The 144,179-nt window shown below is 44.7% G+C and overlaps 1 long non-coding RNA gene and 4 pseudogenes across 8 annotated transcripts; 3 read left to right on the forward strand and 2 right to left on the reverse strand.

The window, feature by feature from the left end:
- The first annotated feature begins 2,312 nt into the window (after positions 1 to 2,312).
- Positions 2,313 to 63,389, forward strand: LOC135273923 (uncharacterized; annotated as a pseudogene).
- A 6,421-nt stretch (positions 63,390 to 69,810) lies between these two features.
- Positions 69,811 to 81,603, reverse strand: LOC135273924 (ribosome biogenesis protein BMS1 homolog; annotated as a pseudogene).
- A 76-nt stretch (positions 81,604 to 81,679) lies between these two features.
- On the forward strand, positions 81,680 to 82,222 carry LOC135273925 (T-complex protein 1 subunit eta-like; annotated as a pseudogene).
- A 19-nt stretch (positions 82,223 to 82,241) lies between these two features.
- LOC105730227 (endonuclease G, mitochondrial-like) lies at positions 82,242 to 83,278 on the forward strand (annotated as a pseudogene).
- Positions 83,279 to 88,790: 5,512 nt separating this feature from the next.
- LOC110568596 (uncharacterized) lies at positions 88,791 to 102,852 on the reverse strand. Of its 8 annotated transcripts, none has more exons than XR_010341836.1 (5): positions 100,168 to 102,851; positions 99,080 to 99,269; positions 95,491 to 97,344; positions 94,669 to 94,786; positions 88,791 to 93,953 (listed from the first exon to the last, which is right to left on the reverse strand). It is a non-coding gene; the product is annotated as an uncharacterized LOC110568596 (long non-coding RNA). The 8 variants fall into 8 exon arrangements; XR_010341835.1 differs by lacking the exon at positions 88,791 to 93,953 and adding an exon at positions 99,656 to 99,747 and having other exon boundaries at positions 93,962 to 94,786; positions 100,168 to 102,852; XR_010341834.1 differs by lacking the exon at positions 88,791 to 93,953 and having other exon boundaries at positions 93,962 to 94,786; positions 100,168 to 100,375; positions 102,164 to 102,851.
- Between the last annotated feature and the right edge of the window lie 41,327 nt (positions 102,853 to 144,179).

Genomic DNA, 144,179 nt, shown 5'->3' on the forward strand with positions numbered 1-144,179 from the left:
GGTCACTTGTCTCCCACCAGCCACCATCACTGTAACCAGTTGTGCATGAGCTCTGCTCTTCCTCCCTATGTTGGTCAGCATCACATGAGCATAAGCCAATGGTATCCTGCTGCGTGTTTCATCTCCCGTTGCTGCAGAGGAATGAAACAGAAGAGATGGGAAATGAATGCCCCATGTGATGAATCTTGTATGAATGGGAATCACAGGCTGGTAGATCGCTGCTTCTCCCTTCTTCCTGCAGGAACTATTCTGAGAGACATCTATTTGTATGTTCTTTTAGAAGACAGTCCTGCAAAATGGAGCAACCAGTCATGATGAAACCAAGTGGTGGCTGGATCAGTATGACACCCCCCTGCCCCTGTTTGTTCCTCCTCCTCTGCCTTGCCTCTCCTGCTGCTGTGGGATTGCACTTCTGAATGAAGTAGCAGCTTATAAGCTTTTGCCACAGGCTCTGCCTTTTGGGGAATCCAGGATAAGAACCTATCATACAGAAGTGTTCAATAATATCAATTTTGCACCTCAGCTCCATGGCTTCCTCCAGTCTGCCTGTCTCACTAAATGCGTAAAGTGAAATGATGGAAGGAACCTGCTTTTTGAACTCTAACGTGCCTTAAAATCATAACTGATTATCACTAAAATTGCCTTATTTTATGGACTCAGAGGAACCATGTTTTAGTTTTGGCTCCCTGATTTACCAACTATGTGACTTTGTTCAAGTCATTTAACTCCAGTAAACCTCAGTATGACTGAAAAGGGAATTTTCTGTACGGCCGTCACTAGGTTTATCTGCAGGTCAGTTAAATAATAAACATGAAAGCTCTGTCCAAATGAAAAAGGTATTTCTAACAACCACCACAATAAAAACAACAACTTAGTACTTAGCTGTGATGTGTCAGGGGATATGATGTGATGACTTTCAAGGTGTTGGAAGAAACTTCTGTTCCAAGAACTACCAGCAGCTTTGAAAGCAGACCAAGATGGGTTGAGACCCTGAATCCCTGGGCTGTTGTTCTTGTCACCCCTAATTAATACGTGAGAGACAACAGCTGAGTTTTCCATCCCTAACACGTTTATTTCATTTTATTTGGGGCCTGCACTTTCTGCATGTCTCATATATTTTAGGTTTTACCTTTTTACCTGGCTTTAAAATAAATCCCTTGTAAGTTGTCCTGCAAATGAAATTACTGTCTGGAAAACTGCAGTTTCATCTTGAGAGTTTTATTATGCTAATAAATGTCAGAATTCTCAAATAAAGGAATTGACTTTTCTTTTTTTTCCCTGAGCCCTACAAATATAATAAAAAACAGTCGGTCAACTCCAAGACTCAGCAAAGGAAAAGTTTACAATCTATAACTAGAAAGAGAAGTTGTAAAACAAAAAACAAAAACACCATGCAACTTAATGGAAAATAAATTTCAAGGAATGAAAGAGTAACTTGGGGTACAGATCTGGAGAGATCTTTGTGTGGCAGAAGTAATTTTAATTTTAGGGACCATCTAAGGGGTGTGAGCTAAGAGGTTATGGAGAGTGTTCCCCTAGGAGGGGAACATGGGCTCAAAGATCTGGGAGCCTGGGGTGTTTTGTCCCCCTTTTGTCCCTTTGATCATTATTCTCAGGACTAAATTGCAATCCTAGATGGATTTCTGTATTCTTTGGACTACAGTTTCTTCTGTCAAATTAGGTAAACATTGCCTATTTCAGAGAATGGCTGTGAAAATAAGATTTTGTAATAGTAATGACAGATACTGTTTTAAGCCGTGTGTGTGTGTGAGAACTCTCACAGCCATGCTTAAGGGAGACTGCTATCATCTTTATCTTGTACCTGGGGAAACTGAGGCACAGAGGTTCAGAATATTCCCAAGGTCATTTCCTTGGGAAGCACAGGGATTGACCACAGTCTTGTATCAGAGTCTGAGTAGACCTTAAACTGAGTAAACAAACACATGATGGTTGTTAAAAATGTAAGTTGTTCTTCCGCAGATCTGGTGTTGGGCATGAGGTTCTGTATTTCTGACAAGCTCCTAGGTGTTGCTGATGCTGCCAGACTATGGGTTACACTTGGAGAAGCTAGCCTGGAAAGCAGGGCTTGGCAAATTATAGCTGCAGGCCAAATTTGGCCTGCTGCTCATGTTTCTACAGCCTGAGAGATAAAAATGGTTTTTGACATTTTTAAATGGTTGAAAAAAATTAAAAATAATAATAATATTTTGTGACCTGTGAAAATTACATTAAATTCAAATTTCAGCTTCCGAAATAAAGTTTTATTGGAATTCAGCCATACTCATTTGTTTACATGTTGTCTTTGGCCGCATATGGCCCGTAAGGCCTTAAATATTTACTCTCTGGGCCTTTACAGAAAAAGTTTGCCGATTCCTGCTTTAAATTATGATACATCTGTTAGAAATTAGTTTGCTTTCTTTCTCTGCTTTATCTAAATCTACTCTTTTAGCACCATCGTTTATACTTCGGAGAAATCTAAGTGAATGTATTAAATTTTCTAGTAGTGTTCCATTTTAATTTTGAATCTCAGCTCTAGAAAAAGGAGATCTCCTCCTTGTGAAAGGCTTCTAACCAGATGTAAGTGAGTAGTACCACAATTATGTAGATATTTAACATGGGCATATGATCATTTACCTTCTAGATTTATTATATTTCCTACACGTAGCTGTGTATTTATATGTTTTGCCCTTCAGTCTGTGAGGTCCTGGAAGTCAGGCAATGCCATATTTATCTGAGTATTTTAGGGTTCCTGGAATAGTTGATACGAAATTACATCTGTGATGTATTAGGAACAGACAGATTGTGCACATTTTAAGGACCTGCTTTCACCTTTTGGGGACCCCTATGATAGAGAAGTCCATGCTGAGAATTCTGGCAGCTTTGGGTTGGAATCTTGAATCTAGTACTACTTTGAGTTGTTAAGAGTAATAAACAAGTAAAAAAATGAGATTGAGAAAGCAAAAAACGGCTCTGCTGACAGCTAGTCTGAGATGGGGGAACTGAGAATTAAAACAGAAATCACATCTCGCAAATCGGCTCTGTGACTTGGCAGAACAGTTAAACCGAGCCAAGCCACAGCATGCAGGAGAAAGTGTCTAAACTCAAACTTTTCTAACCAGCACATGCAGACCCGTGTTTTTTAGACAGGACATCAGACAAATTGATCTCACAGTCATTCCACATGACTTTAAAAAAATATAGTAAAATATACATAACATAAAATTTACCATTTTAACCATTTTTAAGTATACAGTTTGGTGGCACTGAGTCCATTCACATTGTTAGGCAACCGCCACCATCACCCATCCACAGAACCCTTTTCATCTTGCAGAAATGAAACTGTACCCGTTAAACATAACTCCCCATTCTCCCCTCCTCCAAGTCCCCAGCAACCACCATTCTACTTTCTGTCTCTATGAGTTTGACTACTCTAGGTACCTCACATAAGTGGAATCATACAAAGTTTGTCTTCTTGTGTCTGGTTTATTTCACTTAGTATAATGTCTTCAAGGTTCATCCATGTGTAGCATGTGTGAGAATTTCCTTTTTAAGGCTGAATAATATTCCATAGTATGTATACATCACATTTATCCATTTGTCAATGGACACTTGGATTGGTTTTACCTTTTGGCTATTAAGAATAATGCGGCTATGAACACAGGTGTACGTCTCGTGACTTTTGCGTTCTGTAGATAAAATCACTGACTGTTTCAGCAACTCCCTAGTTTCCAGAGTCTGACCAATCCCTGCCGAGAATATTTAACTCCAGCTCCCCAGTCTTAGTAAATATGCTTTCCTAACTTTTACCTTTTCGTGTTCCATGATTCCTCTCGCATACGTGCTCTCTTGCTCCAACAAGATAATAACCCTAACTTTGGCTGCATGTGTATTGCTAGTAGGCTTAAGCTGATAGGCTTTAAGAAGACATTATCTGTGAAGCATGCTGTCCATAATAGACACTCAGTAAGACTCCATGTCTTCTCTTGGCTGACCATGCTGAGTAGCAGCTGTGAAAGCCCTCCCATGAGTGGAGACTTCTATTAATATCTTGATCTCAAGATGAGCTCACGGCCTTGCTGGGTTTATGAGCTCATCTCAGGAGACCATGTGAAGGGGCGTGAGGTGGTAGAGGCAGAGACAGACCCAAAATTGGCTGTGCCAGCTGCTCTTCTGAAGGGAACTTTCTTCCCCTGGAGGCACCGAGTGTCAGAGGTCCCTCAGTCATCGGGACCCCCTAGAGAGAAGCTGAGGAGGAAGAGGCTGAGGGAGCCCTTATCACTCTGTAGAATGAGGCTAGCAGAGATTATTCATCTCCTGTTTCCCCACCCCCAGGTAGAAGGAGGCAATAGAATATAGAAGGAAGAGTGATTCTTGGGGGTCATCAATATAAATCTGAACTTAAATGGCAGAGGAAGAAGAGAGGAGGTTTCCAGGAAGAATAAACAATTGGCGTCAGCAAAGATCTGGAGTCATGAAACTGTGTGTCTGTGTGCGTATATGTGTGTGTATGAATGTAGGCCTGAAATGGGCTTTTTCTTTCTTTTTTTTGAGATGGAGGGTTGCTCTGTCACCCAGGCTCTGGAGTGCAGTGGTGTGATGACCTTGGTTCACTGCAACCTCCCCCTCCTGGGTTTAAGCAATTCTCCTGCTTCAGCCTCCTGAGTAGCTGGGATTACAGGCACCTGACACCACGCCCAGCTAATTTTTTGTATCTTTAGTAATGATGGGTTTTCACCACAGTGGCCAGGCTGATCTCAAACTTCTGACTTGAAGTTATCTACCTGCCTTGGCCTCCTAAAGTGCTGGTATTACAGGTGTGAGCCACCGTGCCCGGCCTGAAATGGGATTTTTATACACTATACTATACCCCTCCCTTAAGGCAGGATTTAAACATTTGCACAGCCTAATTCTTCATAAGGGAGACATTCTGTCCAGATTCTCAGCCATGAGCCAAGGGTTTTGGACACTTCTGCACCCTATGGGACAATCGTACTAATAACTTGGTTATTGGCCAAAATGTAGCCTAGACCTTCCATAACTTGGTTTGTTCTTCATTTGTCTTTCCCCGACTCTTTTAATCAATATTGTTTATTGTTAACTACCTTTTATGTCCTTATGCTCACAAGCCTCTGGTTGATTTCTCGCTTCTTACATCTTCATGGGTTTTTATATTTGGCTTATTCCGATTGGCTGCAATTATTGCTTTTCATTGTGTCATTAACAATTTTTTTTTCTTGGGCAGCTGCTGGGCAATTTGATAAGGCAGGGGAACACAAGCCCTTATGATGGGCCCATGTGTGCTTTTCAGCCTTGTATTTCATTTTTTCTTTTTAAAATTTTTAAATATTTTTATATTTTTAAAAAGTATGTATATTTATTTATTTATTTATTTGAGACAGGGTCTAGTTCTGTCACCCAGGCGCAGTGCAGTGGTGCGATCTCAGCTCACTGCAGCCTTGACCTTCTGGGCTTAAGTGATCCTCCCACCTCAGCTTCCTGAGTAGTTTGGACTAAGGTGTGCACCACCACGACCAGCTAATTTTTGTATTTTTTGTAGAGACAGGTTTCACCATGTTTCCCAGGCTGGGCTCGAACTCCTGAGGGAGCTCAAGCAGTCTGCTTGCCTTGGCCTCTTAAAGTGCTAGGATTACAGGTGTGAGCCACTGAGCCCGACCCAGCTTCATGTTTTAACTGGTAGCTGGTTGTTGAACAGAGCCACAGAAAGTTCTTTGGGATAATTATGCCTCTTCATTTATTTCTAGTTTCTAATTTATGAAATGCTGGAAAAACTTATGGCAAAGAAAATAATCAGAACAACCAACATATTATACCACAATTAAAAAAATTAGTATTCTAATATATAACTCAATTTATTTTTTAAAAAATCTGTGAGCTAATAGCCTAGAGTCTGACTCTAGCACACTATTTTAGGAACAAATCAGACACCTCCCTGAGTCTGCCTAACAAAATACCGTTTTCTGTGAACAGCTGAGCAATTTGTTCAAGAGGCGTGGAATCCCTGAGCAAATGGCCCATCGGAAAACTAATTGATGATGTTTTGTGTTAGAATCATTCTTAATTTTATAAGCAGATACTAACTCATAGCTGAAACGGAAATGTAAAATCATTTTCAGAACAACTTAACCTTTATTACTTAGTACCTACCAAGGGAGGAATGCTGGGTGTTAAAAGCATTTACCTGACACATACATAGAAACAACGAAGCCCAGGCTAGCGGATGGAACGCACATAGCTGTTAAAGAGAAAATGTCACTATTCACGATGGAGATTTATGTTCTCAATTAGGCAATTCAATTATTGGTCTAAGGGAGATACCATTACTCCAAACAATTTAAAAAGCCCGTGAACATTAATTTTTAGCCAATTGTACTTGAAAGTACAATGGTGACTTGAAGAGAAGTTAGAGACACATTTCATAGACCTTTGCAAGCTTCTTTTCTTCCAGTGGAATCATTCTTCGGTTCTATTGAACAGTAATTTGTCTTTTTCCAGAGACCCCTGAGGATGGCTGGGAAAAGAAGATCCAGGAGGTGCTGGTGTCTGTACTAGTTACAGCTCTTATGGGAAAGAGAGGGGAGTCTTAAAAAAGGGTCACTTAAGGAGGGTACATTTAGAAAGGTAGGGGTGCAGGAGAGTCATAGCGGAAAACCTAGTGACCCAGGGCTTAGTAGCACCCCAGCCTTTACCTGCCTGGGATACAACAAAGGAGGGAACAGTTTAGGATCAGAAGAGAAACACACACAGAGTTGGCTGTTTTGGAAGGGCAGGGCGGGACTGTGTCCAGGGCCAAGGCCAGCCTGAGGCAACCTTGCAGGGAGGTGGCAGGGGCAATAAATAAGTATCCAAACCTCACCCTCTTCCCTCCTTCTAATCTCTCCCATTGGCTGAAGCACCCTAAGGCTCTCAGGTTAGGAACTCTTGGGTAATCTATACAGGTCAGCAGAGAAGGACAAACAATACATCTTGTTGGTAGTGGGTGGCGGGGTGGAGGGGGAACTTAGTCCTGTGGTGATTCTGTAAGAGATGGAAAAAACCCCAGTTGTTCCTATTGACATACAACACGTAGCACTGAACACTTGACCCCTGATCACAAAAATGTGTGGGATATTTTTCTCCACCAACAACCGATTCTCCAGCAGACACCAGCTGGATATCCTACAGTTTGATTCAATTCTGACACCACCTGGAATTAGAGTCAGACCCTGCAGGTCAAGGGCTCAGGCCCACAAGACTGCCTCCACTGCAGAGATGCCAGTCACAAGCCCCCGGGTTGTTGCCTGGACTTCAGACCAACCAGCTATAAATCAGGGTTTCCATGACACTCTCCTTGGGTTGAGCTCATGGAACTTAGGGAAACACTTCTTTACTCTTACTAGTTTATCATAAAGTACTTGAGGAACAGCCAGATGGAAGAGATGCAGAGAGTGTGATGTGTGGGAAGGGGTGTGGAGATTCCCTGCCCTCTCTGGGGCCCCACCCTTTAGGTACCTCCGTGTGTTCATCACTCTAGGAGCTCTTTGAACCTTGTCCTGTGTAGGCTTCATTACATAGGCATGATTGATTACATCATTGGCCATTGATGATGAACTCAATATTTAACCCCTCTCCCTCCCCAGAGGTTGGGGTGGGACTGAAATTTCCAACCCTCTAATCCCATGGTGGGTTCTACTGGCAACCAAACCCCCTGCTGAGGCTGGATCCAGGAACCCACCAAGAGTTAGAACAAAATGTATTCCTATCATCCAGGAAATTAACAAAGGTCTTCAAAGCTCTGTGTCAGGAACCCTTATCAGAGACCAAATATTAGAAAAAAGATTCTCCTAGCATCACTGTCTACAAAGGTTTAGGAGCGCTGTCTCAGGAACCTGGGGCAGAGACCAAATATATATTTCTTATTATATCATAATATCACAGCATCCCAACTTGTCTTGCCAAACTTGAGCCCTCTTAGATTCTCAGAGGTTGTGTTTCTGCCTATTCTCCTGTTTCCTTTTCTTTCTTTATTTTTTCTTCTTTTTTTTTTAGAGACAGTGTCTTGCTGTGTTGCTCAGGCTGGAGTGCAGTGGCTATTCACAGGCGTGATCCCACCACTGATCAGCACGGGAATTTTGACCTGCTTCATTTCTGACCTGGGCTGGTTCACCCCTCCTTAGGCAACCTGGTGGTCCCCCGCTCCTGGGAGGTCACCATATTGATGCTGAACTTAGTGTGGACACCCGATTGGCATAGCATACTACAGCCCAGAACTCCTGGGCTCAAACGATCCTCCCACCTCAGCCTCCCGAGTAGCTGGGACTACAGGCACGCGCCACTGTGCCCGGCACTATTCTCCTGTTTCATCTACCACAGTCACCTTTCCAGGTCCCCTTAGAACATCAGTTAATGTGCTTCTTTCTCTTGCTTTGAAGGCAGAAGCCATAACTCACAGCAAACCTCCAGCATTGAAACTTTGCTGTGGAGTCTACGTGACCCCACCACGAGGTGACCCTCACCTTTTCCCTCCATACCCAGAGAGACGGACATGGCAGTAGTCACTGAACCCCGGGATGGCACGCTACCTCCTCCTTTATGACACCCTTTGATATGTTGCCTTAGATCCATTTCTTTGTGTTCCACTTGGTTTCATTTTTAGCAATAAACTCATTCTTGGTACATTTCTGTTGCGACTGTGATCATTTGAATGGTCTGTAATTAAAGGTCGATTCCACTTCTTCCAGCTTTCTCCACTCTCCCTATGGAGTGAGTAGATTCTTTCCTTTTTGGTGTCTCCAAAGACCAAGTAAACAACAGACTTCCGGGATTCCTCAGAGAAGGACACGACTGTAGTCAGCACACTCTGAGCTCTCTTGTCTTGGGCTCCCTCGCAGTTCTTTAACGGAACCTGTAGTTCAGGATCCCTGCATGAGTCATTTTGGGCTGGAAATTGGGGCTCTGCTGCTGAGACAACATGTAGACTTTTGGTCCCACCTACCAGAAAACTCTGTCCAGTTTCTCCATGTAGTTGTTTTACAGTTTCTGCAGAAGTAGGGGATAGCCATTCAAAATGACTACTGTCATTTCCTCACTGGCTAACTGGAGCATGAGATGAAATTACTAAGGTGATTTCTGGCAAATTAGAAGGGAGAGGTGAAGTTTAACTATAGTTGGGGTTTCAGGCTGAGTCTGATATGGCTGCATTTGAAACTTCACAAGAACAGAAGGATAGAAAACAATCTTGAAAAGAGGTGAAAGATCTTCAGTTGTGGGCTTCTGTCTGTCCTGCCGGTACATTGCAGGATTACATGCCAGGTGTGAACAGGAAGATCTAAAGCAATTTCCAGTTGTACTCACATTAGAATAATCCAAACAAACAAACAACAATGTTCCGACTCAAGCGATGCTGATACCATTGATGTGGGGTGGACCTCTGCATTGCTGTGTTTTAAATAGGGTGTCTGTGTTTCCAAGGTTAAGAGCCCTCCTCTGTGGGGCACTGGATAGTGAGAATCGGATGATATCTTTGTGAGGATTATGGCATTTAATCATCATAACTATGGAAGTCGTGCAAGAAATGCAACTTTGATTTTTGAACACGATTTATATCAATTTCCCATTTTGCTGAGAATAAAATTTGGCTATTTCAGGTTAACCTCAGCCAATTCATTACCCTGTCTTCTTCGTAAGGTGGATTTACTGCATTGGGGGATTCATGACTTATCCTGGCATGTGATGGGGCTGGCTAGGTGTCTGCCTTACAGGAGATGTTCCATCCTTCTCAACATCCACTGATCCTTGGGTGCTGTCCTGCTTCCCTGATGGATGCTGGCTAAGGTTTCCCTCCATAGCTCTCAGCCATAGGATTCACACAGTAGCAGCCCATAGTCTCATCCCAGCTTCAAAACACTCCAGCTTTGCTCTCTTTCAAAGACATCCAGGAAAGGGCTCGTCTTCTTTCTGGACTGTCTCCATCCAGATGTATGGGAAATACCTTGGGAGAACAGGTACCTTGGGTAGCTTCATGTGGATTTTCTTCCTCTGCGTTGATGTGGGGGATGTGGGACGGCTTGCTGTCTACCCTCAGACCCCAGCCAAGCTGGGTGTGCATGCCCTTCTCAGGGCTCAGCCTGCAGGGCTCCAGGTGCAGGCTCCTTTTGGTGCTGCCCAGCAGAATATAACTATCTTGTTCTCTTCTCCAGTTCTTTTTCATTTGCCAACTTGGAGGGTCTCTATCAAGCCCAGGGGTTGCAGTGGGCAAGGGTGAACTGGTTTCATCTAACTTGTGGTCTTCTGAACAGGTCACTGACACTTGGATTACAGCCTTCTAACATAAAGCCCAACTGTGCGTTGGTAATTGTGAAGCTGGGTGATGGGTACTTAGGGGTTCATGACACTATTCCTTCTACTTGTGTATATGTTAGAAATTTTCTATGGTTAAAAAAAAAGGTTTGAGAAAAATTTCAAAAAGGTAAGAATTTGATCTACAGTTTCTCTAGTTTCCTTGTGAAAACATTCCTGATGTGTGCTTCATGTCTAGATTTCTGAATGAGGGAGGTCTAGGGCAAAAATTAGGAAGTATGTGTGCATCTGTGTTTGTGTTTGTGTGTGTCTTTGTCTCTATGTCTGTGTGTCTCTGTGTGTGTCTGTCTCTGTGTTTATCTGTGTTTGTGTGCGTGTCTACCTGTGTGTATATATCTGTGTGCTGTGTGTCTATATGTGTGCATATCTGTGGTTGTGTGTATGTGTGTATATTGTCTGTGTGTATCTGTGTGCCTGTCTGTGTGTGTCTATCTGTGTGTGTCTGTGTATGTATCTGTGTCTGTATATCTGTGTGTCTGTGTGTCTGCATGTGTATCTCTGTATGTTTTTGTATGTGTGTATCTGTGTGTATGTCTGTGCATCTGTGCCTGTGTGTCTCTGTGTGTGTGTTCTTTGTGTATATCTGTGTGTCAGTGTGTGTTCTTTGTATCTGTGTGTACCTGTATGTGTATCTGTGTATGTTTGTGTATGTTTGTTTATCTGCTTGTGCATATGTATCTGTATGTGTTGTGTGTCTGTATGTTTATGTGTGTATCTGTGTGTATGTCTGTGTATCTGTGCCTGTATGTCTGTGTGTCTCTATGTGTTTGTGTATCTGTGCCTGTGTACATCTCTGTGTGTGTGTGTCTCTGTATGTATTTGTGTGTGTGTCCCTCTGTATATTTGTGTGTGTCTATGTGTGTGTCTGTGTTCTCTGTGTGTGTCTGTAACTCTGTATCTTTGTGTGTGTCTGTCTGTGTCTGTGTGTCTATGTGAGTGTCTATGTGTGTGTGTTTATGTGTGTGTGTCTGTGTGTGTCTGTGTGTGTGTCTATATGAGTGTATCCATGTATGTGTCTGTGTGTGTGTGTGTGTGCATGCGGGTGCCAGAACAGGCCCAGTGGAGCACCAAACGAGGCCCCTCCTCCTCCTGTCACCACCCAGCCTCTCCCCTGGCCCTGCCTCGCCCTTGCTGACTGCTCAGGGTCCTGGGGAATTGTTCTGAGTCTCTCAAGTCGCTGATTTAGTCCTTGGCCTGCAGGGCTGCCCCCAGCAGTGCCCTGGGCTTCCGTGTTTCTCATTCCCTCCTCCCAGGCCCCTCTTGGAGTCCTGCCTGCTCTCACCTCCTACCTTCTCTATGTCCTTGTAGCACCGTCCCCTCTCCCACAGTGACTGTGGCCTATCTCTCTTCTGGAGGACCAGGGCCCTTTGGGAAGCATCTTTGCCCCTTGGCTTGATTGCTGGTCAAGGACCCTTAACATTCAGAGCATGGCGCTGTGTCCTCACCAGGCCTGCTCTCCACGAGCCTCCGGGATTTGAGCTCTCAGTTTCTCTGAGTGTCCTTTGCAGCCATCACTGTACTATGCGAAACTGTGATGTGTTAATGCATTGAAAGTAATGAGAGCCCTTGGAAAGAGAAAGCTGAAGGATAGAAGCCCTTGTCCCCTGGCCATGGCCCTGCTGGCATTGAGCCTTCCTCTGAGAGACAGCTTGCACCCAAAATGAGTAGGACACCTTGCTGGTTACCCATAGTGCCAGGATGGGAGGACCTGCTAGAGGCATCAGCAGCAGGTTGCTACTGAACAGGTTCCTACCAGATTCCTTCAAGAGTAGACTCCAGCTAGACGTCACCTAGACTGCTTCTGTGCCTGCCTCTCCTGACACCATCTGCCAGGTGTGTATCCTCTGGCTCTCAGACATCAGTCTCATCCTGGCCACAGGCTCTGGAAATGTGCTGTACCTGGTCTCTCTGTCAGGTCTTCACTTATTGGGGCCTCCCCAAGAGTCCTTGGTGCCATCCTCTGCCAGGTGAGCCACATTGGAAGCCTCTAACACCTCCTGCTGGGTGCTCTATCACATGACCCACCAACCTGCATCTGCCTCTCTGGCATTGCTGGCTGCTTCTTAAGGCACAGTCTTGTGGTCTCCAGCAGCAGGGGCTGAAGATTTTGTTGATGGTAGTGTATTTGGGTTCTCCAGAGAACCAGAACCAATGCGAGTGTGTGTATACATATGCACACATATGTACATACACATACACATATACAAGAGATTTACTTATGGACTTGACTCACGTGACTCTGGAAGCTAACCCAGGGTGGGCCGTCAGACTGGAGATGTAGGGAGATGCTGATGTTGCAGTCAGGTCTGAAGGCCTTGCTGCAGAATTCTCCTTTGCTCCAGGGAAGTTAGTCTCTTGTTCTGTCCTTCAACTGAGTGCAGGGTGATCTGTTTTACTCGAAGTCCATCTATTTAAATGGTAATCTCATCCAGAAACACCTGCACAGAAACATCCAGAATCAATTTTCACCACATTTCTCGGTACCAGGGCCCAACTGAGTTGACACTTACAATTCACCACTAGAGCAGCCCTCAACTCCAGAGGCCAATGCGGGTGGTAAGCACAAAACCACAGATGGCATGACTGGTCATGGTGACCTACAGGAGGGCCTTGCTTGGTGGTCCCCTCTCTTGGTGGTCTGCCGCACTCCTGGGGCCACCCTCTATGTCCCAGACTGAAAGGTCTCAGAACATTTTAGCATCCACAAACAGGTCTTTGCCAAATCACTCCACTCTGCCTCTTCTCCGCTCTAAAATGGGAGCAGGAAATTGCCTCCGGGCTCTGCACTTTTTCTGGGTTTGGTCAATTCCAAGGCACGGGACTAAAATTAGCCCTTCCTCCAGAGGCTGCCTGGATGAATTCCTCTGGTGCTGTCCCTGAAGGCACATCCGTCAGCAGCTTATGAGTCCGTCTAGTCCTGCCTTCCACTTGCTGGCAGGCGCGGAGAAGTGAGCCACTGCAGCCACTCGTCCGTGTCCTTTGGGTATTTTATGTGACTTCAGAAAGCCACTCACATTAGTTCCAGCTTCAATCCTCTTCCCAGAGGGATGGGAAGTTGTAGCGCTGCTGTGTCTGAGAAATCCAAAACTGTGTTCACTGCTCTGGAGATGAGAGTTCATTGATCAGGGACAGGAGACTCCACCAGATCCTTGCTAATCACAGGGAGCCTCTGACCTCAGACACGCTGGCCACGACTTGTCAATGTAAATCCAGATTGGAATGCGCTCACCCTTGCCTGCTTTCCCACTGTTTGGGTCTGTCGTTGTTCCTGTTACTTCATTTTACACCCTGAAAACAATATGCCCTACCTAGACAGCTTTTATTCACTTTTGGGACACTTTCTGGTGGCCTGTTAAGCTCCTGCCCAGTGCTGGGTGCTGGGAACATTCAGGTGAATTAGACACATAGGCTACGCTGGCGGGGTCTAGTGAGCTCACGGGAGCAGACAGCGTCATGGCTCTGCCCCATCCACAGGAGCCCGTTTTGCCATCACTGCTGTTGACGTGGCACTTTCAATAACCCACGGCAGCTGCTCCTCCTCAGAGGACTGTTCTAGGGCAACTGGAGTCACTTTGCAAGGAGGTGTCTCAGAGTTTATGTTTCTGCCCTCCTTCTCCAGCCCTGGCTGCCATGAGGGCAGGCCATTCAGGTATGGGGTCTGGAAGCACAGCCACTTGCTTTGGGTTGGCACAATGCTGAGATGTAGCTTACCCTCTTGAGTTCCCCCGGGGGGTCAGCCTGAAGCCACCCTCTGCTTCAGTTTTGCCTGAGATCATTCCCTGTCTTGGCTTCCTCCTCTACTGATCCTACCCACTTCCCCACCCCCTGGCTTTCTTACTATCTTCCCTGGGAGAACATCCTTCATAAATCACATGGACATGACATGACTCCTCCTCTCAAGGTTGGCTTTGGGGAAGCTTGTCCTGAGACAGTCATAGAAACTTAGTCAGAAAAATACAAAACCATATGACTAAGTTTAAGGGGTTCTGGGAGCACAGTTCAAGGACTTCTGTGTGTGTGTGTGTGTGTGTGTGTGTGTGTGTGTGTGTGATACAGAGGAAGGTGTGTTAGGGAAGGTTTGGTTCTACTGTGATGCTCATGGGGTGTTGCTGATGGTGGCAGTGCAGGAGCAGGCTCAGCCTGCAGAACCGTGGCATTGGCCGCGCATACACTGATGGCTTCAGGTGCTTGGAGGTGGTGGCAGAGGGTTCATCCCTGGATGGTTCTGTGCTATAGTCTTGCTTGTGGTTCTGATTGTGCTTTTCTTCATCCTGTCCACCATCGAGCTGCTTTCTCTATCCTTTCCAGTAATTCTGTGAGCTCTCTGACATCCTCTTTCTGTTGCAGCAAAGAGCCTTCCCTAGTCCTTGAGTCACAAGTTTGGGGAAGATGGAGGGAGGGGAAAGTGAGTGGCATGTGAACAGGCACAGGTGTGAAAGGACACCCTCCTGGGGAGCTGCAGGAGTTTGCATTTCTGGGGATGGAGTCAGGGTGAGCTGGAGGGTCTGGGTTATTGTACTATCGTCAGTATCCGTGGATACTGGAAATGGGTACTGATTTACACAGAGGTGTAAATCACAGCATCTCAAACTTATGGGTGTCATAGTTTCATTTATTAGTCCCTGGCTGCCAAGGTTAGATCCACTTATATCTGTAAACCCAGAGGCTTATGGTCAGTTTAGAGCTAAATCCTTAGCAGTGGTTTCAGTCATCCCTGATGAATGCACATCTTCATCAGGGATGGAGAGGGCTGCAGCCAGTGCAGAAGGGTCGCATGCACTCTGCTATGGAGATGGGACCTAGGTTGTTTCAGTCACTCTTTGCTTCAAAATGTCATTCAGATGTGGACATAGGCCTTCAACACTTAGGGACCTAAACTCTTTGACTGTCTAATACATTGCACTCTGCTTTATTTACAAATGGACATTTCTGTAACATCTTCTGCCTCTAACTTCCTGGATCCATGGATACAGAACTAACAGTGGAGAAAGGGTCTCCATTTATCTGAAATTCCAAGCTCTCTCACACAAGAGGAGCCAAGGCAAGGGGGATGATCATTTTCAAAGCACTTCACATTCTGTGTCTAATCTGGATATATCATCATCATCATCATCTCATTTTACAGATGAGGAAACTGAGGCTCAAATAGCTTACTAAGCTTGTTGATATTGCTGTTACAGAATACTGATGCTAGTACATGAACCCATACCCTCTAGCTCCACAGCATCGAGTCTTTCCCTATGTTCTCTTAGACTATTTATCTGCTGGTCACGTTTCATTGTCTGCCCAGCACACATGTGAAATACAGCTCACCTCCAGTGTGGTGACAAGGCATCAATCTTATTTCTTCTGTGTCTTTCCAGTTTGGATGTGAGAGAAGATGTGCATTCATCAGGGATGACTGAGACCACTGCTAAGGGTTCAGCTCTAAACTGACCATAAGCCTCCGGGTTTGCAGATATAGGTGGGTCTAACCTTGGCAGCCAGGGACTAATAAATGAAACTATGACACCCATAAGTTTGAGATGCTGTGATTTACATGTTTGTGTAAATCAGTATCCATATCCAGTATCCACGGGCGCTGAGTTGCTGAAGCTGTGAACCTATTGGGAAAAGTCCCCTTGATGGTGACAGTCACCACTTACTGATTATCCACTGCATCCACACAAGGCACCTTTATATGCCATCTATACAGTCCACACAAAAGTACATGAGGTAGGTGGGGTCATGCCCATTTTACATATGTGAAATTCAAGGTTCAGTATATTTAAGTCCTTGTCTGGGACCACACAGCTAGTAAGTGGAAAAATTGAGGCTCACACAATTTGGTCTGACTGCAAAGTCCATGCACTTTCATCTAGAATCTTGCTACTATAAATCTCATGCTTGGACCAGCAGCATCACCTGGGGGCTTATAGAAATGCAGGATCTTAGGCTTTACCCTAGGCCTAGTTCACCAGAATCTGCATTTTTATCAGATTCCCAGGTGATGTCTATGCACGTTAAATTTCAAGGCACAGTTCTGGGTTGCACGACCTCAGCTTTGTCCTTTCAGGATCTTGTGGATGGAATTCTGATTGCCATAGTCTCGACTGAGCATGAACACAACGACTCTCATAGAACATTTCCTTTTTCCTCTAATTGTGGAGAGTTGTCCCATTTTGGTCCCTTATCTTACCTGAGAATCCTTCAACCGCTGGGGACTGGCCCAAAATCAATCAATTTATCTATCTATCTATCTATCATCTATATCTATCGATCATCTATCTATCTATCTATCTATCTATCTATCTATCTATCTATCTATCTATCTATCTATCTATCATCTATCTATATCATCTATCTATATCTATCTATCATCTATCATCTCATCTACCATCTCTCTACATATTTTTAAAAAAGGAGGGACGGCCAGGTCTGTGATACTGTGATATTCCATTTGGCCAGCAGGGGCCCCCGCGGCATCTGCCGCGGCAGCCTTGTGAGCAGCAGGAAGAAAGCCGGGAAGTTCAGACCCTGCCTGTAAGGAGGGTGCAGTGGACGGATTAAGAACAACGCTGTGAAGGAAAAGCCTGGCTCTCGGTTTGCGGCGTCTGGAGCACCCGGCTATGCAGAGCTGTGGCGCAGAGGTAGAGAGGAGCTTTTGTTAACGTGTGTGTTTGAGAGTAAGTGATGGATCTAATCCCTAGGAAAAGCCCCTGCTCCTCTCGGCGGGCAGCAAACCAGCCCTGGGAGGCAGGCGCTTGTGGTCGGGAGGCAGGGGCCTGGCTTCTAATTTTAGTTTTGCCACTGACTCACAGCGGGACTTGTGGACTTGCTTCTTTTTCTTGGCCCTGGTTCCCTGGGCTGTCTGAGAAATAAAGTGCATAAGATCACCTCGAAGGTCCTTTTCAAGCAGTGTCTATGAAGTCATAATTAAAATGCCCTAGGAGAGCACTATCTACTTAAAAGAATTTTTTTTGTTGTTAAATCAAACTGTGCAAAGCTAATTATCACTCCTTAATTCGTCTGTTTTATAACTTCAATTTTTTTTCTACTTGTTTTCTTTTTTTGTGTGTGCAAAAATGAATATTTATTTAAAATATGAAAACATAAAACACAAATCGAGCAAGTGCCAAATACCACAAACATCCCCAAACCCAGAACGATGACATAATATTTTTTACGAAATAACTTCCTAACACCACATCTCTATAAGGACTTACCTCTGCCTACAGTTTTTTTTTTTTTTTTTTTTTGGCTTCATATGCTGTGGTCATCTCTCCAAGTAATTGCAATTTTATAATATTTTTCAAAGAAAAAAATTATAAAGATAAGCTAACCTTTTGTCTAACAGAGTTGATAAACTTTTGTTTTATTATTGATCGTCGTATGGGATTCTGAAGCCACACAACTTCAGATACTGACTACTTACTGTAGTATTCTGCAGGACTGCTTTTCAAATGGGAAATCTGAAAAATTGTATTCCTCCAAATTCCCATCAACACAGAAAAAAATGGTGCATTTACAACTGAATACTCTGTGTTCTTGAGTATATTCTTGAGAGTAGAGAACTTCCATGCCAGTGAGAATGCCAGATTGTGGAATTAATTGTATATATTTGATGACTTGGAGAGTTTTTCACAGATTTAACTTCTGGCTCTGTATATTCTAAGCCTTCTTTCCCCTCCATTCCCAATTACTTCTAGTGCCAGGTGCAGGGGGACGTGTTCCTAGGGCGACAGTACTGGTGGTCCTGTGCCTGCAGGTGAGGGTGTCAGGTGAATCGCCTGGGGAGGAGTCCTGGAAACCATTCCCATGACAGGCTTGCTTCCTCCAAAGCTATGCGGGGAACCAGAACAAGTGCATCATCCCTGCTGAACGATTTCTGCCTGCAGGGGGCAGTGCAGACCACTGGCCGTGGCTGTGCCAGGCTTTTCTTTCCCTAGGAAAGGCTGCAGAGGGACGAGTGACTGGAAAATCCCTTTTCAAACGTAGGTTTTCTTCACCTCTCCTGAGCTGGTTGAAACCTCAGTGTCATTTTCCTCCTCTCTTTGTTCCCATTCACTACTTTTCTTGTCACATTCTGAAAGTCTGGAATTCCCAGAGTCTGCTTGTAATAGACCTAGTTGCATCCTCTCACTTCGAACCACAAGTTGAGGATCAGCATAAGAAAACGAAGCTTAATGTTTTGTTTATTCTGTTTCTCTGGAGGATGTTTCTCAGGTACGTCTCCCTGCCTGTGATTCTCCAAGTGGTTTTTTTTTTTTTTTTTTTTGAGACAGGGTCTCACTGTCGTTCAGGCTGGAGTGCAGTGGTGGGATCTCGGCTCACTACAGCCTCGACTTACTGGGCTCAGGTGATCCTCCCACCTCAGCTCCACTGAGTAGCTTGGACTACAAGTACGTGCCAGCATGCTCTGCTAATTTTTATGTTAATTTTGGTAGAGATGGCCCAGGCTGGTTTCGAACTCTTGGGCTCAAGCAATCTGCCCGCTTCGGCCTCCCTAAGTACTGGGATTACAGGCATCAGCAAACATGCCTGGCCAATTATCTAAGTTTTTATTTATTTTTTTAAATTAAACCTCATAAAAGGATGTAGTGAGCCAAAATCAGAATGAGGAAAAGTCTGTTAAAAAGATAAACTGAGGCACAATAAAATGTTTAGAGTTTATTAGAACAAACAATGATTCGTGAATTAGGCAGCTTCAAACCAGCAGTGGTTCTGGAGCTCCACCGAGGGAGAGGCTTTCACAGGCACGTGGAGGTAAAGCCAAGAAAATGTGTGACGGGTTAGACAGCTGTCTTGTTTTGTCTGTCCCACTGGAAAGCCCCTCATTATACAATTATTAAGTATTTTGGCTGCTTCTGATTCATTGAGCTTCGGTTCTGTTTTTCTTTAATGTAAGCATTTACAAGAAATAGCTCAAGTTAAATTTTGCTTGTATTTGCAAATCACGCCAGGTTAGAGTCACTTAGAAGGCCTAACTGGTTTTGTCTGTGCAGGAATTCTTCAGGCTTGGCCCCCATTTTAATTTAATTGAGCAACTTTATAGGACAAGTGACGCCACGTCTTCGTAAAAGAAATAGTGTGGAAAAAAGGGGGTGAGATGGGGAAGTAACTTTTAGGTGAAAAGAAACTTAAGAGACAGATCACTGAGTGCAATGTGTGGACATTGCACAAACTGATTTGAACAAACTGACTATAAAAAGACCACTTGTGAACCATGTAGGGAGATGTGTGCATGGTCTAGAAATTACTCGATACTGAGGAATTATTCAAATGGTTGGGTGTGATCATGTGATAGGTAATAGCTTGGATTATGCTCCAGTGAATGGGTATCACCCTCTACTCCCCCTTTTTAGCTGGGGGTTAGAAAAGAAGGAGGCAGCAGATGCAAAACTCCAGGGATTAGGTGACAGGGACCTTAGTCAAGGGGGTGGCAGTAGGGTGAGTGGGAAGGGGGCCGACCATGAAACCATTTTTCTCTTTCCATCTTTCCCATCTTCTCTTCCTCATACAGTTACACAATGACACACTTTCTTTTTTTTTTTTAAGGAAATTTATTTTTTATGATGCATCTTTTTTTTATTTTATTGCGTTTTAGGTTTTGGGGTACATGTGAAGAACATGCAGGATTGTTGCATAGGTACATACATGGCAATGTGGTTTGCTGCCTTCCTCCCCATCACCTTTATCTGGCATTTCTCCCTATGTTATCCCTCCCTAACACCCCACCCCCCGCTGTCCCTCCTCTAGTTCCCCTCCACAGATCTCAGTGTGTGATGCTCCCCTCCCTGTGTCCATGTGTTCTCATTGTTCAACACCCGCAGTTACACACTTTCTTACCCTGGGGCTTTCCATAATCTGTTGCCCCTTCTCAGGAAGCCCTCCCCTCACTCCTTCCTCTTCCATCTTCCCCAAAGCCAGGCAGGACTTTGATCTTGCCGTCTCCACTGCCAAGTACCCTGTCCATTCCCTTCCCTGAACGCCCACTGTATTCCCAGGCCATTGTGCACAGGTCAGCCCTGGGTCATGTGCTCATCTCTACAGTTGGACAAGGGACTCTTTGAGGAAGGGCCAGAGCTGGGTCTGATGTGTCTGCTTCACCCCTCACAGCCTGTGTGATCAGAAAAAGTTTCCTGATTGGGAAGTCCACCAAGTTCACCAGGCAAACACAAGTTATCCCAGAAGATGTCTTTTCATAGAGAGAGGGTGGCCCTAGAAGAGCTGGTGCCACCTGGAGGGGAATTTGGAGGCAGTGGGAACACCAGGCAGCAACCTGCAGACCCCCTGGAGGGTAATGAGTGACAAGGCTTTATTTCATCTTGTCCCATCCCTGACCATGGTTCTTCAGATAAGCTGCCTTGAAGAACGAGGCAGGACTTTTGGCAAATTAGACCCTGGTGTGCTCCACTGCAGTGGCTGTTAACCCTAGCCACACGTTAGCATCATTTGGGAGGGCTTAAAACTTAAGCCTGACGGTGAGCTCTCTGCACCTCCTCCAGACCGAAGACTAATTAAAACAATGTCTGGGAAGTAGGGGGTCCAGGCATCTCATATTTTCAAACCTGTTGAGATGATAATCATTGTAGCTGAGGCTGAGAAGCTCTGGGCTATGGGAGTCTTTGCCCCACTACAGAGCTGGGATTTAATGGAGCCATTTACAAAGCTGCTGGCTGGTCCTTGTTGACTGTGCCAACAGGGAGAGCAACCTCACAGTATTTTATTTCTATATAATACAGTCCATAGTCCCAATAGAAAGCAAGGGAAGGTTCTTAAAGCCATATGCTTCAGGAGGAAACTGGGGTGTAGAGTTGCTGTGAGGCGAAGTTCAGAGGGATGGGAGAGAGGCCTGTTTGCAGAAGAAAGAGTGGCTGGACAGGTAGTTCAGAAGCATTCACATTCCTTGTTCTGGGATGGATGGGTAGGGAGCAAGAATGTAGGAGGGAGGAAGCCTGGCCTGAGGAAGCAGCACTACCCCTGGGAGTCATAGTACAAGGAAGAGTTCTTATGGCCCTGAGAGGATGGGGCTGCCTGGAGCCCAAGGTCCCAACCTATCACTTCCCATGGAGGGTGAAAGTGTCCCTGTCCCTGGGGGTCCTGATGGAGGTATCTCCATCAGGAGATGTATCATTGCCAGCCCTTGCCCAGAGGCTGTGTCCTGTGGGGCGGGGCGGGGTGGGTAGGGGTGTGGCTGGGAGCTGAGCAGGGCAGGTATAGGTGGCAGAGGGGCTATGGTAGGAACAGAGAAGTACTAGTGCTTGGCGTCTCCCCCTCACAGCACCGCCCCCCTGTGACCACTGAGTGGGGAAAATATATGAAGTACTTACATGATGCTTAAGGCAAGAAAAGTAACACATTTTTTATTCTTTCTAAATGATACACAATCCAGCCCTGAGATTCAGCTTATGAGGAAGCCAGGTCTGGTTGCTTCTGGGATCTCCCTAAACAAGAGCCCTGAGGCTCACAGGACCCACGTTGGCTGCCTGTTTCCTTTCCTTGCTCTGCCTGTTAACGGCATGGCTTCCTCGAGAAGGCTGCCTTCATGCCTCCTGCAGTAGCCCTTTCCTCTGCCTGCAGCTCAGGCTAAAAATGTTTGGTTCTTCTGGGTGCCAGACTGCCATTCCCATCTGAGACCTATCTATCCATCCTTGGAGTGTTGGGCCTGAGAGGTTTCTGGTTACAACTAGAAGCAGAAACCCAAACCCTTCCCCTCCTGCAGCTGATTTGGAGGGACTGACACAACACTTTCTTCAGTCTCCAGCATTCAAAGCTGCAAACTCCTCATCTCTGACCAGCTGTTCCCATTGGATTCACCTGGGTACTTTAAGAACTGCTGACTGGCTCTTACTTCCAGGTTTCCTGATTTAATTGGTCTGGGTGCAGGCTGGGGATAGAGACTTGAAGTTCCAGGTGATTCTAATCTGCAGCCAAGGTTGTGAGCTGCTGCCAGCCCAATTCCTCTTTATTAGGCATAGAAAAGTTTCCTGAACCCAACTGTCTGCAGAAAGCGAGTGGTTAACGTCAACACAGGATGCCACGTCTCCCACCTGCTGAGATCCAGTGTCTTTAAAAACCTGCGCAGACTGAAAACAGTGTCTAAAGAGTGGCTCTTAGTGACCAGCATGGTCACTCACCTCGGTTTTTGAAAACAAAAGCTTACTCACATGTTCACCTAGCAGGTAAGGGAAGCCATGCCTTTGGGACCAAAAGTCCTGGTTGTATTTGAGGAGGAATAAAACACAGCTGTTTTACATCCACGTTATAGAACATTTCTAACAAATCATTCTGCTACACTAGCTTACTTCTCTGTGCCCACTTTGAATGCCAGTTCCATAATGCTAGGGATTATGTCTATGAGTTTTCTGCTATATTCCTATTTTACAGGACAGAGCCTGGCACCAAGCCAATCTTTGTCACAAGAACAGATGAATGCTTGGATGGATGGGTGGATGGATGGATGGAAGGGTAGATGGATGAATGAATGGGAGATGGGGTGGATGGATGGGTGGGTGGCTAAGTGGATGGAAGAATGAATGGATACATGGTTGGGTAGTTACAGGATGGCATACGGATAGACGAACCAGAATCACTGCCTCCTGAGATGCTCTGGAAAACCAGCCTCTCACTCAGGATTTGTATTAGTCCATTCTCACACTGCTATAAAGAACTACCTGAGACTGGGTAATATATAAAGAAAAGAGGTTTAATTGACTCACAGTTCTGCACGGCTGAGAGGCCTCAGGAAACTTAGAATCATGGCAGAAGGCAAAGGGGAAGAAGCATGTCTTACCATGGTGGAGCAGGAGAGAGAGAGACAGAGAGAAGAAAGAGGGAGAGAGAAGGTGCTAAACACCTTTAAAAAGCCAGATCTTGTGAGAACTCTATCATGAGACAGCACTAGGGGGACGACGCTAAACCCTGAGAAAGCACCCCCACAGTCCAGTCACCTCCTACGGGGTCCGTCCCCCAGCACCGGAGATTACAGTTGAACGTGAGATTGGGGTGGCGACACAGAGCCACACCATATGGGAGTTCTTTTCAAAAGGCAGCACTGGCGAGGGACTCCTGAACGCAGAGCAACACATCAACATTGAAATAGAGCCTAGGAACGTTTCCTTTTAGCTATTCACATGGTCACCATTTAAGATTTTGTGAGCGGCCACCACATTGGCCTCTCTGTCTTGTGACACACAGACCCCATGATTGGGAACAGAAAGAAGGCACATTCTTAGGAAAGCCGTCAACCTCACAGGGTGACCTTTCAGATACAATGATTTGTAAGAGAAGAAAAAAATGCTGCAATAAAAAGATCGCTTTCTTTCATTCTTTTCCAGCTCCCTTTATTCCTAAAGGGAATGTCTTTTGAGTCGCCTTTTATTCCACCATTATATAGGCCTTCTCTCTGCTACCTGTACGGAAGGGAATCCCTCAGGGCTGAGACATTTCTGAGCAGGTGGAGGCGGGCGGTGATGGGAGGATTCGAGGTGGCTCTTGTCAATTCCTGTCTTGACCTGGTTTCATTCCAGCTGCTCTTAATTGGCATGCAGGGCCTGCTGGCTTCCCTCGTCTGTCTCTTCCTAGTGAGTGAGTGGAAGGCAGGCCATGGCCCTGAAGTATGCAGTCTCCCATCTTCTGGGGACATTGGATCCAGGCCTGTCTGCAGGACCCTGTCTTGAGTGGCTGCAGGCTCTTTGCTCACCTTACGGAAGCTTTCGGATCTTGACGTGGGTCAGGCCTTGAGGACAGAGGAGTGAAGAGGAAGGCAGGCCCTGGCCTTAATTTGCTCTCTCTTTGTTTAGTAACAACTCCTGAGTCAGTAGTCTGCTCCACTACCCCGATCAGCTCTCACCTCTGACCTTTGCCTGGGCAGGAACTGAACCCACCAAACCCTGTTTTTAGACTTTGCCATGAATGGTAAACCCATCTCCTGGAGGGGAGTCAGTGCTCTGCCCTGTTCCATTGCAGCAAGTGCACGAGATGAAGGCTGAAGTGTGTTCAGTATCCAGCCTGCCTAAGAGTTGCTGCTCAGCTGACATGGCTCCTTCCTCAACACAGACACTGCTGCAGCTAGAACCAGAAGGGACCTGGTGAACCAGCAAAGGGCATCTTATTCTGAGGATGTGAACCTTCCTGGGGGAGTCCTGCTTCTGTCAGGCATGACATTCCAAATACTTATAGATGACCTCCCAGAAACCAGCGGCAAAGTCCAGACCTCTGGTAGGGTAAGGTTAAATTATTTACAACACAACATACACACTGAGATATCAAGTAGACTGTTGGGTGTATGAGTCTGGAGTTCCATGGAAATATCTGAGCTAGAACTAAAATGGTTGGGAGCCTTAGACATGAGGATATTGTTGAAATCCAGGGGTAGGTAGAGGAGGCTTGAAGACAAAGCCTGGACATTGTACCATTTAGAGGAAGCATAGACAGCCTGAGTCAGCAAAGCACACTGAGTGGTAGCAGCCAGTGAGTTAGGAGGAAACTAGACCCCTTCATGTCTTTGATATATAGAGAGGTAAATCATTATGGTACAATACGAGAATGGTTAGAGGTGTCAGAATCATAAGTACCAGAGAGTTTGAAAGGAAGAAATATTACTAGTGTTTAATGGAGCACTTAATATGCATTAAGACCCATGCTTGCATTGTGCACAAAACTTCAGCAGTTATCTACTCCTTTAGATTCTGCATTTTATAAAAATTACTAGCATTTAGTGAGTGCTTGATATGAGTTAGGATTGACGTTCACGTTATGCACGAGACTTTATGAGGTAACTTTTCTACTAAATTCTCCATGTTACAGAAGAGGCATTAAGTCTTAAGAGGGTAAAGTAACTGAGCTGCGGCCAAATGCGGTTTACTGCATGTCCATCTGACTCCAAAGCCCTTTGGGTAAGGACTAGGCAACACTGCCTCTCTGGGGCACTGGGGACTGAGGAGGAAATGAGAGGCCCTCGGAGGAGAAAAAAGGCGCGTTCTGCAGGGCTACCTTTTGGAAGCAGATGTAGAATTGCCCTGTGCAGCAGCAGAAGGCAGCCCCAGGGCCGTGCTGGAGCTACTGAGATGATTTCATTTGGCACACGGAAGGCTTTCTGATACCTATGGCTCTGTAAGCCACACGAAGGTAGTGGGATTCCTCATCAGCAGAAGTGTTCAGAGAGGCGTAGAGAGTATCTTCTTTCCAGTTCACCCCGCTGCTCCTTGTGTGTGACAGGCTGCTGCTGGGGGCCAAGCTCTTTTTCTGAGCTTTCTCTTTTTTTCTATGCTTTCTGGGCCATTAAGTGTAATTCAAATACCACAATCCACTGACTTTTTCCACACCTTTCCCCCAAGGTTTATTCCCCATACCTTCAGTTTTCTTAAATGAAAATCAGCCAATCAATAAGCTGCAATTTAGTGCATGTCATGTGGCTGGTGCTGTACAGGACTGTACTGGGCTCTAAATGTGTGCCAGGTACTGTGCTATGCACGTTCCAACCACCCAACGAGGCAAGGATTACGATTCCCATTTAGCTGGGAACACTTCAGAAAGGCGAAGTTGCAGAGCCAGGATTCAAACTTCAGTCAGCCTGGCTCCAAAGCTTGGCTACTCAGCCCCTATATATCATGACCCTGACTTGACCATGGTGTTACGCTTCTCGAGGTTGTCCAGGCAAATGTGCAAGCTGCCTTGTCAACCTTACTGGTTAATTAGAGGATTGCCGTGTTTCTCACCATAAGCTGTTAGCAGTAAATGAGTAAGTACTGAAGTTTTGGTGAAGGCTCAACATCAGAAAGCTTAGCTGAGGAATAATGTGGTTCTTCCTTGAATATCAGCCATGGGCAATAGGGCCTGGATACCCAACCACGTCCATAGCTGCCAGTATTTATGCCAACCCAACGCTTAGGCAGGGCTCAGCCTGGGATGTGGGTGCATGTGGTGGTGGGAGCAGGCACTAATTTCTGCATGCTGGTTTTTTTTTTTTTCCTGCTAATGATACTTTGACAGTAAATCATTGTAGAGTTTGCAAAGTGCATCCTCCATAATCTTATATGATCTTATACCTGGATACCTGGAGACACACAGGGTAGGTGCTGCTATTACTGTTTTATAGGTGAGGAGACTAAGATTCAGGAAGGCTGAGCAAAATGCCCAAAATTACAGTCAATTAAGGCAGAACAGGGACTCCCATTTGCTTTCTGCTGCCTTTCCAATGACCTACATCTGCCTACCAGCACCTACTGTGGGCCTGGGGAGAGGAGTCCAACCTCCTTCCAGAGTTGAAGAGGTAAGTATTGGAGGAGAAAAAATGTAGAGACAACAGCTATTGTGTTTTTCTATGGGAAATGCTGTACAAAATTTGATTATCTGTAGATTTGAAGCCAAGCATGGCAGCTGGGCTAGTACCTAATTCTTAGGCTTGCCCATGCATGGAGGAAAATGGGATATTGAAGACATTTAAGGCCTTATTACTGCATTAATGCAGGAGCTCACAGTGATTGCACTATGAAATTTACCTGGCAGCTCAGCAGGGAGATTGCAGCTAATTAATTCTGCCTGACTTTATGGAAGCCTCCTCATTTTTAATCCTCTCTCTGCTTTATGCCAGAACGTGAGTGAGGCGGGGTGTGGATGGAAATGTAATCTGTTACTTGCAAAGTAGCTTCTATGTGTGACTGCCTGGCAATTACTCCATAGCCCACCCTGCATTTTCCGGCATAGATATTTTCTTCTCATGGGACCCAGGCACAAAGAAGGAGGGTTTCATTTGATTCCAGCAGAACTGCAGAGGAATTGAAAATAAGGAATTCAGAGAAGGAAGGAGAAGAGGATTTAAGAGGCTGACTGTGCAGATTTGATGGAGAAATTCAGAGCATTTTTTGGAGCTGGAAATGTTCTCAGAAGTCATCTGTCCTGTCGATTCTAGCCCTCCCTTGTAAGGTGTGGCAATCTCTGAGTCGGTTTGGACTGTGACCCAGGAAATTGACCCGTAAGAGGTGAGCTTAGATAAGGACCCATGGAGCGATTATTGTCCAGTGCTTGATAAGGCCTAAGGTTTGGGGGCAACATCTGAAAATGATCTGTGGCTGTAAGGACGGAGAACAGCCTCCAATCCAGGCAGGTCATTTAGATCTGAAGTGAACCATGACTAACTATATCTAGATACTTTGGCTGGTGGAGGGACCCCTATTGGGTCAGCATTGGGGTCTAGCCTGGGCTGCTGCACCTTCTTAGCCTTCAGGCTTAGGGAGTGGAGCAGCAAGGGTTCCTCCAGCTGTGATTACATGTCCCCAAGGCATGCCAAAGCCCCTGTCGGGGCACCACAGAGAATGCATTGCAGATCAAAACCAGGGGCCATCCCCAGGCCTAAGCCATTTTGCAGAATTCTCATTTCTTCTTTTGCTGAGCCCTGTCTTTTTAGTGTTCCCACCAGCCATTCTGTTCTATAGCCTGGGTGAGTGGTACTGATATAGTCTGGATATTTTTCACCTCCAAATCTCATATTGAGATTTGATCCTCAGTGTTGGAGGTGGGCCTGGCAAGAGGTGTTTGGATTATGAGGGTGGATCCCCCGTAAATGGCTTGATGCCATCCTACGGATAATGAATGAATTCTCTGTTAGTTCTCGTGAGATCTAATTAAAAAGAGTGTGGCACTTCTTTCTCTCTTTTTCCACCTCTCACCAGGTGGTTCTCACCCTTTCCCTTCCACCACGTAGAAGTTTCCTGAAGCAGATGCCAGCACCATGCTTCTTATGCAGCTCGCAGAACCGTGAACCAAATAAATCTCTTTTCTTTCTCCAGCCTCAAGTGTGCCTTTATAGTAGTGCAAATGGACTAAGACAGGTATGAAGCAGGCTTCCCACGTCTCTCCATTCTTGCTGCCCTGGTCCCTGATCTTGGCCTCCCTTAGGAATGATGATCTCTAAACATTTCTTCTAATCCTTCCCTCCCACCTCCGCATTTCACGATTGCCAGAGCCACAGATCCCTGGAGCACTTGAGTGTCCCTGTGTCAGCAGCCAGTACCGTGCAGGAAGGAGAACTCTGGCGGGAACACAGTGCATATCTGCAGCACAGCAGAAAGTTTTCCAACTTGGTGAGGCTGGGCTTCAGCCATCTACAGAAATGCGAAGGGGCATTAGCCTTGCCTCTTCCGTTCCAGGGCCTCAGAGGTCAGGAGAAAGCATATCACCTCAAGGAGAACATTCTGAACTACAGGGCTCCCTGGGCATGAAGCCTCTGGCTACCCCAAGACAACCCTGAGGGAGGCCAAAGGTTTTTACCCACTGGTGTGAATCCATGGGTGCAGGTACTGGGTGGAGAGAAGGGGCATTCCAGGCACAGAGAACGGCAGAAGCAGGAAAGAGCAGGACGTATTTGGAGAAGTGGCTGGTGTGCAGAACACGAAGGGTGCTATCAAGTAGATGAGTCTACAGTGGTTGGCAGGGCCAGCTCACAAAGACTGCGCTTCTTGACAAAGGACTTGGATTTAGAAGTACAGGAACCACTGAATATGTTCTTTTTCCTTATTAGATTTAAAAAATGTAATAACTTTCTATTCAACTTTTTTATTATATATATTTTTAGGTGTACAACATATTGTTTCCACACAGTAAAATGGTTGCTATAATCAAACAAATCATTGTATTCATCATCTCACATAATTACCCCGCCTTTTGTTTGGTGTATGGCAACAGCACCCAAAATCTATTCTTTAAGTCAAAATCCTGAACACATTATTAACTATAGTTGTCACGTTGCATGTTAGATCTCTACGCATGTTCATTCTACATGCCAATACCTTTTTATTTAGGAGTAGATTTTAGATTTACAGAAAAATTGCCGAGATAGAACAGAAAATCTCGATTTCCCCTGTGATACTGTGATCTGGTTGGAAATATGGATAGGCATACCTTGGTTTATTGCATTTCACATTATTATGCTCTGCAAATATTGGGTTTTTTACAAATTGAAGGTTTGTGGCAACCCTGTGCCAAACAAGTGTCTCGGTGCCATTTTTCAGCAGCACGTGCTCACTTTGTGTCTCTGTGTCACTTTTGGTAATTCTTGCAATATTTCAAACCTTTTCGTTATTATTATACCTGTTATGGTGACCTGTGCCTGGTGATCTTTAATGTCACGATTGTAATTGTTTTGGGATGCCATAAGCCATGCCCATGTAAGATGGTGAACTTACGCCATAAATGTATGCGTTCTGACTTTGACCCATCAGCCATTCCCCCATCTCTCTCCCTCTCTTTGGACCTCCCATTTCTCTGAGAGGCCAATTAATAATCCCAAAATGGCCTTTAAGTGTTCAAGTGAAATGAGGAGTTGGACATCTCTCACTTTAAATCAAAAGCTAAAAATGATTAAACTTAGTGAGAAGGGCATGTCGAAAGCCAAGACAGGCTGAAAGCCAGGCCTCTTGCTCCAAACAGCCAAGTTGTGAATGCAAAGGAAAAGTTCTTGACGGGAATTAGAAATGCTACTCCTGTAAACACGCAAATAATAAAAAAGTGGAACAGGCTTATTGGTGATAGGGAGAAAGTTTTATGATCTGAATAGAAGATCATACCAGCCACAACATTCTCTTAAGGCAAAGCCTAATCCACAACAAGGCTCTGACTCTTCAATTCTATAAAGGCTGAGAGACGTGAAGAAGCTGCAGAAAAAAGATTCAAAGCTAGCAGAAGTTGGTTCATGAGGTTTAAGGAAAGAAGCCATCTCCATAACCAAAACACAAGATGAAGCAAGTGCTGATGTAGAAGCTGCCTCAAGTTATCCAGAAGATCTAGCTGAGATCGTTGATGAAAGCAGCTACCCTAAACAGTTTTCCATGTCCATGAAACAGCCTTCTATTGAAAGAAGATGCTGTAGAGGACTTTTATAACTAGAAACAAGTAAATGCCTGGCTTCAGAGCTTCAAAGGACAAGCTGACTCTTGTTAGGGCCCAGTGCAGCTGTGACCTTAAGTTGAAGCCCATGTTCATTTATCATTCTGAAAATCCCAGGGCCCTTAAGAATTATGCTAGATCTACTCTGTGTGTGCTGTATTGATGGTGCAACAAAGCCTGGATGACAGCACATCTGTTTATATAGTGTGGTTTACCGAGTACTTCAAGCCCACTATTGAGACCTGCTGCTCAAAAAGAAAAGATTCATTTCAAAATATGACTGCTCACTGACAATGCAAATAGTCACCCAGAGCTCTGATGGAGATATACAAGGAGGTGAATGTTGGTGTTGATGCCTGCTAGCACAACATGCATTCTGTAGCCCATGGGTCAAGTCGAAATTTTGACTTTCAAGTCTTATTATTTAAGAAATGCATTTCATAAGGCTATTATCATTGCCACAGATGGTCATTCTTCTGCTGGATTTGGGCAAAGTACACTGAAAAACATCTAGAAAGAATTCACCACTCTAGAACATTTGTGATTTGTGGGAGGAGGTTAAAATATCGTTTGGAAGAAATTGCTTCCAGCTCTCACAGGTGACTTGGAGGGGTTCAAGACTTCAGTGGAGGAAGTCACTGCAGATGTGATGGAAACAGCAAGAGAACTAGAATTAAAATGGAGTCTGGAGATGTGACTGAACTGCTGCAAAACTTGAACAGTTGAGGAGTTGCTTGTTTTGGATGGGCAAAGAAAGTGGTTTCCTGAGACGGAATCTCCTCCTGGTGAAGATGCTGTGAATATTGTTGAAATGATAACAAAAGATTTAGAATATAACATAAACGTGGTTGATAAAGCAGCAGCAGGGTTTGAGAGAACTGACTCCAATTTTGAAAGCAGTTCTGCTTTGGGTAAAATGCTGTTAAACACATGGGCACATAGAGGCGAACAACATAACACTGGGGCTTCTCAAAGGGTGGAGAGTGGGGGGAGGGAGAGAATCAGGAAGACTAACTAATAGGTACTAGTCTTAATACCTGTGTGACAAAGCCAGGCACAGTGGCTCATGCCTGTAATCCCAGCACTTTGGGAGGCTGAGGTGGGCCGATCACCTGAAGTTGGGAGTTCGAGACCAGCCTGACCCACATGGAGAAACCCCATCTCTACTAAAAATACAAAATTAGCCAGATGTGGTGGTGCATGCCTGTAATCCCAGCTACTTGGGAGGCTGAGGCAGGAGAATCACTTGAACCTGGGAAGCGGAGGTTGCAGTGAGCCGAGATCGCACCTTTGCACTCCAGCCTGGGCAACAAAAGCAAAACTCCATAAGAAAAAAACAAAACAAAACAAAACAAAAACAAACCTGTGTGGCAAAATAATCTGTACAACAAACCCCCATGACACAAGTTTACTTATCTAACAAACCTGCACATGTACCTCTTAAAATAAAAGTTAAAAAAATGAGGTTAGACAGCATCACATGCTATAGAGAAACTTTTAATGAAGGGAAGAATCACTTGATGTTGCAAACTTCATTGCTGTTTTATTTTAAGAAATTGCTGCAGTAACCCCAGCTCTCTGCAACCACCTCACTAATGAGTCAGCAGCCGTCAGCATGGAGTTAAGACCCTCCACCAGCCAAAAGATTATGACTTGCTGAAGGCTCATTAGCATTTTTTATCAATAAAGTTTTTTTTTTGTTTTTTAATTTAACATTTATTTTATTTAAAATTTTTTAATGCTAAGTCACATCAAGGGCTTAACCTATATTTGGATAATGGGTTATCCAAATTATTTAGAAGTCCAAATTTTTATTGTTCTACTTAATAATAAAGTATTTTTAAATTAAGGTATTATAAACCAAAAAGGTGCCTGAGACAGATACCACTCAAATTAGAGGTTTATTTAGTGAAGTTTGAAGGCATGCCTGGGAAAAAGAGACACGAGTGACGATAGGATCTGTGGCCTGTGCTTTTCCTAAGGAAGGTTTTGAGGACTTCAATATTTAAAGGGGAAAGAGTGGCAGGAGGGAAAGAAGGGAAGAAAAAAACGGAGAGGTTAGGTAGTGAGGTAAGTGGCCACATTTTTGTGAGGCTTTGATTAGTGCTCACTGAATCCACATGTTACATGTGAAAGGAGGGGTGGAGGACCAGTCAATTTTACATTTGTCTCAAACTCAGTAAATCTATATTTTATATAAGATAAAGTAAACATAGAGTAGAGGAAGAAGTCAGGCATTTGTCTCAGGATGGGGGAGGGTGATTTCTAGTCTTGTCTTTTTCTATATTTGTGAAGATAAGCTGTTAATTAACATTGTCAGGGCTCAAGATTCGACAGAATTCTGTTTTAGGGTCAAGATTTTGGGGCCCACAAAAAAATCTCCTTGTGAGCAATTTGTGAGGGAGGCCACCTGGGGAGATCGATGGCCGCTTTTTTATTGCAACAAAAGGAAGGTGGTTTTTGCATGACTCAGTTCCCAAGCTTAACTTTTCCCTTTGGCATGGTGAGTCTGGGATCCTAAGATTTTGTTTTTCTTTCACAGTATGCACATCGATTGACTTTTTTAGATATAATGCTATTGAATACTTTATACACTACAGCATGGTATAAAAATAGGCTGGGTGTGGAGGCTCATGCCTGTAATCCTAGCACTTTGGGAGGCCAAGGCAGGCAGATGACCTAAGGTTAGGAGTTCAAGAATACCATGGCTAATGTGCTGAAACCCCATCTCTACTAAAAATACAAAAAAAATTGCTGGGCGTAGTGGTGGGTGCCTGTAATCCCAGCTACTTGGGAGACAGAGGTGGTAGACTTGCTTGAACCTGGGAAGCAGGGCTTGCAGTGAACTGAGATCACATTACTGCACTTCAGCCTGGGTGCAACAGAGTGAGACTCTGTCTCAAAAAAAAATTAAAATAATAAGGGACTGAAACTACCTTTGTAAAACTAACAAATTGGCCACAAGGTTAGAATTATGGTTCAGGATTTGTAACCTCCCCAATTGCTCCTATAGGTAACATCAGTATTATAAAACCTAAAACTGGTATTTGAGGTATCTTTCAGACCTCGCATTTTGATGGATCAGCTAGTGCTACTTGGACTAGTAACCCCCTAGGGGGTCTTGTGACTCCCATCCAGGAACTGATTCAGTGCAAGAAGACAGCTTCAGTTCTCAAGAAGACAGCTTTGACAGCCTCAGAATTCTTAGGGAGGTAGATTTGAGATTTATCTCCCATCCTTCCACTTGGCTAGCTCTGTGATAAGTATACTCTATCTTTGCTGCAAAACCTGCTGTTCTTAGTGCATTGGCTTTCCTGGATAGCAGGCAGAAGGACCTGTTGGGCTGTAACATATGTAGTTGTTTTATTTGTGGTCATTTAATCCATTTTGTGTCTGTAGATATTTCCTACTTTACTCTTTATTTTAATCTTCTCTTTTTTTCTTGATTAGTCTTGTCAGAGTTCTATGTTGTTAATTTCCTCAAAAAACTAACTTTTGGTTTTATGAAATGCCTTTTTTTTAGTTATTGGTTTCATTTGTTTTTGCCCTTATGTATATCATTTCTTCTTTCTTCTTTTATTTTTTTCTGTTATGCCTTTTGCAACTTCTTACATGGAATGTTTTCAATGTCTTTATTTTGCTTGATAAATTTCTGAATACCTGAAAAGTTCTGCTTTAACTGTTCTCATGGATTTAGAAATGGAGTGTTTGTTACTGAATTTTAAGTACTTATTAATTTCATTTTTGGTTTTCTTAGCCTAAAAGTTATTTGGAATATGTAATCCTGATTCCTGGTCATAGGATTTTTGCATCTAACTTTTTGTTGGTAATTTCTTTTCTTTTTCTTTTTCTTTTTCTTTTTTTTTAATTGAGATGGAATCTCACTCTGTCTCTCAGGCTGGAGTGCAGTGGTATAATCCTGGCTCACAGCAACCTCTGCCACTGAGGTTCAAGTGATTTTTGTGCCTCAGTCTCCCACGTAGCTGGGACTACAGGGGTGCACCACCATGCCTGGCTAATTTTTTTGTATTTTTAGTAGAGATGGAGTTTCACCATGTTGGCCAGGCTGGTCTCGAACTCCTGACCTCAAGTGATCTGCCTGCCTCAGCCTCCCAAAGTGCTGGGATTACAGGCATGAGCCACTGCATCTGACCCATTGTTGGTAATTTCTAATGTCATATTATGAACAGAGAACATACTCTCTGTAATAATAAGTCCTTATAATTATTTACAATTCCTTTGTGAGCAAATATATGGTCATTTTTGGTGTATCTATAACATTTAATTAAAAAATGCATATTCTATATTTACTGGATGTAGAATTCTCTGTATTCAATAATTCCATTATTCAGATATTCTATATTTTCACTTTTCTCCTTCTTTATCCATTTCTGAGAAGGAGTATTACATTCTTCATGTAATTGTTGATTTATATGTTTCTTTCTATAGTCTGTTGTTTCTTTACATATTTTGAAATTATGTTGGAAGGTATATAAATATTCATGGCTATATTTTCTTAATCTGCTATTTCTTTTGATCAACAGATAACATTTCTCTGTGTTTTCAATTTAATTTTGTCAGATATTAAGATTGTTCCTTCAACTTTCTTTTGCTCCACATTTGCCTGGGGTATCTATTTACAGTCTTTTTTTTTTTTTTTTTTAAGGTTTTATCTATTCTTTGGTTGCAAATTTGTCTAAGACAACTACTGTATTGGTGAATATTGTTTTCTTTAATCTAGTGTGGGAGTCAAGACCTTCCAAATTTATTACACAAAAGGGAAAAGTTAAGCCTTGAAAACTAAGTCATGTAACATGGCTGTTTTTCTTCTCTGGTCCATGACCATTGCTTTCTGGCCTTTTGTCAAGATGTTATCCATTAACGAGATTTTCTCTTCTTTATTCAAACCTAGACTATGGGACGTTGGGGATAGAGAAGGTTGTGATTGTTACCTCTTTATAACAGAATGTAAGCCACCCTTACATTCTGAAAGTAATCAATAGTAGCTAACAAAATCTTCTATCTGTATGTTAGCTTTTGTACGGAAAGTGTTTTAATTCTGTTCAATGCCTTTGTTTTTGCCTGTGTAAATGATCTTCATTTTTCCCCACTGGGAGCACTGATCAGCATTCTTTGGTGTTGGTGTGTCTCCAGAAAGCTGCCCTCACATTTGTGCTTGAATAAACTCTTTTAACCAGATCCTGTGCCTTTTGATTGTTTTAGATTGACAACCCATTGGGATTTTAAAAATTATTATCATTAGATTAGAGTTTATTTATTTCTGCCATTTCAGGTCATATTTTCCATTTGTTGTGGCATTTTTTCTTTTACTGTTTTTCATTGGGTAGGTTGAGTTTTATTGTGCTGACACAAAAGCCATATATTCTATTTTGCTCTTGTTGTGGTTTCTTTCTCTTGTCTGATTGAATTGGCTCTCATCTCCAGGGTGTGTGTTAATGATAGTGGACACCCTTGTATTATACCTGAGTGCAGTGTGAATGCCTCCAGTCTTTCCCTGTTAAATATGATGTATACTGTGGACAATGCACTCTTTATATTATCAGAGTTAAGGGTAACACTTGTTTACCCCCCTCCTCATATGACTGCAATGCATGAGGAATTTAATAGTCGTTTACTTGCATACTTTCTTACTTGCCAGGCCTTCTGAATGAGCACACCATCAATATATAAATGTATACATTTCCTTTTGCAGAAACAGTGGTTTATCACATAATAACATTAAATAAAATTGACATTTTATTAATATTAAGCATTTGTGGCAGAGAGAGTTGTTTACCCTAATATTCATTTCCATTTCATAAAGACTTTTATTTTCACCAAAGTATACATGGCTGCATGAAATAAAGACTACATTTCCCATCTTCCCTTGCAGTTGGGTGATTAGATCCAGCCAATAGGATTAAGTGGCATTGTTATGTAATACATTATAGATGCTTTGCCCTTTCTTCCTCCCCTCCTTTCCATGAATGTGACAGCTGGAAATTTATGTTGTATCATGAGCAGGAGGGCTGTCCCCTACAAATGGTGACCGATGATTCTGCAGATGCTATTCCAGCCCTGTCCTGCTTACACTGAAACAAGAGAAACATAAACTTATCTGATATAAGCCACTGTTAGTTTGTGTCATGTTAGTTGCAGCTGAACTTAATCCTAACTAATGTAGTTAGAATTTTTGGGTGTTCATTTCTTACTGGTCGTCATTTTATACTATGACTTTTTATGTTTTTATTTTGATTTAACATGTGGTCTGAGAAGCTAGTCTTTGGACTAGTCAGATTTGAGGTTGAATTCTACTTTTGTCAGTTACAAGCACAAAACTAGGAATATTTTCTATCTTTTTGCCTTAATTTCTTTATTTATAAATGGTTAATAGCATGATTGTTTTGAGATTAAATGTTTGTAGCAAGATGCCTGTCATATAATAGCAACTTGATGCATTTTTTTTTTTTTTTTTTTTTTTTTGCCATTCCCTTCCTTATGTATTCTCCATGTTGAGGAATCATGTCCTAACCCTACAGAATAATATTCCAAAATATTTCCCGTAAAATGCTTCTGTTTTGGCACTGAGTGACTTATACCATGATTTCCCTCCGTTTCTATAGCTTTTCTTTTGTTTTCCTGTGAGCCTCAGGGTACCATGTCTCATTTGCTAATGCCCAGGGTAAGAGTGAGTTATTGTAGCTCATGATCTATTGCCATTAAATGTCATTTTCAAGGAAGATAAAAAAAATACATGCTTAATGTTTTTAATGGGGGAAAAGAATGAATTTCAGAAGTGTTCAGCATTGAATTATTAGGTTGGCACAAAATTAATTGTGTTTTTGCCATCACTTTCAATGGTTGGTTTCAATAATTTGGTTGAATTTAGTTCAGTTCATTTGGTGTGACCCGCCCTCTGGCTATGTATTGAAGAAAGCAAGGCCTTTGCTCTCAAGTAGTTCTGTGAGACATCATATGTTAAGTAAATAAGTTTGCTGAAGGCTATAAAACATACAGAGGAAGGCTGAGTGCTACAGGGAGAATGGAGGTATTAGTGTAAACATCAGACTGTACTTGATGAAGAGTTTGAAGAGGAGTAGAGATTTTCTAGGTAGGTGACTGAAAATGTCCTAGGTAAGCCTGGGAAGGGACATTGAGATGGGAGGACAGCAGACACTGAGGAATACAGGTGTGAAACACTAGGGCCTGCTTGGGTACCCAGGCATGGCCCTGTATTGTCTGGTACAGGCAGCACGATGCCCACAGTGTGTGTGCAGTTCTAGGGAGGATTGACTGAAAGTGATGGACAGAGGTAGAAGGTAAGGAGTTTTCAGGGATGAGAGTCTAAATTATCTAATGACTACCAAGGCAGCAGTGTTGAATGAGAATTGGATTGTGCAGGGGGAAACCACAGACAGGCAAACCAGCTAGACGCTGCTACAGTCATTCACGTGACAGATGACAAGGGCTGGAGTCAGGTGATGCCATCCAGGGATACAGGGAAGAGTGCATGTTTGAGACCTTAAAGAGACAGAATTGACAGCACTTGGCTACTAATTGGGTACGGGATTTCAGGGCTGCCTCCCACTTTCTGGAGTGGGTGACTTGATGAAAGATGAGGCCATCAACCAGGACACAGCATCTGGGAGGAAGGAGACAGGGAGGGAAGGCAACAAGTTCCGTTTTGGACATGTTAAGGCGATGCTGCCTTTTCAGACCCTTTTCCTCACTACTCAGATCTTGTCTTGATTTTTTATAGGGTGCTTCATGAAACCAACTATTACCTGCCACTGTTGTGGGGGCATCACAGCAGCTCAGTTTGAAACATTAGGTGATTGAGGAGAAGTATTTCAAGTCTTAGAAGAAAACCCAGAGCAGAGCAGCAGAGAAGAAATGGCAGAGATTTTAAGAAGGCATATGTGGTGCATTGAACATCCTGGCTGCTCAGATCCTAGGAAATTCGCACAGCAAGAGTAAATGAGTCTCAGTGGACAGAATCTGAGGAATCCCTGTGTTAGGGAAAGCATATAGGGACAGATAGAAGGAAGAGGCCATGGCCACAGCTCACGCAGGAGAGAACTGAGAGATGCTGGGAGCACAGTGTGTGTCCAACCCTGGACCAAAATCCCAAAGCCCCCCAACCAACTGAACAGATCCCCCTCTTGGCCAAAGGGATCCCAGGAAAATCTTAAAAACTGAGTTTCCAGCCATGATGGGACAGGAGGTCAGAAGTGCCTCATTATACCCCCTCCCAAAACAACAGCATGAATGTCAACATAGAGATCATAAGGCTGACACAACAGACTCATTGTGGCAATAAGATACCAAATTATAAACAGGACCTACAGCCATGCCAGGCAAGGATTAAGTCACCCACCCCTGCATTTAAAGAATAACTATGTTGTGACTGCCACGAGGGTTTTCTTTTTCTCTAGCAACTGAACAAGTACTAGCCTTGAGATAAGCAATGTTAAGATAATTGTAGCTCAGCCACTGACAGATACTAACCGACCCCCATTCCACAAGCTGTAACTACAGCTTTGACTGCACAAGAGACTGATTTTAGTACCTTTCTCCTGATATGAGACCACTGATAAGGACTGGTTCTGTCTAGTTTACAGAGACCGCACACTTGAGTGCCTTCATGTCCCTTCTTCACCTTTTGACGTGCACGGCCTAATTGTAATACATTTAAATATTAAGCCTCCACCCCAAAGTGATCATGTGATGCATGTAACCTGCATGCTTGTTCAGTACACATGTATCAGGACCCTCTTTGTGAGTATTCATAGCTCCTGCTATAACCTGTCAAATATGTATGCTTGGCCAACCCGACTGGCATAAATTCCTATTGCACTCTCCCCTTCCTTTAAGTACCTGCTTCTGGGCTCTGCTGGAGGCTTCACTTCCCAGCTGGTTGGGATGGCCACCCTGCAAGCTATAACACTTTATAAGAAAGTCATCCTTTCTAAATATATAAATTGCGTGAGTTTTCAATTGACACTTCCCATGAGAAAGCACTACTTTAGCAGGAAAGTAAGACTTCAGAAAGGAAAATCAACAAAGTTTGTTTCACTACCTATTGGAAAAATTAGCTAAAGTCCTAGTTTGTAGTTGGTGCCATTTGTGTTTTAATTAAGATTTTACATATGTAATTAATCAGTAGCCCTTTCAATTTCCAGCCAAATTCCTGGAATTTTGGCGATGTTAGGTGCATTTATGATGTGGAGGGGCAGGCGTGCAGAATCAAGATGTCTGTGTTTGGGACATTTTTATTATTATTATTTTATTTTATTCTTTGAGACAGAGTCTCGTTCTGTCACCCAGGTTGGAGTGCAGTGGCACCATCTCTGCTTACTGCAGCCTTGACTTCCTGGGCTCAGGTGATCCTCCCACCTCAGTCCCACTGAGTAGCTGGGACCACAGATGTGTGCCACCATGCCCAGCTACTTTTTGTATTTTTGTATTTTTTTTTTGGTAGAGACGGGGTTTCACCATGCCCAGGCTTGTCTCAAACTCCTGTGCTTAAGCAATCTGCCTGGTTTGGCCTCCCAAAGTGCTGGGGTTACAGACGTGAGTCATTATGCCTGGCAAAAACTTTTTTTTTCCTAAAAATTGAAATAATTCTGCTGGGAATTTATGTGACATTACACAGGGACAGCACAGAACAACTACACATAGTGCTCTGTTCAACTGGCCGGAAGTGAGTTTACGGCTTACTATTTAATTAGGAAGGTAATTTATTTATTACTGCTCACTATTTAATTAGGAAGGTAATTTATTTATGAGGACTGCTTTAGCTCCAGTAACTTGAGGGCCAGTTTTCTAATGAGACAGTCATGGAATGGGATGTTTCCTACATGGCAGGGAGATGTGGTGAGGGGCAGAGGCATGGGTCAGATAGACCTGAACTGGAATCCTGCCTCGGTCACTTATTTGCTGAGTGACTTTGGCAAGTTACTTGACCTTCCAGTATCTCGGTCACCTTGCTTACAAAGTGGAGGGGTAGCATCTTTCTCCTGGGACTGCCACAAGGATTAGATGAGACAAAGCATGTAAAATACATAGTAGGTGCTCAATCAAGGTGATGTCACCTTCCAAGAGAGGCTATTTTAGAAAAAGTACAGTGACTGGGAGCAGAGGACCTGGACTCAAGTGCCATGTCCAATCCTCCCAGGTCTGAGAAGCTCTGAACTCCTCTGAGTCTCACTTGCCTTGTCTATGAAAGAGAGCTAATATAATTGTACTCTCTAATTACCTCTTGCAGATGCTATAAGGCCCCCAACTCACAACATTGTTGAAAGTCCTCTAAGAGACACAAAGCCCTCTTAGTTATCATGATAGAAGGATGTTTATGAATGGGGAAAAAGGAGAAGGGAAGGCGTGTTTGTCTATAGAGGGATTGTGTGGGAAAGACATGCATTCAATAGTCAACAGATATTTGTTAGTATAGGCTTTAGCTGTGTCCACTGTGGGAGTCAGGACCGTGTGGAGGTGGAATTTGACCCTGGAGTTGATTCAGTGGGGAACATTGGGATCCCTCTGAAGAGACGACATTATGGAGCATATCCCTGACTTCAAGTGAAAGCACCATTGTGGGAGAAGTGAGGTGGGATTCCCAGGAGGACTGTTCTGCACTCTAGACCCTTTTGACAAATGCCTGAACCCTAAAGTAAGTGGGTCTAACTGGGGTATATATTTATGGTCTCCTGCAGTAGCAAATCTGACACTCTCAGTAACCAGACCCTCAATAATTCTTCTGAATGCATGAATGTGTTGAGGGTGTCTCTGTGGGACACACAGAAGACCAGGCACCGATACAGATTTGGGATTGGAGATGGTAGTAATTGACCTGCAATGCCCTTGGCATTAGGCTTCGGTGTCTAATGAGCAGCAACTGGAGCTTGCTGGGCATTGGGTCATGGCTCCCACTTTATGAATAGGTCAGGTTGGTAGATATCAACATGACAATTCTTGGAGGAAGGAAGCAAATCGCAGAAGTCTTAGCTGGGAGAGCTTGTTCTCAAAGCTCAGGTGGGAAAAGCGTTGACTGGAAGGAACTTTAGAGGGATCAAAGTTTCCGTAGAAGGAGTGAAGCTGTAGTTAGAGAAGTACTTTCTGGATGCCCAGGCTGATATGTTATAACATGTGACCAAGGCGTGTTGGAAAGAAACAAAGGTAAAGGATGAGTTATCTCAATTCCTAAAACAGTTATAGTCTCACGGAGGAGGAGACATGTACATTCCTGCTATAGCATGAGGAACAACTAGGGCTATTCTACCAGGCTCTTTATACCTAGAAGCTGATGATCTGGCTTCCACAGAGCCACCTAATTAATCTCCCAGAAGCATGACTCCATTTATGTTATGACCCTGCTCCAAAACCTTCAGTGATTCCCAGTTGACTCTGCAAAGTTTTAAAAGCACTCCTGATGACAAGAATTTCTAGAATATCAGGACTCTTCCCAGAAATTCCAAACCAGTGCATCTAGTTGGGGGCATAGAGATTGATTTCCTTGACAAGCACTCCAGGCGATAACTAGCCTCAAGCATATTAGAAAAACCAATTATCCTGCAGAATAAATTCTAAAATCTTGAATTTAAGACTGAAGAATCAAGTAAAGTGGTCTGTAGGTAAATAAGAATAAATTTATATTTAGGGAGAGGCAAAAGTGCAAGAGAGGGGAAAGTCTCACCAGTTTTCCACTTTTCACTAGACACCCTGTGTTCTTATAATAAACATTCTTTATTTTGCCGGAAAATACATGATCTTCTACAATGTGCAACCAAGGACTGATGACAAATACGGGAAGGATTGCAAGATGTCATGATTCTAGTGTGACAGGCACGCAGACTGGTGAGCACACTGTCACCTCCTGTTACCCTGTCTCCTGGAGGGTAGTTTGGTTCTGACACTCAGTACCCTCTCCTCTTTCTTCCCTTTTTCCTCTTCACGCTGAAATTCAGCATAAGGAATTCAGAATTTATCTGATTGCGGAATCAACTTGATCTAGTTCAAACGCATGTTTTTTGCCTGAATCCCAAGTCCTTGGGTGTCTTCATCTCTGTTTGGATTCTAGAAATGAAGGGGAACTCACTGCTTCCAATTTTAGAGAGTTCCAGTGGTTAAAACACTATTCTTTTATGCCTTTCCATTGAACCCATTATAAATCTAAAATGACCCACGATAAATCCATTGTCTTTTTCACATTATTTTTCAGCAACCTGAGTTCAGATATGTGTGCTTAGTCTTGGGCCAGGCGCAGTGGCTCATGCCTATAATCCCAGGACTTTGGGAGGCCGAGGTGGGTGGATCACAAGGTCAGGAGTTCACCAGCCTGGCCAATATGGTGAAACCCCGTCTCTACTAAAAATATAAAAAATTGACCGGGTGTGGTGGTGCTTGCCTGTAATCCCAGCTACTTGGGAGGCTGAGGCATGAGAATTGCTTGAACCCACGAGGCAGATGTTGTAGTAAGCCAAGATCACACCACCACACTCCAGCCTGGGCAACAGAGTGAGACTGTCTCAAAAATAAAAATAAAAAAAAATTTGTGTTTAGTCTTCTCTTCTGTAAACTTCTGGATATTTAAACACAATGCCTCACATTATTTTGAGTTAGCTCGACTTCTAGGTTGCTTTTCTTTGGGAATGCTCTAATTTGTAAGTTTTCCTCTTAAAGGAAATGTAGTCCTCCACATAAAGTCTTAGTTTTCTAAGAAAGAGAAGCATCTCTCTTACTTTGGCATTGAAAGTTTGTTAAACTAAGTGTCTGTGTGTGTGTGTGTGTGTGCGTGCGTGCACATGATAGATCTGTGTGACAGTAGTCAGTGAATCCTTTGATTTCATACTTGTGAATGGTGACTTTGTAGCAGGCATATCAGTGCCCTTTCAGTCAGTCAAAACCTTTGACCCTTTTCACAGGTGCTGCTGACAAGCCGGGTCTGCCAGCAAATGTGCTCCGTGTCTACAGACACAGCTAGCTCTTTAGAGGGACTTCAGGGTGCCGAGTTTTCTTTTGGGAGATAGCTAAGTCTGGAATTAGGACAATCTCGGGTTAGAACTCTGGCTCCTGGGTTCTGGCCTCGTCTCTGCCATTGGCTCACACTGTGGCCTTGTCTCCACTTTCCTCTCACTGGGCCTCAGTGCTTCCTTCTCTATAACACAAGGGGCCAGGACTGTAATGTTGGCTCCTGGACAATCTCTGGTTTGGGTAAGGGTCTATGAGGAAGGCAGAGGTGTGCTCAGAAAAATGTATTCATGCCCCTAATTTCCATTGCTAATGGGGAGAGGTAGGGAAAGGGATGTTTAGGGAGAGAAACAGTTTCTAGTGAAGCCCCTGTTTCCTGTGGCTCTACTTCTGATATGTACCAGGAACCTGCAGGGCAGAGGGATGAGGCAGAGTGGAAAGGCCTGAATCCCAGACACCAAACATGTATCCCCTTTCCTCACCATTAGGCAGATGCTTGGGACTGGTTATCTGGCCAGGCAGTTGAAGAAATCCTTCATCCACTGGCTCCCAAAGGAATATAATGTTAGAGGAGAAGATTCTTGAAATTGGAGGTAGAGCCTTTGGTCTCAGCAGCTTGGGGAGAGAGTCAGACAGACAGATCATGTTTTGACCCAGTCTGGTTTCCTCCTTTTTGAAGTTCTAATGTTGCCAAAAGGGATTTGATTTCCTATCCTGGGACCTGGGTGAACCTGGACCTCCTGAACAAGCCCAGGGTTAGGGGCCAGATGAGCTTGGCCTGGGGCAAAGGCTAAGATGCACAGCACGCCCTGTGAGCCTGGAAGGACAATGCTAGTCCTAAAATCCAAGGTGAACCCATGGGACCAGAGATGGTTGAAGCTGTAGGTAGAGATGTAGGACGCTGGAAAAGAACCACAAGCTGAGCACTGGGCAGGGCTCTCACCTGCCCCCATTACTGCAGCAGCACAGTTCTGTGGCATGGGTGAGGCCAGTAGGTATAAGGCTGTAGTTTCTGGCTGGATAAATTGGGCACATGTAAAGTCTCATGGTTAAATGTAGGGGCTCCTAGTTTCCGCCAGACATGCTTTGGCAATTCAGAAAATAGGCACCTATGACTTGCTGAGGCTGGCAATGGATCCATGGGGTAACGTTAGGCAGAGGCCCTGGGGAAGGAGCTTCAGGAATGCAGGGAGCTCTCTTGGAAGGACATTGTTCTCTACCTGCCATCCCTCCCATCCTCCACCCCAAGCCTCTGCCCAGGGCTAGTGATCTGTGGGATTTGTGGCACGTGCTGTCACCCTGGTGGAGGCACAGATGGAGGGCTAGTCAAGCAGCACTATTTATTTTTTGGAAGCAGCAGAACTGAAAACCTTGTGTCATTTTAACAAAGAAGAAATGAAACAGCAGGCAATTAGGCAGGAGTCTATCAATCAGTGAGCCAGAAAAATGCTTTGCAATATTTTGATGATTCAACACTGTCAAACAAAAACAAAATAAAAAAAAAATCCCCAAACAGATACCAGGAAGCCCACAGAAATTGTTAAATGATCACTTGGTTTAAATGCATTTAAAATACATGGAAATGGAAAAAAGAGACAGAACCATTTGGTGGGGAAGACAGAATTACCACAATGTGATGAGCACTCTGTTTCTTTCTTTCTTTTTTTTTTAATTGCATTTTAGGTTTTGGGGTATATGTGAAGAACACGCAAGATTGTTGCATAGGTACACACATGGCAGTGTGATTTGCTGCCTTCCTCCCCATCACCTATATCTGGCATTTCTCCCCATGTTATCACTCCCCAACTCCCCAGCCCCCACTGTCCCTCCCCCATTTCCCCTCGACAGACCCCAGTGTGTGATGCTCCCCTCCCTGTGTCCATGTGTTCTCATTGTTCAACACCCGCCTATGAGTGAGAACATGTGGTGTTTGATTTTCTGTTCTTGTGTCAGTTTGCTGAGAATGATGGTTTCCAGGTTCATCCATGTCCCTACAAATGACACTAACTCACCGTTTTTGATGGCTGCATAGTATTCCATGCTGTATATGGAGCACCCTGTTTCTAAAAGGAATACAGTTGTCTAGGTTCCCTTTTCAGGTTCTCCTCTCAACCCTCCTTGACCAACAAGTTATTGTGACCGTCCATTCACTCCCCAGCCTGGAAAATGTGTTGAGCCTTTCCTGGAATTAGGCACAGAGAAAACAGGCAAGGCACATTCCTTCCCTCTTGGTCTCTGATACTGAGTGTCTCTCCCCAGTGGGTCATGAGGGCCAGCACCCTGGAACTGTGTGAAATAAGTCTTTTGCAAGTCAGTAGATAAGGAAGGAGAGTGTCTTGCCATGATCTGGCCGTGGCATTGTTCTCAGCTTTGACATTCACAAGAAATGAAAACCAAGGGAAGATAGACTAGTTTCAGAGGTTCCGTTTCTTCATTTGTAATCAGGGCAATAATTCCTACTTTACAAGGTCGTTGCCAGGGTTAAATAAGATGATATATAAAAGTTGGTGATGTAGAGCAGGTGCTAGACACTGGTATTTCTCTTCCCTGCTTAGAACTTCAGTCTTAAGATGACTGGCATCTCCAGGAGCATTTCCCATCTGACTTGCCGTACAAGTGCACAATGGAGAGGGCCATTTGGCCACATGGTGACTTGTGGCCTTGCTGGGTACCTGGCCCTGGAAGATTTCCCGAAGTAGCTCAAGTTGCTTTCTTTGGGAACACTTTTCCTCGTTTCCCCACAACAGATTTACTTCGAGAAGAAGCCTTTACGAGGAACTCAAGGCTGCTGTTACTATGATCTTTTTGTTCTCTCTGAGTGGAATGTGCACGTTGGTTTCTGCTTGCTTTGTATCTCTTCATTGCCTTAAGTTCTTCAATTCTGGTGTACAGGAAAGACATTCAATGCACAGTTAACCAGAGTATGCATTCATTCATTCATTCTTCATTTTTATATATCTATGTCTTATTCATCAGACAGAGACTAACATGGCATGTTTGCAGGGATGGGATAGGGAGGATGGGGTGGGGGAGGCCTCAGGGTGCTGGGATGATTGCATCTGCAATAAAGAGCAACCCATGCCAAGTGTGGCCCCCTGACTCCAGCAGGAACAGGATGCCCTTTAAGAGGTGACTTCCTGCCCTCAACCTCAGAGCAGGTGGGTTGAGGCTGGCCTTGGAGACAGGACAGTTTTCTTCAGCTGAGTTGAGAAAGGCCTTTGGGAAACCACGTGTGTGTCTGAGTGTGAAGGCCATTCTGAGATGTGTGCTGGGGCCGGTCTGGCCAGGCTCTGTGACAACCAAATGCTATGATCATGAAAAATGTATTTATTCCCACACACAGTACCCACCATGCATACATCCACATCACCACCTGCTCAGAGCCCCGCAACTGCAGAGCTGGTGAGCCACTAGTGGTCACTTCGAAAGCACCATCATGATACAAATGGGGAAACTGAGACCCAGAGCAGGGAGTTCACAAGTCCAAGATCACCTCGAGAGCTGAAGGCCTCACAGCTCCCTTCTGCCCCCTCTCCCATCTTATTCAATGCTGCTCCCTGGACACAACCTCTCTCAATTCTCTAGCTATTTCGTCTACTCTTCATTTTTTGTTTTTCTGAATTACAACTTTTGACTACTGCCTCTTAACTTACCAGTTTTTGGCAATTGTCTACTGACTTCTCATCAGGTCCATGTGGACTCAGCTCACCTATTTCCTGCCCGCATCTCATTTCATCCTCCTGATCCACCCCGGTCCTCTCAATTTAATTCAAAACCTTGTTCACTGCAGGTCAAGTTAGTGCTGTAATTGCTTTTTCTTTCTTGTACATCTTTTCATTTTCCTGGAACTAAAAACTGCACATGGCTTTTTCATTTGCGTAGTTTCTGATATACCTGTTACTGTGTTTCCCTGCCATCAGATCTGTCATAACCTTGGCAGATGGGTGTTTTCAAACGGGGAGCTGCATTTGCAAGTATGTCTTAGACCAGTTCTATTCCCAGGGTGTTTGGTCCCCACCAGTCTGGTTGGAGGCACAAATGAGGTTACACTGCTAGGAGCCGTCTGCGTGACTTTCACAGGCCCAGACCTCTCTTCTTAGTCCAGGCACTCCTGGGAGTTCCAGGGTGTCTCTCCCACGTGCTCACAAGCAACTCTGCTTCTGGCCATTTTCTGCTGTGTGGCTGCCTCTGCCAGAGTGCCTCCTGCTTCTCTGCCCCTTCCAGCTCTCACCGTAATAGCCTCTCCTACTAGGGGCTATAGATTTCTGCCAGGTACCCTGCTTGGTGCTCTGAGGGCCTCCTGATGTTGGCCGGCACTGCAGTGCACTGCAGCACTATGGGATGGATGCCCGCCTCTGCTGCTGGCTCCCAGGGCTACTTGACACTGACGCTGGGACTGGGCCCACTATTGCCCTGGATCGTAGGGACATTCCACGTTGGTTGGTCAGGGACGAAGCTTTCTCCTTGTGCTCCCATCCTCACCAGTAGTGTCCAAGTACCCACTGTTTGTTCATAGGAGTTTACGTTAGTCTAAGGCTGTTGGCTGCCGGGTGGGTTGGTGAGGGTTACCCTCCAGCACAGCTTGCACTCGGTCCCTTTCACTCACCTTTCACTGGGCGCCCTGATCCTTTTGCTTCCTGCTCTTTCTTCCTCTCCCCACTGCAAGGACTTTTCTCCTTTCTCACTTTCCTCTTCTGTCCCTGTCATCAATCTACCACTCTCTTCCCTCCCTGTAGCCATAGTCTTAATTTGGGGAGCAAAATAAAAGCACCTGCCCTGGTAAAAACACACTGCAGTCACGTTTTACCTAGGTCCGTATCTGTCTCTTGGAGTCTTGTTTCAGCTTGGGGTGGCCCAGGGCACCTGTGAGAAGGGAGAGGAAGAAAACACAGAAAACAAATCCATTTATACTTTGAGTCGAACCTGCCTCCTCAGGACAAACATAGGTACTGCCCACACCTGGGTCTTTGCGTTTTTAAGGGAAAAGCTGCTGCTACCTGATTTAATTTTGTTCCCTTTAGGAATTGGCAGGTTCCTGGGGCTGGCCTGAAGGCAGATTCCTCAGTGTCTTCATGATCACACCTTTTGGGTCCCTGGGCACTGTCTCTGGTCCTGGGTCAAGCTTGTTCTGCCTGATTCCCTCTCTGCCCAGCAGGAGTCCCTGTTCCTCTGTTCACTGTCTTTTCAGAAAAGATCTGGGTGCAGCTTAGGCTCAAGCTGAGTGATATGGTTTGGCTGTGTCCACACCCAGAATCTCATCAAGTGTCAAGGGTGGGACCAGGTGGAGGTAATTGAATCATGGGGGTGGTTTCCCCCATGCTGTTCTCATCTCACGAGAGTCTCACGAGATCTGATGGTTTTATAAGCATCTGGCATTTCCCCTACTTGCCCTCTTCTGTCCTGCTTGCCCTCTGAAGAAGGTGTCTGCTTCTCCTTTGCCTTCTGCCATGATTGTAAGTTTTCTGAGGCCTCTGCAGCAATGAGGAACTGTGAGTCAATTAAACCTCTTTCCTTTATAAATTACCCAGCCTCGGGTATTTCTTCATAGCAGTGTGAGAATGGAGTAATATACTCAGACCTGGCACTCTTGATTTAAATGAGATATGATTTTGAATGATTTTGGTACGTTTTAATGAAATGATACAATTTTCAATACAAAATGTATTAAAACTGTAAATATGATTGATTTTATAAATCTTTGGTAAACTATATAAATAAGTTCACGTTTCAGAATCTCTCCCTTCCTCCCTCCCTTCCTCTCTCCCTTCTTTCCTTCCTTCCTTTTTTTATCTTCTTAAAAAAGTTAACAGCAATTTGGTTCAGAGATACGGCCACTTCACCTGTAGAGGGACACCTGCAGCACTCATCCCAGTTGTGCTAGATTGATCAGCCCTTGCTCCCCAGCCAGGAATCCACTGCAGCTGTGAAATCTCTGCTCTCTTTGTCTCCAGAGAAGTTGCATCAAGTAGATGGATGGGCACTTTCTAGCTTTAGAGGAAATTCACTTCAGCAACCCCAGAGCAGTTTGAGAAACAAATGTTTCTGTTGTAAACATCTCACACAGTCATAAACTTCAGCCTCTCTTTAGAGCCCCACAGAGACATGACCCTGCCCTTCCCTGACCCCTGCACTGTAGTTTACGAGTCCTTTTCTCTGCAAAGGGGAATTGGTGACTCTCTAGCAAGGATGAGAAGCAGAAATCCAAGCAAGGACCTTGCAGGGGCCTCAGACAGGTCCTGCCAGACTGTGCAATGTAGACGATTCAATTCCACTTGGTCCAGTGACCAGCACTGTGCCTGGAACTGTGGTGAGAAGCTAGATGTGTGGATTCCTGCCAGGCTCCGCCCTCTGTGAGTGTGAGTCCACATCCAGGCCCAAGATTTTATTAATTATAAAATCATGCCTCCTGTCTGACCTCCATGTAGGCTGAAGTCCTGTTTCATTGAGCAGCAATTGACTTTACTGTAATAAGATGATAGATTAGTTTGCCAGGGTTGCCATAACAAAATGCCACAGACTGGGTAGCTTAAACAACAGAAATGTATTTCCGCATGGTTCTGGAGGCTAGAAGTCTGTGATCAAGATGTCAGGAGGGTTGGTTTCTTCTGAGGCCTCTCTTGGCCTGCAGAAGGCTGCCTTCACCCTGTGTCCTCACATGGTCTGCCCTCTGCACACACACCCCTGGTGTCTCTCTGTGTGCTCACATTTCCTCCTCTTTTAAGACACTAGTCAGATTGGATTAGGGCACATCCTAATGGCCTCCTTTTAACTTAATCACCTCTTTAAATGCCTTATCTCCACATATCCACGTATTAAAACATGAAACATGAATTCAGCTTATAACAGATAAGAATGGGCTTGGAACAAGGAGCAAAAAGGAAAAAAAAAAACATTAAGTGAAATAGAATAGACCTGGGCATTTCAGGTATAACATCCACGAAGAAATATGAAATGTGTTAAATTTGTGAATATTATTGATTTTACTCCTCTGAGAGTTAATGTTATGTAGGAATTTGTTGTTTTTCTGGGACTTTGATTTACATCTTGCGCTCTTCAAATTCCATAGGTAGGAGGGTTCAGGAACTGCCGAGAACCCTCAGCTCAAAAGAGCTCAGTGCTTCTGTACACCCTGCCCAGAGGAAATGGCATGTTCTAGCAATATCCGAGAGCTTGAGAACATCTGCAGACACCAGGGGCCACCGGGTGGTGAGCCCAGCACCTGGCTCCATCTAGGCAGGTGTGCAATAACCTAGGATGGGGTTTTCTCTAGTTCATAATATCCCTGCGCCATCCTGATAAATGGGGAAACCGAGGCCCAAATAGTTTAAAGGATTAGTGTCCCTAACCAAGGAGTGACATGAGGGTGACCTGGGAGAAGTCAGAGCCCTGAGAATCAGAAAAAGACAAGTAATAGAGATAAATAAATGAACAATCCTGCAACTGATTGATCATGTGAAATGTCCAGTTGCGGAGACTACTGCCCACGGCACAAGCTTTCTGTGAAAGGCGAAGATCTCCGCCTTCCTGCTGGCCAGGGTTAGGGTTGGAGGAGCTGAAGGTGGCCTCAGGGAAGCCCGGGGTCTCTGGTGCCGCAGCCGAAGAGGAAACTTTTGGTCTGTCCAGCAGGTGGCGCCGCGCAGCCGAGTATCCGAAGAGAGCAGGCTCGGGCTGGAAAACCTGTCTGCGCGAGGCTTCCTCCCAAATTGCAAGTCCCCAGTAGGGGACTCTGCCTGCACTGCTAGGACTCCTGTCTGGCACGGCATCTTCTCTCCGGAGGATTGAGAAAGAGGGTGTTTGTTCTCATCTAGAAACCGGCTTCACGCACATCTTCTGGTGAGAATAAAGCTTCTGCATGGCCGTTGGCTTGTTGGCAGGCAGGGGTGGCCAGTGGGCAAGGCTGAGGCCAGCCGGAATGCTCTGCTTCTAGGCAGCCTGGAACTCTCCCTGGAACAGGGCGAAGGACCCCCCAGTAGCCAAGAAAGGAATATTCTCCCTGGAAACCTGGGCCTGTTTCCCAGCTGGTCAGTTTCATTTGTTTCAAAGCTGCCCCTGAGATGTAAAAGTCTTGGGATAAACTAATTATTAACATTTTCCTAAATATTCCTGTTTGGACTTGAAATGGTATGTCTGCGGTCTTTCCTGCCCTGGCACTCATCCCTTTGTACTGTAGCATGTCAGCCATAGTGTGGCAGTTGCGGGTACAGGGACTGGATCTGACTCCAGACACTTCTATGACTTGCTGTGTGATATGGTGAGTTCCATAGCCTCTCTGTGCCTCAGAGTCCTCTTCAGTAAGATGGAGATGGTAACAATTCTTACCTCATGGGTTTACCGTGAGGATTAACTTAATAAATATAAAGCACCTAGGGACAGCGTCTGACACGCAGTTATTAGAGCTAAGTGGTTGTTATTACCATCAGCTGAGCATACAGCACATCACACTAATGCTGGGCATGTTTTCCAATAATGCCGAATGGGATTTAAATGGGAGAAAAGAGCTTCTAGCAGGGCGTGAGGAATGGGGCAGCCTATACTGGTGGGTGGAAGGCACCAACCAAGGGCCACAGGGATACCCATCCCCTTCGCAGACAGAGATCTGCTCTCTAAGCCACCAGGCCTGAAACTCCAGGCAATTTGGAAGGGCTGATGTGAGGGGGAGAAGAAAGGGAGCTGTGGCTTCCAGCTGGGGTGCCAGTGGCAGACTGGGGTACCCATACATGGGAAATGTAGAGTCCAGCTCCAGGGGAAGAATGAGCAGGAACCGTGCCACCCAGGAGCACAGCCAACCACCAGCCTGGGCAGAAAACCAGGTACCAAAGGCCAGAGCTGGCCAGGAGTCAGTCCCCACAGAGAGGGCAGGAAAGAGGCTCAGGTGGACACTGAAGGCTTCAGTCTCCTTGTTCACCTGCGAACGCCTGAAGGACTTTGGGAAGAACCCTGGGCTAGGGCAGTGCTGACAGAGCACACTGCAGCAACCTCTCTGCCTGCAGCTGCCACATTGGTAGGTGCCTCTTGGGGGCCCCGTCTAAGGCCTAGGGTCACTGCTTTAATGGCTGGATCCTGAGTGTGGAGTAGGGAGGGGCTTCGTGACCAGGCCAGGGGGTAGGTGGATTGGGGCAGTGACTTTTTGTCAGCCAGCTTGGAAATGTTTTGTCAGTTTCACAACCAGCATGTCTGTGTCCATGTGCCTGGCTGGGCCCCAGCCCTAGTCCTCTTCTCCATCGTGTGGTCACCTGATTTGCATTGGCCTGAGGGAGCCGAGAGGTGGGCAGCTGGGGAGGCTGGCACTGAATGATATCTGCATATTACCGCACTCCCACTGTCTTGAAGTGTGTCTCCAGCAAGAGCAGCCCCCCGGCAGTGAAGAGTGAGGAGCCCTGCGCTAGACTGCCTGAATTTGGGTCATAATTCCACCACTCCAAGCTGTGTGACCTTGGGCAAGTGACTTGCCTTCTCTGTGCCTCAAATTTCTGCTTTGTGTTTTTTAAACCGAAAACCAAAATAGTGTCTTTCTCACAAGGTGCTATAAGGATTAACTGAGCAATGTGTGCAATACATTTGAAACAGTTATAATTATACTTATGATATTTAGAACTATTCAAAAAGCAGTAACTTTTTTCATTAAGCACATGTTAATTTTGCATCATCTTCCAAACTATACAGTTCCTGGCCTTAAGGATACATATGTATTTGGGAGGGAACTGTGAACTCTGCCTCTGTGGGATACAAGCAGGTGAACCCAGGGATCAGAGAGGGAAGGGGTTCACCCAGGCCACAAGAATGATCAGCGGCAGAACAAGGGAGGATCCAGGCCTCCTGACGCAGGTAGAGTCTTCATGGGTGTAATGCTTTGATATGGGCAAACTACTTCCTTTTCTTCCCTTCCTCCATCTAAGCTGATGCTTGGATTCTGATCTTCAGGGATGAGGAAGAACTGACCATGGAAATAGCCAGCAGGCCTTTATGGATTTATTTCTCAAGGTCTTAGCCTCAAAGAAGAGAAGGGATTTGGGGCAGACAAAATGAGCAACTGGGACAAACATGCAGGAAGGATTTCCCCTGAGACTAGAGGGATCTGGGGAAAGCGAGAGTGCTATGTAGAACTCGCCTGTGGGCAGAACCGGCTGCTGCTGGATCCCCGTGCCTGTGTTTTGTCATGCACTGCATTTCTGCAGGCCCAGCTCTGGCTATTCTTTGCAGCAGAGATTCAGGCCACAGAGGAGGCTTTTTGTCTGTACACACTCAGCAATTAATGGCCACAGCAGTTGCCTGTTACAAACGCCTTTCTCTCTCCGAGCTGCTGGCGTGTGAAGGGTTTTGTAGGGGGCCTTGCTTCAGGTGGAAATAGAGCAAGAGCATGGAAACTGCACGTAAGGCTATGAAGTTACTAAGTGGGTTTTCAGTCAAACACCAGTGCTAACATTTATGAGTAGGTCATATGAAGTAGTGATTAGAAAAATGGAAAGCTTCAAAATTAACATACTGAAGAGCTTATTAACCTTTTGGCATTCTATTTCCTGTATCTCTTATGGTTTTTATAAGGATTGAGATACACAAATATCACTGTTGGAGGCTCCTAATCAACCGCTTTATAAGAAGCAAGGATGTGGGTGACTGTGTATAGGGCATTTCAAATATTTTCATCAAACTAATAGATACTAGATGGTTGCTTCTATTGTCACTGGACAAAATGGTGAAATAAAAGAATCAGCTCAGGAATTCTAATTCCCAACTCAATATCACATAAATGACCTGAAAGCTCCTATGTGTGCCTTCAAATAGATCATAAGCCCAGGTAGCCCCTCAGCTGAGATTGCTGAAAATCAAACTCAGATTCTCACCCTGTGTCTCACTGAATTACAATGCAAGTTTAACTCCCAGCCTTGCATGGTGTTAGGACATAGATGGGGAAGGAATGGAGTTCTGAAATTTGGGTAGGGATGAGTATGTGGGAAGACCCCAGTGAAACTGAGGACATTGAGTCCCTAAATTCAGATGATTCTTTTTTGCCAGGGAAGAGGCCTCCCTACCCCCAGTGGGAGTGGCCTCCCTAACTAGATCTGGGAGATTAACCCTGCATTGCCTGAGGAAGCTGTGATGGCCTCCCCTGAGGCAGTGGCCATGTGAGAAAATGCTGAGTCTCCTCAGGACCCATCTCTGTCACCCCTATTTGTTTATAGACCTATACATAAATTCAAGTCCCAGCAGGCCCATAAAGGTGTGGTATAAGTGTGACCCACAAGGAGATACATTATACTCCAAAAGAACTATTTGAGTGTCCTAATTTACACAGATGGAAGTCCATGGGATGTGTGTGGAAATGGATATAAAGAGTGTGGGATAATGGTGGAAGAAACATAAAGTCAGATCAGGACAAGTTTATTCTCACCAAGGAGATATTCTGCATTCAATATTGCAGCTTGAGGGAGTAAGAAAGAGCTCTAACAATTTGTTTGGTGGTTGGCTAAAACATTTACTGAAAAGGTTGCCCACAGTGAGAGAGTTGGAAATGCTCAGACTTCTTTGATTCAATGCAAAGGAAGGGATTCAAAGGCTAAAGGAAACTGGAATGTTAGACTACTGGATTTATCTTTTTTTTTTTTTCATTTTTTGAGATCCAGACTGGAATGCAGTGACACAATCACAGCTCACTGCATCCTCGACCTCCCAGATCCAAATGGTTCTCCTGCCTTAGTCTCCCGAGTAGCTGGGACTACAGGCATTTGCCATCACACCGGGCCAACTAAAAAAACATATATTTTTGTAACCCAGGCTGGTCTCAAACTCCTGGGCCCAAGGGATCATGTGTCTTGGCCTCCTAAAGTGCTGGGATTATAGGTGTGAGCCACCACACCCAGCCTGGATTTGTCATTTCAGAACTACTCCCCAATACTGGCAGGGTCCACAGGACGTAACTTTCACCATGACTGTGAGAAATAAACTCGTGAGGGAAGCTCCAGCGTCTTTGAAGAGTTCTGTGATCACTCTTCTCTGTAGGCCAGACTTTACAATGGGAAGTCATTTACTGAATGAGGAAACCTGAATGCAATGGAAGTAATTGGATCCCAGGCTGTCAGGAGCAAGTGGTAGCACTCAGTCACCAAAGGCAAGAGGGGTGTGCTTACTGTGGTAGACAGTAGAGTCAAAGCAGCAGAGAGAATGTTCTGACTTATGTAGACCTATGGCATTTCCTAGCTGATCATGGTGGCCCTAGAAGTGAAACAGATAGGAAGCCTATGAATCCTTCCTTGATCTGTATAAGCAGAAAACTCTAGGTTGAGTGAACAAAGGTCTAACCTGAATAATGGAAACAGAGTCATGGCTTCTCAACCAATTCTTGGACTTGAACCACTTTGCAGACCCAGAACCTCTTGAATGAGGGGTGGAGACTATCTTAGTCCACTCAGAGCTGAGACAGGGTCATTTATACAAAACAGAAATTTCCTTCTCACAGTTCCGGAGGCTGGAAAATCCAAGATCAGGGTACCAGCAGCTTCTGAGTTTGGTCAAGGCTCACTTTCTGCTTCCTAGAGGGTTCTTCTTGCTGTATTCTCACGTGGCAGAAAGGGCAAGTCAGCTCTGCTCAACCACTTTTATGGGGGCACAAATCCTAGTCATGAGGGCAGAGCCCCCATGCCTCAGTCACCTCCTGCAGACTTTGTCTCTTAATGCTGTTGCATTTCAGGTTCGGTTTCAACATATAAATCTGGGGAGAAACCAACACTCAAGCCATAGCAGAGGCCAAGTCCCCTTGAAGAAGGACCCTGGTACATTGCCAAAAATCTATACCATTAGCCTTTCTTCCAGCCTTCCCCAAAGGGACCTATGGCCTTTTACCAGGGAAACTGTGCACGTGGGGAAAGGAAATAATCAGATACTTTGGGGACTGCTGGGTTCTGAACTGACCCAAAATGACAAAATAGGGGCTTATGAATGTTAGGGGAGCAGTAGAGTTTGAGTTCAGGCTTGTCTCATAGTGGGCAAGCCCGCCTTGTGGTCACTGCAAAGGTTTCTCAATGCATCATCAGAACAGACATGCTCGGCAACCTAGTGGCTTCCCCACCTTGGGTGCTATAGAGTGAGGACTGTTATGGTTGGGAAAGCCAAATGGAGCCTTTATAATGGCCTCTACCTAGGAAAATAGCAAACCAAAAGCAAAACCACATTCCCAAAGGGAATCTCAGAGACTAGTGACACCAACAATGACTTGAAAGACACAGGGGTGGCGATTCCCACACACTGAGTCTGCCACATCCTCTTTCAACTCACCTATTTGGCCCACGCAGATAGATGGATCTTGGAGAATGACAGTGGATTCTTGTAAGCTTAACCCAAGAATCACTTCCATGGCAGCTGCTGTACCAAATGTGGTAATTGTTTGAGCAAATTACCGTATCCCCTGGTACTGGTATGCAGCTATTGAGCTAATAAGTGTTTTTCTCCATTCCTGTTAATGAGACCCACCAAAAGCAGTTTGCTTTCAGCTGGCAAGGCCATCAACCTTCCACCCTCAGTGCCCAACCTCCGCCTTTGGTGCCCTCCCTTGGGGGACTACTGATGCTCCAGCCCACGTCGTCATGTCGTTCTCATAGATCTTGATTGCCCTGATGGTCCATTGCATTGATGACATCATTCTGACTAGATCCAGTGAGCAAGAAGAAGAAACTCTAAATGACTGGTAAGATATTTGTGTGTCAGAGGATGGAAAACAAATTTGGCAAAAGTAGGCCAGGCATAGTGGCTGACACCTATAATCCCAGCATTTTGGGAAAGTGAGGTGGGAGTATCACTTCAGGCCAGGAGTTCAAGACCACCTGGGCAACAAAGCAAGACCCCATTATTTCTTTTCTTTTTTCGTTTCTTTTTTTTTTTTTTTTTTTGAGATGGAGTCTCGCACTGTACCCAGGATGGAATGCGGTGCTGCGATCTCAACTCACTGCAACCTCCGCCTCCTGGGTCCCAGTTAGAGCAATTCTTCTGCCTCAACCTACTAAGTTGCTGGGATTACAGGGATGCAAAGACCCAATTTCTAAAAAAAGTAAAAAATCATAAAATAAAATAGCTAGGCATGGCAGTGTGCCCCTGTGATCCCAGTTACTTGGGAGGCAGAGGTAAGAGAATTCCTCGAGCCCAGGTGTTTGAGGCTGCAATGTGCTATGATTGTACCACTGCACTCTAGTCTGGGCAACAGAATGAGACACTGTCTCTCAAAAAATATTGGTCACAATTCAGGGGCCTTGCCTCAGTGAAGTTCCCAGGAGTCCAGCAGTGTGGGACCTGCCGAGTCATACCTTCTAAGGGGAAAGGGTGAGTTCTTGTCTCTGGCTCTTCTTACAGCCAAGAAACAGACACAGCGCCTAGTAAGCCTATTTGGAGTTTTGTGGAAGCATATTCCTCATTTGGGTGTATTGCTCCAGCTCATGTAACAAGTAACCTGAAAGGCTGCTGGTGTTGAGTGGGGACCAGAGCAAGAGAAGGCCGTGCAGCAGGTCCAGGTGGCCGTGCATGCTGCTCTGCCACAGGGACCATGTAACCCAGAAGATGCAGTGGTGCTCAGAGCATCAGTGGACGATAAGTTTGGAGCCTTTGGCAGGCCCCTATGGATTTCAGTGCACAGCCCTGCCATCCTCTGCAGAAAACTATTCTCCTTTTGAGAAACATCTCTTCATCTGTGCCTGGGCTGAATGTTTAATTGGGATTACGAAGATCCCATGTGACCTGAGCTGCCCAGCATGAATTGAGTTTTGTCTGACCCACCAAGCGTAAGACAAGCATCCATGGCAGTGCTCCATCATCAGAGGAAAGGGGTTTGTACATGAGCAGACCCCAGCAGGCCCTGAAGGCACAAGTCAGTTACACGAAGAAGTGGCCCAAATGCCCATGGTCTCCACCCCTGGTACACTGCCTTCTCTCTCCCAGCCTGCACCGATGGCCTCATGGGGAGTTCCCTAGGACCAGATGACAGAGGAAGAGAAGACTCAGGCCTGGATTACAGATGATTCTGTGTGGTACCCAGGTACCAGCTGAAAGTGGACAGCTGCATTGTAACAGCCTCCTTCTAGGACATCCCTAAAGGACAAAGGTGAAGTGTAACCCTCCCCAGGGGCAGACCTTGGGGCAGTGCACCTGATCGTGCACTTTGCTCGGGAGGAGAAATGGCCAGATGTGAGACCAATTCATGGGCTGTGGCCAGTAATTTGGCTGGCTGGTTAGAGACTTGCAGAGAACATGATAGGCAGATGGGTGACAGAGAAGCCCATGGAAGAGGTATGTGGGTAGACCTCACTGAAGGGCAGAAAATGTGACAGTATGTGTGTCCTATGTGAATGCTCACTGAAGAGTGACCTCAGCAGAGCAGGACATGAGTAACAGGTAGATAAGGTGACCCATTCTGTAGATGTCAGTCTCTTTCTCCAGCCACCCCTGTCTTCACCCCAGGGTCTCAGAAACAAAGTGGCCATGGTCGCAAGGATGAGGTTATGCATGGGCTCAGGATCAGGGACTCACACTCACCGAGGCTGACCTCTCTACGGCCACCACTGTGTCTAGTCTACCAGCAGCAGAGACCAACACTGAGTCCCCAGTATGACACCATCCCTCAGAGTGACCAGTCAGCCACCCAGTGACAGGTTGATTACCTAGGACCTTTTCCATCATGGAAGGGGCAGTATTTGTTCTAAGTGGAATACACACTTTGCATATGGATTTGCCCTCCCTGACTGCAGTGCTTCTGCTGAAACTACCACTTGTGGGTTTACAGAATAGCTTCTCCACTGTCATGGAATCCATGCAGGATTTCTTCTGGTTAAAGAACTCACATCACAGCAAAAGAAATGCCGTGATGGCCCAATGCTCATGGAATTCACTGGCCTTCCAGGCTCCCACCGTCCTGAGGCAACTGTCCTGAGGCAGCTGGCCAGACAGATGGTGAAATAATGGCCTTTGGAGGAGTCAGTGACAGGTCAGCTTGGTGGCAGTGCCTTTCAGGACTGGGGCAAGGCTCTCAGAAGGCTGGATATGCTCAGAACCAGTGTCCAATACATGGTGCTGTTTCTCCCATAGACAGGACTCACAGGTCCATGAATTATGAGTGGAAACCAGAGTAGCAGTACTCACCATCACCCCTAGTGACCCACTGGCAAAATTTTGCTCCTTGTCTCCACCACCTTATGCTCTGCTGGCCAAGAGGTCTGATTTCCAGAAGGAGGAATGCTGCCACCAGGAGACACAGCTATGATCCATTGCTGAAAGTTTAGGCTGCTACATGGCAGCACGAAGCTCCTTATGCCTCTGGATCAACTGGGTAAGAAGCAGTTATGATGCCGGTGGAGGTGGCTGATACAGACCACCAAGGAGAAACGGCACTGCTGCTTCACAATGGGCTCGGGAAGAGCATGTCTGGGATATAGGAGTGCCCTTGGGGCATGTGCTGTGATTAATATCAATGGAAAAGCACAGCAACCCAACCTAGGTAGGATTAGTAATGGTCCAGAACCTTCGGGAATGAAGGTTCCCCACCAGGTGAAAAGCCACAACCAGCAGAGGCTTTCTGAAGGCAAAGGGAATACAGACTCCGGCGTGGAAGAAGGTAGTTATAGGACCATGTGACCAGTTACAGAAACCAGGACTGGAATTGTCATCGATGTTTCCTCCTTATTTGGTTTGAGTGAGTGTGTGTATGTGTGTGTGTGTGTGTGTTTAAAGTGTTGGAAGAAAGCACAGGAAGAAATCTTCATAACTTGAGGTTAGGGAAAGAGTTCTCAGACATGACACCAAGTGCATGTAAAAGCAAAAATCCATTAATTAGACTTCATCAAAATAAAACACTATAGCAAAATACCCTGAAAAAACAGCTATGGGCTGGGAGAGAATGTCTGCAAACCACACATCCAACAAGAATGTATCCGACATGTACAAAGAACTCACAAAATCAAAAGTTAGGGAACCATCCAGACAAAAGTGGGTAAAAGACTTGGACCCTCACCAAAGAGGACGCTCTATGTGGAAGAGAGTAAGCCTGTGAGAGACCGTCAGCACTAGTCATTAGGGAAATGCAAATCAAACCATAGTGAGGTAGTGAGGTGCCACTGGAAAGCAGTTTGACAGCTCTGTTAAATCACATGGCCCAGCAGTCCCACAGCTGTTTTCCCTGCAGTAAGGAAAGATCATGTGCTCATGAAAACCTCTATACAAATGTTTATAGCAACTCTATCCATAATCGCCCAAATCTGGACATGACCACACGTCCTCCCACTGATGAAGGCGTAACCACCTGTGTCTCCCCGTGCAGGCAAACACCATTCCACGATCGAAAGGAACAGGCCACTGACACACAGAGCAATGGAGATGGAGCTCAAAAGCATGATTCTTAGTGAAAACAACCAGTTACAAAGATCCCATGCTGTGTGTCTCCACTCATACGACCTTCTGAGACAACAGTGTGACAGGGATGGAAGGGGCATCACCAGTCAGCAGGGTTTGATGGGAGGGCTGGACTCCAGCAAGCAGGGTGCCACTCCCCAGCATCCTGACTGTGGAACCTCACATGTGTGAAAATTCTCAGACCTAAACACCTCTTTAAAATGGGATCAGATGGGGAAATAAGAATAGCATTTTTTGTCATCTGTCATATACTCACCACATGTACAATTGTGACACTTGAACAACACAAGTCTGAACTACATGGGTGCACCTATATACAGAGTCTTTTCTTAAAAAATTTTTAAATGAAATCTTCTTAGATAATAGATAGATACAGGGTCTCCTTATGTTGCTCAGGCTGGTCTCAAATTCTGAGACTTAAGCAACCCTCCCATCTTGGCCTCCAAAATTGCTGGGATCACAAGCATGAACCACCACACCTGGCCTGGGTTGATATTGAAACATCTTTTGGAGATTTGTAAACATTTGAAGAAACTTGTAGATGAACCTTGTATCCTAGAAATATTGAAAAAGTTAAGAAGAAGGTATGTCATGCAAAAATTAGCTGGGCATGGTGATGTGTACCTGTAATCCCAGCTACTCAGGAGGCTGAGGCAGGAGAATTACTTGAATTGGGACTCAGGAGGTGGAGGTTGCAGTGAGCCAAGATTGCGCCATTGCACTCCAGCCTAGGTGACAGAGTGAGACTCCCTCTCAACAAAAAGAAACAAAAAGAAAAAGGTGTGTCATGAACATGCATAAAATATATGTAGACGCTAGTTTATTTTTATCATTTAGTACCATAAAATACACAGAAATCTATTATAAACAGTTAACATTTATCAAAAGTTATGCACACAAACACAGTACATGGTGCCATTCAGTCAAGAGAAACATAAACAAATGTAAAGATGCAGTATTAAGTCATAACTGCATAGCTTAATGGGAGCGCACTGTACTACTGGAGTAATTCTGCCGCCACTCCCGCTGCTATTGCCGTGAGCTCGTGTTGAGAGTGTTCACTTCAAATGCCATGTGACACTAGCCGTCTCCGCGTGAGCACCTGTCTCTCCAGTAGATTGTGTATCACAGTGAAATGTGATCTCTCGTGGTTTTCACTGATTTTTCATGTTTAGTGCAATACTGTAAACCTGAAGAATACAATGGGATGCATACGAAGTGCCACTGGTGATGCTGGAAGTGCTCCCAAGAAGCAGAGAAACGTCTTGGCAGTACAAGCAAATGGTGGATTGATTGACATGTGCTGTAGATGGAGGCCTGCAGCTGCACTTGCCACCATTTCAAGATAAATGATCCAGCCTAAGAACCCTTGTAAAAAAAGAAAAGGAAATTCTCAATGTCATCACTGCAGCCATCCCAGCAGATGTGAAACCTTGATCCTTTTGCCGAATACCTTTTTATCTAGTGCAGTTTTTGGCTGGATGTAGTAGCTCATGCCTGTAATCCCAGCACTTCAGGAGGCTGAGGCAGGAGGATCACGTGAGCCCAGGAGGTGAAGGCCTTGTCTGGAACAAAAAAAAAAAAAAAAAAAGGAGAGAAGAAGAAAGGAAAGAAAGAGAGAGAAAGAGAGAAAATTCAGCTTTGATGTGAGTGCAGGATATCTATAAGAAAATCACATCTATAGACTCTAATGTGATTCCAGAAAAACTGATGTCATTATATCACAACTTAAAGCAAAGGATGGTGGAGGATAATGACTTAAAATTATGAGATCTGCAAATCTGGAGAGGCTAAAGAACAGTGGCACAATCATGACTCACTGCAGCCTCGACCTCCCGGGCTCAAGCAATCCCCCACCTCAGCTTCCCAAGTAGCTGGAACTGCAGGTGTGTGCCTCCCTGCCTGGCTAGTTTTCAAACTTGTTTTTGTAGAGACAGGGGTCCCACTATGTTGCCCAGCTGAACTTGAACGCTTGAGGTCAAGCAATCCTCCCACCTCGACCTTCTAAAGTGCTGAGATTATAGGCATGAGCTACTGCACCAGGCCAAGAGCTGTATTTTATCCATTTATTTATTTATTTATTGACAGAGTCTAGCTCTGTCACCCAGGCTGAAGTGCAGTGTTGCAATCTCAGTTCACTGCAACCTCTGCCTCCCAGGTTTAAGTGATTGTCCTGCATCAGCCAGCTGATTAGCTGGGACCACAGGCACATGCCACTGCATCTGGCTAATTTTTGTATTTTTAGTACAGATGGGGTTCACCATGTTGGCCAGGCTGGGCTCAAACTCCTGGTCTCAAGAGTCAGACACCAAGCCTGACTCCAACTGTGCCCACAGGAAGTCCAGCCCCGACAGTGCCCTCGTTGCCTTTGAACCAGACCCAAGGCAAGGGGAGAGCCTTGAGTTTGTCTCCCCTCAGACCGCAGGACTAAGCCTGGAGAGAGAAGTCGCTTGACTGGTGCCACTTGTTGTCAGGACAGTGTGTGAGTGTCTGGAGACAGCATCGCTGACTCCAATCCTGCAGCACTGAGGACCCCACCAGGCTCCTTTCTCCTGGAAGTGCAGCAGACACCACGTGCCCCATGGTTGACACCACCACCACCTCCTGCCTACCCATGGGGCCAAGTTTCTGTGGCTGCTTACAGGGCGTCTGGCCCCTACCACCCAGGCTAGACACACCACACAGCTGATCTGCCATGCAGAGCCCTGGCCCCTGGGGACTCTTAAGCCCCCCACAGCCCTCCAGGTCCTCCAGCTCTGTCAGATGGAGGGCTGTCAGGGCTGTGGCCTGGGCCTGGATCCCACTGGAAGGCCTGATGGCTGGTAGCACAGTGTGTGCTCTGGGAATAAACAGCTGCCCTAGCCGTAGAGGGATCCCCGCACCTCCTGACACCAGCCTAAATCCTGACAGTGGGGTCTGTTTTCTGAGTGTGGGAAGCCTCTAGTCCTTTAAGGTTGGCTGCTAGGGGCCATGCTCCAAAGCAAGGGGCAGGGGCAGCCTGCAGCTGCCTGCCCAACCTGGTCTTCATGCCACATTGCACAGGACACTGGATCTCTTCTATCTTGACAGAGATGAGGGGTTCCTGCCCAGGATCATACAGAACAGCAAATAGCATAGCGCTCTTTCCTCCCCTCCACTTTTTTTTTTTTTTTTTTTGGTTGAGGTCAGGGGTTATTTCTTTGAGTTGAAATTTTTATTTTTGTGGAGTAATCACCTTCAAGTAAAAGAGTAAGAGTGAAGGTATTTTGGAACCACTAACACCTCTGCACAGGGCAGTTAGCCAGCTCGAGTTCTTTTTCAGAGAATGGGACTTGGCCAGTGCTTTGAGTACCCCCACTTCACCTCACAGACAAGGCAGCTGGCCCAGTCTGGGGAGTCTGCCCAGGACAGTGGTGGAGGTGGGTCTTGAACCCCAATCTGCACCTAAAAGTCTAAGGGAATTGTATCATTCTCAAAGGGGCAACAGTGACACCATCCCTGCACTCCTGGGTCCTGGTCTTACAGTGCCCAAGGCATGGCATGGTGGCAGCTGGACCCTCCCCCACCAGGTGACTCTGGGGGCAGAGGTGGGCTTTGTTTAGGAAGGCAGTCAGACCACCCAGCCAAATTGCTTCTCAACCCTAGACAAAGCCTTTGGCCAAGACGGAGGTGCTGTTAGCTGGGCAGCCCTTCTGGGTTTCAGAGACTGGTGTTGGCTACAGACTGGTCTCATCTCCATTGCCTTAATGACAGGTGGCCCAGGAGTACCCATGCACAGCAAATGTGGGGCGTGGGCATCTTCAGATGTTCTGGTAAAATTGTGAGATTAGCTGTATGAAAGAAACCAGTGGGAGGAAAGGAAGTTTTCAGGATGGCGAGATGTGATTCACACACAGTGCACATGCTGGTAGGGCTGTCACTGGGCAGTGGCCTTCATGGAGAGTGGTACCAGCACCTCAGTCCATCCAAGATGTTTAGAAACACTCAGTGTCTGGTCCCAGAGGATGGCTTCTCAGGGCATGCCACAAGTTAAAGGTCACCTGCCTGGAAGATGAATGAGAAAGACCCATCTGCCTAGGGAGTGTCACAGAGGCAGGATGTAAGCCTCAGGGTGTGGCATTCTTGTACAAGTCATGAAAATCAGGCCAGAGAGGGAGACTGGACATCAGGGACTTCTGCCCACAGCACATGGCACCCACAGCTGCCCAGCCTGTCCACATGCTGGGACCCAGCTCAGCCCCTGAAGCCACGTGGGAAAGTGGGCTTTGTTCACTATCGCCACAGGGGGATGAAGGGCATCTTTTGCTTTGCAGAGATTTTATATATATTTTGTTTGTAACAAGCCATTCTCAATAAATTCTCACTGTAAAATGACAAAAAAAAAAAAAATGCCTAACGAAGACCTCCTTCACTTTAAATCTCCCTCATTTTCCAGTTCATTCTCTGCTTATTTTCTGGTCAGCCCATGACCCATTAGGTCAGGCTGGGACAGGCGATCGATTTGCCACCTCAGGGCGCTGGGCGGCCTGCTGCCTCCGAGGCTGGAGCGGCCTCCAAAGTAACTGCCCCGCGGGTGTCTCCGCCAAGTGGGAAAGATGGGGCCCCGGCAGCCGCGTCACCCCAGGCCTCACGGAGGGACCCCTGCCACTGAGGACGAAGGCCTTGGCTCCAGCACGCAGAGCAGTGGGCACTAGTGAAATCCCATTCTCTGGCTGGATACACAGATGGTCTCAAATGAGAGAGACGCTATATCTGGTACCAAAAGAAGATTGGAGCATACGATCGGCAGACACGGGAAAAGTCGATTGAACAGACTCGGATTAAGGGTTTCAAAAACAAACCAAAATAGATGGGCCAAATAAAGCCAGACTTGACCGATGTTGACTTAATCAGAGGCCCAACATTTGCCAAAGCAAAACCTGAAATTCCATGGACACCTCTGACTCGGAAGGGGCTTGATCGAGTTGTATTTTTTCCATTGTTCAGCAATTGGTGGATTCAGGTTACATCTTTAAGAATCTTTGTTTGGTTGTTACTTCTTTATTTCATGCGTGTTATAGCAATTGTTTTATTTTGGGCTCAGGACATCCTCCCGCCTCAGTCTCCCGTGTTGCGGGTATCACAAGGCGGGCACCATCGCTCCCGGCTTTTTGTTTTGTCTTTTAAAGAGACAGGGTCTTGCCGTGTCGCCCAGGCTGCTCTGGAACTCCTGGGCTCAAGCGGATCCTCCTGCCTCAGGCCCTCCAAGTAGCTGGGATTACGGGCTGAGCCATGGCGTCTGGCGGGGTATACCTGCTTTAAATGAGAAAAATGTTTGAACATTGACCTCCAGGTGTGGTCGCGCGGGGCATGGCGAGGAGGGACCGGCCCTGCCGGAGCTGTTTTTAGCAGCAGGTGAAGTAGCTGCAGCGTGTTCTTTAACTTTCACGGAACCACCCATCTTTTGTAAAGCGCGCGGTCTTGCGCTCGCCCCCGCCCGCTCGGCAGCCCGGGGTGCAGGGTCACGCCCAGCCCAGGACTCTGCAGAGGCTTCGCTCCTGGATCCCGCCTCCTATGCGTCTCCGGACGCCGCGCGGCAGTCCCCGGTCCCGCAGGCTGTGGGAGCTGCGCTGGAGGCGCCTCGGGTGGACGCGGTTCTCCAGCCCTTGCCGTGCCGAAGCAGGACGGAGGCTCAGTTTCTTCGAGTGGGTGGAAACTAAAGCCAGGCGGGGACCCGGCGCCCGAAATGGGTGCGGGTCCCAGGGCGCGGGCGCAGCGCGGGGTGGAGGGCGCAGCGCCGGGAGCGCGGATCCCAGGTCCCCTCACCGCACCGGGTGACGGAGGTGTGCAGCAGCGGCACGAAGCGTTCCAGAGGGCACACTTACAGCAAAACAGCACGCTGTGGACAGTACGGATATGCACCTTTGTCAATTGTACCTTCATAAAGCTGGGGCAAAGAGAGGAAAATGAACCATAACAACAAAATCAAGCCGAGAAACATTTAAGAGATTTATTGTTTGTTTTAAAATAACAGAAGCAAGTCCATTACACGGTAACTTAAGTCACATATTTTTGTGAGAAATATTTTCCAAAGAAAAAAACAAACATAAAACAATAAACAAACAAACAAAAAAAAACCGTATGGGAAAGTGGCGGTGCTTCAGTTGTGCTAGCTGTCACGTCTAACGCAGCCCGTTCTGGGCCGCTGCTCACCGGCATGGCGATCCCGCTTCCAGCCAAAAGAAGTCAGTAATGTCTCCCTGTTGTCACGAAACACACTTGACTGGACCTCACCCAGTCGCTGACAAGGTCGTGAAAATCCCAGGGTGGCAAAATTGAGTGCCACTAGTTTGTTGGAGAAAAGTGTGGAAGAGTAAGCGGAGTCAGGAGAGGGTCCAGGGAAGGCCGCACTAACTAGCGGTCGCGGGGCCACCGTCAGAAGGAGCAGTGGGACCAGGTGGAGCCCGAGAGGGGGACATGGGAGCTGCTGCATTCCAGGCAGGGGGAACTGCCTGTGCTGGGACCCCCAGGCAAGTGCACTGAGGGATGAAGGGCCACTGTGGCAAGGCCAACTAAGCCGATGCTCTTTTCCCATCAGCGGGGTAAGCTCTGAAGCCTCCAGAGAGCTGAATCAGGTCCCGCGGCTTTTTTCTTTGCTCAAAAATTTATTTCTGAAATGGCGGGCATGTCACCAAATGATAATACTTAAATAAAGCAACTTCACATGTGTTGTTAAAAAGAGAAACAATCTAGTACAGCCACAAATAGGAAACCAAACTCGCCTGAACACATCGATGATGAAATGAGATTGTTTAATGGCACGGAATGATATGTACACTCGAGGTTCAATGTTTTCAAAACATATCCGGCACTTACGGCTGCCTGTGCAGAGTAAAAAGATAGAAAGGTATAACGAAGAATAATTTTTACAATTTATAAAGTTTAATGCAATTGAGAAAGGTTTCTATAAAAATTGTTAAAATATTTTAGAGGGCAAATGCTTACTTTGCATAGCAATGCTTCAGTTACCTGGAATGGCCTCTTTTTCTTCCAAACAAATTTGGTGAAGCACTAAGCTCAGTGGCTCTGCTCCAAGTGCCAACAAGGTGAGCAACCCAGTTTCTTCTCTCACGGAACTCACATTCTGGTGGCATTTATTTTTGCCACATATTTGCTCACAATATCAAATGAATAAGCCATTAGTATTGAAAAGTAATTTACACACCCTCTAGTTTGGTCCTCATTTTGATACATGTCTTCCTATGAAATGGATGGAAACTCACAGCAAAAACTAGGCCTGTACATACAGCCACATGCCACAAGACGTTCAGTCAACGATGGGCCACATATATCGCAGTAGTTCCAGAATATCGTGTTTTTGCTATGCCTTGTCCGCATTCAGATACATAAATGTTTACCACTGTGTTACAACTGCCTACAGTAGTCAGTACAGTCACGTGCTGTCCAGGTTTGCAGCCTAGGAGCAATAGGCCATACCATAGAGCCCAGGTGCACAGTAGGCTGTACCGTCTAGCCCTATGATGTTTACACAGTGACAAATCTGCCTAATGATACATTTCTCAGAATGTATCCCCATCCTTAACTGATGTATGACTGTATTTTACTAACCTGACCAGCTGGGACCTTCACCAATAAAAATTCTATGTGGAAAATAATATTTATTGTTTCTTGCAGATAGTAGAGATTCCTTAACTTTAGTTTTAAATAATCTTGATGTTCAAACTTTGTACTTCTAACATGGTATGACTTAGAGTGCCTTGTATGTTTTAGTTGAATTATGGTTTTGCATTTTAAAATATATCAATTATGCTGTATAACAACTTAGTTTTAAATTATTCTATAATTTTTAATGGCTTACTATGTGTCAGTCCCCAGGCCTATCAGCATACTAGATGATGAAATTCATAATAGCTCTTGAGGAATAGAGGAAGATTTACACCCAGAGTTTCTTAGAAAGATCTGGGCATGTTCCAACTGTCACTTCCCAGGTGGACCCAGCCCTGACGGGATCCTCACATCCCCTTCCCTTCCTATAAGACACGAAGCTGAGCACCTGTCCACTGACAGTTGCAGGTTTGTAGAAAGCCTCTTAGACGAGGCCAACTGCTCACAATCCTGCCAACCCTCTTTGGCCTCCATGATGCTGCAAAGGCAGTGCGGTACTCATATCAGCAGCATACATACTAAAACTGGAGCAACATAGAGGTCAGCAAGGGCCCCGTGCACAGATGACACACAAATTCATGAAGTGTTCCGCTTATGTGTATGTATTTTCTGAAACAGGGTCTTGCCCTTTGGCCCAGGCTGGAGTGCAGTGGTGCTATCATGGCTCACTGCAGCCTCAACCCCCCAAGCTCAAGTGATCCTCCTACCTCAGCCTCCCAAGCAGCTGGAACTACAGGTGCACAGCACCACATCTGGCAAATTTTTGCATTTTTTGTAGAGATGAAGTTTCGTCACGTTACCCAAGCTGGTCTCAAATTCCTGGGTTCAAGTGATCCTCCTGCCTCAGTCTCCCAAAGTGCTGGTATTACAGGCAGGAGTCACTGTGCCCAGCTGTGTTCCATATTTCTACACACACATGCACACATGGAGGCGTATACGTTGGGGAAAGTAAAGCTGGGGAAATGTGAATAAAATCAATGGGTTGTATTGATGTCAATAGCCTGATTGTGGTATGTGTGAAATGTTACCACTGAGAGAAATTGGGCAAAGTATACAACTGTATGTGAATCTATGATTGCATCATATAGGATTTGATTGCACATAACTATATCATCATATAATCGTAAATACATAGATTGCCTATATAATAGTATGATTACATCAATATCATGTTTAATACTTAAAAAGGCAATATAGCTAGGCAGGTATAATGTATGAAGATAATACGGGAAGCCTACCTCACTGATACATAGGATTTCCTTGGTATCTGCACCTGAGACAACAATCTTTCGGTCTAAAGCTTTAAAAAAGTACTTATTGTTACCCCATCACTATACTAATGTGCAAAACATGAAATAAGATAGAAAATGTCCATGAGGGCCAGTGATCAAAGGAGATAACAGACAAAACAAAAACAAAAAACAACACTACACACTCTTCTCTAAAATTGTACATGACAGCTCAGGGTTCCAGTGAGTATTTCCTTCCCTTCTGGAAGACTCCTCATGAAGGTGGTGGAACAAATAATTATCCACAAAGAATTATCAGGCATTCATCCCTAATGAAAACTACTAAGCCAAAACCAACAAAAAATATTTTAATGATATTTTTGTACCACAAAATAAACTCAGGCAGGTTTACTTACTCAGAAAGTAAGAGAACCCACATAACCACAGCTTACATCATTTTAAATCTCGACAGCCCTGGGTGCTGAGAATGCACCCGGGTCCCAGCAGCCCAGGCTTCTCTGTTCCTCCTCTCACAGGACAGCCCGGGTAAAGACATCTCTTGGGCTCTTGCCCCTGACTTGTCATTCACAAGCATTCCAACTGTGATGTTTGAAACTGTCTCCCTCCGCAGATCCAAGACAGTCCCTCAAGTCCAAACGCTCGCTGCAGTTGCCCCTCAACCCCCTTTAAACTGGACTTCTGATTTCTTCTTTCTTCTGCCCCTTAATGAGAAAAAGCTTCCTGAGGTCCTTCTGCCGCTTCAGCTTCTTCTCCTCCTCCTCCTGCCTGGCTCTGAAGTGCTCTTTATTGTGCAGGTGCCACTGCTCCTTGGCCTTCTTCATCTTCTGACTGTGCACCGTACTCAGAGCATCCAGCAGCGTGAGGATCTGACAAGGACAAAAGCCAGTGAGCATCAAAATGCTCTCTCAGCCACCGCACACTCGTGTCCTAAGCACTAAGGCTAGAGGCAACCGCGATCCAAATGAATATTAACTGCACAAAAATGCATCTTGCGCTAGGAATTCATTGTTGGCATGGAGACACAGGCGTGATCGCATTTTACCTTTAACACCGCTGTTTATCATTCTGTGGACACTGTGTTCAGTTAACCAAAACAGAGGGGTTCTGCAGCCCTGTGCCTGTTATCCCCCATTGAAAAGCACGGGGCAGAGCAGGACCAGGCAAAGGAAGGGAAATGGACTCAGGTTCTTCCTCTGACTTTAGTTTCAGTGCCCTGAATAACTGAGACTGCAGTAGAAACATGAAGTGCGCTGCTGAGAGTGTTCTTTTCCTATCTAAATGCAGCGTGCGGTTCGGCATGGGCGATAGTACCTTTCTTTCATGAGACTCACATATAACGGCCGGTCTCTGCCTGTCCTTCAGCACCTTGCCTGCCTTTGCTTGGGTCTTGGGCTTGTTCTTAAATGGCAGGGCCTTCTGCAAGGCTTTTGGAATATGCAATGAATTAAATTTTTTTTTCACTCAGGATTGGCTGAACGAAAAATTAAAAAAAAAATAATTGACATATCCAAATTATGATCAATGTGCATTGAAAACTTCCGCATAAAATCTTCTCATTCGGTTGACTTTTCTACAAAATCAGTAAATAAGGTCCACTGGACCCAAGAAATCAGCACTCAATCACCCGCCAAATAGGGACTGCCTCAGTGGACACTCACAATTCTCAGTAAACAGAGGAACAGAGAGCTTATACTTACAACTCTCCACCAAAACCCGCATGCCCATTTCTATGCTATGGAACTATGGGGTCTCAACAGAGCAGATGAATAGACTCAAGGTTTCTTTTAATGGAAATTTCAGGCCTTGCCTTTGGGCCACTGAGGTGGTTATTTCCCAGGCTAACAAAAATAATCTAGCTTTTTGTCTTGACTATCAACCACTCCGGATTTTTTTTTTTTTTTTTTTTTTTTTGAGATGGAGTCTTGCCCTGTCACACAGGCTGGAGTGCAGTGGTGCTATCTCAACTCACTGCAACCTTCACCTCCTGAGTTCAAGTGACTCTCCTGTCTCAGCCTCCTGAGTAGCTGGGATTACAGGCACACCCCACCACATCCAGCTAATTTTTGCATTTTCAGTAGAGATGGGGTTTCACCATGTTGGTCATGCTGGTCTCGAACTCCTGATCTCAGCTGATCCACCCACCTTGGCCTCCCAAAGTGCTGAGATTACAGGCATGAGCCACCATGCCCAGGCACACTCTGGATTTAAGGACAGTTCTTCCTTCAATCAGCAGCCAAAGTGTTCTGATTCCTGATTCTAATTGAGAAGTATAACTTTATTCTATTTCTGATGGAAGGCTGGTTGAAAGAAGGGAGACTCAAACAACAGATGAAGGCAAAATACTCTGTATTGAATTTTGAAGTTAATTTTAAATTCTGTTTAATCAAGATGTTCCCAATTCTAAGCTGCCTTATTAATACCTTTAATAAATTGAAACCTTTGCCCTAGGCTTTTATTAAAGTCAACTACACAGAAAACATTTCTCCTACGTCCTGAAATTTATTCTTAAAGACGTCATCCCCAATAATAATCCATGTTCTCTGTGTAGGAACCCAAATTGTTTTCAAATTCAAGAATTCAGAGAAATCCTACTTCTTGTAAAAGGGTAGAAGGAACAATGGGCACCACATCCTGAAGTGTATTTTAAGAAAAATTCATGTAAGATGGTTCAACATCTCATTAACTATTTTATATGAAAAGAAATGCCTGGGAGACTTCTGTTTCTAGACAGTGGCAGACTGATGCCTTGAACAACCCTCTTATCACAAAACTGAATACTCCACATTAAAACAAAGATTTTCAAATGCATTGTGAAGCAGAGAAGAGAATAACGAACGTTCTAAGAATCCAAAATCTAAGTGAAAATGGAAGTCCAGACAGGCACTGAAATCCTTAAACAAACAAACAAGCCAAAAAATGAACAAGCCAGTTGTCAGCAAGCATGTGCAACAGCAGAAACTCTTGAAGCTGCTGGTGGTGGTGGAGGCCAAGCCACTGTGCTCCCAGAACATGACACAGAAACCTCAACACTGAAGTGCAGCACAGGTGCCCCGGAGCCCCCACCTCACCCAGGGATCCTCCAGCAGAAGTGTGTGTGCCCCTGCACACCTGCAAGTCCCATATCCAGACCTTAGTGTTCAGAGCCATGGAACGATAGACAAAATGGGAAAATATTTTACCCATCAATGAATAAATGGTGACTGAGTCATATGATGGAACTCAACAATGATAATAAATGAATATCTGCCATAGACAAGAACATGGATATATCCTGTAATACTGAATCAAAGAAGCCAGGCTAAATAGAATGTGCTGTATTTTATAAAAGTCACAAGCAGGTAGAACAAATCTCCATCAGGAACCAGAAAAGTGGCTATTTGAGGGTAGAATGGCAGTGCCTGGGAGAGGCCACAGGGCCTGCTTGGTCCAGGGCATGGCAGCTTGGTGTGCCACACAGTTCATCTAGCTGCACACTTACAGTTCGGGCACTCTTCTGTATGTACATTAACATTTCAATAAAAAGTTTATTAAAACATTCAGATTTTCATAAAAACCCACGTTGCTTCAGGGAAATTAGCACATCAATATTTTAAAAATACATGTATAAGGTGGCAGGAAAATAGTTCAAAAGAGTACCCAGTGAAAAGTTTAAGAGTGAGTGACGTCAGCAAGGGGCTGACCAATAGCTGTTTGTGCTCATCCCCCAACGAAGACAGCCAAAGCAGCAAACAACGAGATTTTGATGAAAGTCACTAAAGGAGAGCCCCAGAGTACACCAAGGAGTAGCAGAAGTGCGGTAGAGCACAGAAAACCAGTACGGTCACATAAAGGAGGGAAGGAAACATCTGGCCTCCACCACCCATCCCCCAGAGGGATCAGCCTGAAGTACAGAGGATGTCTCCCTGCAGGGATAAGAAAGCAAGAGGGGCCCAGCAGCCCCAGCTGCCCTGCACTCCCATCAGGGAAGGAACTAATATTGTGCCCCAATCCCATGGCCAGCTGCTGCTGCAACGTGCCCTCCTGGACCTGGAACCACTTTGGGAGCGTGTCCCACCCAGGGTGAGCAGCCACTGCACCCTTCCATCCTCAGGCTTTGTTGCCCTATATCACCCCTCCTAGTGGCCTACCACCCCTGAACTGCTGTTACACTGTCTTAGGCCATTTAGTGTGGCTGTGACAGAATACCTGACACCGGGTAACTGATTTTATAAAAAAGATTTCTTTGACTCACGCTGCTTGTGGCTGAAAAGTCCAAGATCGGGCAGCACATCTGATGAGGATCTGGTGCTGCTTCATCTCCTGGGGAAAGAGGAAGGGGAAACAGGTGTATGCAAAGAGCTCACACGGCAAGAGAAGAAACGTGAGCATCTAGGAAGCTGAACTCACTCTGATAACAATCCACTCCTGGTAACCAGTTTAGTCCCACGAAAAGACGTTATTCTATTCATAAAGGATCTGCCCTTGTGACCCAAATACCTCCCACTAGGCTCCCCCTCCCACACCACCACATTTGGAATGAAATTTCAATATGAGTGCTGGTGGGAACAAATGACGTCCACATCACAGCATACACCCCGCCCTGTGGGGCCACACTGCTGTTCCCGGCCCCTCCCAGCTGCCATTGTGCCCTGCCCCTCAGGGCCTGAGCTGACTTGGTGTCCTCCTTTCCAGGGAATCAGTGCCGTGGCCCCCCAAGAGCAGTCACACCCCCACAGCACAAGAGTTGAAGCACTGCCCTGCTTCACAGGGAATCAGTGTCTTGGCTGAGCTGAACAGCCACACCTGCCACGGATGATCCAACATGGCACCCCCACATCCCAGGAAAATAGCATTGGCTGAACTGGGGTACCTTGCCCTTCAGGACAAACAACTGTAGAACCCTGGGAACTGGACTAGCCCTGGAGAATCTGAGTTGCCCAGGCACCTTCCTCCCGAGGGAGAGAAGTAGTTGCTTTGTTGCTCCCTGTCCCCGAGGGCTCAAGCCATGACAGTGCTCCACCATTCTGGGGTCCTTGCTAATGCTGTGCCTGACCTCACAGAGGCTGGGATGCTGCTGTGTCCCACCACTCCAGGGTCCAGAGTCACTACCCTGTTACTCCCATGTCCAGAGTCACTCCCATCCCCTGGGGGTTGACTTCTTAAATTCTTCCTAAAAATAGAGTGAGAAATAATTCCAAACACATTTTACCAGGCCAGTGTCACCTTAATACCTAAACCAAACCAAAACACACACCACACACCCACACACACACACACACACACTAAAACACTACAAGTCTATTATTCCAATAAATTAAACACTGGTGCAAAAATTCTAAAAAGAAATCAGCAAATAGAATTCAACAACACATCAAAAATATTATACATCATGATTAAGTGGGATTTATCCTTGGCATGAAAGGTTGGTTTCACATATGCAAATCAATCAATGTGATAGATCGCATAAACATAATGAAAGATAAAACCCACATGGTCACCTCAATTGATACAGAAAAAGCATTTAACAAAGTTTGGCAACCTTTCTTGATTAAAAACTTTTAAGAGTTTATGTATAGAAAGAAGGTTCCTCAGCATAATAAGGACCATTCATGAAAAACCCACAGCCTGCATCATAGTCAGTGTGGAACAACTGAAAGCTTTTCCACTAAGATTGAGTGCAAGATAGGGATGCACAGCCTCACCACTTCTCTTCAGCATAGTACTAGCAAGAGCAATCAGATGAGAAAAAAAAAGGCAACTAAATTAAAGAAGTAAAATTATCTCTATTTTCAGATGACAAGATCCTTAATGTAAAAAACTCCAAAGATTCCACGAACACTGTGAGAACTACTAAGTCAATTCAGTCAAGCTACAAGGTATAAACTCAACATGTAAAAATCAGTCAGATTTCTGTATAAAGAACCTAACTGACAAAGAAATCAAGAAAACAATCTCATTTACAATAGCATCAAAGAAACACAAAAACTTAGGGAGAAATTTAACCAAGAAGGTGAAAGATGTGTACACTTGAAAACCATAAAACATGGATGAAAAAAATTTAGACATAAACAAATGGAAAGTTATCCCATGTTTATGGATCAGGAAAATTAATATTGTTAAAATGTTCACACTACTCAAAACAAATACACATTTTAACACATTCCTCATCAAAGTTCTGATGGCATTCTTCACAGAACAGAAACAAACAATCCTGACTGGACGTGGTGGCTCACAACTGTAATCCCACCACTTTGGGAGGCCGAGGCAGTCAGATCACAAAGTTGGCAGTTGAAGACCAGACTGGCCCACATAGTGAAACCCTGTCTTTGCTAAAAATACAAAAATTAGCCAGGCATGGTGGCACGTGCCTGTAGTCCCAGCTACTTGGGAGGCTGAAGCAGGAGAATTGCTTGAACCAGGGACGCAGATGTTGCAGTGAGCCGAGATCATGCCACTGCACACCAGCTTGGGCAGCAGAGTAAGACTTCATCTCAAAAAAAAAAAAGAAAAAGAAAAAGAAAAAGAAAACTATCCTGAAGGCATATGGAAGCACAAAAATCACAAACAGCCAAGAGATTACTGTGAAAGAAAAACTGGAGCCATCACACCTCCTGATTTAGAATTGTATTACAAAGATATAGTAATCAAAACAGTATGGTACTGGCATAAAAACAAAAAAACAGACCAATGGGACAGAACAGAGACCTTTAAAATACACTCAAACGTATACTGTCAACTAATTTTTGACAAGGCAAACAAGACAACACAATGGAAAAAAAGATAGTGTCTTCAATAATAGTGCTGGGAAAACTGGATTTTCACATGCAAAAGAATAAAATTGGACTTTGATCATGCACCATACACAAAAATCAACTCAAAACAGATAAAGGACCCAAATAAGACCTGAAACCGTAAAACTCCTAGAAGAGAACATAGGAGGAAAGCCTCTTGACATTGGCCTTAGCAATAACTTTTTTGGATTTCGCACAACAAGCCAGGCTACAAATGCAAACATAAACAAGGAGAACTGCATCAAACTAAAAAGCTTCCACACAACAAAGGAAACACCAACAAAATGAAAAGGGAACCTACAGACCAGAAGAAGTATTTGCAAACCACATAGCTGATGCTTAATACCCGAAAATCGGTAAAGAACTCTTCCAACTTAACAGCAGACAAACAACCTAGTTGAAAAGATGGGCCAAATAAGAAATGACCAAGAGGAACTGGGGAGATGTACAATAAAAAATATAAACAGCAGACCTGTAAAAGGAACAAGCGAGAGATCTAATGTACATCATGAGGGCTATAGTTAACAAAAACGCATTGTCTTTGGGATTTGTGTTAAATCAGCAGATTTTAGCTGTTCCTGTCACACACCAAAATGTTACTATGTGAGATGGTAGATATGTCAATTTGCTTCACTATAGTAACCAGTTTACTATCTATATGTATCCTTGAAGATCATGTGGTCAACCTCAAATATATAAAATACAATTTATTTTAAAGAAGAAAACTTTGTCTTCAATCCAGAAAGAACCACTATTACTATATTTTGGGTGTTTTGTTCAAAAATATTCCATGAATATACAGCTGTTTAATCAAATTGAACATTAGACTTTATACTTGAACATTCAAAGCATTTAAGGAATTATAGAAAAGTGTCTGTGTGACTCCCTGTCGGCAGAGCACAGGCTGCATCTGCACCAACACAGACGCAAGCGCTACCTTATACAGAGAGTCCTCGTTTGCCTTTAGTCTGATGCCGTGGACGAGCCTGAGTTGACCTGTGGTCTGCATTCCTGACCAGGTGTCTCACTCACCCACTGGTTTCAACAGAGACGTTACGGGGTTGAGGCTGGGATGGAAAGAGGATACCAAGTTCGCATGAAGACAATCTCTGAAAAGAGAGGTAATTTACTTCAGCGTTTTCAAAAGAAGATTCACATCCATATTGCAAAGAAACAAAGAACAAAACCTGCACTCCAGACCTCTCTACCTGGCAGCAAAGTATTTGAAGAGAAAGCTCCCTAAGAAAACGATTCTCATAGATCACAGAACTGTTACTGTGTGTGACCGGGGGCTGCAGACACAAGGCGAATGGGATCACCACATACGACTGGGAAATCTAAGACTGGAGCTGCTCAGCTCTCTAGAGGCCTGACTCCAGCCTCTGGTCACACTGGTTACAGTCAAGCAAAATGGTACCACGACACTCGCCGCTCATCAGCAGTATATCCTTAAAGCTGGCCCGGAAAGCTCCTTCTGGAGCCCGGAGCGCTTTCTTGATCTGCCCCCTTATCCCACTGACAGTTTGAATCACAGCACCTTCAAATTTGGCCATTTCCAAGGCAGAATTAAACATTCCCTACAGGTATTGCAAGATAAACACACACACACACACTTTATACTTTATGCTTAACTGCTCGTATACTTTATACTTTACTTCTTACCTCAAACATACATTACTGGTTAACGAACAAAAACAACTCACTGACGGGTGATAAAATAATCAAACTGTATTTGCCCCTGAAAGTGGAATTACTACCTCAAAAAAAAGACAACTCTTTCATTTTTCCCAAAATAAGCATGTGGGTTCATGGGCATGCTCATCCCTGCTGTCTGTGTGGGCGAGAAGGTCGAAGAGGGATTTACTGGACTGCACTGGCCTAGGCAGCCTTTGCTGGCATCTCTTACACTGGACCGTAGCCCAGATCTTTTACTCAGGTGCATGCACTTGCAACATGGAAACAGTAAGATAAACGCCGGTGGCATTACTACCTTAAGTTGCAAGAACATTTTATGATCTTCCTAACTCTGTGTTTTTAATGGGAACACCCCCACTGCAGAAATTGTCAGTACATGCTGCTCAAATCACCCTCCCCAAATACTGGAAACCAGTACATCCATTTCTCTGTACCCTTGCCAAGTTGTCTGCAAATGCTTTGTCTATTTTTCTACTGAATGGTTAGACAAACTCATACTTATTTGCCCCCTTTTAACAGAAATCCAAAAAATAGCAAACAAAATCCAGTGGATAAAATGACATACTTTCAATATGAGTTCTGTGGTAGTCTCACATGGAAGTCATGAGTAACAGCCTCAATTCCTAAATAGCTCTGTTTTACTACTGCTTTTTTGAGCGCATTTAAGTAACAGAATATAAAGGAACAGACAAAACATGAAGTTGATAAAAGATTTCAAATACTTTTCTGAAAACATGAAGCCCATATTTTAGTAGTATTTCTTTCATTTTCTCAAACAATATGGACATTTATAAGTATGAGACTATATATCTATTTATATATACACACACACCTTAATAAATGATGCGTTCTTGAAAATATGGAAAACCAGATAGCTTTAATGTCTTCACAATTTTTGTGTATTTGTCTAGATCAAGGACAACTCCGTGGCAGCTATCTTGAAATCAGGCTAACAAGAATCCACAAATTTGGAAATAGGAATAATATCAGCAAGAGAAAAACTTCAACTCTATGTGACACGATAAATTACCAGAGCTAATTTTAGTTACAATTAGCTAAGAAAAACAGGAGAGACCATCTGAACTTGCAATCCAGTGGTTTGAGAAAAGCAATCCAAAACTTTAAAATTGGTAAGCCAAACTAACAAGGGTGACTTGAGGCTGGGCGCGGTGGCTCGCGGCTGTAATCACAGCACTTTTTGGGAGGTCGAGGTGGGCAGATCACCTGAGGTCAGGAGTTTGAGACCAGCCTGTCCAAAACATGGTGAAACCCTGTCTCTACCGAAAATACAAAAATTAGCTGGGCATGGTGGTGCGCACCTGTAATCCCAGCTACTCGGGAGGCTGAGGCAGAAGAATCTCTTGAACCCAAGAAGGAGGCTGTGGTCAGCCGAGATCGCGCCAGTGCACTCCAGCCTGGATGATAGAATAAGACTCTGTCTGAAAAAAAAAAAAAGGTGACTTGAGTGCCTTCCTGAGAGTAATTTCAGAGGAATATAATTTCACTGTAATGATCTATTTAGAATGAAATAGAAAAGAAAAATGCAGTTGCAATGTTTAGGAAATTACATTTAGACCTCCAGGGCAGAATACATCTGCTTATTATTCTGCTTTCTTCTCTGTTAAATGGGGTCAATAAACCTTCCCCTGCCTGACTGGTCAAATGAAAATGGAGTGAACAGACTGCTACTCCAGCAGGGCTGCAGGGAGCCTCGTGTCTAGCTGGTCTGTGATGGCTCCTCACAGCCTTATATAGTGCTCAGCACATGGTGAGCACTGCTTAAGTACTGGCTTAGATAAATACATCCAAAAATGCACACAAATAGAAAATTAGACAATGTCTTCAGTACCATTATAATTCTTCCACCTCCCCTCCTCTACTCCCACACCGTACTGAAGAGGATATAGGAAGATTAAAAGCAAAGGGCAATTTACTTTATAAAAATGAGTAATTTTCAACTTAAAATCTCATGTACATAATAACCCACTTTCGGAATGTATTTCTCAAACCAATCTGTAAAAGAAATCATCCAAGGGCCAGGCGCGGTGGCTCACGCCTGTAATCCCAGCACTTTGGGAGGCCAAGGCGGGTGGATCACGAGGTCAAGAGATCGAGACCATCCTGGTCAACATGGTGAAACCCCATCTCTACTAAAAATACAAAAAATTAGCCGGGCATGGTGGCGTGTGCCTGTAGTCCCAGCTACTCAGGAGGCTGAGGCAGGAGAATTGCCTGAACCCAGGAGGCGGAGGTTGCAGTGAGCTGAGATCGCGCCTTTGCACTCCAGCCTGGGTAACAAGAGTGAAACTCTTTCTCAAAAAAAAAAAAAAAAGAAAGAAAAAAGAACTCATCCAAGATAGTTACCATTATGCCACTGACAGACTGTTTTGCCAAGAAACCAGTTCTCTGTAGAGCGATAGGTACTTAAAGGAAAAGGAAAAAAAGAAATATAGCAAGCCACACACTTTAGATTCTAGTTTTGCATATTGGATCTGGACATTTACATTTGGATATAGATTTACCTATATACTCCAAACCACCTCCCTTCTCCCAGAAAAGAGGAAAATCTTAAAAGTAAAATTTTGTGAAAGGAAAAGCACAAAGCTGTAATGATGCAGCCTGTAGGGTTTAATCTCGGCAACAAGCAAGTTATTGTAATCGTATTTTACCCCAAAAGGTTTCTCTGCAATGTATGTGCTGTGGCGTGTACTTTAGAAACCTTTGTCTTCCATTGCGGTCTTTGACATAATAGAGCAAGGTGATCTGAAACCTCCACCCTACAGAAAACATGACTGGATCTCAGGACTGGAGGATTTTCTTACACCAGCGATGTTTCTTCAGAGGCACATGAAGGGATGAGAGGGTAAGATGACTGACAAAGGAAAATCCACAGAGTGTTAGGCAACCAAGTACGCAGCAAAGGGACCCACCTGCACGTATCCAACATTGCCCTCACTGTTGCACAAGCCACCGGGATAATGGGGTAATGCAGGTCAAAGTTCTGCACAAATTCACAGGGAACATTTTCAGTCTCAACGCGGACATACATCCCAGGTTGAAAACCCTCATACTGAACTCTGGCTTCATCATCTTGATCTTCAAATTCTATCCAATTCAGTTATACATGACTGGAAGAAAAAAAACCCATATGCCATTATCTGTAATAAACAGAACATTAACATGAACAAATGAGCAATTGCTAAGTAAAGGAACTGTGGACAGAATTATGTAGGCTTTATCCTATTAAAAACAGCACACATTTGGCCGGGCACCATGGCTCACGCCTCTAATTCCAGCACTTTGGAAGGCCAGGGTGGGTGGATCACTTGAGGTCAGGAGTTTGAGAGCAGCCTGGCAACATGGTGAAACCCCGTCTCTTCTAAAAATACAAAAATTAGCTGAGCATGGTGCGCATGCCTGTAGTCCCAGCTACTCGGAAGGCAGAGGTGAGAGAGTCTCTTGAACCCAGGAGACAGAGGTGCAGTGAGCTGAGATTGTGCCATTGCACTCCAGCCTGGCAACAGAGCAAGACTCTATCTCAAAAAACACAACACAACAAAACAAAATCTACTACATAGTTGACCTCTACAGGCTGCTCAGAATATGCCCCAACTGTTTTCTTCTCTGCTGCTCCAAGGGACAGCAAATGTAGACAACTCCGTGGATATCATCATGAAACAAGAAAAGGCATGGCCTGGGCTAAATATCAAAGAAAAGTACTAAAGCCAGTGAGATAAGGCTGGCTTTTTTACCGGCTGCCCCAAGGCCAAGACATGCACCTTCATCCTCCGTGGCGGTGCGCAGCAGTTTATGGAGGAGACAGAGCGGTCCCTGCATGATGCCATCATGATCGTCAGGAGGGCCATCAAGACTGATTCAGTGCTGGCTGGTGGTGGGGCCACTGAGATGGAGCTCTCCAAGTACCTGCGCGATTACTCAAGGACTATTTCTGGAAAACAGCAGCTGTTGATTGGGGTATACGCCAAGGTTTTGAAGATTACCCCACGCTAGCTGTGTGACAATGGTGGCTTTGATGCCACAAACATTCTCAACAAGCTGCGGGCTCGGCATGCCCAGGGGGCACATGGTATGGGGTAGACATCAAGGAGGACAGTGCTGACAACTTTGAGGCTGTCGTGTGGGAGCCAGCTATGGTGCGGATCAATGCCCTGACAGCAGCCTCTGAGGCTGCGTGCGTCATCGTGTCTGTAGATGAACCCCGCTGGACAGTGGATGCTCCCCCAGCAGCTGGCCTGGGGCCGGGGCCGGGGCCTTGGTCGCCCCCACTGAGAGGCACCTCACTCATCACATGACTGGCTGGCTGCTGGGTGCACTTACTCTCCTTGGCTGGGTTATGTGATTTTGCAATTCAGGGGTAGTAATTGGCCCCTCTCTTCTCACTGGAGTCTGTTTACATAAAATGTAAAACTTAGGGAAAAAAAAAAAAAGGCTCCCCCGCCCTGCTGGCCCTGCAGGCCGGCCTGACCCTGGCGCTTGGCGCGGGCTGGGCGAGGCCACAGAGGACTGGCTGGGGGCGCGGGAGGACGCGCGGGCGGCTCGGGGGCTGCTGGGCCGGCTGCCAGTGCTGTCCGTGGCGGCGGCCGCCGACTTGCCCGCCGTGCCGGGGGAACCCGCGGGCCGCCGCGTCCCGGGCGAGCTGGCCAAGGACGGGCTGGTCGGGCCGGCGCAACTCAAGAGCCGCGAGTCGTACATGCTGTGCTAGGACCCGCACACCCGCGGCGCGCTCTGGGTGGTGGAGCCGCTGCGACCAGAGAGGCTCTGCGGAGACGGCGACCGCCGCGCGTGTGACTTCCGCGAGGACGACTCGGTGCGCGCGTACCGCCGCGCCACCAACGCCGACTACCGCGGCCACCTCGCCGCCGCCGCCAACCACCGCTGGAGCCAGGAGGCCACGGACGACGACGGTTCTACCTGAGCAACGTCGCGCCCCAGGTCCCCCACTTCCACCAGAATGTCTACAACAACTTGGAGAGACACAGCCGCAACTTGACCCGCAGCTACCAGAACGTCTGTGTGTGCACAGGGCCACTCGTCCTGCCAGGACAGAGGCTGATGGGAAATCCTATGTGAAGTACCAGGGCATTGGCAAGAACCACGTGGCAGTGCCCACACACTTCTTCAAGGTGCTGATCTTGGGAGGCAGCAGGCGGGCAAATCGAGCTCCTCCCCTACGTGATGCCCAACGCGCCTGTGGACGAGGCCACCCCTCTGGATCGCTTCCTGGTGCCCATCGAGAGCACTGACTGGGCCTCGGGGCTGCTGTTTGTGCCATGCATCCTGGCGCGGGCAGGCAGCCTCAAGGCCATCAGGGCAGGCAGCAAGTGAGGGCGGAGCCCAGCGAGACTGTGGGTGTGTGCGGGCTGGAGAACATGAAAGGTTTTGATTCTTGGAGAGGAAAAAAAAAGAAAACAACGGATTTTTTTATCCCAGAAAAAGCGGATCGTTTAGGTCTGTGTTAGAAAATTTGGCTATTGACCAAACCAAGAATAATTATGTCTTACTTTGACTGGTTCTTTAGTGTCCTAAACTCTAGCTTAGGACATAAAATGTTAGTACTAGGAGAAGTTGTAGAACCTACCTCCCGATTGTACAGATGAGCAAACTGAGCGCAGCCTAACTGGGATTGGGCAAGTGAGCCCTGTAGGGTACAGTATTTGAGGGGGCACTTGCTGGTAGGACCATGTATGTGCAGGGCCAGCCTGGAGAGTGAGAACTTACTTTGTGTCTTGGTGGGAGAAGTTTAGGACAATAAAGAACCAGTCAAAGTAAGACATAATCATTCTTGGTTTGGTCAGTAGCCAAGTTCATTCTCTGAGTACTGGAGTTCTGTTCTCTGAGTATTTGAGACCCCTCAACTTGGTGTGAGCTCTGAAGCTGATGCCCACAAAGACAAAATGGTTGGCCAGCTCAGGTGGCTGGTTGGGACATAGGTAGGATTAATACAAGTTCTCTAATTGGAGTCTAGAATCTTCCCCCTACACTAGGCTTCCTCCACCTTTGCCATTGCTCCATAGAAATGTTCTGAAGGCAGAGTGGTCAGCCCCTTGCCTGGATAAGACCGTGAACCCATTTTGGTCATGGCACCATGACCACAAGAGCACAGTAAGACTTTATCTGCAGCAAGGTTATCACGCTGTTCGAGTAGCGGGAAATGTTTGCAAGTTGAATGCACAGGTCAACAAGGGAGATGTTTTTCTTCATATTGAAGGTCAAGAATCAGTTTAAAAGTATTAAGTAAAATATTATAAAAAGAGACATTGCAAGCAAACAGTGACTTCACTAATTTACAAACCACTCCTCTCATTGAGTGAAACACAAAGAAACCCTCCAAGGAATAAAATAGTTGAAGCTTTTAAGACAGCATTTGTAAGAGATTTAAAAGAAATAGTTTTGCATTTCAAGAATGTGCCAAAACTTGGGGTTTTTCAATAAAACAAGTAGATCCAGCAGTCCTCACTGGTAAGTTGTGTTTTTATTTGATTTGGTTGAAACCCTTTTTAAATACCTCTTCTTTCAACAATGCACTTATAAGTGTGTTGTTTGATTTCTAATAATTTGAATATTTTTCTATCTTTCTAATCTTTATTTTAATTCTATTGTAGTCTGAGTGCAGACATGGTATGATTCTATTCTTTTTATTTTAAAAATGTATCTTATGGTCTAGATTTCTGACTATCTTGGAGAATGTTCTATGTGAGGTTTAGAAAAATTTGTCTTCCATTGTTAGATGAAATAGCCTTTAGATGTCAATTATATCCCATTGATGAGAGATTTCATCTTCAGGATTCAACTGTTTCCTTACTGATTTTCTGACTGTTGGATCTGTCCTTTTGTGATAGACTGGTTTTGAAGTCTCCAACTATAACAGTGAATTCATCTATTTCTCCTTGCAGTACTATCAGTTTTGTTTCATGAGTTTTAACATAATGTGCCATATACATTAAGGATCACTATGTGTTCCTGGGAAATTGACCCCTTTATCATTATGTACTGCCCTTCTTTATCCCCAACAAATTTCCTCGCTCTGAGGTCTGATCTGTCTGAAAATACTATGGCTAATCACACTTTCTTAGGATTACCGTTAACTTGGTATGTTTTTCATCCATCCCTTTGCTTTTTTTAATCTATATGTGTCTCTATATTGATGATGGAAATGCAAAATGGTAATATAAAATGGGAATGCAAAAATATACCATTCTAGCACACACTGATCACAAGGGAGTTTCTTGTAGACAACCTATAGGTGGGTCTTGTTTTTGATCCACTCTACTAGCAATCTCTTTTAATTGGGGTACCTAAACCGTTGCCATTTAAAGTAATTATTGATATAAGTAGATTAATATCTATCACATTTATTACTGTGTTCTATTTGTTGCCCTTATTCTACATTCCTAATTTTGTCTTCTGTATTTTTGGCCTGTTGCGGTTTAATTCAGTACTTTATATAATTCCATTTTTTCTTATTTTCTTAGCATATCAATTATACATTTATTTTTTAGTGGCTGTCCTAGAGTTTGCAATATATATTTACAACTAATTCGATTTCACTTTCAAATAACACCATATTGTTTCATAGGTAGTGCAAATATCCTATAACAACCAAATAATATAAATTACTCCCTCCAATTTCTTGTATCGTTGCTGTCATTTATTTCACTTACACGCAAGCACTTATAATATATTATATAATGTGTAATTGAATACGTTGCTGCTAATATGGCTTTGAACAAACTTTTATCTGTTATATCAATTAAGAGTCAAAAAATAAATCTTTTAAAAACGTTTTTTGTTTATTTTTCCATACTCTTTCTTTCTTGGTGCACATCCAAATTTAAGACCTGTATCATTTTCCTTCTCTCTGAAGAACTTCTTTTAACATTTCTTGTCAGGCAGAAAATTCTCTCAATATTTGTTTGTCTGAGAAAGTTTTTTATTTCTCCTTCACTTTTGAAGGATAATGTTGCAGGGTACAGAGTTTATGCATGTGAATCTAGAGAACTTGCTGACAAGAGATCTGCCTTGCAAGAAATGTTCAGATAAGTTCTTCAGAGAGAAGGAAAATGATATAGGTCATAAATTTGGGTGTGCACTGAGAGAGAAACAACATGGAAGAATAAATAAAGGAATTTTTTAAAAGGTTTATGTTTTGACTCTTAATTGACGTAACAAATAACAGTTTGTTCAAAATCATAATAGCAACGATATATTCTAGGCTGGCGTTTTTCTGCTTTTTCTCTCCACACTTAAAATACGACACTCCTGAATCGTCTTGCTGGCATGGTTTCTGGGGAGGATCACACACAGTTTTTATCTTTGCTCCTCTATAGGTAAGTTCCCTTTTCACTCCCCATCCCAAGCTTCTTTCAAGATATTTTTTCCTTATCTTCAATTTTCTACTGTTGAACTATTAAATGCCCAGGTGTCATTTGTTTGTTTGTTTCATTGTTTGCATTTTGTTCTCTGAGCTTCCCTTGTTGTTATCTGTGGTTTGGTATCTGATATTAGCTGGGAAAAGTTTTCAGTCATTATCACTTCAAATATTTCTTCTCTTTCCTTCTTGCTTCTCCTTCTAGTAATCTCATTATGCAAATGTTATCTTTTTGCAGTTGCCTCACCATTCTTTTATATTCTCTTTTTTTTCCCCATTATTTTCTCTCTTTGTTTTCAGCGATGGAACTTCTATCGCCATCTCCTCGGCCTCAAAGATTCTTTCTTCAGCTGTGTCTAGAATTCTGATGAGCCACACAAAAGGATTCTTCATTTCTGGTACAGTATTTTTGATCTCCAACACTTTTTATTTTTTTCTTAGAATGTTCGTCTTTCTGTTTGAATTACCCATTTCTGTACATTCTCTACTTTTTTATGAGTGCATTTAACACATTAGTCATAGCTCTTTTAAATTCACAGTCTAAGATTTATGACGTTCCTGTTATATCTGGATCTGATACTAATTCTTGCTCTGTCTTTTCAAATTATGTGGATTTTTTGTCCTTTTAGTAGGCCTTATAATTTTTTATTGAAAGGTAGACATGATGCACTGGGTAAAAGTAATTTGGTAAAGAAGTCTTAAGTGATGTAATGGTGCAATGTAGTGGGAGGGGAACTTTCTACAGTCCTGTAATTAAGTCTCTGTCTTTTAGTGAGCCTGGTCTATAAATGTCACAAGTGCCTTTCTGTTGTTTTGGTTTTGAATGTTTTCATCCCCTTAGGTAATGAAGCTAGGGTTGGATATTTTCCTTTCGCCCAGTGAGTTAGACTCATAAAATTTCAGTAGGATGGCTCTGGTAAAATAATTTCTCTTGAGAACAGGACTTCATAAGCAGAAGACAACGTATATTTTACAATGGTTCCTTTACCCTTTCTTGTACCAGAGATATGAGAGTTTTCTCTGACACTTACTTTGAGAACCTGAAATAGCTCCTGGAGGTAAAACTTCCAAAAGTATGGAGGCCTCCCCATTACTGGATCCCTCTTGAGTTTTTACCTCTCAGGCTTGTCCACACTCAGCCTCTAGCAATTCATCAACCAAAGTTCAGGCTTTCCTTCCCTGGTACTTGTTTCTAAGAAGGTTTCAGCTTGAGAGTTTCCACTCCACTCCAGTAAGTCATGAAATATCTGCCTGTGACTCTCTCCAATTTTCAGAGCAGTGGTTCACCTGTGATCTCACTTCTCCAATGGGTCTAGAAAGAGTTGTTGGCTTTTCAGTTTGTACATCTTTTCCACTTGTGAGAATGAAGAGGTCACGTCTAAGCTTCTTACGTGCTGGACCAGGGGAGGGAAGCCGATAATTGTTATTTTTCTCCATGTACCTCTCTTTGTTAAAGAGTCCAGGTCTGGGATCAGTTGTATGTTCTTTGGCAATCCTTTCTTGAGATTTTTCTGGCCTCCCACAAACATTTGTACCCAGGTAAAAGATGCAATGTGAGCTCTGCCATGCTGATAATAAAGCAGAGCAAACAGTATGTGTAAATAGCACACTCTTCCCAGTTCCTAACCCAGATGGGGTCTTGTTATGTTGCCTAAGCTGATCTTGAACTCCTGGCCTCAAAGAGTCCTCCCATCTCAGCCTCTGAGTCAATAGGATTACAGGCTTGAGCCACTACACTTGGCTAATCTCACTAGTAATTTTGTTATAATGAATAGGTATGAGATTGGGCTCCACTTTTTAAAAATTTTATGAAATTGCCAATGACTGACCTCTTCCCTGCCCCCACCCCACCACTCTGGATACCACTAATATTCTCCAATGCTTTTCTCTTTCTGTTTGTACATTTTTCAGGCTCTCCCATTGACAGACATAAGAAAGTAAGAAAAAGAAGACGGGGAAGAGGAAGTAGAAAACCACAGCATAAATTTACCAAGAATAAGCTGAGTGTATTTGAGCAGTCATTTGCACAGAATCCTTATCCTGATTTTACAAACAGGGAAAAAGTGGCTGGTCAAGTCTCTTGTCCTGTGTTTGTAATAGATATTAGTAAAATATTCAAACCTTTGCATATCTTTTTAAAGATAATATGGAAAATATAAAGAAGTATGAAAAAGCTTAGCATTTTATCACATAGGACAAAGTGATTTCTTTTTTTTATAGAGACAGGGTTTCACCATGTTGGTCAGGCTAGTCTCGAACTCGTGACCTCAGGTGATCCACCCATCTGGGCCTCCTAAAGTGCTGGGATTACAAGCATGAGCCACCACACCCGGCCTATGATTTCTTTTAGGCTGGGCGCAGTGGCTCACGCCTGTAATCTCAGCACTTTGGGAGGTTGAGGTGGGAAGATCACTTGAGGCCAGGAGTTCGAGACCATACTGACCAACATGGCAAAACCCTGTCTCTACCAAAAATGCAAAAATTAGCCAGGCGTGTTGGCATGTGCCTGTAATCCCAGTGATTCAGGAGGCTGAGGCAAGAGAATCACTTGAACCTCGGAGGCAGAGGTTGCAGTGTGCCAAGATGGCACCACTGCACTCCAGCCTGAGTGACAGTGTGAGAATCTCAAAAAAAGAGCAATTTTTTTGGTGGTTGTTCATCTCAATGTGGGCATGAATATATTACGTATGTATTTTAATGAAAAATACACTATTCTGAGGGAAAATTGGGAGCAGCGGTCCAGTTAAGAAGGTGCTGTAGGCTGGTTGCAGTGGCTCACACCTACAATCCCAGCACCTTGGCAGGCCAAGGCCAGCGGATCACCTGAGGTCAAGAGTTCAAGACCAGCCTGGCCAACATGGGAAAACACTGTCTCTACCAAAAATACAAAAATTAGCCAGATGTGGTGGCATGCCTCTGTAATCCCAGCTACTCCGGAGGCTGAGGTAGGAGAATTGCTTGTACTCGGGAGGTGGAGGTTGCAGTGAGCCAGCATTGCACCACTGTACTCCAGCCTGGACAACAGAGCAATAGTCTGTTTCAAAAAAAAAAAAAGAAAAGAAAGAAAGAAAAAAAAGAAAAGAAGCTAATATTGTTATTCTCCAGGATAGAGACAGTGATGGTTTTGACCAGGGTGCTAGCTGTGGAATTAGGGAACTGGGAAGACCTTTAATTTTTAAAGGTGGAGCTGCTTATAGTTTGCCAAGATATTGGGTATGCAATGAGAAGGCCAGAGGCAAGGATACCTCCAAAGTTTTGGCTTGAGGAAATGGAATATTGGGGGTGCCTTTAACTGATAGGGGAGCTTGGGAGAAGAGTAGTTTTGTGTTAGATATTTGGAGTTTTATTTACTCTGCACACGTTAAGTTTGGTATGCTAATCAAACCTCTGTGGTGTTTACTTACTCCAAAGTGTAAGTAAAAAGTAAGGCATGCAAGCCTGAAGGGCGGGAGGAAGAACGTGGCTTGACAGTGTCACAGGACGTGGCACAGAACCCCACAGCGTCAGTAGTTGCTTCCTAACCATTTATTGCATGAACCAATATTTTGTTTGGGGATTTTCCGATATGATTGCTGTAAATTGTTAAAGCACAACATTTTACTGTATTTGAATTTTTATTTTTATACACACATTTTATCTCTAATCCCCTGACAGATTATATGCACACATTTAAGAAGACTTTCATATTTCTCTTCTGTAATTATTCGCTTACTATTGCATGTATTGGTTGCTTGACAGAAGGACAAAATTGTGTTAGTGAAAACCAAGAAAGAATATAAACAGCTTTGGAAAATAAAAGTATAGGCAAATATTATGTAATGAAATTCTTATAAAAGTTTCGTGAAGTAGGCCGGGTGTGATGGTTCATGCCTGTAATCCCAGCACTTTGGGAGGCCGAGGTGGGCGGATTGCCTGAGGTCAGGAAGTTGAGACCAGCCAGGCCAACGTGGCGAAACCCCATCTCTACAAAAATTAGCTGGGCATGGTGGAGTGTGCATGTAATTTCAGCTTTTTGGGAGGCTGAGGCAGGAGAATCGATTGAACCCAGGAGGCAGAGGTTGCAGTGAGCTGAGATGGCACCACTGCATTCAGTCTGGATGACAGAGTAAGACTCTGTCTCAGAAAATGTTTCAAGGGAAATACAAACCAATAATTTTCTGCAAATAAGTAGAAAATCCAAATAAGGTAAATAACTAGGATAAGCAGGGTACAAATGGAAGAACTGGTCCTTTTTTTTTTTTTTTTTGAGACAGGATCTCACTCTGTTGCCCTGGCTGGAGTACAGTGGCACAATCATGGCTCACTGCAGCACTGACTACCTGGGCTTAAGTGATCCCACCTCAGCCTCCTGAGTAGTTGGGACCACAGGCCATCATGCCTGGCTGATTTTTTTTTTTTAACATAGAAGTGGGGTTTTGCCATATTGCCTAGGCTGGGCTCAAACTCCTGTGCTCAAGCAATCCTCCTGCCTCAGCATCCCAAATTGCTGGGATTACAGCATGAGCCATTTCTCCTGGGCTTGGTCAAACATTTAAGTAAACATTCTTACACTGTTCATTTATTTAAATTTCTAACTTGGTGACAGTTGGGTTGCTCAGTGTCAAACTGCTTTTTAATTATTTTTTATCCTTTCTACTTGCCAGAGGGATAGATTCCTAAAAGGAAGTTTATAGATAATGGCAGATGAAATTACACTGAACTGATCTGAGCTGCGTGTGCTTAAAGAAAGTGCACATGGTGTGATCAGGAAGCAAGCGTAGTTGAGGGGAGGGCCACAGGAGGCTCTGTCATGAGAAAGTGAACTCTCGTCTTGTAGTTGGGTCCTCACAAGGTCTACCTCCTAATGGCTCTATAACGCCCGACAGGTTGACTCTTGGACCTTATCTTTCTGTAAAATATGAATCATTATGTTGTGGTGGTATTGCGAGGAGAAAATGAGTATGTCTGGAGGAAAGAGGTTCATTGTGCATGGTCACAATTTTGTTTTATTTGTTTACCTATTTATTTTGAGATGGAGTCTCACTCTGTCGCCCAGGCAGGAGTGCAGTGGCACGGTCTCAACTCACTGCAGCTTCCGCTTCCTGGGTTCAAGGGATTCTCTTCCCTCAGCCTCCCGAGTAGCTGAGATTACAGGCATGCACCACCATGCCCAGCTAATTTTTGTATTTTTAGTAGAAATGGGATTTCCTCATGTTGGCCAGGCTGGTCTCGAACTCCTGACCTCAGGTGATCTGCCCACCTCAGCCTTCCAAAATGCTGGGATTACAGGCATGAGCCACTGCGCCCAGCCCACAATTTTGTTTTAAGCAGTCATTATAGGTGTGGATCAGAGATCTTTCTAGCTTTAAGTGCTGCTAACCTAAAGCGATTCTGAACTTGTAGACTGAGGGGTTCCAGGAGGGATCAAATATTAAAAGGCCCCCCAGACATGCTTGCCTGCATCATATGGCTCTAGGTGTTCTACCACAGTCAGAGCTTATTAGGATGGAGAGTCTAAAACAGTGTTGATCATTTTTCCCTCCCTCGAACCTCTAGGGGTTAGGGTTGGCATGTATAATTAACATGTCTTTATGAAGGAGGGGAAAAAAATGAAGACTACAGTTGTCAAACGGAATGCTTAGAGTCACATATAAAATGTCTTGTCCAAGTTACTACAAACTCTTGCTTGTTCTTTGCATGACTTTTGAATACAGTGAATTTAAGAGTATAATTCAGAGTATATTGAACATAAGTTTATCCTGGTAGGTCAGCTTGAGTAAAATAAATAAGTTAGGGAAAGGCTGGAAGTCTGTTCTTTCCAAATGCAGAGCATCGCAGACAAGTTTATGGGAGATTTTGAAAGGTCCAGGTCTGCACGTACAGATGGGCCACTGCAACTACGGGGCAGTTGAGATTTTGAAATTGTGCACAATTTATAACATTCATAATGTGCAGCCCCACAAAGGATTGCCATCATTATCTGAGTCTTATTCAAGATCAGGAAACGAGTCAGTGATCATGCTGAGAGACTAAGCTTAACTGTAAAACTCTCCTACATTGTGGAAATGCATTGTACAATATAACTTAACAGACAGATTGAATTGACAAACTGATCTTTCTCTTTAGAACTGGTTTTAAAACACAAGAGCCAGACTACCACCTAGAGAGAGACACAGAACATTCGCTGCCAGGAAATTGCATTATTCCTGTACCGAAGGCCACCCATTTCCAAGGATCCAGGAAAACCAGATGGAATGTCCCAAAGATGACAGTGAGCAGAACTCTTGTACCCAGGAAGTTCTACTGGGTGGAGCTGGCCACTCTTCCGTGGAGGCACAAGGGATTGCCAATTAACATGATGGCTAAAATAACTCTGCAGCCTTATGGGTTAAAAGGAAACTTAAGTGTGATTTGGAGTATCCAGGTGACACAGAAAATGACCCTTCTTGATGTAGATCAATATTATTTCCTCATCATTCTGCATTTCCTCCTCAGTATTCTGAAAGGGATAAGCCTGAGATAGGGGAAAGCCAGCATACAAGGCCCTTCCCTTTGCATGGTGTTTATCGTGTGCAGGGAGGGAGGGAGCAGCAGGAGGAGCAAAAAGGTCATTTTCTTTACTCACTCTTTCAAGGACAGCAGCAGAATGGTTGAGGATATCATCATGAGCAGCCTCAGCCTCAGAATCACCTGGAGAAACTGGTCTTCCAGGATCAGGTTCTAATGTATATGAATCCCAGGATTTAGGGAAGCAGACGCCTTCCCTTCAGTCCCAGCAGCATGGCCGATATTCCCAAAGTAATGGAGAGCCCCTGTGCTCTCAGTTGTAGCACACCCTTTGCAAATAGTGATCAGATCTCCACAAATCCCTCCTGGGCAACATAAGCAGCAACACATCTGGCTGCAGAGCAACCTATGTCCCAAATCCAGCAGCTTTGGGATGAGAAGTCTGCAAGTGTTTACTGCTGGGACCAGGACTGTGGTGCTAGGCTTCAGAGAACATCACCCACAGGTCATCCCACACCATCCACGCAGAAGCCCGAGGAAGAGGGCTCCGCAGCGCTTGCACATGAAGATGCTGAACCCAGGAAGGCTCTGCAAGTTGTTGGTCTCTTCTGGTAGGGCAGCAGTGTCCTGAGAAGGTGGAGCTAGAGCATGGAGAACAAAACTAACAAGCACCAAGGCAGCAAGCAAGGCAACCCCCAAATGACAGCAGTTGCCAAATCCAAAGCAATCTGTGCTTCAGAAGACAGAGGCTCTTGCACAGTCCCTGTCTCATACATTGTCTCCTCCTTAGAAGATACGCAACAAGCAGTACAAGAATGTGAAGGACCCTGCTGTCCGGCTTCTGTATGGAGGGGTCTCTGAGGTGGCTACAGCAAAGCTGTCATCTTCACGGACCAGGACAGCATCTCTAGCCATGGGGCGTGACCTGCTGGGATGGCAGCTATGTGTCCTTTCACAGACAGACCCACCAAAGCTCTGACTGTGAAGCACACCCCAACATCAGCCTAGCCTGCATACACTTAAGGCATAGAATCACCTGAGCCTTCTTTATTGAAGATAGGGACTCCCAGTGGAGTTGCAGCCCCAGCCGTTGCACCATAAAGAGCCCCAGGGGAATCACTTCTCAAGTATGAGGACAAGACTCTTCTGCTTGATACAATGAAAAAAAAAGCATTCTTTTAATTCTATAGATTTACAATATGCATTTGGGACTTTATTAAAACTACAAGAGAAAAGTCTTCGACAAATAAAAGCGGAGTACATTACTTTTTGTGATTAAAAAATAGATTCAGAAAGAAGAATGAGAGTTCAGAGCAATGAATCCTGTCTCACTGATGCCCGAAAACTATGGCTGCCACCAAGGTCAACTTAGACAGTGTCTTTGTCATACAGCACACCCCCAACTCCAGAAAGAGGTGCATAAACCAGCTTCTCCTTCTCATGTAAACAGAACTTCTTCTGTTGTTCAGGAAGACACAAGGGTCTGGGAGGAAACCAACATCACTCACAGCGAAGTCTCCTACCCCTAGAAGACAGACCCCTTTTAAAAAGCCAGCTTCCGCTGACAAGAAGTCAGTAAGTATCTACTGTTGACTGTTGGGGTAAAAATGATCCACAGTCCAAGGGCTTAAAACATTTCACTAAAGAAGGGCACTGCACCAAACTGGAACAGTGCCCCTCTAGCTACGAGAGAAGACGGATTTGATAACACGGTTGCAGGCCTACACGTTGCTGGGTTACTTTTAAAACCTCCAGCAAGGCCATCTTCCCTTGTTTGGTCATATTTCAGTTTTCCTGAGAATTCAAGCCATCCCAAGAATCCTATGTGTAATTCTAACATGTTCTAACAACAAGACAGTACCTGGCATGTGAATCTGCCTTTTATTTTTTAAGTGCGCTCTTCTTTACCATAAAGTGACACCTTCTGGTCACATTTGATGTTTGTTTGTATATTCACTTGGTTTGTCAAATCTTCCACCCTAGAAAAATAAATTCAGTCATACAGCAGAAATGAATGTCAAAAGTTCCTATACCTTCTTTCATGTGTCAATGACTCACCACACTCTTGTCCACTAAGCATGTCATTTAGAAAACTAGAAAATACAGAAATAAGGAAGCACCATTCGCCATCCACCAGAGAAAAGGGGCAGACGTACCACTGTAGGCTAAAAGTGACATTCATTCCATAAGACATCAGACAGGGACATGATATCCACCTGGGGTCAGGGAAGAGTGAAAAACATATTCAGAAAATCCCTTTCTGGAAGAGGGCAAGCCTGTACTCTGGGATTTTTACTGTGATGTGGATTCTGGCAGGTGGAAAAGGGTATTCCACGCTGAGAAAACCACATGAGGAAGAGCACAAAGGAAGGAAACTGAAGGCACACATGAACTCAAGCACATGGACAGAAGGCAGCATCACTGAAAACTGATGATAAACACAGGACAGGGCCACATCCTGTAGCCTTAAGTGCTTCCAAGTCCTCCCATTTTCCTAAATACCTCATAATTAATTTACTCCCAAAGGCAGAGCATCTTGGAGCCATAGACATTTTCCATCAACTACACTTCTACCCCCACTATTCAAATAGGCAAAAAATAAATTCTATCACTGTTCTTTTTCTAGCCTTTTTAGCTTTGAAATATATGACCCACAAAGAAAAAGTTTACAATCACTTTTTACCTGTCTGCCAGGAGACAAGGGTGAGAAGTTTGCCATGTGAGAGGCCTAAACTTCATAACTGTAGTAAAATGGCCCAGATTGTCAATTTCCTCATTTTGATAGTCTCCATGCACCATTCCGGAAAGGTAGAACATCTTGGCACCCTAGACATTAAGGGAAAACTAAAAATTGTATTTCAATTAAATTCTTGTCAATACTACAGCAAAATAAAAGTTCTAAACAAGAAGAAATCCTAAGAAGGGAGACTTCCAGCAAAGTCCTGAGGCTTCCAGAGCCTCGCTGGATTCTTTCAGGACTTAGAATCCCACAGAGGCAGACTGCTCTGCAGCCGAGCAGAGGTATCCATCTAAGAATGGTGAGGAGATGGAGGTGAGGCTTCTGAGCACAGAAATGGTTCTGGACCAGCTCAAAGGACAGGTGGAATATCTTCACACCATATCTGATGACACAGAGTGCCAAGGGGCAAGCAGCTAGTTGTAGGGTCAGGAAGAACGGGGAGCAAACAGTCCCTCAGCTGCCAATCTTTGTCATCTAAGCCAGTGTTACACCCCTAATCCACACATACACTTACACACCTAAATCCACATATTTTGTGTGCCTCTGCATTCTCAGGAGGCTTTGACAATCCAGAGCAGAGCAATCAACATAAGCTAGGCTAAATAAATTATGGTACATCCATAGGATGGATTAAAAAGGAGGCAGAACCATAGTACTTACTGATTATATACCGACAAGATGTATTACATGAAAAAAGCAAGCACAAAACTATATAAAATAAGCTACCATTTGTGTTTCTAAAGGGTGGCAAGTGTGTTTATATGCATCTAGAAGGATACTACTCTGCAGGGATCTGGGAGACCAGCAGTTAGAGCAGGGAAAAAGAAGATGCCATTGTGTGTATCCTGCATTACAGTTAGAGTACTTTACCAAATATGTGTCTTCCTTTTGAAAATCTTAAAATGATTTACATAATAGGCATCTCTCTCAATGACGGCTAAGAGACTGGGAAGGGTAGCAGGGAGGGAGGGACAAAGAGGGACAGGTTAACAGGTACAAAAATACAGTTAAATAGAATAAATTCTCGTGTCCAAGAGCACAATACGGTGACTATAATTTATTATATAATTCAGAATAACTAAAAGAATGAAATCGAAATGTTCCTTATGTACAACTATTATATATCCATAATAATTAAAAATGAAAAAATGTAACAGCATCTCTTAAAATGTATGTCTTCAAAATTAGAAACTTGCTACGTTTTAAATAAGAGACAAATGACTTCTATGAACTATTTAAATCATTTCAAGCACACAAGATTTAGTAAGCTTACACTATATTAATAATAACACTTATTTGTACTAATAGTAGCATTACATGTTCAAAATTTAAATGTTATTTAGCTTCCTAACATTACAATGGCACAACTTTAAAATCTGTATTACTTTTTACTTTATATTTTAGGAGTCTTCCTGGGCCAAATTTGTAACTTTTTGTCACAAAATGGCTCTCTAGTAAAAACTAAATAAAAATGAAACTCCCAAGGCATTTGTCACCCCACACTTCCTAATCAATATGGCTTATTTTTTTTCTAATTTATATTTTATTGTTGCTAATTTAAAAGATAGTTCATAGAGTATCAGAAACAGTGAACGTTACCATTTCCATAATCAAAAGTGTGTGTACATTTTACATACACTCAGTACTGTCTAGATTTTCTATTGATAAACTCTGATCACTTCTTCAGGTCAATTCATGTACTTACTTTCACATTAAGGATGAAAGTTCTGGAACCATGAGGAACAAGGGTCCCACCTTCACACAAGTTACTTAACTGCTGGGAGGCTCTATTTCATCCTATGTAAATTACAGATAATACCAAACTCACCTCAAGGGTTTATGTAAGCTAAATTTGTAGAAAGCAGTTAGCACAGTGCCAGGAAGGGTCCAAGAAGAAATGATACTTACTATGATATATTTTGTACATATATACATATGCATGTTAATGACTTCTTCTTAGCTGTGTTTGTTAAAGGTTTTCTCCATCCTGTGATTTGCTTTTAGATTTTGGAATATATTTCATTGTGTACATTCCATTTTTATTATTAATGTAACAACATTTACTACTATTATTATCATCATCAATTCAATCACATGTACTGTATCCCTGATGATGACCATGATTCCTTTAATAATCATAAAATACTCTTCCCTTTATCACGGGGTAAATAACCTATCACATGCTGTAAGTCTCCATCAGCACCCCAGGCTGCCCCTGCTAAGTTACCAGATCTGCTACTTTAGCCAGATCAATCATCATGTTAATGTCACACCCACATTCAATAACAGTGAGTCTGCACTTTTTACCTATAAGTGAAAAGATGAAAATTTTACTTTAAAAAGACTCTGGAGAAACCCTAACCATCAAATCTCATGTTCATTTTTTTAATTGCATCCACTAAACACCATATATGTCTACAGGAGTGTACCAGAAGTTCATTTTTATAGGCAAAAACTAGTAACATAAAATAAATTCCATCCTGTTTTTCTTGCTGTGTTCTAAATTGAAATAATATCAAAAGTCTACCCAAGTGAATAAAAGTGCTTAAACAGAGAAAATCCTGACTGGACAGACTTTGTGATAACCATGATCCTGCTGTTCAGCTGCAGGCCAATGTCTTCGCCGCTAACAAAACTTCCTGTATTCCTACTATAGCCAAAAATATCCTCAAACATGATACAACAGAATATTCATAACAATAATTATTTCTAAATTAAGGTAAAAGGAAAACAGTCAAAAAAATATGGGTTTGGCACAATGGCTCATCCCTATAGTCCCAGCACCTTGGGAGGCCAATGCAGGCGGATCCCTTGAGCCCAGGAGTTTTGAGACCAGCCTGGCACACATGGGGAAACCCCATCTCTACAGGATGGTGGGGAAAGGAAGAAAAATTAGCCAGGCGTGGTGACATACACTACTCAGGAGGCAGGACTGCCTGAGCCTAGGAGGTTGAGACTGCAGTGGGCTGTAATCACATCACTGCACTCCAGCCTGTGCCATAGAGTAGGACTCTGTCTCAAAAAAAGGAAAAGAAAATATGGATGCTCCAAAGATAAAGAAAAGCCCCAATCCAACTATATTATTGCAATAACAAGAGATTTCAGATTGTACATTGCCATTCTACCACTGGAAGCTTGTTTCATTTTCCCTCAAACTTGGAAAGGTCACCATCTCCCAACACAAATTCTCATAGGAAAAAGAGAAAACTCTCACTTCCACCAGAATGTGGCTTCATCAGGGCAAGTGTGGCACATAGGAGGTGCATGCTATCTTCACGGTGACCAGGCCTGCTAGGCCCTTCCAAGGAACATACTTGGCAAAGCCATAGGGCAGTTAGGATAAGATATTTATCACATCCTTATCTCTGGGAACTTACCCGTTTTTGAAGCCATAACCAACTTAGTAAAAGCAAAAGACAGGTAGCATGATATGACAATATTTAACATATTCCACTCAAGAAAACAACAAATACATGTATGTCCCTCACATGACAACAGCCACGCCAACTGTGTCTGTGGCAGCATCTCCTACCTGACACGACCATCACAGGGCCTCAGATCTTGGTCAACTTCTGCCGGGTGAGCTTCCAATGAGGCACTGTATCAAAGTGCTCTTTCCAACTTTGGGAGGCCCCATCACCATCACCACTATTGGTGGGGACTCTAGTGGAGTTCGATCAACCACTGGAATATGATGCTTCTTTGTCTTCAAATCCTGAGTCCTTTTCATGGAAAAAAAAAAAAAAAAAAGTAAATTTACTTTCAAAATAGAATAAAAGGTATCAACCATATAAGTAGACTTTTTTTAGTACACTTATAGAAAGTACTTTAATATATTCATTAGTACAACAGACATTATATAAATATATTAGCTTGTCAATTATTAGCTTGATAACTTCCGGTCCCCATCTAAATAATTGCTGTTCAACAAGATGTAACAAGATGATTTCAATAGTATAGAGAATTAAAAATTAAACACTCCTTAAATCTGACTGTTTTATAAGTGACTTTAATAGTTTTTTAAAAAAACCAAAAGGTAACTACCAAGGCAGTGCATCATAATGCACAAGACCAGAAGCTGTAGAGTAAACTTGACTCTCCTACTTACTGGTTATACGATTGGAGGTAACTTGTTGTCTTGACCTCAGTTTTCTTATCCATAAAATGAGGGCAAGAATGATTCCTCCTCTGGTAAGGCTGCTGGAAGCATTTAGTTGAAAAATGTTTAAAGTACACTGTGAGGTATATCACAAGGACTCACTAAATAAAGCTATGTTAGTATTAAATATTGTAATTTTTGTATTTTATGTTACAACTATGTAAAACATATCTAGAGGGGAAAAGCACACTTATCACCATAGAAACAGTTTAAAGCTTAGGAAGAAACAGATTCTATGAATTCTTTTATCTTAAGCAAGAAACACCAACCAGTGTGCAGATGCTGAAGGCAAGGCAGCTTCTATGGGGAAGATTTCCCACGTTTTAGTGAAAGCCACACAGCATGCATCTCTATGTCCTTTGGAGCTGGACTAGACTTGTGAATCAAAATGTCACCTGTGAGACGCTCCTTCTATTTAAAAAGAATCAGTGGAAGAACCACCAGACTGCAGCTAAACATACCAGTGAAAGGATCAAGCCATCTGCACAGTAGACTAAACTGCAAAAGCTTTGGGATTTCTCTTCCGGGCATCTTCTTCGTCTCCTAGTTGGAGATCCCAAGATGTCACTTCTTTTTCTTTTCAGCTTTGGGCCCACTGTTTTTCTTTCTGTGTTTCTTCTGGTCCTTAGCCTCCATAGTGGCTATTTACCAATAACAAGTAATTCTAACCTACAAGGAAGAAGGTTGGGGTAAGGACTGGGAAAAGTATTTTACAATCCAGGCAATACCCAGGGAAAAAGAGTAAATTTCATTTATTTCTTTATGAAGAGATAATGTATTTGTTCACTGAACAAGGGTAGAAACTGCTTAACCATCCCCAATTTCATTTTTCTCTGTCATGCTATAAATTAGATGAGTTACCTCTGCTAAGGTTATATTTTATGGTTAAGTTACTTTTTATTCATCTTAAGCATCAACAACATCAGCAATATCTATTTCTGCAGGGATGGAAATATCCTACATCTGTACCTTTCAGCCATTTAGCCATTAGCCACATGTGGTTACTTAAAATGTACTCAGGGCAAATAAAAAAATGAATTTTTAATTAATTTCATTCTAACTCTAAATAGTCACTTGTGGCTACCATACTGGACAGCTCAGACCTAGACATCAACTGGACTAATGGAGTGATTTCCTAACTTAAATTTAAATAAAAAAATGTAAAATGTTTTTATGAACTTCCAATATGATCGTAGTATTACTTTTAGTACCTGTTGACTCATACTCCTAAAGCACAACTCATCTACATACATTTGAAAAACAGCAGCATCTCTATGCGTGAGAAATGACTGGTTCTAGATGATGCCTGGAGACCCCATGGACTTAACAGAGACCCTTCTAGTAATTTTTGAACTACCTGGCAATCTGTGGCCAATAAATTGGTAATCACTGAATTAGTGAGGTTTATAGGAAATTGGGGTACATAAAATCCGACAGCTTGATTTTCAAAAAGCGGGGCAGGGTGCCATTTCATTCAATTAAGGTAATGCATAAATTCCGTTTAATAAATATTTGTGTCTGTCTATGATGTGCTAGGCACTATCTGACTTGCAGAGGGAAATCCAAACAGGTATCTTCCGTGCCATGCAATAAGGGCTACACTGGAAGTCTGCACTGGAGCACAGAGGTGAGTCAGCGCTTCCCACACACACCAGTGGAAAGGCACACACACTCCAGTGGAAAAAGAAAGCCTTTTTTTCTTTCTTTCTTTCTGAAACGAAGTCTCTCTCTGCCGCCAGGCTGGAGTGCAGTGGCGCGAGCTCGGCTCACTGCAACCTCCACACCCCGGGTTCAAGTGATTCTCCTGCCTCAGCCTCCTGAGTAGCTGGGACTACAGGGGCGCGCCACCATGCCCGTTAATTTTTTTGTATTTTTAGTGGAAACAGGTTTCACCAAATTGGCCAGGATGGTCTCAACCTGTTGATCTCGTACCCCCCTCGGCCTCCCAAAGTGCTGGGATTACAGGCATGAGCCACCAAGCCCGGCCCAGAAAGTCTTTATCTATCACCAGAATGTCAAGGAACACTGGCCGGGAGTTAGGAGAGCTGGGCACTAGGAACACTTTGAAACGGAACAGCTGTGTGATTTTAGAGATTATGTTTCTTCTCTACTATATTTTAATTCCGAACTTGTATCAATGTTTCTTTCTCTCCCTGTCATTCTTCTTGGTGGGAAAAGTACAATTTGGGGCCAACAGATCCAACTCAGGTCTAAGTCGTCTGCCGGGACCCCGTCTACAGGAAACGAAGTCTCCCTGCCACCTTCCCTCCGCGTCCAGTCATTCTCCCAACGACCCCAAGACACCTCCCGCAGATGCGAAATATGCCGTTCCTCGGGAGCAAAGATTACTGGGATGACCGGGGGACGACCTTCCCACCCGCACGATTCACGATCCTCCCAGTGCCTCAGACGCAGGGTCCCCACCGCCACCTACCACAGCCTGCGGCACTGACCCACCTCACAGTTCGCACTGCTCAGGTCGGAATGGAAACCACCGGAAACGGAAATTCACTGTTGCGCAGACTCCCAGAGGGAAACAAGAAGAGGAAAAAAAGAGAAGGCCGGGGGACGACCTTCAGGAGAGAAATGGAAGAAAGACTCGCGAACAGCTGAGTGTGGGCGCAGGCGCTGTCCTTGAAGTGCGTTCCACAGGTCCAGATCTCTGCCAATTCCTCCCCACCCCACCCTTGGAATCCGAGGCCTCAACTCCCACGGTGGGACTCCCCAGCAGCGTGCACCACGCTTGCCCGAGTCCTCCCCGAAGGCCAGGGCGGCTGTGCGACCTGACGCCGTCACTTGGTGCAGTACAAAGGAAGGAGACACATTTGGTCCTGGCTGCCCTGGAGTCACCATGCCCGGGAGTAATGGACTATCGCTCGATTAAGAATCCACTTCCTTCTCTTTTTTCTTTTTTTTTTTTTTGAGACGGAGTCTCGCTCTTGTTACCCAGTCTGGAGTGCAATGGCGCGATCTCGGCTCACCGCAACCTCCGCCTCCTGGGTTCAGGCAATTCTCCTGCCTCAGCCTCCTGAGTAGCTGGGATTACAGGCACGCGCCATCATGCCCAGCTAATTTTTTGTATTTTTAGTAGAGACGGGGTTTCACCATGTTGACCAGGATGGTCTCGATCTCTTGACCTTGTGATCCACCCGCCTCGGCCTCCCAAAGTGCTGGGATTACAGGTGTGAGCCACCGCGCCCGGCCCACTTCCTTCTCTTTAAAGATGACAGATGAGGGGCAACTCGCTTCTGGGGTGCCCTAAAGCCGTCTTTTGGCCGGGCGCGGTGGCTCACGCCTGTAATCCCAACACTTTGGTAGACCGAGGCGGGAGGATCGCTTGAGTGTAGGAGTTCAAGACCAGCCTGGGCAACACAGGGAGACCCAGGTCTTGCGAGAAGAAGAAAAAAATTAGCCAGCGTCTTGGTGGGCGCCTGTGGTTCCAGCTACTCTGCAGGCTGAGCCCAGGAGGCGGAGGTTGCAGTGAGCTGAGGTGGAGCCACTGCACTCCAGCCTGGGCGACAGAGCGAAACACTGTCTCAAAGAAAAAATAAATAAATAAAATAAGGCCCTCTGTTGCCAGGACCAACAGACTGAGGGCAGGGACAAACTGACCCAGCCTAAACTGCCTCACCTTCCCTGCTCCTGGGAAAGGGGCTTTCCCTGAGGGAACGTGGCATGTTGCCATTTTCTTCCTGCACAGCTTTGCCTTCCCAGGCCTCCGCCCATTCACACCTGAGGAAATGCCTTGAAGTCCATCTAACCCCCAGCCCAGCTACTTGGGACGCTAGGTCCTGAGTTTAGGGAGTGGGGAAGAGGAAGGAGAGATGGAGACAGGCGTGGACCAAGAGCCACTCAGAGCTGACATCCTGGAAAGGAAGCCAGGCTGAGATAAGGACAAGGCAAAGAAATAGACACTAGCAAGGATCTAGCCAGAGCAGGGCAGGGACTGGGGACAGAGCCCGCCCCCATGAGAAGCTGTCACATTGCTGGTCCGGTGGCCTGTGACAGCAGCGCCATCTCCAGTTGGAGCCTCCCGCCTCTAGATCCTGTCACTGTAACTTTGCTTTGTTACTTAGGCAGACAGCAGCGGTAACAGGCAGGGAAGATGATGCCCAGGGCGACTGGCCGTGCCATTCCAGCCCAGCTGCCAACCCACCCCTCAATGCCCATTTCATCACCTGGGGGAGTCCAGATGAAACCAGCTATCAGCCTAGCTGCCCTTGCCTCCTAGTGTCACAATGGAGACGAGGGTAGCAACTGGCCTTCCTCCCCAAGGGGTGGGCAGGTTATCCAGACTTTCCCCGGATCCCTGAAGCCCACAGCTGAGCTTGGGGAGAACAAGCCTTCTCATATGCCGGTTCCTGTCTCTAATAGTGCCTAGGAGTCTCTGCTCCCAGGCACTATTAGAGACAGGAACCGGCATATGAGACGGGCTTGAGGAGAAGGTTGGAGAAGACACATTTTTGGCATAAACCGGAGGCCCCTCTCTGCGCTCACAGATCCGGCGGCCTGCGCAGTGCTGAGTCTGCCCCTGGCCGTGTCCACCTGGGATAGCCCCTGAGCCGTGGCCCACCATACTCGGTGGGGAGAGGCTCACGCTGCTCCTTGCCATGCTTGGTGGCGGCTGCAGTCGGGCTCGGGGGTCCCGCATCGAACACGCCCCGCCAGCCCTGGCCACCATTCCCGAGGGGACTCCCCAGGCTGCGGTTCTGGGACTAGCCGGCTGCCGGCAGGGAGGCGGCTGCAGCCCCAGAGCCAAAAGATGAAGCAGATCCCAGAGCCAACGCCGCAGCCGCAACTCCAGCTTTGTTCGTGGGTCCGGGATGCAGCGGCCTCCAGCCACCCCATGGGCGCACCGGGTCCGCCTCGCCACCGCAGCGCGGCCCTGGCTGCCCCGACCTGAGAGATTCCCGCCAGGGCCGGGCCTGTCTGGCCGCGAGGAGGAAGGCGTGGCCCTGGTGGGGAAGGGGCAGGGGCAGAGAAACGACCCCAGTGTCATCCGGGCGCCGAGCTCCCTTCTCGCCTCGGCCAGAAGACCCCGGGACCACTAGCGGCTGAGGGCCCACAGAGCCCTGGAAGTCGGGGGACAGTGGGGCCCTCGGCGCGGAAGCGAGGCGGCCAGGCTCCACGCCTGCAGGACTCAGACTTCTTCGCTGGTTTTAAAATTGTGCTCGCGGAGCCCGGGACGCTGGGAGAAGCGTTCTGCGCCCCTCCGGTCGTGGTCTCCGTATTAAACCGACTTCCAGAGCTGCCTCTATTACTGCAGGGGAGGGCACCGGCGTCCCACGAAGTCACAGGACCTCAACCTCCCGCCCGCCCTCCTTGCTACGGATGCCTGGGGGGACCCCTCCTTGCTACGGATGCCTGGGGGGACCCCGCCTCGCTGTGCTGCCCCCTGGCGGCTCAGGCGTCCGCTGCAGGCGGGAGCGGCGGCTGCGAGGCTTCCAGGAGCCCAGGCCCAGCCACTGATGAAGAAGCGCTGGTGGCTTCGAGGTCGCGGCTTCCAGAAATCCGGTTATAGAGCGGAGTTGGGGGTCAGGTTCCAAAGGGACAGTGCCCCGTCGTACTCACCACCCAGCCCGCCGCTTCCGAAGCCACAAGTCTAGGGTGAAGCTGTTGGATGGACTCAGCGGGTGAGGCGCGGCGAGCGAGTTTGAGACCGCAGGAGTTCAAGACCCGGCTGGACAACATGGCGAAACCCCATCTCTACTAAAAATACCAAAACAATTAACTGGGAGTGGTGACGGACACCTGTAATCCCAGCTACTGGGGAAGCTAAGGCACGAGAATCAAATTCAAGACCTGGGAGGCAGAGGTTGCAGTGAGCCAAGATCACGCCATGGCACTCCAGCCTGGGCAACAAGAGCAAAACTCTGTCTCAAAAAAAAAAAAAAAAAAAAAAAAAAAAAAAAAAAAAAATTGTCAACCCAGAGGCAGCTGCCATTCAGAAGCAGGCTTAAGCCAAGTCCTCAAGACTAGAAAGCATGAAGCAGGGGAGGCGTTTTGAACGCATATGGACAAAAGACCATGGGCATGGATGGCTGAGTCCAGGGATCAGCATCTTAATTTGTTGAGAAGGAGGCTGTGCTGTGCTGCCAGTTATTAATGGGTTTAACTGGTTGATACACAGCCCTACTAGTAACCATTAGCTCAGGGCCTGGGAGGATCTGCAGGACATGTCAGAATTTGATTGCATTTCCTTCCACTTGGCATAAGGAGACACCATCAGCCTGATTCGGTCACGGTGGGATGGAGCCCACCGAGGTGGGAGCGCTGAGCTGACCACGCCACCAGTCATAGAGTAGGGGCCTTTCCTGCCCCTTTAACCGCAGCTAACATCAAAAGCACTGGTATGGGTTGTCTATCTGAGCTGAAACCCAAGTTTGTCTTTGTCTGCAATTAAGATTCTTCTGGGTTGATTTTGCCAGTTCATTATCCAGCTCTCTGGAATCAGGCCTCCCAAATTTAGCAGGGCTGGGGAGGACCCGAGGGAGTGGCTTATAGGGGCTGGCTAGTGAAACTGCTCTTTCCTTTCTGTTCTAAGGGTGTGATGGTGTTTGAGGACTGTGGGGCTATGGTTCAGGAGCACCTCACATGTGCAAAGATGGAGAAAGCACTCATCTACACATTTAGGCTCAGAACATTGATTGAAACATTTCAAATAATCAAAAATAAAATGTTATTTTTAAAGTTTTTCTTTGAGATTTCGCTTAAGTTTTGGGAGTTTTTTTTTTTGTTTGTTTGTTTTTAAAGAATGAAGTATGCAAACCAGTAGAAGATAAGCAAGGTGAAGAGAGGCTTAGCTGAGTGACAGAATAGCTCAGAGCAAGCCCTGGAGTGGGTAGCTCCTCTCTGAAGCTGGTCATCACATTGAGTGTTCAGCTCTGAAGAGAGAGGAGGCCCTCGATTGGGTGGCTCCTCTCTGTACCTGGTTGTCATGATGTCTGCTCAGCTCTGGCTGAGCCTGCTGCCTTTATGGGCCTCAGAGGAAAGGAAGTGCCACCCTGACTGGTCCATGGGTGGCCATGGGTGGGCTGGAAAAATGCACCACAAGTTTCCACTATGGTCCACGGGACTGCCAGACTGGCCACCAGCCTTCAGGCCTTCCCTGGCCTGAAGATGGGGCCTCACTGGGGACCTACCCCCTTCTACCATGTAATCTGTCTGCTTCCTCCTGCTGCCTTTCATGGTGCCCAGGCTGTAGGGACCAAGGGGTGCCTGCAGGCCAGTGCCAAGCTGCCCTCAGGCCCCTCTCAGCTTCCCTCCTATGCTCATCAGGGCCCAAAGTCTGGAGGGCCCTGAGGCAGCAGGGAGCTGGCATGTGTACGTGTGTACACAGTGCAGTGTATGTACAGCCCAAGCATGTGTACATACAGTTGGGCTGTTACAGCACCCAGGCTTAGCTGGGCTTTGCCCCAAGATTGGAGGGAGTGCCAATAGCAAGGAGAAGCCAGACAGTGGGAGCAGGCATTTTTAAGCCTGCGAGGGTGTCAGCAGCACCTTCCCAGGGCTGCACACTCTGTGGAGCCAGCAGGAGCTGGGGACAAGTGGGAGCCTCAGTTATTGAGAGTTGGTGGGGTGAGAGCTTTCTGGGTGCAGTTGCAGCTGCTCAAGTCTTGGCTATGGACCCGAGGCTCCTGCTCCATGGAGCAGGAGGAGCCCCACCCACTCTGGGCACAGCCCTGGCTGCGCCTCCTTCTGTATGACACAAGAGCCAGTAAGAGCCACTCCTTGGATATAACAGAAACCAGCTTAATGCTGCTTGCAGGACAGTTCTCTGGGTGGCTTGGACAATCCAGTTCTCCTTTTTTTTTTTTTTTTTTGAGATAGAGTCTCACTCTGTCAGCCAGGCTGGAGTGCAGTGGCATGATCTTAGCTCATTTCAACCTCTACTCCCAGAGTTCTAGCAATTCTCCTACCTCAGCCTCCTGAGTAGCTGGGATTACAGGTCCTCGCCACCACTCCTGGCTGGTTTTTAGTATTTTAGTAGAGACAGGGTTTTGCCATGTTGGCCAGGCTGGTCTCAAACTTCTGACCTCAGGTGATCCACCTGCCTCAACCTCCCAAAGTACTAGGATTACAGGTGTGAGCCACCATGCCTGGTCCCCACTTTTTTACTTATAGTTCTCAAGAATAACTATTGGATGTGCTGAAAATGCAACATCCTGAGATAAGTAGGAATTGACCCAAGCAGCTCAGGTTCTGTTCTTGTTCCCCCTAGAAACAGAGTGTTCTTCAATGCTTTAGCCCAACAAGTCCCACTACTCAGGAGTATACCTATCCCCATTTCTGGTTTGGGTAGACCAGATCTCAGCAATGAATGAAAACCGTAGCTGTCTTATCAAATAGCAGCAGTTTTGTTTTGTTTAATAGTGCTGGAAATTAGTTTTTCAGGCACTGATCTTGACAGGTCAGCTGTCAAAAGTGGGTGTCTGCAGCCTTAAATTCATCCATTCTGCAAACACAATGTCTGCAAAATACAAAGGGAAGTCAGCGTAGACGCACTCGTGTACAAATGAAATGGTCTGGAGCTGTATGACCAAGAGTCGGGACTTCTTTGGGTAAAAGAAGTCTTCTGGCTTTCCATTTATCATGCCCGTTGGCCGCATTTGGCTTTTATTGACTGAAATATTTTCCTGAACATTCAGAGTGGGGAGCGCCAGGCAACTTCAGGATGAGGGTGGGATGCAAGTCTCTCCTAATCTTGGTTGACTACAAGGCTGGTGATCAATTTAAAGCCTTCATTTACTTAAAAAAAATTCCTCTGGATTATTTCATGTGAACTGTGCTTCTCTATATTCTGGCCTTATATTTTGGATCTCAGATGGATGGCATCACCCAGAAATGGCAGAGGTTTACCACTCTCGTCTTAAGATTTGGACAAGAGGCTGGGCGCGGTGGCTCACGCCGATAATCCCAGCACTTTGGGAGGCTGAGGTGGGTGGATCATGAGGTCAAGAGATCAAGACCATCCTGGTCAACATGGTGAAACGCTGTCTCTACTAAAAATACAAAAATTAGCTGGGCATGGTGGTGCACGCCTGTAGTCTCAGCTACTCGGGAGGCTGAGGCAGAAGAATTGCTTGAACCTGGGAGGCAGGGTTGCGGTGAGCCGAGATCGCGCCATTGCACTCTAGCCTGGGTAACAAGAGTGAAACTCCATCTCAAAAAAAAAAAAAAAAAAAGATTTGGACAAGAACACAGGGTTCTGTGGAAATGGGGAGATTCACTCAGCCTGGAGCACTTGGCTTCTGTCTGATGTGAGGGAATAATAAAGTTTCCTACCCAATATGAAGGATCCGGAATCCTGGAACATAGTTGCACTTTGAAGTGTTTGAAAGGCAGAATTTTGATTTTTTGCTTTGAAGTATTTTTTCCTTGCTCTGCCAGGGTACAGGATGCCTAGAGGCCAGGGAGAGAGAAGTCTGCACTAAAGCAAAACAAAACAAAAATACTTTTAAGTCCTAACCACTTTTAGATGAAGAGATAAGCATGATAATGGCCTTGGAAGGATTTTTTTCCTTCATGAAATTCCGTCTTAATTTACATGGCCTTCTTGTATTAAGGTTGTCTGAATATTAACTAAGATTATTTGGAGCTGCTCCTCTTTCTCAGTGGAGAAAGATCACTTGGATTGCTTATCTTCTTGGATCTGGGCCTCAGCTATGGCCACTTCCTATCTCCCAGCTCAACAGTTTACAGAGCTCCCACCGTCTTGGAGAGGTCCTAGAATATGAGCTGCTGTGCTGGTCAAACTAGCCATGTGTCCCTTCTAGGAGATGAGGCACCCCTAGACCAAAATTCCTCAGAGTCAAAGCACTGATTTATTGGGTTCTGACTCTCAGACTGACCTTGACATACTGACAGATAATTTGACTCCAATTGCTCCCTCATCAATCAGTTTTCAGTCGTACAAGTGCATGCAATAGGATATAGCTCAATCATCTCTGCTAGCTATTTTTATTAAAAGCTTATTTTACTTCCTACTAGAGTAGTGAAAATCCTGTTAAAACCATGATGAGGATAAAGAAGGTAATAATGATTAGTTATAATTCCACCACCTATATGTAATACATATATCCACATAGCACATTTTAATGTCTCTTCTCCCATTTTTACCATTGCTTTATTGTTATTATTATACTTTAAGATACATGTGCAGAATGTGCATGTTTGTCACATAGGTATACCCGTGTCATGGTTGTTTGCTGCATCCAACAACCCCGTCATCTACATTATGTATTTCTCCCAATGCTATCCCTCCCCTAGCCTCCCTACCTACCCATAGGTCCCGGTATGTGGTGTTCCTCTTCCTGTGTCTATGTGCTCTCATTGTTCAACTCCCACTTATGAGTGAGAACATGCAGTGTTTGGTTTTCTGTTCTTGTGTTAGTTGAGGTCATACTGTACACAGTTTAATATCCTGGTTCTTTGTGATTTTTAATTAAGCTATTTTAAAATAGACTATTTCAAAGTTATTTTCTTCTTTGAACAACCCCTCAATTTAGTAGGCAAGGAAGATTTTTATTTTCCATTTCATAAATAAGAAAATGGAATTGTCTGGGCACAGTGGTTCATGCCTGTAATCCCAGCACTTTGGGAGGCTGAGGCCAGTGGGTCCCTTGAGCCCAGGAGTGAGATCAGCCTGGGCAACATAGCAAAACCCCGTGTCTACAAAAAATACAGAAAAATTAGCAGGATGATGTGGTGAACTCTGAGTGATGTGGTCCACAGGGAGGCTGAGGTGGGAGGATCACTTGGGCCCAGGAGGTGGAAGATGCAGTGAGCCATGATTGCATCACTGCATCCCATCCTGGACAAAAGAGTGAGATCCCATCTGAAAAAAAAAAAAAAAAAAAAACAGAACGGAAAAGAAAATGGAATCTCAGTGAAGTTTACTTTATTGAAAAAATATTTCTATATTTCAAGCACTGTGCTGTCCAATGCTGTCTGAGGTCACTCAGCTAAGTGGTGAGAACAATTAGAACATAGGTCTACTGACTCATGAATGTCTGCTAAGTGCACACCTCCAAGTTCCTGTCTTCTTCCCCAGTTATAGAAGTTGACGTTGGAGAGGAGAGCCTGGAATTTGAGTCAAGCTTGGAGATCCTAAGATGGGAATGAGAAAGGCCAGATCCAGCCCAAGAGCCTGAGGCTCTGGACAGCTTATGAGGACAGGGTTTTGACCCCAGAGAACATAGCAAGAAACCCTGATGTCCCAGATGACTCACAGACTTAGGCCAAGAGTAGAAGGAACTGGAGATTATTTCTATTGCAGATTTGCATACATCAGGGGTATTGGGCTAAACATTCATTAGTTGGGATAAATGTGTCACAACTGGGTGTGGGATCTATTGACATTCTCTGTACAATGTCTACAACTTATCTGTAAATCTAAAACTATTCTAAAGTGAAATCTACTTTCAACAAACAAGTAAGAGTTTACCGGGAGAGATCCAAGATGGCTGATCACTAGCAGCTCAGGATTGTAGCTCCCAGAGAAAGCGCACAGAACGAGAGGACATCACATTTTCAGACGAATTTTTGTTTCCCATGGACCAGAAGATTCCCAGCAGAGGAGCCCCACGGGTTGCCAGGGCGACTCTTGTGGCTGGCGTCACGGTCTTGCTGGTGCCCCGGCGCAGCAGTTCTTGGTGCGGAGTAAACAGGACTGGGTCCCCTTTTGATCAACATTTGGAGCTCCAGGAAGGCAGAGTTGCCCATTTACCTGATTGAAGAAGGGACTCAAGAGGGAAGCCAGACCAGAGAGTCCCGGGCAGAAAAGCACCACGAACCTTAATGCTGCTGTTTTGGCCAGTGCAGTGGGTTGCTCAGATTTTGGTGCTGGGAATCAACAAGTTGGACGTCCACTCAGAGACCTAATTTGAAAGTAGGCAATTACAAAAATGACAGGTGGATGAACTTACAATGATGGGAAGAAACCAGCATAAAAAGGCTGAGAATACCCAAGATCAGAATGCCTCTTCTTCTACAGGTGATCACAGTTCCTCATCAACAAGAGAACAAGGTCTGATGGAGAACGAGTGCGCTCCAATAACAGATTTAGGCTTCAGAAAGTGGATAATAAGGAACTTTAGTGAGCTAAAAGAATATGCTCTAGCCCAAGGTAAAGAAACTAAGAACTTTGAAAAAAGGTTTGATGAAATGCTAACGAGAATTGACAACTTAGAGAGGAATATAAGTGAATTAATGGAACTGAAGAACACAATACGAGAACTTCACGAAGTATGCACAGGTTTTAACAGTAGAATTGATCAAGCAGAAGAAAGGATATCAGAGGTCGAAGACCAACTTAATGAAATGAAATGAGAAGGCATGATTAGAGAAGAAAGAGTAAAAAGGAATGAGCAAAGTCTCCAAGAAATATGGGACTATGTGAAAAGACCTAATTTACAATTGATAGGTATATATCATTCAGGAAAACTTTCCTAATCTGGTAAGGCAGGACAAAACTCCACTCCAGCTAATCCAGAGAACACCACAAAGATATTCCTCAAGTAGAGCAACTCCAAGACACATAATCGCTAGATTCACTAGGGTTGAAATAAAGGAGAAAATTCTAAGGGCAGCTAGAGAGAAAGGTCATGTTACCCATAAAGGGAAGCCTATCAGACTCACAGCAGACCTCTCACCAGAAACCCTACAAACTAAAAGAGAGTGGGGGTCAATATTTAATATCCTCAAAGAAAAGAATTTTCAACCCAAAATCTCATATCCCACCAAACTAAGCATCATAAGTGAAGGAAAAATAAAATTTTTCGTGAACAAGCAAGCACTCAGAGATTTCATCACCACCAGGCCTGCTTTACAAGAGCTTCTGAAAGAAGCACTACAATCAGAAAGGAACAACCAGTATCAGTCATCCCAAAAACTGACCAAAACATAAAGAGTATCTCTATAATGAAGAATCTATATCAACTAATGGGCAAAATGGCTAGCTAGCATTAAATGACAATATTGAACTCACAAATATTAATATTAATTCTAAATTTAAATGGATTAAATGCCCCAATCAAAGACAGAGACAGGTAAATTGAATAAAAAGGCAAAACCCATCGGTAAGCTGTATCCAGATCTATTTCACAAGCAATAACATACAAAGACTCAAAACAAAGGGATGGAGGAAGATTCACCAATTAAACAGGGAGGAAAAAAAAAACAAAAAACAGGAGTTGTAACTTTCGTCTCTGACAAAATAGACTGTAATAGTAACAAAGACTAAAAGAAACAAAGAAGGACATTACATAATGGTAAAAGGATCAATCCGACAACAGGAGTTAATGATTATAAATATATATGCACGCAATACAGGAGCACCCAGATACATAGGACAAGTTCTTAATGACTTATAAAGAGACCTGGACTCCCACACAATAATAGCGGGAGATTTTGACACCACATTGTTAATATTCGACGGATCAATGACATAGAAAATTAATAGGGACATCTATGATTTGAACTTAGACCTGGAATAAGTAAACTTAGTGAATATTTATAGAATTCTCCCCCCCAGGTCCACAGGACATACATTTTTCTCAGTATCACATTACACCTATTTTGAAAATGACTACATAATGGGAAGTAAATCACTCTTCAGCATTTGCATAGCATTTCACAGACTTAAATGAAATATTGGTTGGCTGTTTGTTTGTTATTTTCTTCCCTTATTCCTTCCTGTCCCCGCTGTTAAGCACAATTATCGGCATAAAAGAGGTTTTTAATACCTATTCTTAGATTGCATTCCAGACTGGGCAATAGAGCAAGAATCCTGTTCTCTCTCCCCCTTTTTCTTTCTCTTTCTTTCTTTCTCTCATTAAAAAAAAAAAAAATACAGATACGAAGATCAGGAGGGAACATGATGTGCCTGAGAAAGGAGGAGGGATTTGGGAGATTGTAGTATACTGTTACTACATAAACTAAAGTGAGGCTGAGAGTCAGGATTGGCTCTGGATGAAGAAAGCTTTTCTTTTAGGCCAAGCTTAAAAGTCTTAGGATTTATTCTGTAGGAAAAATAAATTCATTAGAATACTTTAATTAATATAGTTTATATTTGAGTTTATTAGTAGTAAGGGTACCCACCTGCATATTGAAGGATGAGTTATGAGACAGAAGTTGGGAGTCATGAAACCAATGAGAAAGCTGTTGCAAAGGTATAGGGGGACTGAGGTGGTGCTTCCCGGAGCAAAGCAGTGGGCCAGAATCAGAGAATGATGTTCAGGGCTTTATCCCAACTGTTTCTTCCTGCCTCCATCCTCCATTCTAATTTCTGATTACAATCCCAGTAGAAAAACAGATAAAGCCTGGTTGATCAAGATGCACAGAGCCCCATTTCAAATGCTTATTCAAGCCAGGACAGTAGAGAATGAAGATGCCCCTTCACCATGCCAGGAAGGTTTGGAAGCAGATGTTAGGAATCTGGGTCGTGGTGCAGAACAGAATATTGTGTGTCTGGAATGATTGTATCATCACTAGGACAAGGTGACTTCTGTTATGACTCTATGAGCCATTGGGATGGTCAAGAAGACCTCTGTAACTCCACCCTCACCCAGGAGAAGTACCAGCACACACATCAGGGCTAAGCAGCTCCAGTGACTGGGCTAAGCAGTTATGGGAGTGCAGATGCAAGCACTCCAAATAAACACCCATTCCTGCCCCAGTGAGTCCGTGGTAGAACATCCAAATAATGCAGACAATAAACCCCTTGGTCTTATTTGTCTGAATTTGTCCTCTTCCCTCCAACCAGCATTTTAATCCAGCTGTAGGAACTGATTCTGCATCATAATGCAATTTCTTTTCTTTTCTTTTTCTTTCTTTCTTTCTTTTTTTTTTTTTTTTTTTTGAGACAGGGTCTCACTCAGTTGCCCAGGCTAGAGTGCAGTGGCACAATCATGGTTCACTGCAGTCTTGACCTCCTGGTCTCAACTGATTCCCCCACATCAGCCTCCCAAGTAGCTGGGACAACAGGTGTATGCCACCATACCTAGCTAATTTATTTTTATGTTTTATAGAGTAAGCATTACACCATATTGCCCAGGCTGGTTTTGAACTCCTGGACTCAAGTGATCTATCCACCTTGGCCTCCCATAGTGCTGGGATTACAGGCATAAGCCACAGCTTCCAGCCTATTTTTAAGACCCAATGGAGAAATAGTCACAATTTTTGCTTTTTTTTTTTTTTTAAACTGTATCATTTCCCAAAGTGTGGTATTTTGGTACCTTCGAGGTCTTTAAGCAGAATTTTGGGCAGATCTTCATTTGTTCTTTACCTCAATGCCCACAAATTAATTAGTGGTGGTGGTGGTAATGGTTCTTCAGGGTACACGGTCATGCTATTCACCACAGTGCAATCAAATTAGAACTCAGGATTAAGAAATTCACTCAAAACCACACAACTACATGGAAACTGAACAACCTGCTTCTGAACGACTACTGGATAAATAATGAAATGAAGGCAGAAATAAAGATGTTCTTTGAAACCAATGAGAACAAAGACACAACATACTAGAATTTCTGGGACACTTTTAAAGCAGTGTCTAGAGAAAAATTTATAGCACTATATGCCCACATGAGAAGCAAGATCTAAAACTGACATCCTAATGTCATGATTAAAAGAACTAGAGAAGCAAGATCAAATAAACTCAAAAGCTAGCAGAAGACAAGAAATAACTAAGATCAGAGCAGAACTGAAGGAGATAGAGACACATACGCATACAAAAACCCTTCAAAAAATCAATCAATCCAGGAGTTGTTTTTTTAAAAGATCAACAAAATAGATAGACCGCTAGCCAGACTAATAAAAAAGAAGAGAGAGAAGAATCAAACAGATGCAATAAAAAATGATAAAGAGGATATCACCACTGATTCCACAGAAATAAAAACCACCAGAAGAGATTACTACAAACAACTCTATGCACATAAACCAGTAAATCTAGAAGAAATGGATGAATTTCTGGACACTTACACCCTTCCAAGACTAAACCAGGAAGAAGTTGAATCCCTGAATAAAGCAATAAAAGATCTGAAGTTGAGGAAGCAATTAATAGCCTACCAACCAAAAAACTTCCAGGACCAGATGGGTTCACAGCCGAATTCTACCAGACATACAAAGAGGAGCTGGTACCATTCCTTCTGAAACTCTTCCAAACAACACAAAAAGAGGGAATCCTTCCTAACTCATTTTATGAGACCAACATCATCCTGATACCAAAACTAGGCAGAGACACAACTAAAAAAGAAAATTTCAAGTCAATATACATGATTAACATTGATGCAAAAATCTTTAATAAAATACTGGTAAACTGAATCCAACAGTAAATCAAAAAGCTTATCCATCACAATCAAGTAGGCTTCATCCCAGGGATGAAAGGCTAGTTCAACATATGCAAGTCTATAAATGTAATCCATCACATAAAGAGAACCAAAGACAAAAACCACGTGATTATCTCAATAGATGCAGAGAAGACCTTCGACAAAATTCAACAGCCCTTCACGCCAGGCGTGGTGGCTCACACCTGTAATTCCAGCACTTTGAGAGGCTGAGGTGGGTGGATCACGAGGTCAAGAGATCGAGACCATCCTGGTCAACATGGTGAAACCCCGTCTCTACTGAAAAAAAAAAAAGCCCTTCATGCTAAAAACTCTCAGTAAACTAGGTATCGATGGAATGTATCTCAAAATAATAAAAGCTATCTATGACGAACCCACAGCCAATATCATACTGAATGGGAAAAAACTGGAAGCATTCCCTTTGAAAACTGGCACAAGACAAGGATGCCTGCTCTCATCATTTCTATTCAACATAGTATTGGAAATTCTGGCCAGGGCAATCAGGCAAGAAAAAGAAATAAAGGATATTCAATTAGGAAAAAGTCAATTGTCTCTATTTGCAGATGGCATGACTGTATATTTACAAGACCCCATCGTCTCAGCGCAAAATCTCCTTAAGCTGATAAGCAACTTCAGTAAAGTCTCAGGATACATAATCAAGATGTAAAAATTACAAGCTTTCCTATACACCAATAACAAACAGAGAGCCAAATAATGAGTGAACTCCCATTCACAATTGCTACAGATAGAATAAAATATCTAGGAATACAACCAGCAAAGGATGTAAAGGACCTCTTCAAGGAGAATTACAAACCACTGCACGACAAAATAAGAGAGGACACAAACAGATGGAGAAATATTCTGTGCTCATGTTTAGGAAGAATCAATATCGTGAAAATGGCCATACTGCCCAAAGTAATTTATAAATTCAATGCTATCCTCATGAAGCTACCATTGAATTTCTTCACAGAATTGAAAACAAAAAAAACTCCTTAAACTTTATATGGAACCAAAAGAGAGCCCTCATAGCCAAGAAAATCATAAGCAAAAAAAACAAAAACAAAAACAAAAACAAAGCTGGACTCATCACACTACCTGACTTCAAACTATACTACAAAGATACAGTAATCAAAACAGCATGGTACTGGTATCAAAACAGAAATACAGACCAAAGGAACAGAACAGAGCCATCTTTCCCAGAGAGAAGATGAGATGGGTGATAATATTCTACTGTACTTACATTTCTTTGTGAAATAACTTAAACACATTCTAGAATCAATGGATCTTAGAGTGGGAGGAATCTTAGAAGCCAAATTTGGTGACTTTTAAATTGGATTTTGTACAACCCTGGGGTTCTGCAGAAGTGGCACTGGGTGTTCTGGGACTGGGGGTACCCGCTGGGCTGTTGGTCCCCTCCACTATCATCTGTTTCAATGATGAGTTTGATGTAACATTGTATTAGTTTGTTAAAGCTGCTATAACAAAATACATAGACTGGGTGGCTCAAGCAACAGAAATTTATTTCACATGTTTCTGGAGGCTGGAAGTCCTAGATCAAGGTGCCAGCACTGTTGGTGTCTGGTGAGGGCTCTCTCCTTGGGATGGGCCAACTTTTCACAGTAAGCTCACATGGTCTTTCCTGGAGGTTTTCGTGGGGTGGGGAAAGAGAGAGCTCAGGCTCTCTGGTGTCTCTTCTCATAAGGACACAATATTATGGGATCAGGCCTCCACTGTTATGACCTCATTTAACTGTATTTCCAATACAGCCACACTTGGCGTTAAGGTTTCAACATAGGAATTTCAGGGGACACAAACATGCAGTCCACCACAAGCATCTAGTTTGGAGAAAAACATTTCAATAGTGTTTGAGAACCTTCTCCTGTGTCAGAGCCCCTGGGGACTGAGATGACGGAGGGGATGGACCAGAGTGGGTCTTGACTCCCAAGGCTACCCGACGAGGGGACAGCAGGGCCTGGTCACACCACAGGAGTGCATGTTATGGGGCCTTCCTCTGTGGATTGCAGTTTAGGGAAAACTCTTCTTAGAAATAATGGTGGTTTGCTTACAGAGGACTATGTGGTTTAGAAAAGAGAGAAAGAAAAGAAAAAAGAAAAAAAGATGGTTCCCAAGTCAAATAGAAATTTTTAAAAGTACAGAATGGGGCTAAAATTGGCTACACATTGAAAGTCAGTAGGGGATAATTCTCTTGAAATACAATTAAACCAAGTACACAATGAAGCACAGAGTGCACGCTTAATTTATCTAGAGGCTGGGATAAGCGTTTGGTTTTGTGATAAGGACTTGCAGAGATTTTAAAGGAATCTTCTGCACTGTCTTGATAACACTTATTATTATACCTGATTCCACTTACTTGGACACAGCTGTACTGTAATTGCTACCTTTGATTTCCTAGCTATTGTTAACACCTGTATTTTACTCACAAATGTAACAGATAAAGAGACAGTGGACATTTTCCAACAGTATCTGGAAAGGATCTTGGCACTGCGTCATCACATCAAGCACATGTCTGACACACAGCAGCTGTTCGGTAGATATGTATTGGATGGATACGTGAATATGTCAGAACCAAGTAACACAGACAGGGATTCAGGGGGTGAAATGGATGCTGGCTTACAAATGAGGAAGTGATTGCTGGAGGCGGCATTTTCTGGTGCTTCGTGCTTGCTGGTTCTGGACGTCCACCTGCCTCCTGGTGGCCCCTTCCAAGTCCAGTCTGTGGGTCTGTATCAGTGTGTTCTTTAGTGCAGAGTGTGGCCAGAGGCCAGGGCAAGGGAAGGTTGGGCAGATTCTCCGGGCCTCCGATGAAGATGCCCTGAGCCTTTGTACTCTGCAGATGAGGCTCTGGCACCGTCTCTGCTGTTTTCACACTTATTTTTTCCTTCCTGACTTCTCCAGACTCCGTCTTCACACTTTGCTCTTGTTCCCCTTTCCACATGTGGCCACAGTTCTCCAGGGCTGCACGGAACTTGGAGACAGCATTGCGGCGCCAGTGATGACTAACGTAGGCAGAGGGACCTTGTTGGTGTGTCCCCCTAAAACTCACTGTGTCTGCAGGGGGTGGCATTAATGGGACACAAGTGAATGGAGAAAGAAGACCTAGGGATGCCCAAGAAAGGGTGAACAGTTGTTCCAGAGGAGCCTGGGAGGGAGGCAGGAGAGGAAGGCTAGTAGGAAGGACATTCAGCAAACTCAGACTGATGGGGCTTATCTATTTCTCCCCTCCGCTCTGCGGGACGGAGCTTGCTTTCTCCTGCCTCCATGGCCCTGGCTCATCTGCGCCTTTTCATCAGACTTCCTCCGTCACCTTGCCCACCATCTCCATTTCCCTGCAGGGCCCTGGGTCTCACTCAGGACCCTGCACTCGCCACGTCTGCTCCCAAAGTGCTGACTCTGTAGGAGCTGCTGATATGCATTCAGGGACTTCTGCATATATACATAATGGGGACTCCTGAATTAGTGTCACAAACCCATGGGCTCTGCAGGGAACACACAACTACAGCCAGGGATAAAACACTGAAGGAGGTAGAAGTAACATTTTTTTCTTTCATATTTTTTTGATTGTAAAAGTGGTAAATATTCATTGTAGAAAATCAGCAGAGAGCTTGAGGGCTGTGAATCCATCACCCTGGGGATTGGGCAGAGCAAAGTGAGCCTGAGAAGGATTTAGGCCTCTGGGGACTGTGGTCTAACTCTCCCAGGCCAAGTGCCAGGGATGGGAGGACTTTGATTCCTATCCAAGCTCAGTGACTGTGCCAAGGGCCCACACGGAGGTGAACTTCAGACAGGATTCAGCCACCTCCTTTGTTCTCTTCCTCCAGAGGCAGCTGAGTTGCTTAAAGGAAGGTAGGGGTGCAGGGGAGTCTGTGGAATGGGTGGGAAGGAAGGCAGAGGAGAGGCCCTACATGCAGTGTCTGTTGACAGGGCACAAAGATCCTAAACGTGCTTGGGAACACGGGCAGAAAAGCCCGAAGATGATGAGTCTCTCCAAGCCCACCCCGTGAGCGGGAATTGGGGGTGTGGGCAGACATGGATTTCTGAAGTGAGTAGCTTCTGGCGGCACTGTGGTCATACCCCACCAGGTGCTGCTTCAGCCCTTCCCATCTCCTGCCAACCCAGGCCAGGGTGGCCATGCCCAAGCCCACCTTTCCCTCCTCCAGGAAGCCTTGGGGATGCAGGGCTTGAGCTTAAGCCATCCCTGAAAGCAGCCTGGCCAAACTGCCTTCCTGCCTCTCCTCTGGGCACAGGTGAGGATGCTGAAGTGTTTGGCCTTGTCTCCTTCTCTTGGGGACCCAGGATGGCTCTAGTCACAAATCCAGAGGCCCAAAGGATCCACAGGGAACACGGGCATTGTAGCTGACAGAAGAGCACGTGTCCTGGGCAAAGACCCAAGCTGCCCTGAGCCCTGCAAACTGAAACCTTGTAGGAAGGTGGCCTGGTAAGGCCTCATCTTCTGACCTCTGGATTTAAACAAATCGTCCTGATTTTTCAATATTGGCAATGAACCTCAAAACATTTTAAAGTAATGTGCAGGCCAAGCCCCACATTACCAGAGGCTGTCTTTGACTGGCTTATGCTGGTGGCCGGCACTCTGTGAGCACTTACCATGCCAGGGTATGTTCTGCCCACCATCTCCATTGGTCTCACCCAGGACCCTGCACTTGCCAGGGAATGTTCGGATCCTTTCTATGCAGTCAAGTTGCCACTGCCATCATCTTGCCTCCCAACTTGGAAAATCATGCACAGGCAGAAGTGACTGGCAGCAGATCACAATTTAATTGGTGGTGTGCAAACGCTGGCAGCCTAGCTTGAGCTCCCACAAGCAAACACCGAGGCTTTGACCCATTTCTATGTAAGACTGAGTCCCTGGAGAGTGTGGCCAAGATTTAACAAGCAGCTCTGTTTTAATGAGCATTTTCTATGTGCTTAGCGAGTACATGTTACCTTCGAGCTTCAAAACAACCCTGTGAAGTCCATTTAACATCCTTATGTCAAGGGCTAGAAGGTTTAGAAGGGGTGATGTTAGGACACCCTGTTCAATAAATGGTGCTGGCAAAATTGGATTGCCATATGCAGAAGAATGAGACTGGACCCATATCTCTCACTATATATAAAAATCAACTCAAGACGAGGCACAGTGGCTCATGCCTGTAACCCCAGCACTTTGGGAGGCAGGTGGATCACCTGAGGTCAGGAGTTCAAGATCAGCATGTCCAACATGGTGAAACCCTGTCTCTCCTAAAAACAAAAACAAAAACAAACAAAAAAATAGCCAGGCTTGGTGGCATGTGCCTGTAATCCCAGCTACTCAGGAGGCTGAGGCATGAGAACTGCTTGAACCTGGGAGGTGAAGGTTGCAGTGAGCTATGATAGCGCCACTGCACTCCAGCCTGGGTGACAGAGCAGGACCTTGTCTTAAAAAAAAAAATCAACTTAAGATGGATTAAAGACTTAAGTATAAGAACTGACACTATAAAAATCTTAGAAGAAAATCTAGGAAAAACTCTTCTGGGCATTGGTCTAGGCAAAGAATTTATTACGAAAACCTCAAAAGCACAAGCAACAAAACCAAAAAAAAGACAAATGGGACTTAATTAAACTAAAATTTCTGCACAGCAAAGTAAACCATCAACAGAATGAACAGACAACCTGCAGAACAGGAGAAAATATTTCCAAACTATGTTGTCCAGTAGGGGACTATTATCCAGAATATATAAGAAACTCAACTCAACAAGAAAGTCCAAATAACAGCATTAAAAAGTGGGCAAAACAGGAATCGACACGTTTTTCAAAAAGACATATGGGTGACTAAGAAGCATTTGAAAAAATGCTCAACATCACTAGTCATTAGAGAAATGGAAGTTAAAACCACAATGAGATCTTATCTCACACCAGTGAGAATGGCTATTATTAAAAAGTCAAAAAGTAACAGTTATTGGTGAGGATGCTGAGAAAAGGGAACGCCTGTGCACTGTTGATGAGACTGTAAATTAGTACAACCCCTGTGGAAAGCAGTAGGGTGATTTCTCCACACTGTCTTAAGAATGGAGCTACCATTTGATTTAGCGGTCCCACTACTGGTATCTACCCAAAGGAAAAGAAGTCAGTATACCAAAAAGAAACCTGCCCTTGTATGTTTATCACAGCACTGTTCACAGTAGCAAAGATATGGAATCAGCCCATCAGCAGATGATTGGATAAAGAAAATGTTCACATATATATATATATGGAATACTACACTGCCATAAAAAAGAATGAGATCATGTCTTTTGCAGCAACATGGATGGTCATTATTTTAAGTGAAATAACTTAAAAACGGGAAGTCAAATACCACATGTTCTCACTTGTAAGTGGGAGCTTAATAATATGTACACATGGACATGGAGTTAGTAGATATTGGAGGCTCCGAAGGGTGACAAGGTGGAAGGGGGTGAAGGATGTATATTATTAGGGTGAAGGATACACTGAAAGCCCAGACTTCACCAGTAGGCAATCTATTCATGTAACAAAACTGCCCTGTACTCCCTTAAGTTTATTATTATTTTTAAAAAGGAGTGACTTTCCTGAGGCCTCTCAGCCTTGGGTGTGCAGGGCTACGACCGACACTCAGGTCCATCTGGCTCTTTCCGTGTAGCCTGGTGTCTTTCTGAATCCTTGTGTCCAGCCTAGGGCCAGGCTCCAGGGGGCCACTGAGGACGGTGGGAGAGTGTCTGGGCTTGGCCGTTGAGGCTGCTGGGCAGGACTCCTCGGGCAGCCTCCTGGCCTGGGGCTCAGTCCAGGGTGGCAGCCTCACTTGGCTCGGTCCTTCTCACTCTTCTGCGGTGAGAGGCACTGCCAGATTCCCCTGCAGACCATCTCATTGCCCAGGGCATAATTGATGGCGTTGATCGTGGGCACCATTTTGGCAATGAGGGCGGGCACCTGTTGTGGCAGAAAAATCCAGGAAAGAAGCTTCAAAGCCACCGCACCTCTCTCTGTTCCCACCTGGTGACCCCAGTCACCCTGCCCCTGCAGCTGCCAATCCTTTGGTTCTGCAGGCTTGGAGCCCTCCCTGACTAGCTGGCAGAGATGCAGGGCTCACGGAGCCCCATGCAGCCACACTCCTGTCCAGGCCCACCTGCTCCCCACCTGGGCACCAATCTCAACCCCTGTTCACAGAGTCTTTATGTGCACCATCTGGCTGGCTGTCCCTGTCATCTCACATGAGATTTGGGCAATGTCAAACAGCAGCCTGGTCTAACTCAGGAACGAGGTGGGGGATTAGGGGGCGAACTAATGCTGTATGTATTGTGAGTATCCAAAGGAAGAAACGGAGAGGAAGAGACTGACACAGAGGCCATAAATCCAGAAAGAGACATGAGGTGAGACAGACACAAAGACGAGGGGGGTCTAGTTCTGGGTTCGAGAAGTATCTATACCATCTGCAGTTTGGGGGAGATGGAAGTCACGTCTGCGACGACTGCATATAGATACAGGATGGCATAGGGGCCCCAGCCGAGCAGCAGCATCCTGGCTGGCAGAGTGGTGTTCACCTGGGGAGAAATTGTCACAGGAAACGTCAGCTTGCTCCAGGCAGCCCACAGCCCTGTGTGGCTGAGAAGACTAGGTCAGCGCTCAGCCAGGCTGGGCTTCAGGAGGGGGCTAAGTCTGCAGGGAAACTTGAGACCAGAGGAGTTCTCTGTTGTTTAAGGCTGTGTGACCTTAAGCCTTTTATTTAAACTTGCCTGACCTCAGCTGCTGCGTCTGCAAAATGGCCTGATAATACCTGACATGGCTGGAGGCTGAGACTGGGGTGGATATGAGCTTCCTCCTGGGTCTGTACTCTTTGTTTGTTTGTCAAATACAGACAGGGTCTCACTATGTCACCCAGGCTGGTCTCGGACTCCCGGGCTCAAGGGATCCTCTGGCCTCGGCCTCCCCACTGCTGTGATTACAGGCATGAGCCACTGTGCCTGGCCCAGGTCTGTGCTCTTTAAGAGGAATCCTGGGCTCTGTGACTACGTGTATAAGGAGCTCCAGGCTGAGCTGCCCTCAGGCCTCAGTCCTACAACCAACTCACCATCCGCAGCTACAGCCACCTGGCGAGATCACCCAGTCTCAGCTCCCAACGTGAAATACAACCAGTGGGGAAGGGGCTTGTCCGGAGAGAGGGAGATGCTGAGGTGCCGCCTGGGGCCACGAGGGGGCGAAAGACTCAAGCTTAACTTCGGCGGGAGCTGCCAGGTTCCTGCCCCGCACAGACACGCGGATGTGCAAATTCTGACGCTAAAGTTCGTGGCCGTTTTCTCCCAAAATGACTTTCTTTAACGAAGAGAGTCATTAAGTTGGAAGAGAAGATATTTTCTTCTATCTTGGATTTTTAAAATACGTTGACCAAGAGACCTTTTTTTTCCTCTTAATTGTACCTTATTTGGGGAAAAAAACAAACAAACAAAAAACAAGGGAGCTCAGCACTGTCGGGCACTCCCGGGGGCCGAGGCCGAGAGACGTGGACTCCCCTGGGGAGGCTGCTCCATCCCGGGAAGCCGCTCGGCTCGGGATGGTGTCCCAGCGTCTGACCTTGGTGATACCACCAGAGATAATGGTTTAAAGTCAACCCAGGCCGGGCGCGGTGGCTCACGCCTATAATCCCAGCACTTTGGGAGGCCGAGGCAGGTGGATCACGAGGTCAAGAGATCGAGACCATCCTGGTCAACAAGTTGAAACCCCGTCTCTACTAAAAATACAAAAATTAGCTGGGCATGGCGGCGCGCCTGTAGTCCCAGCTACTCGTGAGGCTGAGGTAGGAAAATTGCTTGAACTCACGAGGCGGAGGTTGCGGTGAGCCAGGATCGCGCCATTGCACCCTAGTCTGGGTAAAAAGAGCGAAACTCCATCTCAAAAATAAAAAATAAAATAAAAATAGGCCGGGCGCGGTGGCTCAAGCCTGTAATCCCAGCACTTTGGGAGGCCGAGGCGGGTGGATCACGAGGTCAAGAGATGGAGACCATCCTGGTCAACATGGTGAAACCCCGTCTCTACTAATACAAAAAATTAGCTGGGCATGGTGGCGCGTGCCTGTAATCCCAGCTACTCAGGAGGCTGAGGCAGGAGAATTGCCTGAACCCAGGAGGCGGAGGTTGCGGTGAGCCGAGATCGCGCCATTGCACTCTAGCCTGGGTAACAAGAGCGAAACTCCGTCTCAAAAAAATAAACAAATAAACAAAATAAAATAAAATAAAAATAAAAAATAAAGTCAACCCAGAAAAATTAGGAGATCATGGTGGTAGCCTTGTCTTCCGACTAAGCCTCCAATAAATGTGGACTTTGCACCTCTAGACAGGGCTTTGGGGTGGGCATCGTGGAGGATAGCCTGGAGCTGGCACCTATGCCAGTGACCAGCTGGGAGCCAGGGGAACGGATTCTGGTCCCAGCAAAGCCCTTGCTCTCCTTCTGTGACCTCTGGGTCCAACTAAAATAGATTTGCACAGTCCCTTTCCAATTCACAATAAATAAATAAAGTGGCAGATGCAGTGACTTAAAAAGAGAGTGTTTCTTTTATGTGCTGTGTTTGACTACATGGGTGGTGGAGTCTGAGACCTAGGTTTGAATCCATGTGTGTGGCTTTTGGTGAGTTGCTTAGTTAACCTCCTTCTCAGCCTCAAATTTTTAGTCGTGACACAGGGATAAGAAAACCTCCTTCTGGCCAGGGGCAGTAGCTCAAGCCTGTAATTCCAGCACTTTGGGAGGCTGAGTAGGGTGGATCACCTGAGGTCAGGAGTTTGAGGTCAGGCTGACCAACATGGTGAAACCCTGTCTCTACTAAAAATACAAAACAAAGCAAGGCATAGTGGCAGGTGCCTGTAATCCCAGGTACTCGGGAGGCTGAGGCAGGAGAATCACTTGAACCCAGGAGGCAGAAGTTGCAGTGAGCCGAGATTGTGCCACTGTACTCCAGCCTGGGCAACAGAATAAGACTCCTTTTCAGCAAAAACCCAACAAACATAATTCACAGATCCTACAATTCACCCATTCACAGTGTACAATTCAGGGTTTTTAGTGTGTCCACAAGGTTGTGCAACCATCACCGCTATCTAATTCCTGAACATTTCCCATATCCCCCAAAGAAACCTCAAACCCAATTAGCTGTCACTCCCCATCTCTCCAAATCCCCCGCTCCTGGTAACCACAAATCCACTTCCTGTCTCTGTGGATGTGCCTGTCCTGGACATTCATAGGGATGGGATCACACACTGTGCAGCCTGTGTCTGGCATCTGTCACTGAGCTTGATATTCTCAAGATGCATTCACGCTGGGGCCTGTGGTGTTTTTTTTTTTTTTTGAGATGGAGTTTCCCTCTTGTTGCTCCTTCTCCCTCGAGGCTGTAAAGTCTGAGCTTGAGCTCAGACTGCTGTGCTGGCTGGGAGAATTTGAAGCCAGGAGATCTTAGCTTGCTGATTTTCATGGGGGTGGGAACTGCTGAGCCAGATCTCTCGGCTCCCTGGCTTCAGAGCCCTGTTTCTCACAGGAATGAGTAGTTCTGTCTCACTGGCATTCCAGACACCACTGGCGTCTGCTGTGGCTAACCAGCTGCCCAGTTTTGTGCTGGAAACCCGGGGTACTGGTGTGGTAGGCACCGGAGGAAATCTCCTCGTCTGTGGGTTGTGAAGATTGTGCGAAAAGCACAGTATTTGTGCCAGAGTGCCGGAGTGTCCGAAAAGTCCCTAATGGCTTCCCTTGGCTAGGAGAGGGAGTTCTCTGGCCCCTTGCACTTCCCTGGTGAGGTGACGCTTTACCCTGCTTCAGTTTGCACTCCTTGGGCTACACCCACTGTCTAGCCAGTCCCATTGAGATGAACCTGGTACCTCAGTTGGAAATGTTGAGATCACTCACCTTCTGCATCGCTCTTGCTGGGAACTGCGGACCGGAGCTGTTCCTATTTGGCCATCTTGGCAGAAGTCCCCCTCAATTACATTTTTAATATGCCGAAAGGAACTATCAGTTTAGTTCTGGCATTTGAGATAACATTTTACATGCATAATAAAAATGATATATTAAAATCAATTATTTTTACCCCATAATCCATAAGAACCATGATTCTTTCCTGGCCAGGCTAAGTAGCCATGCCCTGTAGATTCTCATGGCAAAATATACCATTTCATAATCAGAAAATCAAGGCTTTTTTAGTGTGTGATGGTCACTTACAGAGTGAAGAACATGAATTAGAGGGGATGAGCTGAATATCTGTTGGTAGTGAAGGAAAAAAATAGTAAAATTATTATTGATGTTACTTTATTTGTACTGTCTGTTTCTAATATATGGCTTATGACCTAGAAAATATAGCAACAAAATTATGTAAGGATAGTAAATAAAACATTGTACACATATTATTAGTCCATGTTCAACTATTCTTTTAGTAGTACTGGAGTGTGAGCTTCATATTTGAAGAACATTAAACTATTAATTTAATATGATTTCACAAATGCTTCTGATTCCAAATTGCTAATAGAACCAAACTGCCAAGGGTGCCAATGTGTGCTGGTAGGAGTTCTCTGTGGTTTGGTTTTTGCAACTAAAATAAATGTGTTCTTTTACTAGAGTAAGACTTTGAAGAAATAATTTAACCAATTATACCATTATGTAGACACTAAAATCTATAAAATCATATAAATGAGGCCGGGCGCGGTGGCTCACGCTTATAATCCCAGCACTTTGGGAGGCCGAGGCGGGTGGATCACGAGGTCAAGAGATCGAGACCATCCTGGTCAACATGGTGAAACTCCGTCTCTACTAAAAATACAAAAATTAGCTGGGCATGGTGATGCGCGCCTGTAGTCCCAGCTACTTGGGAGGCTGAGGCAGGAGAATTGCTTGAACCCAGGAGACGGAGGTTGTGGTGAGCCAAGATCGCGCCATTGCACCCCAGCCTGGGTAACAAGAGCGAAACTCCGTCTTAAAAAAAAAAAAAAAGTCATATAAATGATTCAACTTTAGAGAAATTTTTACCCCAGCCATGAATTCCTGATCATTAGGCAGAAATGTGAATTATCAAAAATTTGGCATTGCCCTCATATGTATATTTATGAAACAGTATAGCGATGATAAGTGGTCTGGAATATATAAATCGATACACTTCCATTTCGTAGGAATCTGAGTAAATATTGTGGTTTTCTATTACTTCATGTCAGAAGCTAAACTATTCTAAGTCCTTGATTAAATTCCATTGCTAAAACATGATTCCTGAATTCAAGTTAAGTAACATGAGATAGCAACTGCAAAATTATTTTGTGAAATTTTACTAGATATTCTGGTATTAGAGATATTCCGAGAAAATCTTAGGGGAATTATCTTAATTATTGGAGAGGGTACTTTTTCTAGGCATTTGTGAGTATCCTTGTAGTATGGGACATTGGTGTATGGTTATGAAAAGCTGCTTTACTTAAAGTCCACCAATTTTAAATGTTAATCACATCTACAAAATACCTTCCTAACAACATCCAGACTAGTGTTTGACCAAACAGCTGGCCCCCATGGCCTAGCCAGGTTGACACAAAATTAGCCATCACAGGGGCTGAAGAGAGAATGTGGACACCCAGACAGTCATGTTCAGTCCACTTTTACTTCCAAGGGATGCTCACAAGTCTCCCCACTTGGTCCTATTTTTAGAAAAGATAATGCAGAGGATCCTCCCCCACCCCCAACACCCCTTTCTATAACCAAGAAATAAAAATAAGGTAAGAAAGATTTATTCCTGGGCCGGGCATAGTGGGTCACGCCTGTGAGTCCCACCACTTTGGGAGGCCGAGGCAAGTGGATCACAAGGGCAGAAGTTTCAGACCAGCCTGGTAAACACGGCAAAACCTCATTTTTACTAATAATACAAAAATTACTCAGACGTGGTAGCAGGTGCCTGTAATCCCAGCTACTCAGGAGGCTGAGGCAGGAGAATTGCTTGAATTGGCAGTGAGCCAGGATCATGCCACTGCACTCCAGCCTGGGCAACAAGAGCAAGACTCTGTCTTGAAAAAAAAAAAAATTAAAAAAAAAAAAGATTTGTTCCTGTACCTCAAGTGGACAACTGATGTCCAGAGTCTCACTGGACTGAGAACATCACCCACCTCAGTTTCTGACTGCCAAGCAATAATGACTGGGTACATTTCATGCTGGTCCATCACCAAGGAGTGAAGGTAGTAGTCACCTGAATCAAGTAGTAAAATCTCAGTCCCAGAGATGCTGGGGGTTTGGCAAAAATGCCCTGAACTGCCCAATGCAGGCGTTGCATTGTTAATCTGTACATGTGAACAAGGAAGGATTAGGCCACAGACCTCATACTCAAGGACGACTGGAGTGGAAAGTCTCACTTCCCATTGTGCTTCTGTTTCCTGATGCTCAGGAATAAGCTTTAGGCTTGACAAAGTGGGGGTGAGGAGAAACATAACAGAAACTGCCACTATCCTCCCCACAAGCAGAAAATTTTAACAGTGTCTTGTGCTCTAACGAGGTTTTGTAACAGTGGCCGATGTGGTGAAAACTAAGCTGCCTCCAGCCTGCTCAAAACCAGGTTTAAGCTGCTGGCTGCTACTGTTGCTGGGCTTCACCTCTGTTTCACAGAGAAGTCCCTTTTGCCTAAGAGTGTGGGTGGTCTACAGGGAAGCAGGGCAGGGAATATACTTTCCCTAGCTTCTGTGATGCAATTTCTTCATGCAGTTCTAAAGCAAGATCATTTGTTGTTACGATGACAGCCTTTCCATCTTTCCTTACAACATCCTGTTCTCCCAGGACATTAAAGGCTGGGCTGAGAGACAAAGCTGAGGGATGCCTAGTCTGGCTGCCTCCCTGGCCACCAAGTTCCTGATTGGATCAGGCTCAATGTGCAGGAATTCCTCCCCCGTCATTCACTCACTAGTGTGTTTTAAAAACATATTTGAGTGCCTACTGCCGTAGGTGCTGGGGAAACAGCTGTGACTAACCATCTCTGACATTCTGGGGTGCCCATCCTTACAAAGGAGACCTCTGCTCCCAGGACACCAGTGGTAGATGTGTCCACATAGATCTGATTCCAGTTCAAACTCAAGATGACCTCTTTTACTCTTACTATGTTATAGATTGAAATATTTTAAAAACATTTATTAAATAGCATACATCGTTTCTTTTTTTCCCTTTCTTTCCTTTTTTTTTTTTTTTTTTGGAGACAATCTCCCTCTGACTGTCTCAAAAAAAACCCTCCATTTTCTTTTGGGCTACAAAGGCCCCCTGTCTGAGCAACCCAGTTAGGCTGAATGCAGTGGCTCAATCTTGGCTCACTGCAACCTCAACCTCCTGGGTTCAAGCGATTCTCCTGCCTCAGTCTCCCAAGGAGCTGGAACTGCAGGCATACGCCACCACGCCTGGCTAAATTTTTTGTATTTTCAGTAGAGAGGGATTTTCACCACATTGGCCAGGCTGGTCTCAAACTCCTGACCTGAAGTGATCTGTTCACCTTTGCCTCCCAAAGTGCTGAAATTACAGGTGTGATAGTTTCAAACATTAGATATAGTTTCTGCAATTAGAAAAATGAAGAAAAGTGGGCCAAAAGCAATGACTCATGCCTGTAATCTCAACACGGTTGAGGCCGGGGTGGTCAAATCACTTGAGGCCAGGCATTCAAGACCAGCCTAGCTAAAATGGCAAAACCCCATCTCTACTAAAAATACAAAAACTAGTTGGACGTAGTGGTGAATGCCTATAATCCCAGTCACTTAGGTGGCTGGGTCAGGAGAATCGCTTGAACCCTGGTGGCAGAAGTTGCAGTGAGCCAAGATTGTGCCACTGCACTCCAGCCTAGAGGACAGAACAAGACTCTTAAGAAAGAAGGAAAGCAATAAAGTAAAAGAGAGAGAGAGAGAGAGAGAGAGAGAGAGAGAGAGAGAGAAAATACACAAAAAATTAAAAAAGAAAGAAAAATGCAGAAAGTATAAAAAAGAAAAAGTATCATTTCTACACTCATATTCAGAGATAACAACTGCTAAAATACTGGCATATTTTCTTCCAGCCTGGTTTTTACCACCAATATATATAAAATAGGAAACATGCAACATATCCTTGGCTATTAGCTCCTTTTCCTTCGGAAGGACTTGGGAGAACAAAGGCTCTTGGCTGAAAATGAAACGAAGGTCTTTTTGGAAGGGCCATTTCACAGCCTCTCTCAGGGTAACCAAGGGAGCCTCCTCTGAAGCATAATGTGTTCTTTTTATTTTTCAGGCTGGCCCCAAAAGGCAGGAAGCAGGCCAAACAGGACACAGGCACAGCATAACAATGTGTTGTACTGACTCCCAGGAAAAAGGGAGGCGTGCTCCTAATTCTGAGGCTGTTAAAGAAAGGGCTCCTTCCTCATTGTGGGTTTGGGCACAGTCCCTGACAGTTGGTCCTAGTGTTTGTCCTGGGGAGATGTGGGTGGTGATGCTTGATGTAACAGGTGCATAATTTAAGGAGGCAGAAGAGCCTGAGGGTCACACTAGGGGGATGTTGCCAAGAAAAGCTGACCCAGTGGTAGTGTCCACCTGGACCCCTGGCATCTGAGTGCCAAAGTCTCTCCCAGCCCAGAATCCACAGGGAACGTGTTCACTGGGGGGCTTCCTGACCATTCTGCTGAAGCCAAGGGGCTGCTCAAGATGAAAGACTCAGACTAGGAGAAAGGCACTGGAGCCATATAAAGGTATGGAAGTTGGGAAGGAGATCCTGTTGCTCAGGCAGGAGGCCTCTGTTGCCCAAAAGGGAATGGAGAATTTTTTTTTTTTTTGAGACAAAATCTTGCTGTGTTGCTCAGGCTGGAGTGCAGTGGCATGATCTGGGCTCACTGCAACCTCCACCTCCCGAATTCAAGCGATTCTCCTGCCTCAGTCTCCTGAGTAGCTGGGATTACAGGTGTGTGCCACCACGCCTGGCTAATTTTTGTGTTTTTAGTAGAGTCAGGGTTTCACCACGTTGGCCAGGCTGGTCTCAAATGCCAGACCTCATGATCTGCCCAACTCAGCCTCCCAAAGTGCTGGAATTATAGGCATGAGCCACTGTGCCCAGCCCGGAATGGAGGTTTTAAGAAAGATGCATCACCACAGGGAGGCTGGACCTGGGACATGCCCTCAATTACACCCTCTGTGAGGGGTCTGTGAACCCATTGCCATCTCTTGGATTTTGGGGACAAATGCTAGTCACTACCTTCAATTAGGCAAATATTCCTCAACTGCCCAAATCAAAGCCCCCAAATGATATCTGGACAGCCCAGATTGTAGTAAGGAGACAGAGACCACTGGAAGGGAGCTTTGTCTTCTGGGAAAAAAAAAAAACAATAACTCTGTATCTGATACCACAGAGACCTTGTTTTTGTGGTTATTGTCTAATGGGAGAAAAGAAAGAATGTTAGGACATTAGAAAGGAAAGACACAGAGCTAAGCTGTACAAGAAGGACGATGTAGTCAAACACACTCCCTAGCCCTAAAAAGGACACTGTCAATGTGGACATAATAAGGTAGCCTCTGTTTATTGATTTAACCAAAAATAGAAGTAGAGTTACATGGGGAGAATGAAGAGAGGGGAGGGTGAGGTAAGAGAGCTAAATCATGATCTACAGGAGGTAAAGAGGCAATGTCCAAATTTAATAAACTGCAAGTCTGAGTGTGTGCCTGGGGAGCGATGGGGGGTGGTGAGAGGTGGCACCAAGCGGGGCTTTATCATCATCTTCATCATCACCTCACCACCATCTCATCATCGTGTATCCTATTAGTACTCTTAGCCATGTTTGTATACAACGTTCACTCAAAATTCATACACCTATAAAGAAAAAGTGCCCCAACCATCTGTAAAATGAAAATGTGCCTTCTGGAATAGCTGCTGTAGGAAGCAGGTATCTTGGGGCTTGCAAGGGGCTTGGAGGAGAGGGGCCTCCTGCACTGCCTTACCGTCCCTGTGCTGCCTTGGAGGATGAGCAGCAGCCAGGGCCCAGAGACTAGCCACCCGGCAGGTCATGCTTTTCAAGCCAACCAGCAGGGAAGAGCTCCTGATGCTGAGGACTCCCAGAGAGGATCCCTCCCGAACCGTGGGTCAGAACCTTCTCTCTACCTCCACACGTGAGAGGCAGCTGGCCCTCACCGGGGAAGGCCAGGTCAACTCTCCAGTTTCACACAGCTCTGTATATGGCTTTTTCCATTTAACATTACCTTGTGGGGTCTTTGTGCAATATGTATCTTTTGGAATTTGGTGTAAATGATATCTGGTCTCATCATGTGGCTAAACCATGTTAACGGCATATCTGAAACACAACACTGTGCTGGCTAAGAGTGCAGGTGCATCAGTCCTATTTTCTGGGCTGCCACTTTTCAACTGTGTTACACTGGGAGACATATAGCTTCAGCTTCTATCTCTGTAAAATGAAGTAATAAGAGTACCTAATTCACAGGGCACCTGTGAGATTTAAATAAATGCCTGCAAAGTGCTCAAAGCAGGACCTGCTGCTTAGTAAGCACATAATACATTCCAGCTATTGCTGTTTTTCAGCAATCTCAGCCAGATTAGATGGCTGGTGCCTGAAATCCCAGCTACTCAGAGGCTGAGGTAGGAGGATCCCTTGAGCTCAACCCTTTGAGCTTGCAGTAAGCTATGACTGTGCCACTGCACTCCAGCTTGGATGACAGAGTAAGACCCGGTCTCTAATAATAATAATAATAATAATAATATTCTATCTTCATTTTGTTTTATTCATGTTTTCATTTATTTTCAGAGTCTTGTTCTGTTGCCCAGGCTGGACTGCAGTGGTGTGATTTTGGCTCACTTCAACCTCTGCCTCCTGGGTTCAAGCAATTCTCCTGCCTCAGCCTCCTAAGTAGCTAGCTGGGACTACAGGTGCACACAACTAATCCTGGCTAATTTTGGTATTTTTAGTAGAAACAGGGTTTCACCATGTTGGCCAGGCTTGTCTCGAACTCCGGACCTTTGGTGATCCGCCTGCCTCAGCCTCCCAAAGTGCTGGGCTAACAGTCATGATCCACTGTATCTGGTCACCATCCTCATTTTAAATACAGGGTTTCTTTTTCCTAAAGTTCACCTTAATAAATCCCATTATACAATTTTTTATGAAACTTAATCACACACAAACATTCATATTCATTAAAGAAAAAAATAGACAATGATTTTGAGCAAAAAAAGAAAATGAAAGCTACTTGGAATATTACCTTCTCCCCCAAAGATAACCATAATATATTTAGTGTATATATTTCGAATCTCTCCTTTGTGTGTGTGTATATACATGTGAATAACACACATACACGCACATATATATGCATATACACACAATATATTTGTACACGACATACACACTTAACTCCTTACAAAAGTTTGTTTTGTGATACTGTTTTGTAGTTTTCTTTTTACCAGTTAAGAATATATCATTTACAGTTTTCTTTTTCGATTTAAGAAAAAAGTCAACAATATTTTTTAATGGCTGCCTAGTATTTCTTTGCATGTTTGCATTACTCCTTCTTAGTACCTATTGTCCATCACAAACAACATTTTATTATTCCAAGTTTTGTGTGTGTGCTGAGAGAAAAAGTTCTCAGTCTACTCAGGTCCAAAGAGCATGGTTTTAAATTTCTCTGTAATGATCGTAAGACAGTCTCTACTGTGTGTAATAATGAGAAACACTTAGATGTGCCATTTAGAAGTTTAGCTATCTTGTCTGGTTTACTTCTCTTATTATTGTGTCAATATTCAGTCTCCTACTTCTGAAATCAGCCTCTGGGCTGATGGGGAGCACAGAGTGTCTTCAGCAGGCCTCCCAGCTGTGTCCCCTGTCATATCTGGCCATGGACTGGAGCAGGCACCTTGGCCTCATGAGAGCCTCCCTGTGCACACTCCTGCAAGCCCTGCAAAGCTAGACCATTTCACCATCAGCCTCCTGGCCTGTCTGTCTAGATTAGTGCTTTCAGATTTCAGTATGCATGCAAATCACCCGGAAAGTTTGTGAAAATAGACTCCTACGCACCACACCCAGAGATTCTGATCAGTAGGTCTGAGGTGGGATGGAGTGTTTGCACTTCTAACAAGCTCCCAGTTGAGGCAGTTTCCAAACTCACACTTTGAATACCCTCATCTACATCTCCACCACAGCCTTGCTGTGGAATCACTTTACTCTCACCAAGGTAGTACCTTGGCTGGTCACTGGCTCTCATACGAGCTTCCTCCCTACAGGTTACTAGAGCTTAATAGATACATCCTAGATTCCTGCGTTTCCACAAGGGAAACCCAAGTGGGGAAGCGGGGAGTGTTTCCCGCAGCCCTCTCTCTGGGGACATCCCATGTGCCTCCTCTCCCCCATGTTGATGCGGAGGCTCCTTTTCAGAGGTCCTTCCAAAGCACCAACTGGGAGGAGAAACACAAGCCCCTTACTTCAGGCTTTTGCTCCAAAGTAATTTTTATCTGCCATCTTCCTCCACTTTAACATTAAACCTGAATGTGGAGAGAGGTAGACAAGGACGCTGTAATCTGACATCCTATGCATCTCTTTCTTACTCCTCACAATCCTCCCAGAACCGGAAAGCCTTTCTTCTGTTTCCCCTCTTGTCCGGAAGTCACCCCTCCATTGTTAATGCCTCATTTTGCTGTGTATGTGTGTGTGGTAGACATTTGGCCACCTTCCCTGGGGCCATAATGGGATGGTGGCTTCTGGGGAATATAATTTATAGAATGTTAAAAATATATAGTTTAATATTTTCAAAATGTCTCTGGTACACATAGTAATTGTGTTTTATTTTTCTTCATTACATTTGCCAGACATTTGTCTATTTGTTCATGCTGCTTTATTTGGTTTTACTTATCAATTTTATTTTTCTCCTATTTTCAGACTCAAAAATTATGTTATCTTTATTATATAGGGGAAAAAATTATTTTTTCTTCTACCCTTCTAGATTTTCTCTGGGATCCTGTATCAAAAGGAAGATTAACAAACAGAAGTTTATTAACATATATATCTAATACACAGAGGGGGAGATGCCAAAGACATGGCTTTAAGCTAAAAGAAAGAAAGAAAGGTGTGAGGGAGGCAAGCAATTGGAAGGTGATCAGAAAACCAGGTGCCCAGGTGAGTTTACGCAGATTGAAGCTGGAGCCTTCTCCATGGACTAGAGTATTAGAGGTTTTGTTGTTTTTTTTTTTTTTTTTCTTGAGACCAAGTCTTGCTCTGTCTCCTGGGCTGGAGTGCAGTGACGCAATCTCGGCTCACTGCAATCTGCACATCCTGGGTTCAAGTGATTCTGCTGCCTCAGCCCCCCAGGTAGCTGGAACTATAGGCATGCACCACCACACCCAGCTAATTTTTGTATTTTTGTGTGTTTCTTAAAAAAATATTTTTTACTAGAGTTTTTCTTGTTTTTTATTCTTTTCAGTTTTTCAACTTCTATTTTAGATTTGGGGCATATGTGCAGGTTTGTTAGATGGGTATGTTGCATGATGCTGAGGTTTGGGGTACAAAGGATCCCACTACCCAGGTACTCAGCATAGTGCCTAATATTATTTCAACCCTCACCCCTCTTCCCACTCTAGTAGTCCTCAGTGTCTGTTGCTGCGATCCTAATGTCCATGAGTTTCCAATGTTTAACTCCCACTTATAAGTGAAAACATGCAGCATTCAGTTTTCTGCTCCTGCATTAATTTGCTTAATGTAATGACCTCCAGCTGCATCCACATTGCTACAAAGGACATGATTCCATTCTCTTCTGTGGCTGCCTATCTTGTGATTCAGAGCCATCCTTCTTTTCCTGGTACAGAGAAGAAGACACTCTTACAAATGGAGATTTCCTCTATAAATTTAAATTTCCTTTGGGTAACTTATACTCTGTTTTGGAGCTTCTCCTGTGGCCACTGTAAGGTTTGTTCTTGGGTTCTTGCCGAGTTTAAAAAGAAGAAACTGAGGCCAACACAAGAAGATCCAACATGAAGGGTTTATTCAGGCTCCCAGGCGAGGTTCTGCAGTCCAACGGGAGGGGCCGGAGAAGTCGCACTGACTCCTCTCAGACATGGGTTTTTATAGGGAGTGAAGGAGCTCGATTGGTTGTGGGAGAGCAGGACTAATATTGGGTAAGGTTACAAGCCTTTGTTTGCATACAGGACTTGGCTGCTATTGGTTAGAATTACTCGGCTGCTTTTGGCTAGAAAGACTCAGCTGCTATTGGCTAGAAAGACTTGGCTGCTATTGGCTAGAATCACAAGACCCCACTTGCATACTGGGTTCTTGAAGGGAAGGCCAGGCTGTGCGAGAAGGGGAGAAGGGAACATGCCCGAGCATGTCCGAGCTTTCGGAAAAAGCGGGGCGGGGGGGTGTGCGTCCGAGCTCCCGGTGAGGCAACCAGCCTTACAGCCACTGTTTCTGAAAATAATCAGCTCAAAATAATCCCTATGCCAAAGAAGCATATTTGGTGTGCTACCTTCTGGTTTCCTACAGTCCTATTTTGGGTTAGCATATTCTGATCTCCTACAGTTATGTTCTTCATTTGTAAATTTTTCCTTGTTTTTCCTTAGCATTTTGAATGGAAGGTTTCTTTTGTTTTTATCATTTTGAACTTTAAAGATATATTTCACACTCAAATAGAAGTATGTAATTGCACAAACATGGGACCATGCCATAGGTGCCATTTTTATTGTAGAGGCCCTCTCTGCCACTCCCACCTCCACCATTTTCTGCACATGAGCACCATACCTCGCATCTTTCTTCTTATATAATGAAACATCTCAAGCTAGAAGCTTCTTTATTATTATCATTTTTTTTACATGGAGTGTTTGCTCTGTTGCCCAGGTTTGAGTGCAATGGCTCAATCTTGACTCACTGCAGCTTCCGCCTCCTGGGTTCAAGTGATTCTCCTGCCTCAGCCTCACAAGTAGCTGGGATTACAGGTGCCCATCACTACTCCCAGCTAATTTTTGTAGTTTTTAGTAGAGACAGGGTTTCACCATGTTGGTCAGGCTGGTCTCGAACTCCTGACCTCAGCTGATCCACCTGCCTTGGCCTCCCAAAGCACTAGGATTAAAGGCATGAGCCACTGCTCTCAGCCTAGAAGCTCACCTTTTTATATGGTGTGACCTTATTCCATTACTTCAACAGGTAGCATTATCACTATCTTTTAATTTCTAAAGACATGAAAATCCTGCTGTAGCTTGAGCTGTAAACAATGTGAATTTGGAGACAGTGCACATTTTGATATATTGAGACTGGTGCTCTGTTTCTTTCCTCCTCTTTACTCTCTTTTCCTTTTCAAATGAGGCAAGCTAAAATTCTTTTCTTCCACAGAGGAAGGAGGATGTTAAGAGGAGGATAGATGAGGCAGTGAAATGAAGAGAACATAGCTATCAAAGTCCTGAGGTTTTCCTGACCCATTCTCCCCTATTAACTGGATACCAACTGGCCTCGAGATTCCTAATGATATGGTTAGGCTGTGTGTCCCCACCCAAATCTCATCTTGAATTGTAATCCACATAATCACCATGTGTTAAGGGAGAGATCAGATGGAGGTAATTGAATCGAGGGGCCAGTTTCTCCCATGCTCTACTCCTGGTAGTTTGGGGGGGAAACCCCGCAAGAGCCAAGGAAGGGGTCTGAAGCCTCAGGATGTTCTCATATAAACATATAATTAGAAAATAATTAGAAATATAGTTATATAATTATTCATATATATATATATATAATCATGAATAACCACATTGCTATTCAGATGTAATCATAAATATATACATCTATATAATCATATAATCTTTAACCTTACTAATAAGTCTCAGGTCATGAAGTATGGGACTGAAGTGGCATTGGAAAAGAGGTGACCCTAAGACAAGATGCTCTAAGTCCTCTGTCACACCTGCATAAGGGCTGCTGGAGGACGCCTCGGCTGTGAGACAGTGTCAGCACTGTGAAACCCCCCAATGTTTAGCCAGCTAGGAAAGGAGATGTCCAAGATGGCTGAGACGTCTCCTTCCTCAAGAGAGTGAGGAGAAAACTCTGCTCTTCCAAGCTCTTGTGGCGAGGCCTGACACTGTCAGCGAGGCCCACAGACATCTGGGGACTTAATTGTCTCTATGTGGTGCTGTGCTTCAGCAGGCATGTTCCATGTCTACCTGCAAGTTCTGCTTCTGCACCTGGTTTCGCTTTTACTCAGAAGATAAGAATTAATAATAGTAACAATCTTAATGTCCTTGATATTTCTGACAAATATTCGAAGAGTGCTGACGCGTTAGGATTTCTCCTGGTCTGGTCTACTTGAAAGTCCTGGGCCCCCTATCTCCAAGACACGTGACTTACCTGACCCTATCACTGACCAACCTTACCTCACCCTACCTTCCCTGCCCCCTGCTTTGTACCCAATAAAAGTCGGAGCGTCCAGGTACTCGGTGCCACTGCCAGACTCTGCGCTTTGGTGGGTAGTGGACCCCTGGGCCCAAACTCTGTTTTCTCTTTCTTGGTGTCTTGTGTCTTTTATTTCCACAGTTTCTGATCACCACACCAGCGGAGAGGGACTCATGGGACCCTGCAGGGCTGGACCCTACAGGCAGTGAGTTTTCCCAACATCGGATGGTGTGGGAGGGGCTCTTCCCTCTTCCCTTGGCACTTCTACTTCATCCCATCTTGTGAAGAAGCTGCCTTGCTTCCCTTTCCTTCCACCATGAGTGTAAGTTTCCTGAGGCTTCCCCAGAAAACGCTGAAAAGTGAGTCAATTAATCCTCTTTCCTTTATAAATTACCCAGTCTTGGGCACTTCTTTATAGCTGCATGAAAATGGACTAATTCATCTGAGATTATTGCTTCTGTCCTGGATGTCTGAATCAGCCACAGAACCTAGCATTGCCCCATATTTCAGTTGAGGCAGTCATCTACTAGCAGGTAGTAAAGAAAAGTTACTTAAGACACTTGTTAAAGATGGTAGGAAGCCTTCTCTCAAGAGGAGTTACTGCAATGAAAGTTTTGCAGTGGGGAGGAGAGAAATCAAGCTCCACTCTAAATACAAAAAGGACAAATGGGATATTTAGCTGAGTGAAATGGGAGCCAGTGGATGGAAAATTCCTCAGAGGAAACATCAAAAGTGGGGTGACTCTTACTAGGCCAACTCAAAAATATTTTTTTTGTAAAACCACTTTATTGAGATATGACTGACAATGAAAAAAGCTGTACATACATAATGTATATAACTCAATGAGTTCAGGGATGAATATATAATCATGGCACTATCACTATCACCAAGACCATAAATACATCCATCACCTCCCAAAGTTTCCTCCAAGTGCCTTTATTATTACTATTGCTATTTGTGTGCGCGTGCATGTTTGTATATGTGTAGTATGAACACTTAATGTAAGAGCTACCCTGTTAGAAAATTTAGGGTCTACAAGGCAGTATTGTTACCTATAGGCATCAGCTGTATAGAGGATCTCCAGAACTTATTTTTCTTAACTGAAATTTTGTACCCTTTGACCATTACCTCCCCACTTGCCACTTCCTCCAGCACCTAGAAATCACCATTCCACTTTCCATTTTTTTGTTTGACTGTTTTAGAATCTGCATGTGAGATCAGATATTGTTTAGCTTTCCATGTCTGGCTTATTTCATTTAGCATAATATCCTCCAGATTCATCCATGCCGTCCCAATGGCAGTATTTTTCTTCTTTTTTTTAAGGCTGAATAATATCCCATGATGCATCTATGCCACATTTTCCTTATTCATTCATATGGATAATGTGGAGGTCGTTTCCACACCTTGGCTGTTGTGAATAATGCTGCAATGAACATGGAAGTGCAGGTATCTCTTTGAGATCCCGATTTCAATTTCTTTAGATAAATACTCAGAAGTGGGGTTGCTGAGTCATATGATAGCTCTATTTTTAATTTTCTGAGATACTACCATACTATTTACCATAATGGCAATACCAATTTACATTCCTACCAGCAGTGCACACGAGTTTTCTTTTCTTCATATGCTTACCAGCGCTTTTTATCTTTTGTTTCTTTGACTCAACAGGATTCTTGTTGGCTGAAGCCAGCCAGCATGATAAATAATGTGAATTGGGGGTGAGAGGTGAGGAATTTGATCAAGCATTGAGAGTAATCAAATACCAAGTTGGGGCATTTCCACTAAACTGACTTCGAGGATCGTGTGGACTAAGTGGTCCAAAGACAGAAGCCAAGGTGGGGACCTAGACAAGAAGAGGAGTTAGAGGAGCCTGACTCAGGTTTGGTCAAGGACAGAATCTTTGTTACAGATAGCACCAAATACAGCCAGGACCTGGATGGATTTGGGGAACTCCCAACTATAAACACTTGTCCTGGCCAGGCGCAGTGGCTCATGGCTGTAATCTCAGCACACTGGGAAGGTGAAGCAGGAGCATCACCACTTGAGTCCATGAGGTTGAGAGCAGCCTGGCAGACAGAGCGAGACCTTGTCTCTACCAAAAATAAAAAAAAATCATGACTCACTGTAGCCTCTTGAACTCACGGGGTTCAAGAGATCCTTCCACCTCAGCCTCCTGGTAGCTGGTAGTCTTCTTGACTAGGGATGTGCCACCATATGTGACTAATTTTTCTAATTTTCGTAGAGATGGGGTCTTACTATGTTGCCCAGGCTGATCTTGAACTCCTGAGTTCAAGTGATCCTCCCACCTCTGCCTCCCAAACTGCTGAGAGTACAGGTGTAAGTCACCACGCATAGCCTATGACAATTTTTTTAAAAGATTAACCAGAGACCTGGTAGCATGCACCTATTGTCCCCAGTATTCAGAAGTCTGAGGTGGGAGGATCACTTGAGCCCAGTAAGCTGAGTTTACAGTGAGCTATGATTATGCCACTGTACTCCAGCCTAGGTGACACAGCAAAACCCTGTCTCTAAATAAATAAAAATAATTGTTTTGAAAAATGATAAAATTTGGCTCTCTAAAGCCATCTCACTTCTTAATGACTCTAGATGATGAAAAACAAAAAAGACAATTACAGGACCTGTCCTGTATCTTTTCATCTCATTAGCCTCTCAGTAACATGATCCCATACATTGTACAAGATTGAATTTTTCTGGACAATTTTAAGTGAGTTATCGGGGGGGGGGTTAACTGTCTGCTCCCATCCCCCTATCCTGTGAGTGCTCAGCCCCAGAGAACAGCTCCCTGTCTCTGATGCTCGCTCACCCAACTGCTCTCCTAGCTTATTCACATCACACTGTGGTCCCCACTCCTGGCTTTTCTGCATCTCACATTCTTGGTTCCCAAAGCTGCCTGCTCTTTCCTCCCTCAAGCCTGTTTGCTTCAACCACTGATTCTGGTACTTTTCAGTCATGTTTTCTTATTATTTATTTTCCAATCTGTATTAATATCCTATTATGAATAGGTATTTTGTGTACATGGTACAGCATCGTAAAGCTACACAAGGATATACGTACAGTGGAAATTAAGTCCCCTTTCACCACATCTCATAGTAATGGAATCTTCCTTTGTAGTAATGGCTGTTACCACTTTCTTGAGTATCTTCCCAGAGATGACCTGTGAACTTATAAATATTTATGTATATACACAGATTTCTTTTCTTCTATATAGATTGTGCATATTGCACAGATTGCTCTGTATCTGGCATTTCCCCACTGACATCATAGCTTGGAAAGTGCTCCATTTCAGTGCACAGAGAGCGGCTCATTCTTGTTATTGCTATCACTTTTCTTTGGCTTTGACTCTTGGGAAAAAATGTCTTGGGCCATTCTGGGAGTGCCTTCAAACCTTCCTTCTGCTTCCTGTACTGCAGCTTCTAGCAAGAGGCACCCTCTGCTCACCAGCCCGCCCTCAGGGACTTTCAACATCCCCACCCCTCTCCCTGGCCTTCCTGCCAGTGATGGAGAGGAATGAAGCCATTCTAGCCACAGAATTTTTGATTTCTCCTACAGAACAGCTGAGCTGAAAAGGGAAATGGCTTTACCTGTAAGGGAGTCTGAGGACTTTCAACAATGACGTGCTGGTGTCTGGCAAGGAGCCCAGATTCACAAAACCTTCCCAGCCATATCAGATAAATGGCATTCATACCACTAGGACCAGTATCAGCAATATCAAATGAGCATCCTTCCTGCTTAATATGCATGCTTCTCTTTTAAGATAAACAAGGGGTCACTTTGCACAACAAGCAGTCGGCATCCTTCTCAGGGCCCAGTGCTGCATGGTACCTCAATTTTGTTACTCCTTCATACATGTAAGTCTGAAGCATGGGACTTCTTTGTGGGTTATGTAATTATCACTGCCTAAAAATTTAGCCTCTTCTCCACTAATTCAATGCAGAGACAAACGTAAAATTCCAAAAGTCAGACCCAGTTAAAAAAAAATTGGGGGGCTGGGCCCGGTGGCTCAGCCCTGCAATTCCAGTGCTTTGGGAGGTCAAAGTGAGAGGATTGTTTCAGTCATGAGTTTGAGACCACCCTAGCCAACACAGCAAGATGCTGTCTCTACAACAATATATATATTTTTAATTAGCTGGGCATGGTGGTGCATGCCTGTAGTCTCAGCTACTTGGGAAGCTGAAGTGGGAGGATTCCTTAATCCTGGGGGACAGAGCAAGACCCTGTCTCAAGAGAAAAAGAAAGAGAATTCAGAGACATTTGAGTAAAATTTGCCTAAGAAAAGAAACTTTGTCAAGGGCCAGAGTCTAGGAAAGAGGGACTGCAAAAAAAAACTTGAAGGAATCTAGCCCTCATACCAACCTTGGACCACATACATCATGACTTTTCCATGGGGGAGAAATAGATTCTGATCTCGTCACTGTCACGTTGAATTTTTTTTTTAATTTAAATCTCTATGTATCCTAAATAATGAACTACTCAGAAATAGATTTTAAGGCCTGACACCATGACTCATGCCCGTAATTGCAGCACTTACGGAGGCTGAGGTGGAAGGAGAATTTGAGATCAGGAGTTCAAGATCAGCCTGGTAAATATAGTGAGACCCTGTCTTTCCAAAAAATTTTTTAAAAATTAGCCAGGCATGGTGGTGCATACCTGCAATCCCAACTGCCCCATAAGCTGAGGTGAGAGAATCACTTGAGCTCAGGAGTTCAAGACTGCAGTGAGCTATATTCATGCCAGTGCACTCTAGCCTAGGTGACAG

This window comes from Aotus nancymaae, unplaced genomic scaffold (assembly GCF_030222135.1).
Source record: "Aotus nancymaae isolate 86718 unplaced genomic scaffold, 86718_ANA_hifiasm-v0.15.2.pri h1tg000010l, whole genome shotgun sequence".
Lineage (NCBI taxonomy): Eukaryota > Metazoa > Chordata > Mammalia > Primates > Aotidae > Aotus > Aotus nancymaae.